The sequence below is a fragment of the Corvus kubaryi genome, unplaced genomic scaffold, assembly GCF_017639235.1.
Source record: "Corvus kubaryi isolate FWS band 111438036 unplaced genomic scaffold, C.kubaryi_AGA036_p1.0 37300, whole genome shotgun sequence".
NCBI classification, from domain to species: Eukaryota; Metazoa; Chordata; class Aves; order Passeriformes; family Corvidae; genus Corvus; species Corvus kubaryi.
The window spans coordinates 2,049,561-2,192,008 of record NW_024581093.1 but is presented as its reverse complement, the minus strand read 5'-3'; the positions used below and the strand labels follow the sequence as shown (position 1 = coordinate 2,192,008).

The window sequence follows — 142,448 nt, the reverse complement described above, 5'->3', positions numbered from 1 at the left end:
TCCCTATTACTTAGTCATCAGTGGTGTTGCAGCAGAGCTTAAGAATCCAAGGAATAGACTGGAACACCCTCTTGTTTGGTACACACACAGGACAAACAGATGGTTGTTGTCTTGGGAAGTTCACCCTGGAAGTAGATGCAGCAGACTAAGTCAGGCTCTGTGGGTTTGTGTCATATGAAAACATTTCCCATTTTCAAGGCACAACTTGGTCTCTGGCTTCACTGAGAGGCTCTGGAGTGCATTCCCGTAATTGTCATTATTTGGCCAATTACCTGATACATCAAATGGAAGGGACAAACCCTGTTTTTCTCCATCCCAGGGTTATTCAGTTCATTTTTTTTCCCTGGATGATGTCCTGTAAGTGTGAGCAGAGCATGTTGACATGAACGAGGCAAGCAGACTGTCAGCTCTGGCTGGAGGAAAGGAAGGCCCCTGTGTTTCCAGGGCAAGGCCAAGGAGGGATGTTCCAGGCTCCAGGGAAGCAACGCTGAGCTGCAGCTCACCTGCTGAAAAGTCCGAAAGAAGTGTCAGTATCAGTCACATCTTCAGCTCTGAATTCACTGCAGGCACTAAAAGTCTTTGGCTGATATTAACACATCTTAAGCTAATGAGTCCTTTGAATTGTAATTCCTTCCAGGAGCTGTTTGCAATGGACTTAGCTGGCTAATGGTTCTATGTTTGAACTTCATCCCTTCGTAATAAATTCCACTGCTAATTCTCTGTCTTCCTGAAGCTTTGTTCTGCCAGATTCACACCATGTATCTCTCCTGGGATGCCTTTAGAGCAAGAGCAGGCTGCTGATTTGTAGTCAGAAGCCACACACCTCTATAAAAGATTCAAACTACCTTGTTTTAAAAAGATTTTCATTTCATTACATTTACAGCTCTAATAAAAAGCTGGGTGCAACACTTATTCTTTCTTCAATAAGTGTTCTGATTTTCTGTGCCAGTTGATAGAACCTGGAGTGAATTTGTTATGAGGGGCAAGCTCTTCTGGTTGGAGATGCAATCTAGAGACACAAGCACTCCCATATCCCTTTATTTCCATTAACTCCAAGTTTTTTTAATATCAATTTTTAATGGCTGATGCCAGGCAGGCAGAACGCTGATTTCCTACTGGCCCTTTTGTGGTGTTGGCACAGCAAAGCGTTTGTGACCACCTCAGCCAGCCCCACCCACGTTCCTGAACTCGAGTTTGTCCTTTATCACTCCAGCGTTAGGATGAGGGGGATGTGTCACAATTTCAGCAAAGTTTTCCTTCTTTTCTCCAGATATGTTTGGCCATTGTTTAGTTTGCTTATGCTGACTTGAAGACAAAAATACATCCTATGCATCCTTTTGATTTTACTAAGGGTTATCTTTTAGTATGAGTGTGGACTCTTCAAAAACATATTCTCATGACAGGCTCACTAAAAATGCTGTAATGATAAGAAAACCCTAAAAAAATCTAGTTAGTTTATTATTAGCATTTTTTAATTATTGTTTGATCATTTCTGTGCAGAAGCCCTAACCACCTTGGTTATCTGCCTCACAGTTCAATGCATAAGTGACAGCAAAGTGATTTTATCAGCATTCCTCGTAACATCTCTTTCAGATAAAGACAAGAGAAAAAAAATCCAAATTAATTTGTGGATAAATTCGCTTTGAAAATACATGAGACTATTCCCATAGAGCCATTTTCTTAAAGCAGTTCCATGCTGTGCTGTTTATTTTTCCTGTGTTTCTGATATCCTGGCATTTAGAGTTTAGTTTTTTAAGGGACATCATGTTTAAGTTCCTGTACCAGTAAGGAATAAACCCAGCTGAGTGTTTGAAGCTGCAGAGTTTGGAATGTCTGGCCCATGCTGGAGGTAAAATGAAGACACATATTAAAGGACACTCAGCCTTCTATGAAGTTTTGTTTGGGTATTTCTTGTTTTTAGATGTTAATTTCTTGGTCATAACTATCTGGGAGTATTTCAGATGGTGCTGGTTAATGCTCATTAACAACTGACCTTTAATTTTTGTCTATTCATTTGTCTTTTCACCTAGACAAAAATATGATTTCTGGTGGTTTCTGACTTTGACATGCTGCACAATAGAGTAAGTTGTGACTTTTTGGAGTAATTTCCATTTGTAACTTCATTTCTGCATCTGATTTTATCCCCTGAAGAACACAGCAATTATATTCCATGGGATTACACCAGCAAAAAGAAATTTAAGTGAGTAGAAAATCAGGCCAGGGATTTGAAAATGTTCTTATTGCATTGACACATTTTGATGTAATGTCCTTTTTTTAAACTGTTCACTTGTGCAAAATATCATTATTGCTAAACAAATGGAATCATCACATTTATGAATGGAAGAGGACCCTGCTGTCAATCTTAGTATTTGTCATTGCTTCATCCTTTTTCAGTCTTGTCCACTGTTGCTGATCTTCCAACCTTGTTATTTTTACTGAAAAGTTGTTTCTAATTTATCTGTTATTAAAGTTGATTCTGGGCAATTTTGTCCCATGATGGATACCCCACTCTTTCAGAGGAGGAAAGTTGGTTTCCTAAAATGACCTGATCCTGTGAGTTTTCCTGCAGGAACCAAGGGGGAATGTTCCCAAGAGGATAGGGAAGCAATCAGCACTGAGGCACAGCAGTTCTCCCTGCTTGGGTTACCCACGGCTGCATCCTCGTCTGGCAGGAGAGGCCCCTCCTCTCTTTGGAAAACCACAGAAAAAGGGCTCAGAAATGTGAAGTCACCTCAACCCCCTGCTAAAACCTCCTATTTCACATATTTCCCGTTTTTCTTCGGAATCAGCAGAATTATCATGACAAGAATAGTTTTATTCATTGGCAAGTCTTGGTTTTGCTCAGTTTTTGGAACTTCTCTCCTCTGACACTTAATGAAGGAAAACACCTCTCATCCCAAAGACGGTTTAGCCTCCCTCTAATATCCAGTCCTGCTGCTGTAAAAATATACCATTAATGCTTTAATCAAGCAGCAGTGCTTTGATTAATGTCTTCTCCTGGGTCACAAGCAGCAAGAGAGCATCGTTAAAACCAGAGGCTGAGTCATGGAAAGAGGCATCGCAGGAGAGGAGCTTCAGGCTCTGTCATCAAGGGGCTCATGTCCTCGGTGGTGTCGAGTTTGGAGTCACCTGGCTGGTGTTGTTTGCCTCCAGATGATCCCTCCCTGCCTCCCCCTCTCTTTGTGCCCCCCGACAAAGCTGAAACCCGAGCCTGGGGCTCCCTTCCCTCAGGTGTCGGATCACAGCCCCTGGAACTGCAGGAGAGCAGCACTGGGGCTTGAGAGCCAAAAAATACACCGCAAGGAAGCACTCAAACAAGCATTTTGTTAGAAATTAAAGAGTTTTTCCTGCACTGGCAGAGATCATTTTTTTTACTGAGTGAGGAATTTGACAAATGCTCGTATTTATGACATTTCAAAAGCTTTTTATTTTCATGCAGTGTGTATGCAGAGGATGATATATAAAGAACATTTCCTCGCTGCCATTTATGTATGGATCACTTTCATGCATGTTTGAGAAGTTTTCTTTGCCTCTTCTATTTAACACTGCATAACTTTGTTTTCTTAATTCTTATTACTTGTGTTGGACATCTCTGTGTGTGTAAATAAATACACTTGTGCATACCTACTGTAGGATATAGATGTGTCACAAATGGTGAACGAGGAATGATTTTGAGAAATATGAGGGGGGAAAATCACTGTTCTGGTTCCTTCAAGGAATTCTTGGGCTCTCCCTAGGCAGGAATGAGGAGTTTTCTCTTTAACACTGATTTGCAAACTGCAGAAGTCATTTTCAGCATCACATTTTAGAGTTAGAATTTCCTTTAAAGGGATGCCACATGCTGCACATTATTTTCTGTTTCAATACAATTATTTTGAGAGAATTCACGCCCTTTTATTAACTAGAGAAATCAGGGGGCAGCTATTTCACTGGCTGATGGATTATTCACAGCTTGTCCGGTGCAGAGAACCCAAAGGGTGTTCTGGATGTGGGCTCAGACCTCACAAACAGCAAATTTCAGGCTCAGTCCTAATTTTTGTCCTTTCTTCGATGCAAGAGTTCAAAGTTTCGTGCAAACTGATGTGTGAACGTTACTGGTTTAGAGGTGTTAACGAAAGCCCAGTGATTATGGGCAATATTAGTGTCTCCTTCAGTAATTATCTTATGAAACAGGCAGATTAAGCACTCATATGGGCAGGCAGATGCAGAGCTCTGTCATGTGGGTGACACCAGCAGATTGGGCTCATATGAAGCATTTTCCCCAAGGAAATGTGAGGAAGGAGAGCTGTGTAGCACAGCTTCTCACCCCTTTTGCTTTCCATAGATCACGTTCGTATCAAATCCTAAAAAGGAAATTATTTCAGGAATTTCAGAACTTGGGGCAGATTTCTCCCAGTGAGTTTGGATTCCAAGAGCTGTATTTTTAAGCTATTCTGGAAAAAAGAATTTACTCTGGATTCCTCCCTCTGAGCTCTGAATTCTTGTTGCTGGTCACAGCACAATGAATAACCACACAAATTTTTGGTACTGCAGTAAAGTGACCTGGTGCCATGGTTGCAGCTGTATCAAGGGGAATAAACTCTTGAAAAGCTAAAGGGTTAAAGTCCCTCATATACCCAGAATTATAGAAAAGAGAATGGGAGAGAGAAATAAGGAACAAAACCTTGTCTTTAAAGGCCTAATACTGGAGCAAAGTCCCTCAGATGTGACCCATAGATTAATTCAGTATCACTCATGTGGCTGGAAATGAAAGAAATGCTCCATTTGTTCTGAATGCTTTGAGTTTGTATTTAAAAGTAAAATTGCCAAGGCTCTACAGGCGTGTTATTTGTTGGGTTTTTTCCTGCCTTTATGTTTGCAGAGTTGGATAAACTTTATCACTTTAGCTTAATAGCATATCTGGAAGATGTTTGCTCATGTGTTTTCTATATCCAGTATACCAACATCAACACTTTTTCATGGATTTGTGGATCATTCTGGCTCACATGTGTCTGGAAAACATAAATGCCAAGTAGTAAAGCCCAAGTGTGAGAGGAGATCTGGATGTCTCAGTAAATAAATATCTAAGGAGAAGAGGTGATTTTGGACTCAGTCTACTGGTTCTTAAAACACATTTCCCAAAGCATTTCCCATTAAAAGGTCAGCCCAGAAAGATTTGAGAACAAGTTGGGGGTTTTTTGGGAGAGGGGCAGTTCCCTTCTTAAGCAAGTGCTCCCTCACCTGAGACCCTGTGAGTTACTGGTGATTCCTTATTGTCATTCCTTTGCAATAAATTCATCTGTTTCATTGGTAAAGCTTTGACTGAAGCTGTAATTTCCCAAACACTCACCTGTGTTTGCTGAACACGCATTCTTTTCTGTTTCCCTGGGTTTCTGTTTTCTGTTTGTTAGAACTCTCTTTTCTATCTTCCTTTTTATTTTTGGTGAATGTAGAAGTACCCAGGCCAGCAGGGTGAAAGAATTTAAATATTTAGTATCATGAATATTTTAATATCTTCAGGATTATATTTGTGCCTGAAAAGAGAGAAAAGGAACATGTACTTCTGCCCATCTCTCAGACTCCCCCCAGCCTGGGCTCAGCAGCCACAGACTTGCTTAGGGAAATGTCACATTTTTGAGATTATACTGTTGGGTGTTGTTTGCTTAAGTGGGAAGAGTTTTTGTCATGCAAGCCTCAGTGTCTAAGATAACATGACTGAGTTTGTGTCACATTTGTGAAGGTGTATTTATATTTTTTAAAGTTTACACCCAGCAAAATCAATGGGAAACATTTATTGACTTCAGGCCCACTGAGAAATTGGAGGTGACTTTGTGGTGCTCCTTGGGTGGATTTTCTTGGCCAGGGCACAGCCTCACTCTGTGCTTGTGTTTTTGCTCAAAATGTTTGGAAAGCCATCCACTCCCAGCACAGCTGGCAGTGGCCACTTCACCAGGTTGAAGAAAGGTTTTTGGTGAGATCCTCCTGCTCCATCCTTGTCAGGGACCTCCTGGAGAACTCTGAGCACGTTGTGGTCACCAGAGGTGTGAGGCAGCACCCCCAGGACCCTGCATGATCCAGCACTGAACGAAACAAGACTTTTTTTTGGTGGAGTTTTAGAACATTCTCAGTGCTTTTTTTATTATGTAGCTTTTGTAGCTGTCTCATTTTAAGACTCAGGACAAATTGTTCACAGGTTTTAAATTTATAACAAATCCAGCCACTTCTTTATTTAATAATAACTTTTTTAAAAGGTCACCTGTACATTATCATTTAAAAGCAAGAATAAAGTTAATTGCTGTGTAGTCCACTAAAAAACCTCTGCTCATCTAAAGGTTCTGCCCAACCCAAGCAGGACTGCAATAAATGAGACACTTCAGGGACAGGTTGTTATTCTAAACATGGATATTAGTCAAGCTGCCACCCTCTAAAGTGGGGTTTCCCAAGTGTCCAGAGAAGAAAACTTTCCTGGTGCTCTTATTCTGATTTGTAGAATAAATCCTTATAGAAATCAGAGATTTCTAATGCTGCTGGCAGTCCCAGGAGCAGCAGAATTGTAGAATCATGGGATTGGTGAGGTTGGGAAAGACCTCCAAGCTCATCAAGTCCAGCTGTCAACCCAGCACCAGCATCAGCACCATGTTCACCATTGTGGCACTGTCCTCAGGTGCCACATCCACGCAGTTTTTGAACACCTCCAGAAACAGTGACTCCACCACTGCCCTGGGCAGCCTGTTCCAGTGCTTGATAACCCTTTCTATGAGGAACTTTTTTCAAATATTTCAAATATTTTCAAATCTAAAACTCCTCTGGCTCAACCTCCTTCAGCACTGTCAGTTGTTCCTTGGGAGAACAGTGAGCAAGGCTGAAGTAAATTAATCAAAATAATCTCTTTGACAAGTTCAGCAAGCTGGTACCACTGTCATCTCCCTTTCACAAAAAGTGCCATAATGAAACCCAGTTTCTGGTCTGAATTGAGAGCTCTGAGCAGCAATTACTTTTATATGGTAGCTGTTATACCCAGCCTGTGCAATACCTTTAAAACATGTTTTATTTCTTAGTGCTGGCTTTTGTTTGAAATCAGAGGAAGGGCTTCTATTTGGAGCCGTTATTGTGCACTCACGAAACATCTGTAAAGGGAAAGGGAAAAGCAGATTTACAAGCAAACTTGAGCAATGTAAGCAGGGAACAAGAAATGCTCTGTTAAGGACTAACCCTGCCCAGTTGCAGGCAGTTTGCAGGGCAGGGAGGTGTCTCAGGTTACTGCTGGCTTCTGCTGCCCCGAATTGTGCGTGGGGCTGATCTCCAGACAGGCTTCCTGCACACCTGAGGCTGCCAACAGAGTGCTCATTAAGCGAAAGGAAACTGATCCTTGCCTTTCCCTTGTCTGACACGTCCACCTGGCAGTTCCCTGCCATAATTAAATGGCAGAGCTTTTGTTCCTGTGACAGGGGATAATGAAGGTGCCTGGGCACTCCTTTGCAGTTCAGTTTATCCCCAGGCAATGCTTGCTGCGGGTTTTGAAAGGAGTTGTGTGACTCCAGCTGCTCCAAGAAGTATAATTGCCTCTGATACCTGGTGATGCCACTTTCTTACCTCTCAACAGGCTTCTCAGAGAGGATTGAGCAACAATTTCCTCTCAAACACATGGTGTTCCCTCAGCGAGCTGGAGTTTAGGCACTTACAGTACAGGCTATAGGGGTGTCTCCCAGCTTTAAGGCTATTTTATGCACCCATTCTGCTCTGTCCTTAATAACTCTCCATTCTGAAACACCAGCTGAGAAACTTCAGCTTGTTCTATCACCAGAACCACGAAACACCTCCTCTAGTCCTCGGTGTGTATATAAATATATATAAATACCAGAATGTTTTATAACCCAAGGGACCTGCAGCACCTCTTCTAATCTGTGTGACACGGTCACAAACCTGATTCCACCAATTTTGTGGCTTGTGGCCACCCAAAGCATTCACTCCTCTCGCTGTGACTTTGCTCAGTGATGAGTTTTCTCACTGTTCGAAATCTCCCAGTGGATTTTGTTGTGTCTATTCAAATATTGTATCAATATTAAGCAATGAAATTGTAAAATAGGAAAAAAAAAAGGCAGGTAGATCAGGTCAGGAGTACATTGCTCCTGTGATGTGCTCCACATTAAAAAAACAATAGTTTCTTTGTTCCCCCTCCTTCTTTAGACGTCCTTGTAAAGTAAATGACAAATGGAGCAAAATGAAAATAGCTAGATATAGTGGTTTGGTCTGCTAACCTATGACACTAGATTTTAATTTCAGCCTAACATGAGCACCTCAGATGGACAGAATGAGGAGAGTGGGATGAATTTTGAAATGCCAGCAGCCTGGAAAGTAGCCACATCATAAGCTACACACTGGCATGTGCTGGGAAACGTGCATGTGTTGTGGTTGTTTTCATGAGGATGGAGAGCAGTGTGACTGTGAGGGTTTATCAACAGCAGTGAGACTGAAAATTATTTGTGGGTTGGAGTAAGCAGGAGCAAAGTCTAATTGTAAAGCATTTTGGTTTTAGACTGCCCCACAGACCTCTGAGCACCTGACAGTTCATCACCAATATTTTTGTTATGAAACTGAGGGAGGAGGTACTTAAAGCTTGACTTTTCATTAATTACTTGCTTAAGGAACATGGGAATAGTTGACACAACCCATTTATTCCCTGTGGCTGGGAGAGACTCTCCTTGGGAGAAACTCTGCTGCCTTTGAGCAGTCACAGAACCTCTGTGCCTGGAGGGGCTGCAGAAATCTTCCAGCTGCACTCAACACAGAGCATTAAAAAATAGAGATGGGAATAATTTCCAGAGGCCACACATACCTGCTCCTAAAGCAGGATTAAAGCACTTTTGTCTCATTCCTAACAGGTACTTGTCTAAGTTACTCCCTTTGCTGGCCATTCCCTCTCCTTTGCCACAATGGATAACTGAGAGCATCCCATGTCCACAAAAGGATCCATTCCTGTGCTGCCAGTGCTGAACTCTCTTTAGCAAGAGAGGAACAAGAAGTTGTTGGGGTTTTTTTGAGTTTTCTGACTCCTTTCTGCCATTTTCTTACCCTGGTCCAGTGGCTATGGATAACTGCCAGGAGCAGAGCAGTCAGGAAAAGCACCTCCTGTAGTTACAGCTTAATAAATTTTAGTGTCTAGAATGCCTTATAAGTGATGTTTTCCAGCTCTCCCACCACCTTTATTGCTCTCTGCTTGTTTCAAGAGACTCTCTGTAACATTCTTTACACCCTTGGGCTAAAGGTGGCCAAAATAATTCAGATGGCAAAGATGAGAACCCATGCGGTTGTGCAGCCCCGCGCAGATTGGGGCCAAAAACCAGAGCCTTGTCCTGCTCTGTCAGGGCTAATGGAAATTTTGATGTCAGCTGAGGGAAGGATCAGACCCTAAAAGAATTTGCAACAGTTGAGGCACCCCAGAATTATACTGAGCCTGCAGAGCAGGGGCTGCCTGGCACAATGTGCTCCTGTGGTTGGCAGTAGAGGTAAATTACTCCCGAACACAGAATCGCTGGCAGGAACACGCCTGCATTGGAAATGATCTTTATCAAATGAACTGACCCCAGGCCTATTGAGAATGTGCATTGTGGCTGGATCTGGAAGCACTCTCAGGGCTGTTCTTACCTCTCACTCCCCCAGCCTCAAAGACACAGCCCTGCATATTCCTGCCGAGTGTTGTGTGTGGGAGAAAACATCAAGCAACATTCACTCCTTCACATGTCAACATCACCTTAATGTGAGCCCTGGGGTAAGATTTAGGGTCCTCCTTACTGGAATTTCAGCAGAGGAACTTAACTGCTGAAGCTTTCCATTAAAGTGCCCAGTTTTTAGAGTGAATGAGTTAAAAACAGCAGAAGGCTTCAGAAATTAAGAACCAGAGTTTGTGCGAATAACTCGTGTAGACATCACTCAGCACCAAGGTGAATTAGCACACGTTTTAGTCCTGATAGATTATTAAAGGAAATTAGGCTAACATGCCAGGTAGGAATGTTTAGAATATGTAAATTATCCAAATGTGTGTGCTTTGAGTAATATATCAGAGAATGGAGAACTCTGCTGCAAATGGAGATATTTTTACTTAATCACGGAATAAACCAATGCAGCCATGATTTCAGGTTTTCCTTCTGCAGACATGTTGAAAGGTTTTAGAAAAAGCCTGTCATGGGTCAAAGGTGCTAAACCCCAAAGGTAATGCAGGTCACAATTTATTTTCCTGTTGTTTTTATTTCAATGAAATAACAAATAATTTCAATATGAAAGTTGGGAGGCTTGTATTTAATGAGAGGAACCAAGGCACTAAAACCTTGACAGCTGATTGCCTGTCTAGATATTATTTCTTTATATGGTTATCTATCTACACATTTAGATGCAAGAAGTCCATAATATCTCTTTATATATTTATTATCATTTGTTTCTACTCGTATAATCTCACTTCTTTGTAGAGAATTGCTGTAATAATTGGTTATTATGTCACAGAGCAGAATGTGTCCACTGATTGCAGGTGCTGATAGAAATGTCCTTCGATACTAAATTAAAAATATGTGATTCTATCATGATCTGTCTCATCTGTCTGGACCAGGGACTTTCATCCTGCTGTTGTCTGCGGCATCATGACAGTTTCCACATCTTTCCACAACTTCACCTCCAATTTAGGTATAAGCAGCAGCACACATGGCAACTAGAAATAGCCTGGCTTCCAGCAAAATGTCAGTCACCCCATAAAATTAATAGAAAAGTCCAATACCTTGTTTTTCCTGCCCTGCAGTTTCCATCTCACACGTCAGGAGAATGTACATCCAAGGCTGTGGGAATGGCCATCTGTTCTGCCTGCACAGTGCTGATACTTGGGAGAACTGAATTACTCACATGCTCAAATTTTTAGAGACATCTGGAACTGGTGGCCATCTATTAAAAAAAAAAATCAAATGCAGCAGCACAGGAAAAATTAAATTGGGCTGAGTGCCTTCCCCATGGGATCATGAGAAATTGCAGGACCAGCATTCACAGAATCATGGAATGGTCTGGGTTGGAAAGGACCTTAAGCCCATCCCATTCCACCCCCTGCTATGGGCAGGGACACCTTCCACTATCCCAGGGTGCTCCAAGCCCCGGCCTTGGACACTTCCAGGGATCCAGGGGCAGCCCCAGCTGCTCTGGGCACCCTGTGCCAGGGCCTGCCCACCCTCCCAGGGAGGATTGTTTTCCTAATATCTCATCTAAATCTACTCAGGAAAATGTAATAAAGCCAGAGAGGATGACATCAGTTAGGAGCTCTTACTAGTTTGTTTTCTTAATGACACCACAAAGCATGTGGGGAAGGAGCAGAAGACAGACAAGAGTGCAGAAAATTAGGAAATTCAAACTGGATGAACTCAGTTATGCACAGACAAACGGGGCACATTGTCTAAGCCTTTAGAATGACAGTACTGTAATTATATCTTAGCACTAGAGTGTTAATTGGTACAGGGGGATCCCAAAGATATTCCCATGCATAAGACAGCCCTGCAATCTGTGTGGGTTTATTGGTGAGCACTTTGGCCCAGGCCAGGAATCAAAGGAACATTCATGGTTTCTGTGATGTGCAAATTCAGCTGCTAGCCCTGGGATCAGCTGTCCCTTGGCTGGAACAGACATGGACGTTGGAAGACATGGAAATGCCTGCTCAGAGTGAAGAGGAGAAGTTGTTCCCTGGTGAGGAGAGCGGGAGCAGGCAGCTGCTGAGAACTCCCCGTGAAGCACCTCAAGAGCCATCGAGCTGAGGCTTCACCTGGAGGCCCAGCAGGGAGACGGCTCTTGGACAAGGTGCTCTTAATGCAGGTGCAGAGTCAGAAGGCAGGAGTGGTGAGAGCAGGGCATGATTAATAACCCTGCGTTAATTGCAGCCTCAATAAACACAGTGTGGGGCAACACAGGCAGTGAGGAATCAGCTCAGTCCCTGTCCCATCGCGGCTTCCTAGGGATTGCAGCATCTGCAGGGCTGTGCAGCCTCATATTTGTGCTCTCCCAAGGCATCTTCCCTAAAAACACCTTTGTTTTAAAAGTAGAAGGAACTCTCTAACAATACAAAGAACATTTTTTTCAGTATTGAAACTATCGGAAGATTTTTGCAATTTCGAAACAACCAAAATCTCCTACAATTGCTTTTCTTTCGGATACAGAATTTGTGTCAGTATCTTTCTGACACAGTGTTTGTGTCAGAGCAGGGAATTTTGATGGAGAAGTTTGGAGACCAATTAATTTAAAATTCAGCCTTGCTGTGAAGTCTCCTTCCAGCAGCTCTTGTTTAGGAACACGGTTTTTCATGTACTAAAATTTAAGTCAAACAAGCCAACAGGATTTCACAGGGATGGAACAGGTGCTTAACAACAGTATTCCCAACACCTGCAGCTAAATCACAAATTAATCTTTGCAAATATTGTTTATAAAAAAATGGTGGTGTTCTCTCACTTGTACCTCCTGCTTGGTTCTGAAAGGTATGTTTAGATTAAATTTTTAATCTTTTCATGGTAGTGATGAAGTCTTAATATTGAATTTATTTTTTATTATTATTTTTATTTCCTATGGGCGAAAACTCTTGGAACCACCAACCTTGCTTGACCTGAAACGAAGAGGGGAAACCACCAATGAGTGGGAAATGAAATTGAAAAGATTGGCTACTTGGCTTAAATTGTGTGTTGGTGCTGTGAAACCTAAAAGCAAATACTCTGTACGAGGAAAATGCTGCTCACAGCCTGGGCAGGTGCTCTGCACCTGTGGACCTGGCAAGTTCTGGCTTTTTCCTTTATTTCGCAGTAATGTTTTGAGGTGAAATATTTTCACACAAATCTACCTCTTGCTCAAAGATCTTGAACACCTGGACAGTGAGCTGTGAGACCTCAAAAAGTGGGATTTTATGTGTCAGAACTGATATTTCTTCACCCACTTTGCTGTGCAGAGCAAACCTTTACACGGGAGCTTGTGAACCTCGGAGACACAAATTCACCCTTTAGGGGAAACATTGCTTGTGGGGGCTGCTAAAATCATCACGTTACAAATGGATGTGCAATCTCTTCTCTGAATTTCCATCATTTGATTGCTTCAGGTTTAAATATTAAGTGTTGTGAAGTAATACTGGCTGTCTGTATCTACTGCAGGACCTTATTCCTAACAGAGCAAATTGGAAGTGACTCATCACTTGCTTCACTTAAGGGTGAGTTTGTTCACCTATATATTAAATGTTCACATATATTTTAAAACCTCAAGTGGATTTTCTGCCTCTATTGTAGCAAAGTAGTTAAATACAGGCTTAGTGCCCATTTTATGGGGGTTTTTTTTGGGCTTTGCTGCTGCTCCACGGTTTGGAACCAGCCCCTCACTCAGCCCCACGCTTTGCTGCATCCAGGTTCCTCTGGAGACTGAGCCCTCAGTGAGCAACACACAGATGGCAATTTGTGCCAGCATTCCTGGGTTTATTACTCCCCATCTCAGATGGCTATTTAATTTGTTATCACTTTTGGCTGGAAAACTGGCTGTTAATGTAATCAAACGCCTGCTTTCTGTCAGGCCCCAGGCATTTATTTTCATTACTGGGGTTGCCTCAAAAAAAAAAAAAAACCAACCTGGAGGGTGGGTGTTGGAGTGAAGCTCTTTGGAGAGCTGTGTGTCCATCTGGTGTGTGAGTTTGGAATAAACAGAGAGGGCCTGGTGTATCTTCGGGAGGTGTGAGAGCAGGATGCTTAATAACAGTCAGAGGGAATGGTGCCTGTCTGAGGATCGCATGATTTAACCCAATTTGAAAGATCTTAAAGGAGGGAAGAGTGCAGGAGGCGTGGAAATAAAATGGAAGTTTTCACCCTCAGCCCCCTCAGTTGTTCTGGTTGTAATTTTTAGCAGTGTTTCAAATTCCATTCACAGTGTGTTTCTCGAGGATCCTGTCCCCCACAGATTGTCCACCTCTAACTCCTGGCTTCCCTCGTGCTTCCCAGCACACAACTGCAGGGTTCTCATCCCTCCTGCTTTTTTCCCTGGCTGCAGCCGCATGGATTTGAAAAGCAAAAGCAGCTGGGGGTATTGCAGGGCACCTGCAGCTCAAGACAAGGGAGATAAAGAAGACAGAAAATCAAAGAAAACAGAATAAAATGAGAAGAGGAGGAGGAAAAACAAATCACATGGGGTAAAGAAAAATTAAGGGGAAAGAAAAAAGAAGATTGGAAGTGTCTAAGGGATGCAGAAACTCTCTACAACATTTTTTTCCGTAAAGCACAGAGCAAATAAGTGTTGATCAGGGAACAAAAAATAAGACAAAGGAGACAAAATCTGTTAAAATATTTGTTATTTCTTAGCTGAAAAGGCAGTTCTGTGTCATTATGCTAAATAAACCAATTAAAATTATTAAAAAGTTCTTAAATAACAGGGATAGAAACAAAGGACAGATCTACTGATGTCTGCCTGGGGCTGCAAAACCCTACAGCCATGCAGGTACAACGTGGCAACATCCCAAAACAGGAGTCAAAACGCAGGCAGGGCATGGGGAGGAAGGCGGATGTTAACACCAAGCCAGTGGAGGTCAGAAGAAAATGAATTTTCAATTTATTTCTTTAGGGAAGAGTGTCTGTGAGGTGCCAAGGATCTGCTGCACAGGCACAGACCTCCCTCATTCCCCGAGGAATTTCTCTCCAGGTTTAAGGATCACACCAGTATCTGCATCTGTATCTTTGCACTGAAGATTTGTTGTCTTTTTATTTCGTTCTTTCCCTCCAAACACGCTGGAGGCTCCGGACAGATGCCTTGTCGCTTGGAGAAGTGATTGAAAGCAGGGCTGGCCAAGGTGACAAATGCCCATTTGTTTGGGAAAGGGAACAGCGGGGGGATCTGCTCATCTGTTCCTGCACTCGCTTGCCTGGAAGAGAAGGAAATTCCCTGGCAAAGTCCAGTTTGCTGGCTCTAAGGGCTGAATGTTCTGTCTGGGGGAAAACTGCCTCTTGTTTCCATGTATGAGGGACAAATGGAACAGCCCTAGGCCTGGAAAACAGTGAGCTGGGATGAGTTTCACTTCATTCAGCTCTTGAGAGCTCTTTCAGCAGAGATGAAACTTCAGTCTTGGGGTGAAATGCTCATCTCAGATCAGCTGAGATCAGCCTCAGTTCCCTTCTGTGCGTGACTGGGAGGAGAGGCAGCTTCTCTGGGGGTGGCCCCTCGCTCCTGAGCAGGAGGCTGCGTTGCACATGGCTGTGTTTAATCATCTCCACGAGCCAGATGCCTTCCCCAGGCTGTGGGGATTCTGTGCTAGCTGACACAGGAAGGATTTCTGCACGGTGACATTTGAAACATGCAAACACTGCGGTGTGGGTTTCACTGTAATTAAAAGTTTGTGGCAGGGAGCAGAGTGCCATCCCCACGACTTCCTCGGTGGGAAGGAAGAGTTGGGTGTCAACTTCCCCAGCTGCTGGCCTGGATGTGCCACAGCTCAGGGAGCTGTAACCAGGCTTATTTAAAAAGAATCAGCCTCTGAAAAACGAGAAGGGAAAAAGCCTTCCTTCCACGACTGATCCCACTTAACAAGCCCAGGAACACACAGTGAGAGATGAAACAGAAACACATCTCTGCTACCTCCAAACCTCTCTGCAAGACTTGTGCTGGCTTTGCATTTCCTCACTCTCTGACCACAGAGCTGAAAGATTAGAGCTGAGCTGGGCAAGCCAAGGCCTGTGTTGGCACAGGGATCAGGCCATTCTGGGCCACAGTTCGCTGCATTATTGCTGTTTGTTGACATGTTCTCTGTAATTTAAGAAACCGCCTGCTTTTCCTGGCAGTGAAGTCAGATGGGTGTCTGGGATTTTCTGCCCTGCACTTGATTATTTCTTCTGTCTCCACAGTAAGAGCCCAATCTGTCACTGGATTATGCACATTGAGTTAGCAGAGAGATTTTAAGGCTGAAACGAGTGTGTGAGAACTGGCTGCTGAAATCCTCAGGCCCGTGGGTCTGTGAGAGTGAAATATTGGTGGGGGGGGGGGACTGAATAATAATCATATTCTGCACAACACAGCCAATAAATGGAAGCCAAACAGCAAAGGCAAGCAAACAATTCCTTTCTATTTCCATCCTGCACATGTTTTATTTTTAATTCAGTATATAGGTAACAGGGGGTTTTTAACAGACAATTCGCCAAGGATTTCCTTTGGGTTGTTTTTCTATTCTTACAACAGAATGCCCCTGATTACACTCTGAGGTCTATTACTGACAAAATTTGATGGAAAAAGAAAACACCAGGATCCAGAATGAATGTCTGAGGCTGAACCAAAACACTGGGGAAAATCTTTGGCCAGTCAGGGTAAAGGTCCTCCTTCCACAGCCCCAAAGTGGTCTGTGTTGCTCTTTGCTGCTCTCACCCATGAGTTTCACTGGGTTGGAACCTGACTGGGAAGGTCAGGAAATATTATTCATTCTCCAAATCCATTATATTTATAACAGAATAGCCAGAAGCAGACAGAAAAAGCTGGATCTCTTATAGTTTATCTCTCACAGTATAAAAATAAGCAAGGTGATATAAACACACCAGTATCTCCAACAACTGGGGCTGTGCTTCTTCCTATTTCCTAGTACAGATTGCCAGTGAGAGTTCTCTCATCCCCCATTAGCTCAGGTGAGTCCATCAGCCCCCTCTGAACCTGCCCCACATCACCACGATCCTCTGGAGGGGGAGATGTGGCCAATGGCACAGATGTTTGTGGGCTGGCTCCACAGGCAGAGCCTCCCCAAGCACACTCATTTACCATGTGGGAGCCGGTGGGTGGCTGTGAGGGACTCCGGGGTGTCACCACGGGACAGCTTCCCCTGAGCTCTGCTTGGTCCTGCTCTACCTCCCAGTCATTCCACGGATTTTCTTGGGTGTTGGAGGTGGTTGGCAGGAGCACAGAAGATGGAAAGGGCAAGAGCTCCGCAGCAGATGGTGGCTCCTTCATTGCAGCACACGCAGGAGTTCAGCAAAGCCAAGCTGGGTGGTGATGGAGCAGATGTTTATGGCTATTCCTCATTTTAAATCAGATTATAGTGGTGTAGCGAGTCATCCATCAGGGATTGTGGTAAAGCAGCAAAGGATGTTGTGTGGGATAGCTGGTTCAGACAGCTCCTCACAGGCTGTGTGTGATTCCAGCCATCCCAAGCAGGCACTGCCTGCACACCATCACTTTTGCTGCATCTCTTACCTGTTTGTTCCAGCCTTAGGTCAAATAACATGGAATGAAAATCACAGGAAAATGCTTTGCTTGATCTTTCAAAATCACCCAAATGGTTAAAAAAAAGGAGTTAAAAACTCCATCTCTGTCACGAGGAGATGATCAAGGACAAAGCTCAGAGAGCAGTTTAACTGGATTTAGCTTTGTGGTACATGGTACATCCAGGCCGTGGGTTTGAAATCCCCTGCAGTCATTAAAACATGTTAATGACAAAACCTGACCCTATGAACTGAATGACAGAACTTATATCCAAAAAACCATATTTAAATTTAGTATCTAAAGAGAGGTTGAAGTGTTGGTCTGGAAGGTCAAGGCATCAAAGGTCCAGCTCCAGTCCTGCCAGCAACCTTTGCTGTATTTTTGCCCAAGTCCTATGAACTATCTGTGATGTAGTTTTAAAAATGTGGATAAAAGGGGTTTTTTTCTACTCAAAGAGTCAAATTAAAAAAAAAAATAATGTTATTGAGACAAATTAAAACTAAGGAAAGTTGTTAAATCACTCAATTAAATATTTCCATCAAGCAGTATGACTTTTTTTTGAGTTTCTGGTTTCCTTGGAAACCCATTTTTGCAGTCCCTGCCTTTTCATGTGCTCCAGCTGCTGTGGGCTCAGCTCTGAAGCTTTTACAACAGCTCTGGAGGGGCAGGGCAGGGGCAGGATGCTGCAGGCTCCTCTCAGGTGCTGGCAGCAACAACGTGAGGGTCACTGCAGGGACACTGGGCAGGAGAGAATGGGCAGGAGAGAATGGGCAGGAATGTGTCATGGGCAGGAATGTGTGATGGGAAGATGCAGTACAGGTGTAGTCAAGAAAACACAGAAATGCTTTTGTTTGCAATTACAGGAGTCAAACTCACTCATATTTCATTAATGCTCTGGTCTGAAATCCCTGAGTTTACACCTGTGGCCATCCAGTGAGTGGGTGTTTTTAAAACATGTTTTCTTCTAGAATGGTTGTAAAGCAAAGAGCCCATTTTATTTGGACTGGGATTTTAGAGAGTAAAAGGAAGAACTAAAAAGATTGCAGTCAAAATGAAGACAACTTTTGTCTCTGTAAACTTCCAAATTCCATAAAACAAAATCATGTGGCAGCATTTCCCTTAATTAAACCATGAGAAATATTTAATATATTTAAGACTTCTGAGCAGAAACATGTGTGTGTTTTAGTAACCAGATATCACAGCCAGCTGCCCTCCACTGCTCCCTGTCCTCCCCCAGGTCCTGCCCTGGTAACACCACACCAAGGTCCAGGAGTTCTCTCTGGCTCATGCTCAATGGACCATTTTAATTTGGACACTCTAATCCAGGTAGCTGAGTCCACAAACTGATTGATTCCTAAAAAAATAGTCACCCTGAGAAATTCTGACCCGAAATTAATCAAATTTTGCCCTTGGTAAATGACAAATTTTTAAGGGAATTTTAAAATTTTATTTTTAATAATTATCAAAATAAGAAAATTGGTGGGTTCTTAGAAAGTGATCATTTTTTCATTTCAATATTTCAGATCTCTCCATCTCAAAAATGAGATGCTTCACATAGGAACAAAATGTTTTCAATTTGCAGGAATGAAACTTTTTGGCCGCACAGAACCGATGACAAAAAAACTGAATTTCTCTTCCTTGAGGAGTTTCAAAGTGTTGATGGATTGTCCTGATGCATAACATGAAACACTTCCAAAATCTTACAGCTCTTCAGGGAACAGGAAAAATCTTCCCACTCAGTTCTTGTGGCAGTGGAGGTATTTCATATTGAACTTTAAAAACATTGACAGATTTCTTCCTGCAGCCAAAGGAAGGCGGTGAGAGTTTATGTGTTTCAAAGAAAATTGAGGTGCTGGCAGACAACATCAATGTCTGTGTGTGTGTCTTTCAAAATGCAGTTGTCACCCGATGCAGTTGTAGTATGAATCATATCCTGAAGAGTTATATAAGGTTTGGGCTATGGGTAAAAGCTGGATTTTATTTTCCCCCAGGGAAAATTTGAACCTAGTGAAAAAAAAAAAAAAATTATTCTTTGAGATTTAATTGCAACAATAACTGAAATGCTGGAAATCCTAGAATTAGGAGCCTATTTATCTGAGATCTGTATATTGTATTTATAAATGGATAAATATCAGTGTACAGAGGGTCAGTTTAGAGAACAGCTTTTGTGGCCTGAATTTAGAAACCACTCCATTCTGGCCATAAATAAGAAAGGTCCCCTTGGTTATGTAAAAAGAAGAGGGAAGTATCTCACTGAATAATCCCGAGGGATTACAGAGTCCCAGTGAAAGTCCAGTATTAGCCAGCAGCCAATGGCTTCACATCTGGAATCGGGAGCCCAAAGTCAGCTGGGGGGTGGCACTCATTAAAAATAGATCTCCTGGAGAGCTAAGATGATTATTGGTGCTGATTTGCAGGATTAGACACGGGGAGCAGTCTGTCAGGCTATTTCTTCACTTGAGCATACAGGAACCTTCTCCGGGGCTGGGGCAACCAGGGATTCATGGCCAGGGAGGGGAGAGGGAGAATTTGGGAGCAGGAGAGGGAAGACACCTTCCCTCTGCTCCTCTGGCATTGTGCTGGTGGTGCTTGGAGCGAGAGCTGAGCTTGTAATCAGACCTGCAGAGATTTGTGTGGCTTAAACACTGGAGATGTAAATGATTAACGTGATCTCCCTGCCTGCTGCTGTGAAGTCTTTGCAGCTGGATTTACATCCAGTTTATGGAAATTGCAGGGTAGCAGGGAGTTTGCAGGTGCATTTCTTTGAAGGAAATCTGGATACCTGGGCTGGGCTGAGAGGGGTGGATGCAATTCATAGTTGGGAATTAAACAAGTCAGCAGTACTCCCCACTGGAGTCCCCACAGAAATAACAGTGTGCAAAAACCTGACTGGGAATCCCTTGTTTTCCTTGTTCCTGACTCCTCTCTGATCTTATGTGCAGAATTTTTCTGTTTTGCAAGAGAAGACTTAGCAAATATTTCAGTGGAAGAATAGATTTCTGTTCAGGGACAGGAAAAATATGCACTTTTTGAGGCTGAACATGCAGTTTGGATAACCACAGATATGTGCTCCTGACAACCCATTTCCCTTCATTTGCTGAGACAGTGATAGAACAAACAATTTAAAATAATAAGCACATTCAGAAGAATTACAGCATGTGCTGTCTGCCAAGGGGGGAAAGTCTCATCCATCAAAGGAATGATTACAGGTAGCTGGCCCAGATCCTGCTAATTCCAATAGGTACCACAAATTCCTCCTTACTCCTGGTTTATATGTTTACTGATGGTGAATGAATATTCTGTTGAATCATTTGAGCACTGAGCTTTCAGCTGGCCATTAAGCTAACTGCTGAGAAATTAGAGCTGGACCTCAAAAATTCAGATTCATGGGGGTTATTTGGTAATTCTTTAATCAACTGCTCCTGCTGAATTGCCACATGAATTTTCTTTTACCTGGGGCTGTGTCATCCATAGTTACAGTTCAGATTAACCTGTCAGCTCAAGTAAATGTACTTTTCTAATTAGGTTCTTAATGTTTCCATCTGTGGCTCAGACAAAATGTTTCAAGATCCTTTTCCACCTTGCTTCAGAAACTCTCTCCTGAGAGGGGAGTGCTGCTGAAAAAAGCCAAGCCATCTCCAGCAGCCGATTCCCCCATGCAGACGTGGGTGGATTCAATGGGGATTCCCATCTTGGAGCACAGATAATAAAAGAGAAGCCCATAAACCCAGTTATTGAAGCCCTGACAGGCAGCAGCACTTCCTAAGCCTAATGGCTGCGCACAGCATGTGCTTTGGAGACCATCTCACTCAGTGCTTCCCCTGTAAATAATAATAAGATACAATGGATCTGTGGGAATTAAGTTCTTAGGAGGCGGTGATGTCATGTCCACAGATTCAGGGCACTATTCACTTGCTTTTGGGAAACATTTGATAGTTACATAATATTCCTCAATCCATGTTCTGGATCAGCTTTGTTCCATCAGGCTTTTCCCATTACTTTAATAACTTCTGTTCCCAGGTTCACAAGTTTTGGTTCGGTTTTTTTTTGTTTGTTTTTTGTTTTTTGTTTTTTTTTTGAAGTGTGCCACCATATTTAAAAAGAAAAAGAAAACAGAAGAAAAAAAGAAAGTAAAAAAGCCAGGGAATCCAGCAACTTCTAATTCGTGGTTGTTGCTTACATGGATATAAATAATAGGGGTTGTTTAACTGAGGGCAGCTTATTTCTTATCTGAGGAAATATTAATGCCCTCCCTGTCATCTAATTCAGCATAATGTAAGGGGATTTAGTGGAGATTAAGAGAGAAAGTGGGAGAAGGATTTATATTCTTTAGGGCCATGCTGGTGCTCCCAGGAGTTTTGGCATCACCTCCATTAGAAGAGGTGATTGCTCTCTGAGGAGTTAAAATAATTGGAAGGAGAGGCAAGCTCTTACACTGGAATGAAAAGTCCTGAGGAAAAAAAGAAGCAATTGTTCAAGTTTCAGACTCCCTGCCCTGCTGCTGGAGGGAAACATCTTTGTTCTCAGACCTGGAGCCTGAGGAAAGGCCAGCACCCCAGCAGCACTTAATTTTTAACAGGCTCTGCAGAGATTCACTCCCTGGGGGTGATCCAGCCTGGCCAGACAGTGACAGAGCACAGTTCTATAACATACTGTTATCAAATCACTCCAGTTATGTGTGCAGCTCCTCGGGGTGAGCCGGGCTCTGGCAAAGGCTGTAACACATCCAGGTGATACAGCAGCATTCCCCCAGTGAATGCATTGAGGTTTGTGAATATGTATTGGTTTTATACAGGCATAAACTTTGTGTGGAGGAAGGGAAGCTATCTCAGAAGTCTGCTTCTGTTTGCCCTGAATGATTTGTTGTGGTTGAATCCCCAAATTTGCCATTTCAGTTGGGAATTCAAGGAATGCTCTGTACCAGAGTGCCTCTTTCTAGTGACAACATGAAATACTCAGATAACATTTGCTCCTCAGCCTTGGAGCCCAAAGAATCACCTTGTTTCCTGAAGGTCATATTTCCATGAGCATTCTGGAGATGTGAGACGAATCTTTTCATTGCAAACTTACTCTTGGTAAGTACTCCCTAAGCAGAGAGAGGCTTCTGCAAAGTCAACCACTATTCTGAGGTTTTATGAGATTCCAGCCGATGCCAAGAACAGATTCAAGTAAATTTAGTGGGAGCCTGCTTGTGTTAGATAGCCAGCAGTGACAGAAGTTTTCTTTAGCATCTCAGCTCGTGTGTGAAATGCAAGGTTGACTTTGTCCCCATGGATGTGACATTGGTAGATGTGCACAATTATACCTTGATGAGGATGAAAATGGGATCCCTCCAGAGCAGCATGAAGGCACCAGGCTATTTTTGACATTTGATCTTACATTTCTGCTGAATGTAATTGCTCATTTTGGTGCTATCTGAGCAAAGGCAGGCCAGAAACTCAATACTTCCAGGCCTTGTAGTGAAACAAATCCCACCTTCTCATACAAAGGAGGCTTGAAGGGCAGGAACAATATTAAAATGTGAATTTTAACTAAGGAAAACTACCTATACAGTCATCTTTCTTCATCCTGTGAGTGTGGAAATCTGTGTCTGTCCTTCCTGGGACTGCAGCAAACTTCTGGCTGTGGTCTGACCAGGATCATGGACATGTGCATGTTGGAGGTAATTCCATCCAGATCATTGGGTTTTACAGCCTGCTCATTTTTATTGCTTGTTATTCCAAGCAAAAGGAGTAATCCTCTGGGAAGGGAAAGAGCAAAGAATCCTGGATATAATAATATAGCTGTAACCATGCTGCCCAGTCATTTGCATCCACAAATGGAAACCCTTGTGCTTTGTGAAAGTGAAGGTTGGAGCCATTCTCTGGCCAGCTTAATCCAGACAGTGATCCCCTAATCCATGTTACATTTACTGGCTTCCCCTCCTAATCGGTTTGGAGTCGGCATGATTTCTTCCAAATGTTAATGAAAACCAGGGAGCACTTACTCAGGGAAGCAAATGGAAATAAAATCCATATTTCCAGCCATTATTACAGCTCGGGTCTGGCCTTGGGTTTATGTCACAGCATTACATTGAGCTCAGCTTCCAGCCTTTGGTCTTTTCTGACTGGGAATATTGGAGGAGTTTGATGTGACCAAGAAAATTTTTGCTTAGGAAATCAAACAAACAGCTTCCAATGGAATTTTCCAAGATGAACAAACTTGTTCTGTTTGTTTTGTCCGAGAAGTATGAAAATGAAAATGACATTTCATTTCTGAAATGTAGTTTCTGAACTTCTGCTTATCACCCCATGTGTGCAACCTTCTTGTTGAGCTTCTTCCATGAGCAGCTTTCGTACCAACGATGCCACCCCACTCTGCTGTTATTTATCCATCCCCCAGCCCTTGGACATTCCTGCATGGATTCTCACCAGAATCCTGTTTCTGGAACAACCACTGCTATATCTCCCATGGAACAGCTCCCCTGGGTGTGTGTTTGTACATTTTCACTGCAGCTCAGCGACAGAAAACAAGGGTGGTGCTGTTCTCTCTTCAGGACCTGGAGGTCCTCAGAGGGGAGGTCTGGCAGGCCCAGCAAACCCAGTGGGAACTCAGAGCTGTGATAAACGAATATAGAGGCCAAATGTACACATCAGGGCTCAGCCAGTCCATGCCTTGGTCCAAGCAGGCAGTGCTGGGACATGGCACTGAGGAACGAACACTCCTGTGTTCATTAACCTGGTGGAAGAGGTGGTTCACTTTTTACCCAAATTCCTCTCAGCTTGTTTTTCATCTGATGTCATGTTCTGGGGTGATTTGTGGTTAATTTGCAACCTTCTCTGAAATACCATCTGTGAATTAATCAGAATTCCCTCCAATCTGAAATGGGACCCCTAAATCAGGCCCCCATGTCAGGAGTCTGCAGCAGCTTTCCTCACCACCACCTCACTTCAGTCATTCCTCACTCAATTATGTGTGGAGACGCTGAGTTTAATTGTGTTATTCCTGGCGAAGAAGGAGAAAAAAAGCAGAGGAGAACTAGTTCTACCAATCCTATTTGTGAATTATAACTGTACACTCTAATCTAATCATGTTTCTCTTTCCCCAGATGTGGAGAATTTTAAGAGTGCCTCATTACCAACCACTAAATTAAATCTACTGTGAAAGAAATGTTGGGTGAAATTGTGCCAGCTTGGAGTTGCTGGCAAAGCTCCCACTGACTTCAGTGGCACTCAAGTGTTGCTTTTTGGGTTTTGGTCTAATCAGAAGATGATCATTGTAATTATATATTATCTGGTAACATCTGGGATCTCCAATTAAATCTCAGGCCTCATGCACTGGGCAAGTAAAGAGGTTTATTTGGGTTTTAGGTCATTCATCATGGGTAAAATCCTGAGAAGTGCCCGCCTATAACGAAAGGATTTTTTTCCTGGGGGCCCACAGCCCCCTTTGAAGCCAGAGTCTTTCAAGAGTGTGTGTTTGGGTCTAGAAGGATTATCAGTCCCAAACAAGGACTCAGGGATTCGTGTAGGAGCCAGGCATCCTGGGGAGGGCTGGCTGGAGTTCCATGCGGAGGTGTTATCCGCACACACAGAGGTGGCAGTGGTGGGAGCTCGTGCAGGAGGGGTCTGTAAGAACACCCATAATGCAGGAGAAAGGAGGGAAGGGTGTGGGGTCTGGCTTGAGGGGGCTGATCTGCTCGAGTGTCTGTGAGAGCTGCTGCAAGCAGGAGATGTGAAAATCCAGTGTATCCTCAGATCAGTGATATTTACAGCTGGGGCCTGGCTTGATGGTGACTTTCCTAATTCCTTCCTAAAACTCATTTAAATTCCTCACTGGTTTGTTTTTCTCTTCCCCGTGGCACTCCTTGATCTATGTAGTTCAATTAAAAGGCAGCATGAGGGCAGTGTCTACAAGAATTTGTTTATTTCCACACTGCCTCCAACAGAAGTTCTCTAAATGCTTCACTTCTACAGCAACATATTTTCCACTTCTTTTTATTTCCCTCTCCCCCAGGCTGCTAAACCTTTGCTTTAAAAGTCCAGTGTGGGTTAAAAAGTGTGTGCCCAAATCCCTGCCTGTTGGTGTAAACTGAATTTCCCATTTGTGACCACTCACCTGATGTGCCAGGCTACCAGGGCAGACAGAAAGAGGCTCAAATGTGGTTTCCTGATTTCCCTTTTTGCTCACACTAGAACTGCAATGGAAGGAGACTTTTCTGGCTGTGTTTTACCTTTGTCTTTCAGCAGCACTTTTGTGCTAGATACCTTCCCGTTTAATCCATAGGGTTAATTGTGGATGAAAAAGGACATAATTAGGTCTCTGTCACAGCACCATGGTGTGTTTGCTTCCTTGGGGTGCTGGATGTCAGACACCTCCCACCAGCAGGTTTCTCTGAGTAAATAGTAAATTAGTAAATAAATATTTTGTTTTGTACAAGCCCTTCCTGAAGAGTTTTTCCCATGTTTAGTGCACACCATGACTTTTTTCTGAAAATGGTTTAAATATTGTGGAGTACTTGTTTACATCAGCAGCTGTAGGGGCGTGTGGGCCCTTAACCTGTAGTGCTTTGTTCGGCTAATTACAAACCCATTCAATAATTCCTTTTACATTTGTGCTGACTTTTTAGCTCTGAATAAAGATTGCTTAAGGTGAAGGTGCTTGAAACACTCAGCTGGGGAACTTCAGTGCACAGTCAAAGCCCCACAGTCCTCTCATTTCTGCTGTGACTGCTTTGTGGGAAAGGGCTCTTGTGGAAATTTATCCTAAGTAGTTTTTAACGATGCTGTGTTAATACAGCGGCTGCACTTCTTCAGACTACCACTGAAAGATGTTTCTTTTAACACAGGGGAGATTTCTGGGTGAAAGTCCTTTGTCCTGAGCAGTTCATACATCCAGCTGAAGTTAACAGGACTCTGTACAGTGTCTTCTGTTCCCAGATGGACACTCAGTGGTAAAAATGGCAGTACCTCAATATCAGGGTATACATTTAGAAGAACCAGTATACCATTAAAAAATAAAATAGCCCTTTGCCTTTCATCTGTCCCATTTTCTGCAGTGGAACATGCAGTTTCTGTCTGTGGGGACAGACCTGAATCAGGGGTTGTCAGTGGAATGGGAAAGGCAGTGCAAAGCCCTGAGCTGGCATTAACCAATGCTGTAAAGGGCAGAAAAAGAGAGGCTGCCCCAGGGGACTTGGGGCGGCTGCACCCACAAGAATTGCAGGAGAACAACCTGGAGAGCTGAGTTGTGGCTGTGCACCCAGGTGCTGCTGAGGGCCCAGTCTCCACTCTGTGGCACTTTGTTGTCAATTAACCTTTCAAAGCAGAGGTTCTCCTTGATCTCAGTTTGTGTATCCAGATATTTCACAAGTCATGCCATGGACATATATTCAGTCAGCAAAGACTCTCCATCTTCTTCCTCCTATTAAAAAAATCATTATATGCACGAACATTGCAGTATCTTAACTTAAAAAGCTCTTTAGTTCAACTGGGACAGCTGAATTCTTAAAAAATTACAAAATCACTCTTAAATGTCTCAGCAGAGGCATCTCCCTGTGTAATTCTAGAGTTGATCTGACCCCCCACCCCAGTTCCAGTTTGCAGTGCCATGCTGTGCTTTCAGATCCTTCAACTCTGGATGTTTCTATTGTGACATTTTCTGCACCATAAAAACACTCCCACTTTCAAGTTAAATCAACAGTTGTGGCAGAATGGGTACTAGAATTGCAGTCAGATCCTCAACTGCCTTTAAAAGAAGGCAAAATGCTGTGTGACATTTGAGGATGACACTAACAGCATCACTAAAATGAATTAAATGAATGTTATCTCTTTTTCTGAGTGGCTTTTAGAGTCTTTATAATGCTTTTTGGATTGTTACTGCTGACTAGCATTAAAAAAGCACCAAACATCTATTTCCATGTAATTCATCTTTTGCAGTATTTGATAGTCCTGGAGTAATGGAAGAGTCATTCGTAGCTGGAGATGGAAGAAATGAAGCGTCAGAAGAGAAAGGATGCTATCAAATAAGAAAGCAAACAAGTCTCTGAAATTAGAAAATGTGAGTTTTCAGCTTTCAGTAGCTTCTCAAACAGAACTGATAATGCCATGTGGGGTTACAGGAGATTTACCCATGGCTGTTAAGATGCAAAGAGCTTGTGTAAATAGATTTAATTTCCAAACAAAATCAGACCTCACTCGAAATGAACACTTCTCTCCATATTTGTCCTTGAATGGCAAATTGCTTAAGAAAGTTTGAGCCCTGACTTCTAAGACTCCACAACTTTGAGATTTACATTTGCATGAAGCAAGCCTGGATTTGAGTTTAAAGCAAGAATTTCAGAGCAGCTGGGATTCAGGGAGTCCAAGGGTTTATTCTGAACTTTGTGTGACTACCTTGGGTACTCTGAAAAAAAGAGAAAGCCCTGTGTTTTGACTTATGAGGAGGATTAAAAGCTAGATATGACATAAATCACAGATAAGTGTTTGAGGAGGAGTTTGGCTCTCCAGATGTGCTGTTCTCAATCTGCAGGGGCAGAGTTAAAGAATTTCAGTGAGTACCTTTGACAAAAAGGTTCACAAGCCCTTGCTCTTGGCCATTTGTCAGACCATGACATCATGAAGGTATTCCTGGGATGGTTTAGGCCATGTTTGTGCCTGTCTGGATGTGCCTTTCATGTGTTCAACAGCAACACAACCAGGAGCTCAAGGCCAGGGTGCCAAGATCCTGTCTCAGCTCACTAATCCAAACTGCAGTGGCTGCTCTCACCCCATTTTCTACATTATATTATAAACCAACATTTTTCAGCTTTTGATGAGGTCTCAGAAGGCCCCGAATGAAGCCCCAGTGAAGGACCAATTCCACCCAAAAGCAAAGGAGTCCCCCAGAGGAGCCTGTTTGTGGAATCATTGCATTACAATTAGCTCAGGACACTCCTTCCATGAGGACCTTACTCGCAGCATCTGTCAAAATAATTGCACCTCTCAGTGATTTTTATCCCTCTATTCCTTGTTTTAAATATATTCATTAATTAAGCGGCTCAGCTCATTTCAACGTGGCCTGAACTGAAATGAGCACTTCATCTTCCTCATTATCCTCAGAGCAGATTGCTGGGAACTGGAGCAAGCTGAAACCCTTTGTGTCAGCTCACACTCTTCGAGCCTTCTCTATTCCTTTGCTTGTTCTGGTTATGGAGACAATACTGCAAAGGGAAAGGATGGGTGTTATTTTTGAGCTGTAGGTGACAGGTGACACCAGAGGGCTGAAATTGCATACAGAAATAGGTGTGGCTTTCCTCCTGGAGACAGAAGGATGGTACAGGGTGAGTCAGGGAGCGTAGGTGTCCTGGTTTGGGCTGGGACAGAGTTCATTTCCTTCATGAGGCATCTGGCTGTGGTTTGGATTTGTGCTGGAAGCTGTTGGTAATTCAGGGATGTTTTGGTTAAGCTGAGCAGAGCTTGCTTAGAGCCAAGACCTCTTCTACTCCTTAGCCAGCCCAGCAGTGAGGAGGCTGGTGGGGCACAGGGAGCTGGGCAGGGACACAGCCAGGACAGCTGATCCAGCTGACCAAAGGGTTATTGCCTTGTTGTAAGGGGAGGGTGAGGATGGGAGGGTGCAGAGCTCTTGCTCCAGATGTGGGCACATGTGGTAGGGCAGGGGACCTGCCAGCATCACTTCTCTGTGGTGAAGTTCATCCTGTGCTGTTCCTCAAGCCTCTCTGCTGAAGCCACTCCTGGGGAAATGCAGATGAGCCAAATTGGAATCATCTGCAAAGAAGCAGTAGCTGAGGGGTATTTTAATGCAGTAGCTCTAATGGCTTCCCATTTCCTGCTAGGGAAATGTGTAACTAATTAAGTCTATGACATTCATTTAACTCAAACAATAAACCGTGCTCGTGTCATCAGAGGTATTTTCTAAACACACTTTTTCCTGGAGAGAGAAGGGGAGAGTTTGTAAACAAAACATGAAAATAACTGTTTATCACCTTTCTGAACTCCAGATGAAACTGTTGTCTACACAATCAGGCCTTGGGGCATTGATTAATATTGTTGCAGCACTTGATCAAGACTAGGAAATAATACTTGTTTTAAGGTTAAAACTCATGTTTAAAGCTAGTCAGATGAATAGGTCCTGTACTTCCAACAGCAGATGTTGTATAAGTGTTGGCTTTCTTGTTCTGTGTCCCACTTGTGCCACAAGGAGAGCTCTCAGTGTGCTGTGGGGAGGCGAGAGAGCTGGGATTACAGCAAAAACCCCACAAACCTGTAGCACAAATTTCTGAAAGTCTCAGAATAAATAGCCTTGTCATCTCCTCACATTGGCAAGTGTGCCAAGGATTTGACTCCTCCACTTCACTGCTGGCTCACATCACAAATCTCTGTCCCAGCAAAGCCCTGTCTGTCCCTGCACTGTGCCAGGGGACCCCTGAGCATTGTTTTGCTCAGTCTGCCCATACAGCCCCAGTGCTGGGCACTGCCTGATTTCTGTCTGCCTTCCCAGCAGAATCTGTTGTGTCTAATTGGAGATTATCCCAAGTGTCACAACAGAGCCCAAATCTGACAGTTCAGCTGAGCACTGGAGTAATGAGTTAAATAATGCACCTTGGAAAAGTTAATCCTTAAAAATCCGTTAGACATATCTCGTTTTCCAGGTCAAAGCAGAGCTATATTTAACCTTTTAGAGGAATTCAGGAATTTGGGGATGGGGGACAAAGAGAGGACAGAGCAGTTATTCTGTTGGCTGCACAATCTCATCTCATGGTGCAAAACAAACTTGCTCATTCTGTGGAAGTGCAACAAAAATTGGATTTTGTTTCACTCCTCCCAGATCTTGTCCCAGCAGATGACACAGCCAGGCACAGAAATAAAATAAAGCACCATATCAAAGAGATATTAAATCCTGCTGCCAACAATTGGCTTCATTTTTCTAGTTATTGATTGCTGTCAAGGTCCTGTCTGGGGAAGGCTGCAGAGCCCTGGTTTATGGCAGCTCACAGAAACAACGAATCTTCACATCTTTGCTCTGAGAACATTTCTATTTTGCCACTTAAATTCTCCCACAAAATCTGTTATTTTATTCCTCAGATCAAGTGGCCCACAGAGGCACAAAGTTTTCCCTGTCTCCTCTGGGACAAGGAGGGAGGCTGATGGAAGCATTCTGCAGCTCAGGCTGTGTCAGCCAGGGGTACACGGAGAGCTCTGGCTGTGACCCCTCTGTGCCAGGAGCACTGCAGCGCAGCAGAGACACTCCTAACACATCAGAAGCCTCAAAACCAGCTTTATTTTTCCTTTTTAATTTCAACAGCAACCTCAGAGAGCCACACAACTTGTCCCCTAATCCCCAAAGCCCTTTGAATTGTTCTATACCATATAGGCCATGGTGCTGTAAATATAAAACTCATCCCATCCTCTCCAGTCTGGAATCATTTCTGCCGAACCGTTTCTCCCAGAAGGCTCAAAGAATGAATTTTCTCCAAGGAGCAGAAAGAAGCTGGCACCAAACTACTCAGGCCAGTAGTTGGAGCAGTTTTGGAGGTTTGTCTGAAGCAGTCACAGGACAGCAACAAAATTCCTGCATTCCCATCTCCTTGCTCCCAGCCAACAGGCAGGGTAATAATCCCTACATAACCAAATGTAGGGGATCTGTCATACATGGAAGCCCCATTCACAGTTTCCTTACATTTGCTCATTTTTCTCCATCTATTTCACACATGGGGGCTCAGGCCAGCCCAGTGTGCAGCGCTGTCTTTGATCTGTGCACCAGAAAATCTGTATCAAGTCAGCTGCACATTTCTAAGCAGATTAAATTTGCCCTTGTGGCTCATCTGAAGCCTGACAGATCTCCTTTTGTGTGCTTTGTGGTCCAAGATCCCAAACCAGCAAAACCCTACAGCCCATCTGGAAGTTTAAGCACATGAGGCCTCCTTCAATGGGACTTAACTCATTGAAGGTGCTTAAAGCCTCATGCAGCCAAAATCCTCTGCTTCTACACACTTGCCAGTGACCTTCACCTGAAGATTACTGACGTGTTCTGGGCTTGGAATTTGGGGTTTTTTGGAAGACGGCTTTAGACAAGTGAAAAAAGCCGACAGTCTTCAGGTGGAGAGGTGGAGGCCTTGGAGTTTGGGGTGTGATGGAGATGCAAGGGCCTAAGGTAGGACTTAAGTTTGAAAGACAAGCCAAGAGTTTTTGAGGAAGTTGTGAGAAATTGTGGGTCTGAGTGTCTCCTCTTTGTCTCCACAAGGTTACAGGATCATTTGCTCTTTCTCAGCCCACGTTCAAGGGAAAGCATGCACCCAAGAACCTGAGGTGTAGCAAAGCGCAAGGGCCTGAGGGAAAAGGTTACCAAAGGCTGAAATTATGTGGGACTTGTGCTTGCAAAGAAAACAGTCAGCTTTTCCCAGCAGTAACTGGAGAAGGCCCATTTTGGGGATCTGACATCTACCCTGGGTTCCAGGCAGCAGCTTTACCACAAAAAACAACTTTGAGAGAGGTGAAGACTCTGAACCAACTCCAGGTTCAGCTCCCTTCTCTAAGTGAAAACAGCAGCGCAGTGTTCTCACTTCTTCTCAACCACCAAACAAAGCTGAAAGGTTGTCATGCCTGGGGAAATTGATGTATCGGTACTTTTTAATACAAATGCCTTTTTTGGGTGGCTATATTTAGCCCAATACATCCTGGGAGCTATATTTGAGTGTCATGCACAGTGGAAAATAGCCCTCTGAGGTCAGTAGCCAAACACAGAAGGAACAAGCCTCACAAGTATTCTTCTGGATGAGCATCCTGCCACAGCAATGGAAATATTCCCATTTTGGTGCAAATCATTTATCTGGTAAATTACAAATGTCAAGGTAAAATATAATGAAAGGAGTGGGAACAAGAGGAAGCTGTACCCAGTTTTCCTCTCCTTTTGCACCACTCTGTAGGCTTTTTGAAAGGCGAAAGTATTTTCCAAAATATGCTTCCTTGGAATAAACTGCATGTTATTTATGGTTTCTGACAAGATTCTAAGCTACTGATACTCTTGATTTGTGTGTTTAATTTGGGGCTTTTGCAAGAAAAACAGAGAGCAGTTGCTTGTGTGAACCTGAAATCTATTGCAAACATCCCAATTCTTGACCAGGGAAGTTCAGGGAAATACTTTATCTGAAAAATGAATTACTCCTTTTAATCTTCTCAATCTGCCAGGAAAAGAAAATAGAAGAACAAAAAGCGAAATTAGATGAAAAACAACAAACCACATTTTGATTCAAATAGGACTGAGAGAAATCCAACCTGGTGGGGGGAGAATCCTGGCTGGTGTTATTTGTGGGATCTGCAGCTTGGAAAAGCTGAGGAAGTGAATGTCAAGGGGGCATCTCTGATTTAAGTCCTAGAGCTGAGGGGATAAAGGGATCTCCCTGCTCACATAAACTTAGGAATGAGCAAGGATTTTATATCATTTTGCTGATCCTGATAAAGCCATTTTGACTGTTTATGGGAGTGACTTTAATTGCTGGGGTGGGACAGCCCAGTAGGTAACGCTGACACAGAGCCTTCGACATCGATCCCAGCCTGATGCTTCCAACCCCAGGTGCAACCTCCTCCTCTTCCTCCTCCTCTCCTGCATCTGCACTGCCACATTTATCCCCTGCACAGGACTCAGTGCCACTTCAAACTCTGAGGAATCAGGAGATTTGTGTTTGCTGCCACTGAGGCCACACTGGATATTTAATCTTCAGCCCATAAAAGTTGCAGCCTGTGCTTCTAAAATACTCTCACAACGGATGGAGCCATGGCTGCTGCACACAGCCAGGAAGGAAGAGAGGCAAATTGCCATGTTTTTTCCATGCTTGCTCATAAATAGCCTTTGCTTTGATGTTTCAAATGACCTTAGCATCGATCAACAGTTGCAGCCCTCAACAGCTCATTCAGTGAGCTGATGTTTGTAAATAAAGTGGAGATTTTAATCCACGGTAGCAAAAGGTCAGTTGGAAAGGAGAAATGATTTATTCTTGGGTCTGTCTCCTCTGTAACAGAACTGGGCTGTAAAAGTCACAAACTGTTTTTGAACAAATCAGAAAAAGAATTGATTTAATTAGACAGTGAAATATCAAGGTAGCAATGGCAGGGAGTCGTTTCTGGCACTTTGAGTTCTCTTTTCATTAAAGCATCTTTTGTAAACCACAACGGCCTTTATTCACAAACTTTTAGCACTCTGGGAGTGCTGCTCATTCCCAAACATCTCTGCCATCTCTGCTCTCACTGACCTCCATGTGGGAGCTCCCTCCTGCTCTGACATACCATTCTTCCTCACTGATTCCCTGCCAGAGGTGGAGGTCACGGCAGGGGCCCTGCAGGGAGAGGTGCTCCCAGCAGCTGCCTTTCCTTCCCCTGAACCACAAGCTCTTTGCTGACAGTTTTCTAGCTTTTGTGATCTCTGGAATTCATCATTTTCAGCACAAAAAAAACCCCAACATCTGCGCAAGGAAACGTCCTTGGTAGCTCAGCATCCAAGGGCTGTGTGCACATAACCACAGCAAGCCACACAGAGCTTTCCTCCAGCTCTGGCTCTGGTGACAGGAAGGGGAAATCTCCCATAAATTATAGTTGTGCTTTTAAAAGTTTGTAAGCAAACAGCCATGAATCTCCTTTGTTCTTCACAAGGGCCTGTTTGTGCCAGATCCAAGTTGAGGGCAGTTCTTGGGCAATGCAGAGTGCCCCTATTCAAGGTCTTCCATGAATGCCATAGCTGTGGGGCAAGCTGGCATCTCCCTGAAAATAAATATTGTGATGAAAACAGAAAGGGCAAGCTTTCCTAAACCAGATTGCTTAAGAAAGAAGCCTGGAGTTTGCTGGGTTGTGAGGGGAACAGTGAGCTTGGTGTTTTGCTGGCAGGTCCAGACAGGTTTGGATTGTTTGTGAAGCAATTGAAGGAGCACCGAGCCCCCTGTGAGCTGCCACCTCTGACCTCACTACCAAAGGTGTTGTACCAGTGATGTCTCCTCTGCCTCTGAATGGACAGTGGAACTGCTGATGCAACAGGAACCCAGCACTGCCCTTCTGTTTCTTCCTTCTTATCTCTTAGAAACCATTTCACTGCTGGCTGGGAATGGTGGGAACAGCATAGAGCTCTCTCCCTCCCACAGATTCCTGCCAACATAGTTTAGGCAGCTCTGAAGCATGGAACTGAAGGGACAGATCCACAGCACCTGCCTGCATGGATGTTGCAACACATCCCTGTAGTTCCCTTCTCTATCAGAGCACACTGGCTGCAAAGCCTCTTACAAAAATACCATTATTTTAAGCAGTGGTTATTTCATTACTGTGGTAAAAGAGATTGTGGCCATTTAAAGGACCAGGATAGAGTCTGTAATATAATTAGATGGTCCTGAGAACGCAATACTGGAATTCAATCACTGAGCAATCCACATGCACTTCCTGAAGGTAATCAATCCCGGTGTCGAAGGAAGCCCATTGTTCTCGTCCCCCAGGCTCTCCTGCTCCCACAATGTACAAAGGGCTTCCTTGTCAAGACCAACAAATCTACTTCCCCAGCTTAGTCAGAGATAAGAAAACAATGTCTGGACTATCTAGACAATTTGTCTATCTTTAGGCACTTTGCTTTTCTCTTTCTAAGTTTCCCTGTTTCCCTGTTTGGGCCGTTGCTGACGTACAGCTGATCATACTTTCCCTGGGATAAGGCTCTGCTTGTCTTTGCACAACGTAAAACTGAAAATCACTGGAGGTCATTCTGCATTCACAACAGGGGACTGAAAGCAGTGTTCCCATCCCTAACTCCCTGGCTTACACACAATAGGCAAAAAGTTATTCAAAATATAAACCAGCTTCCAAGCTCCTCCTTGGTGACCCTAATCTAGAATTAGACTTTTTATTTTTATTTTATTTTTATTGTCCCTTGCCACCTGTGTACTGTGAGATTTGATTTGTAAACACTGGCCCAGAAACTCGGCACTCATTCATTAATTCTACCAAGAATGTTCTGTTTTGTAACCAGAAAATTGAATTACTTACTACTTAATTTTAGTACTTTCCACCTTTTGTCTAGGAAATTGAATTATTCTGGTTAGTTTTCTTTTCCCAGTGTATAACAACTCGCACATATACACCACTCTTCTGTCTTAAAATATATTCAGTGTCCTTCCAGCAGGTAAAATTCTATCTAAAGCATCCCTGTCCCAGCTTGTTGAGCTTAACAGGAGTTACAGTGGTGAAACTGAAGCCAGAATTGAGTCAGTATCTATCTTTTGTGGGAGCCCTTGGGGGTTCCAACAACCTGGGCGACGTAAAAACGAAGTGTCTGCCTCCATGAAGCTGCCATTAGCTAATGGTTCTCGATTGCAGCTGGTGCAGTTTTATAAAGGGAAAAACTTTCCCTCAGAGTCACATCCCCAGCAGCAGTGGGAGCCCAGCGGGGACCCCGCAGTCAGGGGAGATTAAGGGCATTTCCCCAAGGCTTCCCAGTGGAATCAATGCTTGCTAATCTTTAGAAAATCACACTAACAAGCTCCAGGCACGAACTGCAGGAGCCCTGCACACCAGTCCCTGAAATCACGCACAGGCCATTAATGCATCAGGGCTTTAATGAACCGGAAAATCTCTCCTCAGTAGAGGCCAGAGGATGCTTTAAGGCTGCTAGGCTGATCTTAGGGCAGTCAGTCAACTCTGACAGCAAAAATGCTGCTTTTGGGGCTGATCTGGGCTGGGGAGCAGCCCCAGGTCCTCACAGGGACGTGGGCTTTGAGGCTCATGCAAGTGATGATCAGCAGCTCCTGAAAAATCCTGAACTCAGAAACCCCCAAATGGCAGTTCAAGGAAAGCTGCTGGTGTTGTGCTATAGATGTGCTCCGTGTATTTTCAGGAAATACCCTTTTTCCTCCTCTTTCAAACCATCAGGCAGATCTAGGAAGTGCAGCTGGCCAAAATACAACTGCTAGAGAGGCTGATAACTTCAAAATGAATGAAATATTGCTACAACCTGCATTTAAAAAAAAAAAAGGCACTTTTTTTTCTATCAGTCATAAAATCTACTTATTTCCTGAGCAATGTTGTAATTTGCCTGATGCTTATGAGATATATTTGCCTGCTTTCTATTCTGTTTCCTATTGGGCAGTCTGCAAGGTTTTCTAATCTCTGAAAGAAATAAGCATCTGTTTCCTTCATGGTCCTGATTTAAGGTAATTATATTCCTATTATACTCCTACACAAAAAAAATCCTAGCAAAAATAAGAACAACTGATTTTTCTTTCCTCAAAAGATATTTTAACTTGCAATCCAGGAGGAATGAACATTGGATCATTCCTTAAAAGAAGCAGCCTCCAAACTTGTGTCCTCTGCCTGGGTAAGTTTGGTGCATTTCCAAGTGCTCCATATCACCGATGTGTCTTTGTAGAATCAGCACCCAAGGAAGGAACTGCTGCCTTCAGAATTCTCCCAGCTGGCACATCCTGGTCCACCCTGATACATCAGCAATTCGAGCATCCCAGGAGCCATGAAAATAAAAATAAGAAAGCTGTTTTTTCTCCAACAGAGAGGAGAAAGGATGACCAAAAAGCAGAAGGAAAAAGCAAATTGTTAGAAAAAGGAGGGAGTGCAGGATGAAAAGCCTTGGAGTTGATCACATCACCCTGTGGAGGCAGGGAAGGTATTTTCTCTCACTCCTCCATATTTTGAGGCAGCTCCCTGGAAGTGTTGGCACTGAGGTGGAGGCATCAGAGGTTTGTGCACAACATCAATAGAGTGACTCCTGTGTCACCTCACCAAGAAAGCCACGTGCATCTGCATCTTTATATCTGTTTTTTATATTTTCAGTAATTAAAAAAAAAAAAAAAAAAAAAAAACAACAATAAAAACCCAAAACATTTTTGTGTTTGTTCTTCGGAGTCAAGTATTTGACTTTTGAATCCCTAGGGGTCAGCTCCTCCAAAACAAAAGGCACTTGGTGTCTCCACTGCCCTGAGATGGAATCCCAGTTCCGTTTTCATCCTCAGGGGTGGGGCTTTGCTTCACCTCTATCAGCAGACACTTAAAAGGCTCAAACAAAGCAACTTTCCCCTTCAGAAAAAAACAACCAGACATGCTCCTTAGGGATTTCTGTTTTCCAGAGCTCCTTAACCCCCTCACCTCACTTCTCAGGTTTTAATAAATAATTTTTTGACAACTACTTTTCATATTTCTGATTCTGACATGGGGAAAAGGTAATTATTACCTTAAATCTGGCTCCGAATTAAAAACCTTGCAGAATCAGCATTTTTTAATGCAGCCTTTGAACAACTGGAATGTCTCCTTCCATAAAATCCTCAATGAAAACTGTGTCTGAAGCCAATATTCGCCCCCCTGCAGAGTGTGAAACCCACAGATTTCAGCACAAATGCTGCAATCCCTGGGCTATGAGAATTAAGAGCAATTTCACTTGAAATGGGAACAGGATTTCATCCCAAAATACAATGGTCCCAGAGCAGCTTATCCCAGTGGAGGGGATAAGCTGCCATTAAGTGGCGAAATTCAAAGAAGGAGGGACATACCTTGAAGAAATGAATTAGAAACAGTTTCAGGTTCTTCTCTGCCTATTGTCAGCTGTCTGACTTTATAACCCCCACACTCCTACTCTACAGGGTCGGGGTTTTGCTTTGTTTGCTCTGTTTTCTGCAACATACACCCAAACAGCAGGGGCAGCCACTCATAAGTGGGAATCAATCCCAAAATATTCCCCACGTACAGAGAGGGAGGCCAAGCACAGACAGATTGATGTAGAGCCCTCTGAGGAAGGCTGGTTTTTATCAAAACCAGAAGTCCACTCGTCCTTTGTAAACCCTGATTCCCTGTCCGGGGTGGGATGGGGTGGGATTGTGTTACATTTCGGAGCACCCTGACCCAGAGGAGCCCTCAGAGGCTGTAAACACAAGCCCTGCTCATCCCTGCCGCTTGGAAACACTCATCTGCTGTCAGCACTGCTCTGCTCTCAACCATCAGCACTTTCCCAGCCTTTCACTGTGCCCTTTCTACCAGTCCATGACCCCACCAAGGGTCAGGGCTTGCAGCCTTAAGCAGGCAGGATAATTGCAATTCCAACTGTTAGCTGTGCTTCGGGCTGGGGACCTTCGTTGTGCTCAGGTTTTACAGTAGCTGGAGCAGCAAAGCCTGGCTCTGCAGTGAGCCCTCCCCAGTGTTACACCGATCCTTGTGATGACAGCAGATGAAACCTCTTCCCAGGGATGCATTCTGGGGTGCACCTTGGCAGTGCCACCCATTAAATCTCAAGGCTGACTGAAACATCAAACTCATCTGCTGGGATTTGAATCGCTCACGTTATTTTCCCTTGCCTCATTCCAGACCTCGTCGTAAAACCTTCTCTGAGCTTTGCTTCTTTCCTTAAATAGGAGTTCCATCCCCTCTGAGGAATGGCTGTGGATTCCAGGGTTTGCCCTCGAGTCCCAACCTTGGGCTCCCAGTGCCTGTGGCACGGCGGGAGGGAGCGGGACAAGGACAAACAGCGGCGGCAGCGGGGCTGATCCAGCCCCTCTTTATTCCGTGGACAGGCTCCAGCTGGCTCCAGTGGCAGCTGGATCAATCCCATGGTGGAAAGAGTAACGATCCAGCCAGTTAGGCTGGCATCTGTTAGACCAGAGCAGCAGCAGTGGTGGAGACATGACTCACGTCCCGAGATATGCGGGGCTAAGGCCAAGATTCCTTGTGGATCTACAGCTCCGTGAGGTTCCTGGGGCCCTTTTCAGGTCTCCGTGGCTTTGCCAGTAACCCCTCGGCTTCTGGGCTTGCACCAGGGCACTCTCCCACCTCAGGTCAGCAAGTCCCTCTTTTCATGGTGGCCCCAAAGCTCTGATCTGGAAGGAACTCACTTAGAAGCCCTCTATCAGAAATATGCTGCCCATGTGCCAGAGAAACCAGGAATTATTCTCTACATCCGTTCTGCACTGAGTGTGGAAATATAAACCCTGTCAGCATGAGAGGAGAAAGGGATAGAATGAAGAAGAAGGTACAGAATGAGAGGAAGGTGAAACAGGCCAAAACGCCCCTGGGTGACACTGGTGGGCACAACCTCAGCCTTTCCGTTCGGAATTCCCCTTCCAGGCAAGCCCGCGGAATTTTTATTTTCTTTCTCTGAAAATTTGGAAACTGATGAAAGTATCTATTTTCAGGTGCTCACTGTATAAGTAGTGCTGATTTACAATAACTGCTCCCCTTTGGGGGGGGACAGCCATGAGTTATTCCTGTGCTGAACATGTTTTTCCATGTTTCCAGGAGCTGCTTTGTTGAATGAATCGCTGCTCCAGTAGATGCATTGTGTCTAATGCGTTTGCTTATGCATTCCTGAGACTTTGCATTGGTCCCAGCAGCAGCCTGGAAGTTTCTGGCTGTGACTCTCACTAACGGGCTGGTGGTGCAATTATTCACGTGAAGGGAGTTGCTTTATTCTCAGTTATTATCTCTTCTGATCTCTCAGCAGATAATTACTTACAAAGAAATCAGAATCAGACCATGTTACACACAATTATAAACCTAAATTGATGTGGAGGGGGAGAGCAGCACGTTTTCTTCCTCAGAGAGAGAGAGGAAAACTGTAGGAGCTGGGCTGCTGTGCCAGGTCATGTGTGACCTGTGTGTAAGTTACAGAATTTCTGACCTAAATTCCAGTGTTTTCTCCTGGATATAATGCTGCCTTCCTATAGCATAGACTGCTAGTTTATTAGTCCTCATCTTCCCTTAATTTAAGATCCCTTCTATTCACTCAAATAATGTTTAAATCTGTTTTCCTTGATACTTTGAGTGAGGTGTTACTTTGTAGTAATTCACAATTACTGTACATAAGCTGATGGTTGAGATGTTTAAATATGCCAGTTTAGGTGTGAAAAACTTCCTCCGTGGGAATTCCAGACTAAAGCTTCAAAGAAAATATCTCTTTGAGGCAGCTCAGCTAAGAATCCTAAGAAATTAGTTGGGAAGAACTTACTACAGCCCAGCTTTGCAGCTTGATTTTTCAACAGTGACACAGAGCTGACTATGGAGAATGAAGGGTCCTCTGCTCAAGGAATTGTTGTGAAGATGTTTGAAAGAGGGGGAGAGCTCGAAGTTTCTAGAAGCAAACTACCCAGTGATCCAGCTGGTAATTGTCCAATCAATAGCTCTGCAGAGAGTGCTAATTGTTACTCACCCTCAAGTCCAAAGTAAATGTTGCTTTGATTTGGAAAGGCTGCCTCGGATTTGTGGCTGGCAGCAAGCTCCCAAAGGAAAGATCTGGAGGAATGGGAATGTAGATGGGACTAGACAGGATTTCTCCAAAGGGGAAGTGGGATTTCATCCCCTGAGACAAAGACAGGCCTCCCATCTGACGGACACAGATCCAGGGATGAAGAGACGCAACTCACATTTCCGCAATTCCGTTTCAGTGGAGAGTCTGGAAAAGCTCAGCTGTAAATGCCATAACTTTTCAGTCACTGTCTGAAACAGCTGCTTGAGTCTGCACAGAAAAGTAAATCTGCCCTGCTGCAAACAGCATGTCCTGGGGTTCTCCGGCAGAAGTGTTGAGTTAATTGAGACAGAAAGTTTGTAATAACTGCCAGCTCTGCAGACACGAAGCCCCAGATGAAAGAGGTCGTACACCATCTGTCTCCATTACCTTGTCATGAGAAGGATTTTCCCTCCACACAGGCAAAATATGGATGTGGGGCTCGGTGCCCCAAAAACCTCCAGCAGACGCATTGCTCCGACCCTGGGTTTTGACATTTTGGAATCCTTCTAACAAGGACCCTTCCTGTGCCTGCATCTGCTCCAGGGAGCTGTGGGAGGGGTCACTCAGCCATCAGCTAAATCAGCCTTGTCATTTTGTCCCTGAAGAACTTGATGGAATAAGAAAGGCTTTGAATCTTCTACTCCAGCTACTGAATTCCCAACACATGGACCTTAGTCTGCATCACTCCTCTGAACAAAGTCCAAAGGGAAAAAACGTCCAGAGGAAGAGCCTTTCACCCTGCGTGGAGGAGATGAAGTTCAGAGCATCCAAAGGTATGGGTGGACAATAAAGGAGCTGCTATTTAACCACACAAGAAGCTATGATTAAATTAATCCACCATTCTCCTTTTTGCAGCTCTTTGGGGGAATTAGATCAAGAAAGTAACAAAGGAATGCCACAGTCTGCCAATAATGTAATTAAGGAACCAAGCCTCATCTGAGCTTTCTCTTGCCAAAGAGCTTGCTGGCTGTAAGTTGGGAAAAAACCCCAAATTCAAGACTTTAAAGAGAAGACAGATATTGTGAAAAAGTGTTTGAATGCCCAGCTATTCACTTCCTCCCACTGACACTCTCAGAATGCAGAAAACATGGATGATGAAATAATGCACCTACTTCAGGAAGACTAGGCAAAAAAAAGGTGATTTCTTAGGGCTGGTTACACTCAAGAACAGGCTGATGACTTTGAAAGACAGGTAGAGTTGAAAGGGGCCTGGAACTCAGGCCAAATCAACTGCAAATGTTTATCCCATCCTATGGAGATGTGCTAAGAAAACAGCCCATGGGACCAGTGCACTCCGATACTTTTAGGCTGTTCTCCTACTCCTAATAATTAAATACAAGTCTCAGAGACCTGAGGTTGCCAGGATTCAGGCTGGACAAAATATACAACTGCTGGTTCTGTAGAAATAACTGACAATAGAACATGTCCAGCATTGCTGGGCACCACAAAACTTAGATAAATGAACCCTGGAGAAGCAAAAAAAGAGTTGCCAAGTGATGCAAAATATGAGCGTAAATCTGAGCTCAAATTCTGGCAAGCCCTGGAGCTGCTCTGCAGGTATTAAGTAGCCGGTATTAGGAAGAGCTGTAACATACCAAGCAGAGAGATTTGATGATTAGATTGGATATTAGGAATAAGTTTTTCCCTGTAAGGGAGCTGAGGCCCTGGCACAGCTTCCCAGAGAAGCTACGGCTGCCCCTGGATCCCTGGCAGTGTTCCAGGCCAGGCTGGACGGGGCTTGGAGCAGCCTGGGACAGTGGAAGGTGTCCCTGCCCATGGCAGGAGGGTGGGACTGGATGGGTTTTAAGGTCTCTTTCAACCCAAAGCAGTCTGGGATTCTATGATATTCCTCCCTTACTTTTTGAGGCACAGGCTAGAGAGGTGCAAACAAACAAGAAACGTGCTCGAGATTTAAGTTTATGGATATGTAAACAAATACAGCTATGTAGATATATAAAAATACTTATCTTCATATAACATAAGCATAACACTATACAGCATAGCTATATAGTACGTGATGTTTAACGAGAACATTGAACCAAAAGTGAAGTAAACATTTTCCAGCATATAAAATTCACAAGGGGAACGGCAAAAGCAGCTGTGCCCTGCCAAGCTGGGGCCGTGCTCCCCTGAAAGTCAGAGGTTTGATTGTCCTCTGCAGTCACACTCAGCTCGAAGCAAGGACAGAATCCAGGTCTGAAATACAGCGTGGTTTGAGTGCTGCTCTTAATCTCTGCCTGGTGCTAACAGGGTGTTTAGGGGTTTTTTACTTTGTTCTCAGCTAACAACGTCCAGATTGTTTTGCTGCTCAAGTCGGCGCTCCAAATGCTGAAGTCCCCGTGCAGTAATCAAAGCACGGACTTTGTAACTGAGGTGTCCCCATTTCCCCAGCCCTCGTTCTCCCACATGTGCTTATCCTTCTCTGTTCTGCCCTCTCTGTCCTGCCCAGGTGGTTTAGAGAGCAGAACAAGGCAGGGAATGCCAAGCACTCGGAGAAGCTGCAGGTTCCCCTTTATGTCAGGACTGGGGAAAGCTGTAATAGGCAACATCTGTAGCAAAATGCAAGTTACTGCCATCTGAAAACTGAGTGGCCCACCGGAGGACAACAACCCTCCCATTAAAGACATGCTATTCAGATGGAAAGTTCTGTGCTGAGATAAAAGGTGGAAGCTCTCCATGTGTCTGTCCCAGCCCGCTGAACAATTCAGAAGGAATTCAGCTGGAATACTGAACCGTGCTGCTCAGGACCTCACACAGAGACACAAGGGGAGGAAACCCCTTCTATTATACTTCTTCCAGCACCTTCAAAAAAATCAAGCTATGTCTGACTGCTGAAAGAAGTCCCTTGCTGAGCTGAGGAAAGAAATTGGCCAATATATAAGATTCATCCTCTTAATTAGGGCTACATACATCCAAAAAAAATAAAATTACCTGAGCTCTCTTGTGTTTTCCTGCCACTCTGATGCTTGCAAAATCTGTCTGTCTTCCCAAAGGCAGGTGTGGATGTCAGCAAGCAGTTTTGGGAATTTTCGTACAGGATGTTTTTGCTTTACAATGCCAGCTTGGCATCTCTTGACTTCTGACTTTGAAATGGGATCTCATTATAACTAACGCCCAAGCCAAGAGAGGATACAAAACAATGCAAGGATGGAAGCCAGAGCCTGAGCTCTGTCTGGGCACCAGGAGCCAGTGGTGAATGAGATCCAGCCCACTTAGCAAAGATTTGGGATAGGAGAGCACCTGGATGTCCCCATCAGGCCAGGTGGGTGATGGAAACACATGCACTGACTTCCAGATAGGCTGCTGAAGGACATGAAAGGGAACTCTCCCAGATAAAGCCCAGTCTGCAACAGCTCAAAATACTGCTGTCTATCTCCAGCCAGCTGTAGATAAGGCCTTTATCAAGAGGTCAAAGGCAAGTGGGATTTTCAATGGCCTGTTCAACCCTGCACTTTGGATAAGAGAAGACAAGAAAGACTCTCTGCCTTCTCATAGCAAACTCCTTCAGAACAATGGCATGATCCAGCAAAAGCTACTCGGGCTCCAAGATCCTTGGAACCCTTTTAAGGAATTCTGCAGCAACATTACTGGCTGCAAGTCTTAAACTCCCTGATGAGCTGCAGGGATGCTCCCTGCCTGGCCAGATCCCTGCTCAGCCCTGACTCCTGCAGGGTCCTGGGGCTGTGCTGAGGTGGAAGCACAACTCGAGGTGACACCAGCAGCTCTTCTGGACAGATCTGACATCCTCAGGACTGACGTAAGCAGCTGTAGCTGTTTCAGAGCTCCAGAGACATTTGCCTTGTGGCTGGGCCTGGGATATCATTTAATGTCCTTGCCAAAGTGCTCCTTGCCTCAGAGGAGCAGCGGCAGCGTGAGGGAGTTCACTGGTAATAGGATGTGGGACATGGAGGTTAAAGGTTCCATAAAGGAAATCCTACACAAGCAAGATGTTGATCCACATCCACAAGGCCGTTCCTCTGCCTTGTGCAGGGTTTGCACATGTCTCTGACAGGCCCTTGAGCTATGAATTTGCTATTTCTGGATGTAGGCAGGACATTTGTTATGGGAAACCATCTGTCTCAGGGGCTACAGGCAGGCAGAGCTTCGACCCGGAGAGGTGCCACCCCAAAACCAAACTGCTTGGCCCTGGCCAAGTCCTTGTGGGTCAGTGCAGGGCATCAGCCACCAGACAACCCCCGTATCAGAGTCATGTGTGAAATTAGGAATTTGCAGTGGCATGGGCCTTTTGGGTGGTTTTATTGGGGTCCGTGTTGACATGCCTGCGTGTGGTCCCTGGCTCTGACTTTGCCATGATCCAAGAAAGATACCCCGTGCCCCACACTATTTGGGAACCCCCAGAACACAGCTCAGCTCTTGTTGGGCTGGGGGCCCTGACTGCACTCCTGCTACCCCCAGGGAACTCAGCATGGCTGAACACAGAGCCCGGTAAAGGCTGAGGATTTGCTGTGAAATCCATGTGGATCCACAGACAAACTTTCCGTGTCTTTAATTTTAGGCTGAATCTGTCCGCCAGGGAGATTTCTCTGAGGTTTCCAGTCTGTTCCTCTCAGCAGTCCCAGTCTGAGAGCTTCACGGCACATCCTCCCCTCCCAAAACATGCAGCAACTCCCACTGGCCTGAGAGGGAAAGGATCCCGCTGCCCCCCAGCCCCTCGGACCCCTCTCCTGCAGGGACACCAACAGCTCGAAGAAGCCTCTTTGGAGACAAAGGACTTTGGGACGAGCACGCCCCGGAGGGAGCTGGCACAGGGAGCGAGCGGGCAAGAACCGCAGCTGGGGCAGTCCCGCCCAGAGGAATTGTTTGGGATTCCCAGCGGTGTCCCCAGGGCACAGGGCAGCACGGCTGCACCCCAAAGAGGAGCCTCTCCCTCACACCGAGAACCATTCTGCCTCGTAATTAATAGGATGTTTGGATCGTGTATTTGGAGGCTTCCTGGTAATTTTGTCAGTGGGATGCAGCACTCACACGAGTGCTTCCCTAATAACATTCATCTGCTTCATTTATACCTCATATCCAGCAAAGCTGGTTAAAAGCAGAGGCTTTATATTCTTCTTTACAGGCCTTTCCAAATGCTCAGGGGCCACTTAACACTGACCTCTGCCAGGCTTTGCGAGGGCTTGGGGCCAGATGCTTAAAGGGAATCACCTGTCTGTGTTTTGAATTGCTTTTGATCTTTTATTTCACTCTATAAATTCCCAGTGGAGCAAACATCTGGCACAGTTTTTCCTGCTCAGGGAAGGAATGAATCCATATTGAAACCCCAGATTTGGTGTCTTCCTGTAGAGCTGGCCATAAAATAAGCCCGTGGGTGAGGGGGTGAATCATCTGCATGCAGGGTCACCCCTCCAGAGGTGCTGCAGGTTCTTTTATTTGCTGATTTCATATTCACCCACCTGGACTGGCACACATAAGGGATTCCTTTTCCTGTTAATCCATTCAGGGAGCAATCCCAATTGCTGGATTAGGCAGGGAAGAAAGTAACTATTGTAATATTGCTGTTTTAGGATGTCTTACACAAAGCAGAGGTTGGAGGGGTGACCACACAGGGACACCATCATTGCTGGGGAGCCCAGCACTCCCTGGGGCTTTCCCTGCTTTTCATGTGGCAGGTTCAGCTGAGGGAAGCTGAACCAGGACGATGGTTTCTCTGTGTTCACATTCACAACAAAACCACTCCGGGTTTACTTGTTTTTGTCTGATTTCCTAAGAGTGAGTAGAAGTGGGACAGACGAGCCCCAGGGCTGAGCCTTCGTGAGGCAGCCAGGGTAGCAGGGAGGAGCATTAAATTAGTTTTTAGAGGGACACAAAGCATCTGTAACCTTCCCACTGGACCAGGTCACATCAGCAATCTCTAATAACACCCAGGAAATCGTTGCCCTTTGCTGCTGGCAACAGAACCTGTGCAGAGCTGGCAAGGAAACAGCCCCCAGATAAGGAATTGCAGCAGCCCCTGGCATGGGGGTGCTGTGATTATAGCCAGCTAAAATGAGTCACCTCGTGCTGCTGCAGTGCTGTGCTCTGAGGAAACTCTTTCTTTGATATAATCTTTCTTTAAGAGTCAGATGTTTCCTCTGGGAAAAGGCAAGTCTTGACTTAGGCTGACCTACCTTGTTTTTGGCTAGAGAATGAAATTTTTCCTTGGCTGCTCCATGACTTTCACTCACAACCTCCCTGAGAACGCTTTTGAAAACCACTATTTGAGGCATCCCAACCAGGCAGCATGAATCCTGGTGCCAAAAATTGTTTTATTGCCCTAAGCTGATAAAATGCCTGTCCTTTCATTCAGATACATCTGCCTGGCTGTAACAAATGATGCTGAGGGTTTCACAGGCCCCGAGGAGGTGCTCAAGTCTCGCCCATGTTCTTGCACTATCATCTGACAGCAATTTATGGTACTGCAGAATTTGCCTTATTGGAACCATTTGTGGGATGGAAATTCACAGACATTCATGCACAGAGGGCGACTCTTTGCTCAGTGGTGATGTATGGAGCAATCTCATTCAGAATCCTTGAAGGCAGCGGGAATTTGGTGTGAGGAACTGCACCACAAATCTTGAGGCAGAGAAATCTTGACTTAGTGATGTTCTGCGGATTCCCTGGACAAGCACATGCTAGAAAATTATTTTAACTGCTGGCCTGCTGAATGCCCATGTTTTCACAGAAACAGGAGCCAAATCCTGCCAAGATATTGCAATAATTCAATTATGCCTTCTACCAGCATCACTTATTGCCCTGGGCATAGGATAGCCATGCACCCCTATGGATGCAGCCATCACCAGAGGGAATTGCTCCACTTGCAGTGAACGACTTTAGCCCTACTGTTGTGTGTGGATAAGATGCAGTTTAAGAGAAAATGGCAGTTATTTCTTTTGTTCTTGTGATAACTGCTTTTAAATCATCACACGTCATCAAATACCTGGCAATTGAATTACACTACTCAGAAACCTGCTTTTTTTAAACTTCTAATTATCACCAGTGGCTGTGATCATAAGGACTTGTGCCTGATGCCTGAAATTTCTTCACAAGAATGCTTTGCACTAATAGTTGGAGCCATAAACCTGCAGATGCTAAACAAGAAGGTCAAGGCTGTTCCTCTTCTTTTATGTCTGACTGGGCCATTCAAAAGTGAACTTGGTAAGACAGGAACTGCTCTGTAGTGTTCTCCATAAGTGAGCGACTGAGGTCGCTTGTGTTTTAGGTTTCACTGAGCTCCAAATGGGAGGATAATGTGGATATGAGTGGCATAAATGATGTCCGGGAGTTGTCCTGTGACAACACAGCCCAGCAGGGACTGCCAAGAAGATGAATATCCAGAAAAGGTGAGAAAAATATTCTTCCTACTATTGCCAGAGAAGTTTTTGCTAATCCTATAAAAAATATACAATCCCTTGCTTAGATTCCAACACAGACTGGAGGTAGAAGCATGTGAGGAATGGAGATGGGTGGCAGGAAGAATTCATGAAATAGTTGTGTGCAGGATGAGTTACAGTTCCATCAGTGTTATAACATCAATTTGCATTTTTATGTGAAGACCATGACCATCTGTTGAAGTTGAGTCTCGCAGAATTCTCACTTCTTCAGTGCACAATCCATGGACTGTAAGGCACAGACCCTGGTTTTTCCCAGATAAATGTCGAAGCTGTGTATCTGCAAAAATAAAGGCCAGTAAATGGCGTCTGAAGTAGCCATTCATCTTTAGAATTAATTAGTTGCTCCAAGTCCAGATTGCAATTATATGAAACAACAAAAAATGGAATTAAATTGGGGAGATTTACCGTGAGCAGTTGTTTCAGGTTTGGGTTTCAGCAAGAGCACAGACAAGGGAAATATCAGCACAAATTAAGGAGGAATACCCCAAGGAAAAATCTTGTTTGTTCTGTGCAACCAGCCATGTGATTTGTCACCTCGGAGCACAGGAGACGGGGCATGGGTGGGAGCTCCTGGATGTGCCTGTATCAAGGTGCAGGTATTAAAATTGCAACAAACTGGGGAGGTGTGTTTGTGAAAGGAACTGGAGAATCCTGTGGTGTCAGACAAAGCCCTCTGAGCAGTAAAAAATCAAGTCACAGGTGGATCAGGTCGCAGTGTTATGGCAGTGATTCATTCCTCTCTGGATGTAATGAAGGTGTCTGAGTGTGCCTTTCACTAATTGCGGCACAGCTGCCGATTTCAGATGGTGCTTGGAGGAGATCTGGGTGGAGGTGACAGTGACCTGCAGGTGCTGAGCTCTGCCAGCATCCAAAGGTGACACTTCAGTCCTTAGGGAGTCACTTTTCCACGGGCTGAGCTGTGGATGTGAGCTGTCCACAGTTATCATTAAATGAAGAGAGAAGCCTGAGGAAAATGACCTGTTTGAAGGAAAACTGGGATAAATTCTGCTTGAAATGCATGAGTGCAGTTCTGGGGGAGAGGAGAGCTGGCAAAATGATGCAGAGCAGGTGACAGGGACCTGGAGCTGTGCTCCCTGCTGGGACAGCCTTCCCAGCAGCCGGGTGGAGGCTGAAGCCTCTGTGGCACAAAATGCTCTCCAGCCCAAATGCTCCCTCCCTGTCCCCTTCTGTGCCTGAAACAACTGTACCATGGGGCCACCTCAAACCCTGTCAGCCCCCAAAACCCCGCTTGCACCTTAAGGGATGACTCTATGGATCAAGCAGGGATGGGATTGCACAAACACAGCCATGCAGGGTCAGTGCATCTCCACAGGGATTCCCTCTCAAACTCCTGCTGGCAGAGCTGCTTTGGGATCCCCAGACCATGCAGAGGCCAGGCACTTGTGCTATCCCACTGGGACCCTGTACCTCTGTGGCTGTGAGGGAGGTGACCCTCTCCAGTTTAACTCTTCATTCCTTTTCCCCACCCCTCTCTTTCCCCCCATAAGAGTAATCCCTGGCTTTACTTCCCAACTAAATTCCCTGGCATGAATTGAACAGGTTTTGTTACTAAGAAGTTTTTCATAGCAGTAGAGATATAGAGGGAACTGCCCAAAGCACAGTTACTGCTAGAAAACCTTTAGGAACCTTAACTCTAAACAAATCAAATTCTTTCCCTTACATACAGAGCTTTTTAAGGCACACCTTGCTCTTTTTTCAGGTTCCCATCATCATATCCTGGCAAGCTTCAAGATTAAATCCTTTGGCTCCCACTTGTGTGCAGCTATTGACACTTGGGCATGGATCAAAGTGAATTTCCACAGCTTTCAGGTATAAGGAATAATTGGAAGATCTTTTTCTGTGATTGTCCACAGGGTATAACACTCCTCTGCAGACCCATTTTAGAGTAGATATAGAATTAATCCGATGCATCCAGCAAGGCTCCTCTCTGCTCAGCAGGGCTGCAGCTGGGGTAAAGCAAAGGCAAACAGGGCTTAGTGTCTGTATCTCGATAAGTTTTGTAGTTCTGTTTCTTCCTTCATTCAAGGGGAGGCTGGACAAGCTTCTGGAGGAGAAATTCAGGGGGAATTATAAAATAGACAGCCCCCACATTTGGCTCAGCAAGCGCTGAGCAGCACTCCTGATGTCTCTAAAGTCCCATACCTGCAGTCACACATATTTACACACGGGTATGTAACAGCTGCCTCGCTCTCATGGTTCTGCTTCAGCACCTGCCTCTGTCTCCATCCCAGGCAGGATGCTGGGCTGCTTTCAGCCTGACTTCACGAGTCCATTCCCATCCTTCAGGCACTGGATGTCCATGGGGATGTCCAAAACCCCACGTCCACTCCTTCTGTCCCTCCCAGTGTCATGCACAGCCTGACTCATGTCCCCTTCCTTGCTTTCTCTGTGCTCGTGTAATTTCTGAACCACCTTCCTTCCCTATTCCACACCCGAATTTATTTTTTCCTAATGGTCACATCTTCCCTCTCCTTCAAAATCATTTTCGGAACACCAACGTCACCTTGGTTTAATTAAAGCCCTGAATGTTTATCATGTCATTAAATCATTTCCTTCGAGTGAGCTTCAGATGAAGTTATCACTTTGTCAAAACGTGATGCAAACCCACAGCCGGGGGCACGGTGGGAAGCACACAAAGGGAGAGCCCAGTCTCTTGCGAAGTTTGGGTGAACTGTTTGCAAAAATCTGCCGAGCCCACCCCTCCAAGACCTTCATTTTCCCCTGCGGCAGCTGTCATCTGATCCCACGCTTTGGCTTTGAATGGGGCTCTCGCAGGATGCCAGATGTTGGGAACAAAGGTCTAAAAATAATCTTTCCAAGTAATCTTCCCGTCCATCACTCAAGCAGAGCGCGAGCTTTGTGTGAACATGTGAGCCGAGAACCTGATCTAACTTAAAGAAGTTCAACAGCAGCTCCCGGCTTCTGCCTTTGGGCTCCTTTTACTTTTTCTTTCTTTTTTTCTTTTTTCTTTTTTTTTTTTTTTTTTTTTCCGCCCCGCTTTTCCCTTCCCAGAAGCTGCGCAGGGAAAAGCGGCTCTCCGAGCGCTCAGCCCTCACTCTCCCTCCCTCCACATCTCCCTCTCTCCTTGCCAAGCCTCGGAACCGCCTGGATCCCGAGAGCCGCGCTCCTTATTTCATCTCTCCCTGGAAATATGGATCCCAGGCTGCTGCCAGAGATGCATTTCTGTAAAAAGATCTTCGCTGCAGCCTTGTGTGTCTCGGTCCTGCTGCCGGACCCGGGCTGTGCCAGGACTCTCTGGAAGCGTGCTCTGCTGAAAATGACGGAGAAATACGATGTGAGTGAGGGTGGGGGGATTTTGGGGGAGGATTTTGGGGGGAGCTGGGGATGCTCGCCGCGAAAGGGGAGTTTTCCTTACGCATTTTGGGATCAGGAGTGTTTGGATCGGTGGCTGTCTCTTTCTAACAGGATTCCTTAAGTTTTCCCAGGCTGCACGGAACTTTTGCCACCTAGCTGCTGCAGGGGGAAGCTTGGGAAGCGCGCTCGGAGCAGGGAGAGGGCTTTGGAACGGCTTTTCCTGGAAACTCCCCAGGGCAGCAAGGCAAAAGTGACCGGGGAGAAGGGGGATGCAAAGCCTGCAGGTCCGGGGATAGGTTTGGTGGGAAGAAGATAATGGGATTTATGGCTTGGAGCAGGGAGGGTTCCCTGGCCAGCTCCTGTGCTGCCTTTTGGGGTAACTTTGGGTGAAATGTGTCCAGCTCCCCGAGATAAGGTGTGGTGGCATTGCCCAGGGTTCTGTAAATCCCTGGAGCACAGAGACCTCAGACCCCCAGTGCCCATCACCTCGAAGGGTGGCGATCCCAGAAATCCGTTCCCGTGGCTGTGCCGTGCCTGGCACATTCCCTGCGAGCAGAGCTGCTGCCCACGCCCTGGCAGACACTCGGTGGCACCATCTGTGCCTGCCTGCTTTTGGCAGCCTGCAGGCTTCACAGGGCACAGAGCACAGCCACCGCTTCCAAATCCACTCGGAGCACGAGTGCTGGAGCTGGAACCGGGGCAGCAACAACTTACTGGGAGTGGAGGGGATGGCGCTGGGTCTTGTCCTGGTGTGTCTGGGCCGAACAACTGCTAGAGATGGCCGTGGAGGAAATGGAAATGAAAAAAGGAAAATTATTTGATAGCTTGACTTTTAGGACTTGTTGTTTAAAAAGAAGAAAAGTTATAAATTTGAAATTTTTACTTGATCCATCAAAGTCCCCTTAGAACTGACCCAAGGGTTCTGCCCCTTGAATTGCCTGGGTGCAAGTCCCCACCAACCTAATTTCTTATGTTCAGGTCTGATTGCATCTTCCAGCTGCTGCTAGCGCATAAACAGCACCTTGGTGTCACACGCAGATTCCTCCATCTGTTTCCTGCAGCTTTTAATTCAGAAAGGATGTTTTTATGCCCATGACTTTTAGAGTGATGTTTGTGCATGGCTAACACTTGGTTTGTGCAATTGCTGACTCAGAATTGTGACACACATCCCTTGCCTCTGATGAGTGAGCTCCAATTCTGTCTTGTCTCCTTGAAATTTTGCAGAAAACATTGTGCTGATATTTGAAAGGCACCTCAGGATTTTGTAAGACGTTTTCTTCATTCTAGCCTCTTTTGGGACAGGGAATACTCTGATTTGCACTTTAATTGGAAAATGGTGATAAAAGAGCTGCATTTCTTGCAAAATCACTGACTGGAAAGTGCATTTATATGGATGTTCTTCTGCCATGTTTCAAAGTGAAGCTCAAATTTAATAGGAACTATTAGGTGAATGACCCAGAGAGATAGGATGGGAGCAGAACAGGAATTTACATGTTGATCTTCAGATAACGAGCCCTGCCCAGGCGGAGAGCCGGCTCCCCTGAGGACATATCCTCTTCTTTCAACCTGCACTTCTTCAAAGCACTGTTTTTCCTGGCATCCAGGTGCTACTGATCTGGCAAGCTCAGCTAGAATCGCTCATATTGACAGAAACATTGATCCAGGAAAAACAGAAAATACTTTTCTTTCTCCTCTTCAAAGCCTTGTCAGGGGGAAAGCGTCTGCTCTCCATCCTCTTCTCCACCAGGAGTGCGTTCTGGCAGCCCCTCTGGTTTCTCAGAGGGGTGTTTTCTCTCCTACCAAATGCTGAGTGTTCCCTGCAGTTGGAATATCAGAGTCTGGGGGTAGAGCAGCTGATCTGTGAGTCACTTGGAGGGAGGGATGGCACATGGAGGTGCTTATGGGACATGGGCCACAGACATCCCTGTGGGAGCCCCGAAGGACACGGGGGAGGGAGCTGAGCAAGGGCTGTGTGGTCTGAGTCCAGAAATTCTGAGGCTACAGCAGGAGGAGCGTATCCAGAAAAATGCTGGGTGCAGAATGACAGGAAGGTGTGAGGATGAGGAGCTGGCTTGTGGTCTGGCCAGGGGATTTTCATTCACCCTGAGGAAGGGTGTTGGTTGGCAAGGAGGGGTCAAGTGGGAATGGAGAAGGGAGAAAGGGGGATTGCAGCGTGGAGAAAAACCTGGCAGTCACAGTGGGATGCTTGGCTTCTGGCTTTAACAAATCCAGGTATTTTACAGCCAGAGGGACACTTGTCAAGTTCAGTGATTTGCAGCTGGTGGTGTGCAGCCCCCACACGCCAGGGACTGTTCCCAAAGGGCAGAGTGAGGGAGCCACCTGGGAGCGGGCTTCAGTTCATTACAAAAACACCCATCATGTCTGCTGGGAAGAACTGGGCCAGCCTGGATTTCATTCCACTGTCAGCTGCAGCAAGTGTTTCAGAAAAATCCCAGCCTTCTTTTAAAGTTTTCCAGAGATGAAGAATTCCTCACAGCTGCTGTAATGCTCTTCCAACAGTTTATTTACCCTCCAGCCAGCTGCCATAAATCAGCACTGGGGTACCCTCTTTGTGCCCCAGGTCAGCACAATGAGATTTCTGGCCCCCATATCCTGTGAGCAGAGCAGCCTCAGCCTCCCCTTTGGAACCTGCACGCACAGAGCCCTTTTTCAGTGCTCCCTGCTTTCCACCCTTTTAATCACTATTGTGCATCTTCTTGGAGCCCACCCCAATCCTGCAGCATTCTTCCTCCTGCAAACAGCAGAACCAAAATGACAATCCCAGAGCCAACAACAGGAGAAGATTATTCCCATTGCTTTGGTCTTGTCCTTCAGATTGCTTAACCTGCCTTCAGTCTGGTGTTTGCCACTTTGATCACCAATGACGTGTGATTCTCCAGGTCTTTGATGGAACTATTGGGGGATTCTAAATTCTCCCTGCCTGTGTATTTTTTTTTCAGAGGAAAGGTGCTTTATGGCCAGTGTTTGGGAACAGCTGCCAGGGCCAGAGCTGGTGGTGGGAGGGTGAAATAAACCTCATGTGTCACCTCAAGGGGCTCCATGCAGAAAATGAATTAGCAGAGAACTCTGCTTTGACACAAGCTCAGAGACCAGTTCCAGGCACAAATAACAGGACAGATCTGGGATTTTGGGGAGGAAGACTCATCCCTCAGTTGCTGTTGAAATTGTGGCTGAGACTGAGTGATTCCATTCAGGTTGTTCCTCATCCTTGTAGACTTCCAGGGTTCTTCAGCTGAACTCTGAACTTTTCCCCTTAGTTTGTTTCTGGCTATCTCTAAGGCAGATATTGTCATTAAATGATTTAATAAGTCTCTCTGATGTAATAATTCAAGTCTTGCATTGGAAAATGTTCTTAAGGAAATTTTGACGGTCGTCACAATTTGTAAAAATAATAAATCAGAGCCAAACTGTGAATCCTGGGAGAGCTTCTAAAAAACCTTGTAACCCAAACCTGGGGACATCCTTAAGCAGGTTATTTTGGGGATTGAGGGAATCCTGTTTAATGCACACAGAAACAAGGAGCAACGGTTTTATTAGACCAAATAAGCAAAATATTCTTATTTTGAAAGAAATTAGTTCTGAGCAATAGGTGAGCAGAGAAATGGGCAGGGAAGTCAGGAGGTACAAAGTTATTTGGCTGCAACAGTTACATTGTTCCCCAACGGAAATTTCATTTATGGAGCCAGCTGTTCATTGCAATTTTGGCTTCTTGGTTTCTGAATCATCTCTGCAGTAATTGTTTGGCCATTTTTTCACGTATCCATTATTTGCCAGTATTATTTTGGTCACATTTCTGTCTGCAGATGACCTTTCAAATAGAACAGTAGACTGTGGCCTTCCAGGATGAACACTCCCTCCAACAAGGAGACCTATTCAATGTTTGGAACTGCACAGATTTATTGTTCAGTGCTGCCTTATATCCCAAAATTATGCCTGGTCTGAAAATTTTCTCTATTTAAAGAGAAATATATTTTATCCAACAACACCCAAAAATATAAAAGGGTTTTTTTCACTATCTTCAAGTTTAAAGGATGTTTCAAATTTTTTAGAGTGTTTGCAGCTTTTGAGGAGTGGGCTAATATGAGAGCTTGCAGCTTCAGCATGGAAAACATCATCAAAATTGGGTTTTTCCAAACCTTTTTAGTGGTTTAAACAGCCTATCAATTCAGGGGAAAACAATGTCACAGAAGGGTTTTTAAGGAAAAAGAGGAAATTTTTTGCTGGTATTGGGAACAGGGCAGGAGACTGTCATTAGTGATAATATCAGAAATTCTCTGTCTCTCTGACACTCCATCTCTGTGCAATGGCCTCTCCTTGGTTTTTGGGAGGATCCGTGTGGGAACAGGCTGCTGTCAAAGGCACAGATGCTCCAAAGGAGCTATTGGGGGTTTCAGCAATAAGGATGGAGCAGGATGTAGGTACAGAGGGATATTAATCTCACCTCAAATTTCTCCATAGCCTGGTGGTGAAATTTCCTAGAAACCCCTGGGGGACAGTTGCACCATGTTTTTCCTCAGAATAACACCCCCAGTTTCTCATCACTGATTTTGGAACACACCAGTGATTGGGCCACATGTGTATTTATACACATTTATTTGTATTTATGACTCTTAGCAGCCTGCTCGTGAGGCCATGGCAGCGCTCACCTCACAGCCCTGGCTTGATGCTGAGCTCTTGTAAAAGTGCAAATCCAGATTCCATCTTTTGATTTTATTAGAGCTTGTAAATGGTTGTTAATAAATCTGAGACCTGAGTGCCCTGAGCACTTTCTGCTGCCCTGGGGAGCTGAGCTGGAGCCCAGAGGTGAGCGAGTGGTTGAGCCACAGGTGAGAAAGGAGTGGGCTGGGGTGATTCACCTCTCTGCTGCAGGGATTTGGCTTCTTGCTAAAACATTCCCAGTGTGAAAAATATCTGAGTGGTGCCTCATAGATATTCCTGCTAAAACCCTGTGCCTGTTAATCCACTTTACACCTCCCTTGTCCCATCAGTGTGCAATGAGCAGCTCTCCTTTCTGTGTCACTCAAACACGGCCTCATTTCCTTCGGGATGAAGCTGGCATCACTCTCACAGGTCTCACCCACCCAGAATGTCCCATGTTTTAGAAATGGTCTCCAATTTAACAACCCAGAGCTCCACAGGGTGGTAAAAGGCTCCCCTATAAATTCTGGTCCAGACAAGGTGATGGAGGTGGAAGGAGCCCACTGAGGAGAGAGGTGCTACCAGGGGCATTTGTTCCATGTCCCAAAACAACACAGTGCCCTCATTTCCTGCTTCCCTATCAAAGTGTTTTGGTGTCCTCATCATGAGGATGCCTGGAGTCTTTCTCTCTGTTTCCCAGACAAATATACAAGACTTTAAAGGATTATTTTCAATCTCCTAATTTTCATTGCAATAATCTCAGTTATAAAACGAGTTCCACACACTCATTTAGTGATTGGTTGCTGTTCCCAAAGCACTTCACTGGGGGGATCATACAGCTCTGGGAGAGCTGGACAGTTAACCCACCTCTCTGACGAATCCTCAAAAAACCGCTTCGAAACCCCTTTTCCTGCTTCAGCTGGCGGGATGTTTGGTCCTCACCTTACGCCAAACCTGATTTCCTTTTCTTCTCTTTGCAAGGATTATGAGTACCCTCTTCATTCTCACAGTTCCCACTACCAGAAGAACGACCGGTGCCCGCCGCCGCCGCAGAGCCTCCCCGAGCGCGCCTGCGAGGTGCCCAGCTGCCGCTCCGACTCCGAGTGCGAGCGCCACAAGCGCTGCTGCTACAACGGCTGCATCTACGCCTGCCTCGAGTCCGTGCAGCCCCCGCCAGGTACAGCGGGAGCAGTGGGCAAACTGGGAGAGAGAGGAGCTTGCAGAGATGGGGGAGGTGGTGGTGGTGGTGGTGGTCATCCCCATGTGCGTCGGGTGTGGGGTGGGAGGCTTGAGTGCGAGTTGGGGATGGAGCTCAGTTCCACCCTTCTGGTTTCTGGGGGGATGATGAGTTAAAAAGGTGTCCAAGGCCAGCTGGTGTTGCAAAATTTCCACGGGGTCGAACTGTAGAAGTCAGTCTAGGCCAGTTCTTTTCCTGGGAGGGCATTTTCTGTGCCCCGTCCCTGGCAGTGTCCAAGGACAGGTTGGACGGGGCTTGGAGCAACCTGGGACAGTGGAAGGTGTCCCTGCCTGTGGCAGGGGTAGAATGAGATGAGATTTAAGGTCCTTTCCAACCCAAACCATTCTGTGATCCTGTGTTTCTATATCAGGAAAAGAAGTAATCCCAGCCTGAATTAGTGCTGACCGAAGTGAGGCAGCCACCTCATCGTTCCCTGCCATGGGAATGAGAATGTGGAGCAGCAGCTGCTTGGGCCTTTAGGACACCAAGTACTTGTGGCCCTGGGTAACATCCACGTCTCCCTTGCCACTGGGACAACAAAAGCACAAATATAAGTCAAAATCAGATCCAAACATCAGGCAGCCTCCCCACAGGCCCCTAGAAGAAATCCATTACTTTTCCATAGTTCTGTGCCCTGTGGCTGCTGCATTTTGACACTGTGATCTCTTGTTTCTGTCTTCTGCAGTCCTGGACTGGCTGGTTCAGCCCAAACCCCGCTGGCTGGGAGGCAATGGGTGGCTTTTGGATGGCCCAGAGGAAGTCTTACAAGGTACAGGACATTTCTCTGTCTTCTTTGCAACATCCATAATCACACAAAAGCCTTGGAGAATAAATCCCTCATATACAGAGCTAGCCCAGGATGTTGGGCTGCTGGGGCTGCTGGTGTTTGTCTGGAGTTTCCATGGGAATAAGTCCGTGTGGTGCTGGGGGCTGGTTTCTGGTGCAGTAAATAAATTACTTTTTACGGATGGGTTATCCAGCAGAACACTAGGAATGCTGCAGGGAACTGGGCTTGTACCCATTCTTCAAAGAATTAAAGATATATCTTTGTTTTAGATAAAGGCTTTGTCATTGTACACGTTTTCTGCCAGCTTCCTGATAGACCGTAGGTGGACTTGGAATGGGAGATCCTTTAATCCAGAGCGGCCTCATCACCCAGATGCCTTGGGCTGGGGCTGTGGCTCTTGGATCTGAAGGGTGCCTTGGACAGGAGCCCTGGCAAACTTCTGCAGAGTTGTGTCAAGCTCACGTGAACCTGGAGCATCTAATTTTGTAGATTGATAATGAGGTTGTGCTTCTCAGGTTCATTCCATAGGGAAAGGGGTTTTAATTAATTTTTTCCAATACCTAGAATTGAAATAAGGAGGGAGTGGGGGGGTGGGAAGAGAAGTTTTCTTCTATGAGACATTCCCAGATGTATGGACACCTGAAGTTTTTGGGTTTTTCATGGAAATGTTAACCCAGCTTTTGATCAGCTTTAGTCAGATATGGGAGGTACAAATAAATTCCCCTCTTTGGTCTTACACAGATGGTATCAGACTTGCTGAGCCTTGACTTTCATGTATTATGGAAACTCCAAGTTCTTGAAGAGAAAATTCTGCCTCCAGCTCATTGGAGCTGCACAGCTAGAAATAAGATAAAATAGGTTCCTCCTCATCCACCCTTGTCATGCTTATATTATTTGTTCCTTATCTGAACACCTTCATCTCAGCTTGAGGGAGTAATTAGGGAGGTGAGAACCATCAGTCACGGCATGAGAATTACAGCAGAGGTCCTCGAAATTAAAATCCTGCAAATGAGAGGGTGGAGCAGCCCTGTGGAGTCTGTACATTTAATGGCCACAAACACTGCCTGAGTCCTGCTTTACCTTCCCACTCTGTGCTGCCCTTGCTGCCTGTCCCGGGTCAAAGTGGTGAAACCTCTGTTTGGGACAGGGGTGGCACTGCCTGACCCCGCAGTGAGTCACAGCTGAGGTTTGGATTCAGCAGCAGGTCCATGGGTGTGGAGCAGAGAGCAGAGCAGGACACTGCCAGCTTCCTGCTCACGTTCCCAACTCCTCAGCCAGCCAGAGCCCTGGCTGGGACGCACTGACCCCTGCTTGGAGGGGATAGCTGCATGGAGGGGTCACCAGCAGCAGGGTGGGCAGCAGTGGGTGGTCTCCAACCCCAGGCTCACGCAGACCCTGCACATCAGGCTGTGGGGAGGGTGTTGTGCAGGGATTGGGGCTGAGCTGTACCAGGACACTGGTCAGGCTCTGTGTGAGGTGTGACTGGGATCACCCACCTGCACAGGGCGGTCTGGAGGGGCCAGCCCCGTGCTGCCCTCGATGGGAAGGAGTCTGGGGTCCTGCCCAGGAGCAGGGGCTGTGTGGTCATGTTCAGGGTGGTTGGTGACCCTCAGGCTTCTCTTGCAGCCGAGGCCTGCAGCACCACTGAGGATGGGGACGAGCCCCTGCACTGCCCCACGGGCTACGAGTGCCACATCATCAACCCGGGCAACGTGGCCGAGGGCATCCCCAACAGGGGCCAGTGCATCAAGCTCCGGGGAAACCCAGGTCAGTGGGCTCCCACCTCCCTCCCTCTCTTCGTGCATGCTGATGTGTGCAGGGCAGAGCCAGAAAGGAAGGGAGCAGGACACCAGGACACTCTGTGCCAGTGGGGCTGTGTCAGCTGAGCAGGGGGTGACCTGCATGTGCTGTTACTACGCAGCACAAAAATTAGAAATATTTCTGTGTTACTGCACACTTCAATAAGAAATCTGAGTTGTAAAGTCCGGTTTTGTCTTCTGACTTTGCTTTCTGCATCCAAAACTTTGTTGCCTTTATTCTGCTGACACATTTGCCCAGTAAAGGAACTTATAGAAGCCAAGGTATTTTTCAGAAGAGCTCATAGAATGTTTAGGTATTCATTGAGTAGTAAGATATGTACATTGGCACTGAGCTACAAATCACCTCAGTGTAGAGACATCAGTTTTGCCATTTGGTCACTGTAAAAACCAGGGGAAGCATCAAACCAGATCTCTGAGCTGCTTCCAAAACAGATTAAGAGTTTTTCCATGGTTTTTGGATCATCTCTTTTATAACTTTTTCTTTAATAACATTCATAGTAACCAATGTAATGTAGTACTGTGGGGGTCTTAGACATGAAGTATTTCTAAGGGCTGAAATAATTATATGAATGGCAATCAGAACAACCTAGCTGGAACTTGAATTATGTAAAATACTAATAGATGGTCTGAAATGTTACCCAAATTTAATTTCATTTGGGAAAGCCTCTGATTCCTTGACTTGTAGCTACTGAAAAGATTATAAAATGCTAGTGGCAATCCCCACTCTTATGGCAAGTGAGTTGTGTCCATAGAGCTCAGTAGTCTCAGCAGTTTATAAGAGGTTTATAGCAGCCCAAATTACTTCAGCTACAGAGGACTTTTATTTTCCTCATTGTGAGGTTATTGTGTCCGTATCTCTAATTTCTCTGTGCTGTACATCAAAGGTCAGAGCTTAACACAGAAAATGAAGGCTGACTCACCATGTACCTTCTTTTCCAGATGGACACAATCTGAGGCATAAGTATTACAAGGAATATTTTGGTAAGCTGAAGTGTTCGATTTTATTATTAAGCTTTATCATTCCTGCAATGCTCACAAGGAATTTGCTCCTTATGAAATGAAGGTTTGTACACAGAAAAAAGAGATTCTTTAGCCCCAGCTCTCTATGCCTTGGTCAGATGATGTAATTTTAAGATATGCAATGTCCTGACTGTGGACTCCTGAGAATCAGAATTTTCAGCTGTGACAGAATGAGTTAAATGGTGCAGCCTTCTTCCAGGGGAACCACCCAGTCCAATAATCTTTTGTTATTTTTAAGCATATTTTTGGAGCTTTGCTCTTGGCCCAGGACTCCTTGCAGCTGAACACAGAGCTCTGTCAAAAGCAGGGTCTTGTACTGTGGTAAGAGATAAGGGATGGCTGGAGCCCAGTGAACCAGTCCCTCGATGTTCCCTGAGAGGTGTCAGGTCCCTCTCACAAATCCAGGTCTCAGAGAAAGCAGGAGCATCTCCCAGACCTTTCCTCACAGCTTCAAAGCTCCTGGTTTCTCCCTCTTGGATCTGGATCAGACTGGAAGTGACATTCAGGTACAACTAGAGAACTAGATATCTTTGATATCAAATTTACAAACAGCCAAATCTGGCCAGTTTGGCTGATAAAACCATTAAAGGATTCCCTTTCCTCTATTCCAGTGTGGGCTATCCCAGCTCTCCAAGAGAACTGCTGAATAATGGGACCAATAAAACTGCACTGCTGAGAGAACCTTGAGAAACCATTTGCCCCAGCCTAGCCTAAAACCTGACTTTGCTGATCTTTGTTTTACAGGGAGCAATTCCAACAATGTGGTCGGCTACGTGAAAGACCAGCAGAAGCATTTAGGCTAATTGAAGGTCTGCCTGGGTAAGTGCCCTGTGAATAAAGGGAAAGCTGGGTGGAAATAGCTGGTGCTTAGAATTCGATTATTCAGAGAAAAGATTGTCTGAGGGTGATATTTCCTCTAAGCAAAATGCTGGAGTAAGGACAGCACTTAAAACCCTCCACAGGTGCATGAAGCACTCTCATTCCACCAGACACACCTGATTTCTTCCAAGAACCTTTGCTTTGTGGGTATTTAGAGGATGGAGTGACTTTCAGGATGAAAAATAAATGCTGCAAAACTTGATGTGCCTTAAGACTTTTTGGGGGCTTTTCCTAACGCAGGTGTAACTGGTCCTGCCAGGCAAATTAAAAAGCTGTTTATTCAAATTATTGACGGCAAAAAGGGGTCAGTCTTGCAAATACTTCAGCACACGGGGGGTTTTATGGGACAATTTTGTGTGTGTGAACAGTTGTGCTGAGCACTGGGACCCTCTTATGTGAGCAAAGGCACATTTATCTGGCCAGAGGCAAGCCAACAGCAAAAGCTCCATCCATTTTATCAGCCTTGCATTAGGCAAGAATGAAAATATTTATGATACCAGAAGTTCTGTCCCAAGATGGTTTTCTCAACACTTTCGGCTTCACTTTAAAATTAACTTGGGCTTAGCTGGGAGCTATGAAAACAAAGCAGTTCAGTGTCTTTCTGTACCTACGTCAGGCTGGCTGTTGAGATTACTCAGCTACTTAAGGACAAGTTCTGTGCAAACATCCCAGGAAGGATAAATATTTTAATTCCTCTTTTTTTTTTTCCTTTTTCTGTTTGGTTTTCACCCAGCTGGACCACTCTGTCAAGGAATGCTTTACCCAGCAGCTTTCCGGTCCCACATCTCCACAAGCACATCCCCAGCATCCCCCTGATCCCTGCCCATCACTGACAAAAAAATTTCGTTATCCAAGGAACAGGATGAGTCCAGATTTTAACCCCATCAGGAGGGGGAGAAGTGTGATCCCCTGAAGGAAACCACCCTGGTTATCAGCTGCCCTTCTCCGAGTGAAATGCAAACACCTCCAAGGGACCCCAGTGAGCCACAGTGCCATGATCAGGCTGCTGACACAGAGCCTGCCCTTTACATGCTTGTTGTGTGACCAATTCAGATTTCAGGCCCATGAACACAACCCAGTGTTACCACAGTGATGTCCGAATTCTGCCTAAATGTCATATCTAAGGTGCTTTAAAATAGGTGAGACTAAAGAGGTTCTCTGGATCAAAGCCAGTGCCTGCCTGTCTTGAACAACTCCTTTAAAGAAGCCTTTTCATCAGCTTAAAATTCAAAAAAACCTGCAAGTTTCTTCTTTGCCTGTTTACATCCAGGTTTTACCAGGCTTGACATCCACTCTAAATGGCTAAACCTGAAGTCTTAAGAATTTGAGGAAGTCTAAGCTAGGAGCAGAACCAGCCTCATAAATGTTTTTAGGTTACTTTCCTTTTCTCAGTCTGGTGAGCTGCAGATTCAGAGTTAATAATGGAACAGATTCCTTCCTGCAACATCCAAGCAGACTCACAAATGCATGCCAGGCTTTGTAATGTGCTGGTTTTAGCCAGCACAGCTAATACTCAAAAAAAATCTGTGTTTTTGTACCTGCAAAACCTCAGCAAGAGGCCTGAAGTCTGGATAATTTGTTAAATGTATTAGAAAAGCAAATCCAGGATAAATGTGTGTGATGACAAGGATTGTCTGGCAGATGGGCCACTGCTCCTCAGGACTCCTGTACCTTTGTGTTGGCTTCCATAAATCCTTAAGGCCTGGTTATTTGTATTTGGGCCTCACAGCTTCTTTTAGCTGTTTAGCATTATACAATGGAAAACACATTTTCTATTAAGGTTTTCCTTTCCTGTGGCAGTCCTGAAGGGACAGTTGCATTTATTGTGACAAATCAGCCAGAATTGTTTGGCAGAAAAGCCACATTTGCTCCATGGTTTAGTCCACATCCCCATCTGCATGCATGAAATTAGCATTTTAATTTGCACAGTAGTAGCACTGCATATAAATATGAATACCCACTTCACAAGTGCAAGTGCCTGCTTCCACTCACAAAATACAGGATTCTCTTTTTTCCACTCACTAAATGGTTTAAGCCAAATCCAGGACACCTATGAACCTCTTGATACTTTGCATGTGACGTTTGCAGCTGGAGAGATGGAAGGTGCCAAACTGCTCTTCTGTTTCCTATTCTAAGCACAGTCCTGGGTGCTTTACAGAGCAAAGGAACAGCTGAAGGGCTCCACATTTTCCTAAATATCTTCATTTGCTGAACCCACTTTTTCATGCCTTTTGTTTTTTCAAAGTGCAAGGAGTTAAATTGCAACACCACGTTTGGACAGAGCTGTTTGTAGAATTTTATCCTGCACAGCTTCCTGCAACGAGATCTGAATTCCTGCTCAGACACAGGAGCCACAGGATCAGAGAATTGTGGACTGGTTTGGGTTGGAAGGAGGTTTAAAGCTCATCATCCTTCACTGGACCAGCTTATCCAGCCCCGAATCTGTATTTTATAGTTCCAGTCTCTGTTTAGAGCAGAAACTTGCCACTATCCTCCCTCCTCAGTGCTGCTCAGTGAAGTGAATTGATTTCAGTGAAATGGATTGATTTTGTTCAGCCTTTCTTTCTGCAGAAAAAAATCAAATTCTGATTAAATGAGCAAAGCCCTCCAATGATCACTGTTGAGCCCCGAAGAGTAAATGCCAAACTGTTCTGTTTTAAACTAAAGAATCCAGTACCTAAAACCTTGTGAGGAGCTAGTTGAAGAACTGGTGTTGAGCATTCACAAATTTGAAAGATTAAAAAACTTAAAATCTCAACGTAATCTCTCAAAGCAGCCCAAAATGTGCTTGAGTGGACACATTCACTTCAGTGTCCGCGTTTTTTGTGGCTGCAGAAACACGTACCTGTCCACCTGGCTGGGACAGTACAGGAATTTTTTGCTTGCAAAAAGAATTTTTAAAAAAAGAAAATTGACAAATTAATAATTTGATGATGAATTTCTGTTTACTGGCTGTTATCAAAGCCATCACTCTTCTTTCATGGTGCTAAAATGTTCAGGAGGTTTTTTTTTTTCCGAGCTAATTCAAGTTATTAATTGTCAAACTCAGAAACAAAAGCCACAGAAGGGACTTGTCAAAGTGCTGTGTTTTCAGCAGTGGCATCCCTCAGACACTGAAATGAAAACACAGAGCAGGTGAGTTGTCCTCAGCTGGTCTTCTCTCCAAAGACAGGTGCTTTACCTGGTGCAGCACAGTCGGAAATGACTGGTGTAGGTTGTTTTATTTAATACTTCCATTAACACTTTGCAGCATGTTTGGTGCTATGATCACCTTCCCTTGTGTCACTGAGTGCTGACAATGCCATGGCCTCCCCCATCCCCGAGGATCTGGGAAGCCCCAGGTGCACAGACACGTTCAGGTTCTGCTTTGGTGCTCAATAAAAAGCGACCAGTCTATTTTTCACTTGTTTCACTTGTGTCTTGTTGATGTACCTTCAGCTCTGGATTATGGAAAAAAGGACAAATCTTTTAAATTTTTAGTTGTTGGGAGAACTCACCTAACACAGGCACAGGGAGACAAAAGTCATTTTGTCCACTGGAAAGGAGGTGACAGACCCCAAAACACATCCACCACCCCTGCCCCCTTCCAGAGGGGGTCAGACCCTCAGTTCTTGGCCCTGCATTTCCACTGCCCACAGAGGAGCTGGTGGACAGCACTGTGGGGAGGCTGGGGGTGGTGCCTCTGGAGAAGGTGACCCTTTGTTTGACCAGGCACTGTTGCTGCCAGTTCAGGTGCTTTGGGCTGCACCAGCAGCTGCTCAGGCAGCTCTGCAGGAGGCTCAGAGGGTGAAGAAACCACCCAAGGCAAAGGCCAGAGCTGGGCTGTGCCCACTGCAGGACAGAGCTGGCAGAGCAGAGAGGTTGGGCCGTTTCCAGGCTCCACCATCCCACCTGCCCCACCCACAGCAGTCCTGCTCTACCTGCTCGTCAGGAGCGGGCAGGAGTCCTCCTTCCCTGCCTCCCTCCTGCCCTGAAACCAGAACAGGGAGAGAAACTCCTGGAGCTGAGCCATGGAGGGACAGCAGCGGGGGCTGTCACTTTGGACGGGTTTGGAGGGGGTTGAGATGACCCCAGCCAGCACCATGTGCCAGGGCAGCTCCTCACTGAGTCAGGGAAGTTGTCCTTGGGATCACTTGGACCTCTCATGGCAATGGCCTGTTTGGATGGGGAGAGCACAGGGGGTGTGCACATAACTCCTGTCTCCTGCTGGGAAGGGTGATGGGAACCAGGAACCTTGGCTGGCAAGAGAATGATTTGTCTGGTGAGCACCAGCGAGTTATGGTTTCATTTCAGCTCGTTTCCATGCCAGTGCAAGCAAATCTGGTTTCTGCTACTGTAGCTTGGTAGTGATCTCTGTGGAAAAAGCACAGCGTGACCTGAGGCAGCGTCTGGAGGTGACACTGAAGTGTTGTCAGTGCTTCCCAGAAACCAACAGCTGGATCAACAGAAGGACTCACAAAATAAATCTTCAGGAATTCTATACCTACCTACCAGAATAATATAAAATAATTGCTGTACTTCTGACATGCCTGGTTCAGAGATCGGTGGTGCAGGAGTGTCTTGGTCACCTTCAGGAAGGTTTCCATAGTTTGATGAGCAGTGAAGAAGCCCACGAGGTTTGTGCAACCCATAAAAGGGTTTTTGCAGGCTGAAGGTTTCTCTTTGCTCGTGACACAGCAGGGATTGGTTCATTCAGGGGGTTATTTTCTTCTCCCACCTCACACTGGCTGCATGGGCTGGATTTCCCTCTGGAGGTGAGGTCAGATGAGCTTTGATTGTCTCTGTGTGGCAAAAGGATTCACAGCATCATTCAGGATCCTTTGAAGATAAATTTTTATAAAAACCTTTTTCTGGTGAGTCTGCAGAGGTAAGTCCTATTTCTTACCGTTATTTTCTCCTTGTTGCTTTTCCATGCGGACAAAATAGCAAGAACCACAAGAGAAGCTGTGCAAAACAAAAAAAAAAAAAAAAAAAAATGTGCAAAACAAAACATGCAAAACAAAAAAGACCTTTAGAGAGTTTCCCAGACAGAGATGTGGATGCTGGGACTCGTTCCACCCAGCCTGAGCCCCCCACCAGGTGATCACCCAATTGAAGCACTGGAAACTGTGCAAAAAGAAACCAAAAGCTTTAATTAAATTCCCCCTTCCTTCCTCATTACACACCTGGGGTCAGAGCTAAGGATTTTACTCAACCTTTATGGGACAAGGTGGAAAAGAAGCGTGGCTCTAAACTCTGTTCTTTGCTTGCACAACCAGGAGCAGCAGAAGTTCTGCCCAGGAAATTCCCAACCCAAAAGTGAAGTGTTTGGAGTTTTGGGTAGCAGCAAACTCCATTCCACCCATGCAGCAGAGTTTTTTTCCCTCAAGGTGGCACAAGAGGAACAAAAGCGCAACAAGCCCCGGTTCTGGCAGGGGAGCAGGTGAAGGAGCTGTGAGTTTTGAGCTGAAAGCAGCACCCTTCCCTCACAGCAGCATCATATTTTTGGGCTCAGGGGGTCTCAGAGAATGGCTCCTTTGCTGTGTGTGTCTTCACAACAGATATCTTCTATTTAAAAGACAAAAAAAACAGGGTTTCCAAATAATCTACTTAGAACTGGAGCTTTATTATCCAATTAAATAGGAAATACTGTAAGGGCAATGTAATTGGGCTGCGTGTTATGTTTTTGTAGTGTGAAAATGATAGAGTGAAGAAATACAACTTGTATTAGTGTTGTTTTCTTAACATTATAGTGTTGATTCAGTTTATTCCCAGCGTTTTCTGAGCCATGGGATAGCAAAATACATTAATTTTTCATTACATTTCCTAACATGCAGAAATCAACAGCAGCAAGAAAATGAAACTTGAGGCCGTTCAGCAATTTCTCAGAGTGAGTGGCAAACAGCAACTTTTTTTTTTTCCCTGCATTTATTCCAATTCATCAAATACAATTTCCCATAACAGAACAGAGGGAACATAAAGATGAGAGAGAGGGATGTGGTCCTGAGCCCAAACCACGCTGTTCCTCCCCAGCTGCCAGTTTGCTGGATAATGAACCACCATGCACCGATTGTTACAGTGCATTGTTGTGCTCATCAACTCGTTTTTCTCCTTTTCCATGTCCTGTTTGTCTTGGAATTTCTGTCAGTCCCACTCAGTGCATTGTTCCCCCTCCCTAACCCAGGGTGTGGCCTCTTGGCCGTCGTGTGGATTCTGGATTTTGGGCTTGGAGCTCCATGTGTCTCTACAAGCAGCAGGTTTGTGCCAAGGGGGTGATGTCAAATAAGGAAAGCATCAGCCTGTTGCTCAATTAGCCACAGTGGCTAATGAGAGCCACGCTGGGGCTGCTCAGGCCATGGACACACTGTGCACAGCACAGCCCCGGGATGCTCCTTGTGGGCAGCAGCTTCATGGATGATGAGTGAGGATTTGGGGATGAGAAAAGCAAGAGCAAAACCAAAGGGAAATTTTCTCCCCACCTGCCTAGAGGGGGAAGATGTTTTCCACCACTTTTCTGGCAGAAACACGAGGATTTGGAGTGATTCTAAAACTGTGGTGACTACAAGCACGCTCAGGTGGGCAGGAGAAGGGATTCCCTGCCAGGCAGTGCTGCTGTGCCTTGTCAGGAGCTGGCAGAGCCAGCTGGACATGCTCCAGGTCCTTGGAACAGCTGCACAAGGCGGGGACCAGTTCAAGAGCATAAATGAGCTCAGAGAGGTTTCACCTCCTGATTCCCGTACGATAAAGCCCAAATCCCTCTGTATCTGCTCCAAACCCTGGCTAAGCACCTTACCTAAACCCTGGACAGGGCCTGGATGTGAGATTCCTGAAAATCAGAGCCCAGCATTATCCCTGGATCCTTTCCCACGGGAAGGAGCGCTGTTTCGGCGATGCAGGAACTTCCTCCATCTACCTGACGCATCCATGTGGGATCCTTGCGAAAGCGTTGCTCAACCGAGGGAGCCGGGAAGCCCCAGCTGTGTTTTACAAGATCCCGGCTCCTTGCGGCGTGTTTCCCAACTGCTTTGTTTTCCCCTCGGTCTGGGAAAAGCCCCTCCCTCCACAGCACCTCAGTGGGACCCGGGTGTGGCTGTGTGGGGTGTCCCAAGGGCTCCTCAGCTTTTCCTGGAGCTGGCGGGACCTGGGGGATGCAAACAGGCTAGACTGAAGTGCTCCGTGGAAGAGCAGCAGTTTGGGGAGGGCTGGCCAGGTTTTGGGTACCACGGGCTGTCACAGAGGTCTGGGGGCTTGGCCTCATCATGGTCCAGGTGTCACCACCCCCACTGCTCCAGAGCTGTCACCTGGATGTCCCTGGAGAAAACTCTTCTCCTGCAGAAAACTGCAAATCTATTTTCCTCTGGCTGGGAATGACTTTTATTCCCTCGATGCAGTTTTTACTGTCAAAGGAGGATCTTAATCTCACAGTTTACACCTCAGGGACAATGTAAGCATAAGTGGATCCCGCAGTCATGGTGCCTGGGGGAGGATGTAGGTCTCGTGGGGCAAACCAGAGCGTGATGCTCCCTGACAGGCAGCCATAAATCTCCGGGAGTGATGTAACCAGTGAACTTTATCAATCTTGGAATCGCAGAACCGGAGAATGTTCCGAGCTGGAAGGGACCCACAGGCATTATTGAAGTCCAGCTCTGGGCACCGAAGTCCAGCCTTAGCTGTGTGTTGGGATCCACCACGAAAGCGCGAAGGAAGCGCTGTGGTTTTGACGAACGATCATTACAAATCCCCACATCGCACATCCATGCCCTCTCCCTGATGTAAACACCTATAAATCCCGGCGTTGTGCTGACTGGAGCATTTCCTAAGAAGGACTATCCCAGCCTGGAAGTTTACAAACAGGCTCGGCGGTGCGTGTAACCTGTCCTGCCCCTGCGCTCACAGCCCTGGCGAAACACCTTCCCTATCTGCCCGTCCGACGCTCCTCCCGCAGCAATCCTTCGGAGGGCGGAGGAAAAGCCCAACCTGCTCTTCAGGTGCCGGTCACGCACAGCGAGCCGGTTCCCTCGTGTCCCTGTCACACACAGCCAGCCTTCCCGGCCGGGTTTCACGGGAGCAGCTCCCGCGGGGAGGCTCGGAGGGCGCGCACCTCCCTCCCTCCGGCTCCGGCGGCCGAAGGAAGGCGTGACTTGGCGGCAGGGACAGGTGCCTCTCCCTGCAGGTAGCCCCGAGCTCCCGGGGAAGCGGAGCCAGCCCTGCCAGCGGCCGGTGGTCCCATCCCGCTGGCCCCCGGGGCGCTCCCCAGAGCGGCGCAGCGAAGATGGGCGAAGGAAGTTTCACCAAACTCTTCCAGAAAAGGTCGCTCCTCCGCTTCGTGCAGAAATATCAGCCCCTGGGAAGCAGCGAGCCGGAAGAGGAGGTGAGGATTGCCTGTGCCTCTTGCCTGGACCTGCTGAAATAGTTTGTGTGACTGGGGTTACTTTTGTCTACTCCGCCTGCTTTGTCCCCCCGGTAACTCGAGAGCGCTGTGGCTGCGCTGTCCCCGTCCCCTCTCCGGGCGAGCCGAGCGGCTCCCGGCAGCAGGGGGATGAGGTGGATGGTGTTTGCCAGGAGCCGGGAGTGATGGGGAGCCTTGTTTCTATGCAATGATCCAAGGGCACGGAGCTGAGGCCTCAGTCCTGCCCAGAAACTTTGTTCCCTGCTCTGAGGAGCTTCCCAACTAAGGAAGCGCATGGGAGAGCCCTGGAGTGCGGCCGTGGGAGCTCTCTGGAGAGTGGGCACAACAGGGGAAATGGAAAGCAGGGTTCCCCCTGTCCCCAGGGGACCCCTGCCACCAGTGCTGGTCACTGGCAGAGGGGCTGTGCCCCTCGGGCTGTGCTCTGAGCTGTTGCTGCAGTCAGGGCTGGTAACCAGCGGCCAAGGAGGGTTTGGGCTCAGACCTGCAGAGTCCACCTGGAAATACTGCTTTCCTCTCCTGAAAAGTGCTGCACTGACGTCCCCTCCCTGCTTGCACTGCCTGTCCTCGGTGCAGATGGACCAAAGGGTGGCCAGTGGTGCTTTGGATGACACATTTGTTGTTCTCCTTGGGTTTTCGCCACAAAATCTTCTGGTCTGGGATTATCTGGTTATTTGCTCAGCACAAGGTTTCCATGGCTCAAGCCCCATTTTTTCTGCCACATGGCAGATTGGTTGGGTGCTCTGCCACGTGAACCTCATTTGTCTAATTCCTCTAGCACATGGGGTTAGCCCTTACTCCCATCCCAACGAGCTCCATCCACACACTTGGAGAGATTCATGTGCTTTTCCTGACTGACTGAGGCCTTTCCCAGATATTATTTCAGATAATCCCCTTTCTGAGTCTTGTCTGTCTGGTGTGGGGCAGGTCAGTGTCACAGGGAGAAGAAAATAAGACACTGAACTCTTCCCCTGTGCACTGCATCGGGTGATGCTGCTCTGCACTGCTCACACAGAGCTCAAAATCCCAGGAAAAGAAGATCTTGATGAGGTTGCAGAAGGTCTCTGTAACCTGGCTTGGTGGGAAGCTGAGATTTCTGATTGCACGTAGGCAGGAGGCCACGGGCAATTATTCTGGCTTGTTCTTAGGCTGCACCATTTATGCTGCGCCAAAATAAATAGTGACAGGTATTTACTTCCAAATCTAAACGCCTCTTGAATTTTAGCTCAGGTCTATGCAGAGAGTGGTCTGTGTGTAACAGGAGAGTGAGGTGAGGAGAGCTTTGGCACAGGGTAGGAAGCAGATAGCAGTGTACAATGAAAATGGGAACTTGGCAAATCAAGAACTTATTCTCAGGGTATGGTTTAGGCTGGTAAATGACTCATCTTCCCCCTACTTGATGGCATTTTGCTTCTTTGCTTGAAAACAGTTGCAGAGCACTTTCAACCTTGTAGATCTTAAATATTTTGGTCAAAGCGTTGTGCTCAGTCTTAAAGGTGTGAGGGTGTGAGTCCAGGCGATCTGATGGGACTGCAGGCAGGATAAATGCCCAAACTGGGCTGTGAAGGAAAGCCCCAGTGCTGGTACCCCAGTGGGGTGATGGCCAGTTCACCTGTGGCCGTGGTGTTACCTGGAGATGGCAGGACAGTCACCTGGCACATCAAAGCCCATGCCCAGCCTGTGTCCAGACTCTGCTGGGCATGGTTTAACTCCTTTGCTGCAGTGCCCTATCCAGAACCAGGGCAATTTTTGTGGGGCTGATTTATAGTTTACGGGAATTGTGTGTTTCCTGCAGAAATCTGAAGAACAACTAGAGATTTTTCTTCTGAGCATCCCAGAGTGTGTGCACATGCACAGTCACACATCCTTGTGTGTGTGACGGGGGGAGAAAAGCCTGGGCACTGCTTCTTTGCATCCCCCTTTCCCTCTGACCATGGTCACCCCCAGCAGGCACAGTCCAGGGCAGGATTCTTGAGGTGGGTGCTTCAAATCAGCCTTACTGGAAAACCTCTGGCCTTTTGAACAATCAAGGGGGCTATTTTGGAGTTTCTATCTGCAAGCAGGGGGACCAGAGCTTTGTTTCATGTAAAAAATATTGGAATTCTGTGATAGATGTGCAACAGGGGAGTGAGAAGCTGTGTGGGAGGTGCTGAAACCAGTGTGGTGGGTGGGAAAGGAGCTTGGATAGGGAAGCCCAGCAAGGCAGCCCCTCACCTGGAGGGCTGAGGGTTGCTCGAGGCTGGATTCTGGATTCTGCCTGCACCCCTGGAACATGGGTCTTTTTCCTTCCATGTCCACCCGAAAAAAGAAATGTAAAAGTCTCTTTGGAGAGAATGGTTTGATTTATTTATCGTATTTTTGGCAGGGATAAAGTTTAATGTTTGGAAGGGCTTCATGTAGACTAAATAACCCAGCCCACTCTGGATTGCAGTCCATTATCTGGTCCAAAGTAACCTAAGACAGGGAAAAGGATATGCAAAGCCTCAGCAGAGGCAGAGGTGGGGGAAAATCCCGAGAACTGGTATTTTGGGCTGTTTGCCAGAGTACACAAAAGGGGCTGTGTGCTCTGCAGAAAGCTCCATGCTCCCTTTCTTCCACATGGGCTGCTCAGCAGGACAACTGAGGGATTGTTTTAGGATGAGGGATGCTCAGGTACCTCCAAGGTGGCTCCCAGCCACACCAGCTGCTCTTTACAGCCTCCAGTATCTCCTGATCTTGCAAAGCAATAGATAAACTGATAATTACCCTTTTGCGACTCCTTCCTGCCCTGCTGCATGGAGTCTGTGCTCTTGTGCCGAAAGGATAAAGGTTATAAATGTAAATGGATATTGTGGATAACCCACATCTGCTTTGCAAGGTAAAAACAAAAGCCAGTAATGCTCAAGGAGAGGTTTGTTTATGAGGAGATTGGCACAGGACACTGCCTGGTGCCCAACGTCCCTGGGGTGGGGTGGGATTGGGGTCACAGGGGCTCTGCACTGGCAGCACATCCAGGGCAGGAGGGAGATGGGGCCCCACTGATGCATTTCCAACCTGTGCATTGCAGGGGTTGTTCTGCAAAACAGAACTGGTGGGAAAGCTGTGCCACGGTTCATGAGGGGAAGTCCCTGATAGGCGTAGGCTCAGCAGCGCAGCTCATCCCAATAAAGCTGTTCCTGCCACAGGCCCTGGCTGGCAGGAGCAGGGAGCTGCCAGCATTTCCAGAGAAACCACAGATGGCTCAGGCACATCCCAGGCCTTTGTCATTTATTTCCTCCACACCTTTGTGAAGGTAAATATTGCTGATAGAGCTGAGCCCTGCTTCCCCTGCTGTCCTTGGGGACTTCAGGCATGTTATCCTCGTGTCCAGGTCCCTTCCTTCCCTCCAGCTGCTTTCATTAAAATTTAAACTGCTCCAGGGCAGAGCTGTACCTTGATACCTGTGTGTGCCAGCTGCAGCACAGAGGAGCCTGGAGAGGCCACATTAATCAGGATGGGAATGAATGCAGGGATGTGTCTATCCCTGTGTTTTCTTCCCACCAAACCCTTCCGTCTCCATAAGTGGCTCTTGGGATTTCAGTGTCTGATGTCAACAAAGTAACAGGGAACTGATGCATTTGTACAACCAGGGCACACAAACAGGGACATAAATCATGAGTTTTAAATGTGGAAGGGGTATTTTTGTCCCTTCTAGAAAGGTCTGTTAAGGAGATGTGGAAATAAGGGTGATGTTTGGTGCTAGGATGGCTCAAAAAGGGGAGCAGCACTGCAGCTTCTTCAAGCAAAATGTGGTCACCGGCTTGGGGGAAACGTGGGAGCAGGAAAATCCATGGAGATCTTGGGCAAATTGCTGGGGGATTGGAAAGGCAGGTTGTTCCTGGGACAAAATGGCTCTAAATGAGCCCTGCCCAGAGCAAGGGCTCCCAGACTCCTGTGCTTTCCCACTGGGAGCAGGGGGGTGTTGGCAGCTGAGCTGTGGGTCAGGAAATGGCCATAAAAGAGGGCTGCCACAGATGGATATGGCTAAAGCCTGTTCCAGGAGCAGGGCTTAGAGATGCTCCGAGCTCTCCAGAAGCCCCAAGACTGAAACCAGCTCCATGAGAGAACAGCCAAGGACGTTTTCTGCGTTTATGATTTCCTGCATTTATCTCAGGCTTTAAATTGCAAAGCACTGGATGTTCCTAGAAAGCTCCTGAATATTCATGGCAGGGCCAATTCCCCAATTACCAGTGCAGGAGGGTGAGCCAGACCTGAGTGCATCCCACAGCAAACATTCCAGGGTGCTGGGAGTGGGGAGCTGGAGCCAAATTCCTGCCGCGCTCTCTGGGGGTTCCTTAATGAACACAAACTCCTCTGCTTTATGAATGAAGGGAAAAGGGAATGGAACTCCTGTCCCTTGGGAGGGGTGAGATTTCTCCCTCTCTGTACTCAGCCTGCACTAGTGGTCACAGCCTGGGCCTGGCAGAGATTTTGGGAATGCTGCTGCTCTGGGAAGTGCATTTTAGAGAAGAAAATGAAGGAAATTGAAAGGCAGAGGTTGGGATGCTGAGGGCTGGGGCTGCCTGCACAGGGCAGGAAGGCTTTATCCTGCTTGGAGGCAGCTGCAGAGTCAGTGGTGGAGCAAAGCAGCCCTGGAGGTGGGAGAGGAGATTTTGCTTCTCCCTCCGGCTCACATTTCTAGCTCACGTTTTCAGCTCGTTTATTATGTTTTTAATAAGGGGAAAGTGTTTTCCTTGCTCTGAGCATCGAGTCTGGGCTGTGAGACACTGGCATGGGACACCTCAAACAGCACAGCCTGAACCTCTCCTGATCAGCACCGTGAGCTTCTCTTTTTTGGCTCCCCAGCTCCTCACGACCTCTCTCCCCCTACGAGAACAGCCGGGCTTTGAGGCTGGGATCAGGATTGCTTAGAGCTGGTATTAAAGCGCTGAGATTTGGGAAGTGGTGTAGTGACTGGCACGCAGCTGGCAAGGGGAGGGAAGGGAATGGGATTAAGGGAAGAAGCCGGGAGGTGCTGAAAAGCTTTAATTAACTGTGCTCTCGTCTAACGATTGCCTCGCCTTGTTTATCCAGCCCCGTGAGGAGTGCGAGCTGAAGGTAATCGAGCAGGAGAAGGAGGTGGCGGTCCTGCCCCCGAAGGACGCCTGTAAATGCCACAAGGAGGACTTGGCAAGAGCTCTAAACGTAAGGGTTTGTGCAGGTCTTTGGGAATGTGGGATCTGCCTGTGGGAAGGGCCCGAGCAGCAAAATCAGTCTGTAATTGACTTGCAAACTCCTGGAGTGCCCAATCCCGCTGCCTTTTTGTGGGATGAATCCGCTCCTTTCTGGGCTTGAGGGTCCCCACCATCAGGGAAAGCTTTAGTGCTTGGCTGTATTTTAATTTCCGACCTCGCTATTTTTTAAATCCAGGCAGAATAGATTTTATCCCTTCTCCTTTTGTTCTCCCTTGAATTTTGTCAGGGTGTGTTTATTTTTATTTTCTCTTTAAATACACAGTGCAACCAGAAATTAGTTCTTTCTTTTACTATTTTAGATTTCTAATTTGTCATCCATGATATGATTTCTCCCTTTTGGAAATATACATTTTTTTAAATTAACTTGTGCTCGCTCTATGGCTTTCTGTGGTGGTTGATGGTAAAATTTTATAGTTTAACAAAAATACATATTTTAACAGAAAAACAACGGGCAGATTTATTTTTTCATGGGAGACTGAGCCATGAAGATCTTGCCCAGTCTGCTTATAGGGGTTTAATATAAATTTGCCTTAATAAGTTTTCTGTAACTGTAATATGTAATGTTTGGGTTGGGTTTGGGGTTTTTTTCCCTCTAGGTTGACTTACAAACTGGACTCTCTGAGTTTTCCGTGCTCCAGCGCCGGTCAAAACACGGCTGGAATGAATTTTCAGTAGAGAACACAGAGCCAATATGGAAGAAATATCTGGACCAGGTAAGGATTTTCTGCACAGATCCTCATTTCTTGGCAGAAACAAAACCTGGCTGGGTTGCTCTGAGCGTGTGTCTGCATTGAAATATTCAGGATTTGTAATTCCAGAGACTGAGCCTTGGAACAGGCTGTGTCCTGGACACAGGAACTGCTCCTTCTCCTGGGAAAACCATTGTGAGGTTCCTCTGCAGCTCACTGAGGGTGCAGATAACATCTTCAAACAGAAATGAACCTGTTTGTCTCCACACAGCCCACAAATCAAATGCTGTAGATCAGGGGCCTGGTTGCTGGGTATTTCTTCCCTTTAAGGCAAGTGGTAAAATCGTGAAAGGTTTGAGGAGAGCCGGTGGTAGCAGGAAGATGCTCTGATTTTGGCTATCCCTCCAGAAAAGGGGCAGCTGTGGAGCTCAGGGGAGTTTTGGGGTCTCTATCAGTTATACAGCAGTGACAGATACGTTCGTACATGGTGCCATGTGCTGTTGACATCCACAATTTCACACCAGCTGCCCCCAGAAAGCCAGGCAGAAAGTGATATTTGCTGTCTTCCCTTTCCCCAGATGAGTTACCCTTGGGTTTTGCTTTTATTAACTATTTCTCATCAGTATTTAATGCATCTTTCAGCTCTCTTTGAGAGCTTTTAACCGGACAAGAAGGGCCTTTTGTTTGTTTTTATTTTTCATTTCCAACCTGTGATTTGACTGGTTTTCCTCCTGCTTAGTCGAATCACGAGGATCTGAGTTGCTTTGAAAGACTTCATTTTTATTTCATGGTTTATCCCTTTTTCAACATAATTGATATTCTTTAGCTTTTGGTAATCATCACTAAGTCTCTCCAAGGATTCTTTTATTCCTGATAAAAAGTGAGATGGTGTTTTTTCTGCTCAGCCTTCAGAACCAGTTTCTCCTACAGGGACACCAGAGGGATTCTTCGGTGCATCTCTGATCCTCCTGCAACCTTTTGGTGCCTCTGGTCTTGCACCATTCACACCCTGCACTTGAGCATCATCCCTCAGCAGCCCCTTGCTGTGGCTTTTCCAGCTGCTGCTTTTGCAAACATCCCCCTTTGCCTCGGTTTTCTAAAGAGGAATGGAGGGACTTTCACCTTTGGCTCCAGCAAGGAATAAATTTAAATCCTGGCTTTCCTGCTGAACATCACCACACATCTGTTGCACAAAGCAGGCAGATTTATCTTTATCTATTTAATTCCTTTCCATCAATTCCCACATCAGCTAAACAAAGCTGTAATTTTCTCAGGTAGGAAAAGGGGCCTTAAAGTCTCTGTTTAAAAGCGAAACAAGTGAGCACCTGACTCCCACAGCCCTCGGTCCAGTGAAGACTTGAGCAGATTAATTAAAGAAAAAATGAAAAAGAGGAAGAAAGAGGATTTCTGGTTTCAGATTCTATGACAATAAAGTTTTTGTTTGTACTTACTGTGCATCAAGAAGCTTTTGGAATCAGCTCTGTGCTGTGTGTCTGCAAAGGCAGGCAAAAAGGGGGAAAGGGAGGGAATCCATGTGTTTTGGGGTGAGCCTGGTCCTGCTGGTCCCACACCCATCACCTGTGGAGCAGGAACTGCAGAAGCCTGACCACGATGCAAGGAGGGTCCCTGCAGCCAAACCTGACAGGGACCCTTCCTGATGGGGTCTGCAGCCAGCTCGGCTTCAGCACCTCTCATTCCATATTTTTCTTGTGTTCTCAGTTCAAAAACCCCCTCATCCTCCTGTTGCTGGCCTCAGCTTTGGTGAGTGTCATCACCAAGGAGTACGAGGATGCCGCGAGCATCACCATGGTAGGTGTCACCTGTCCCATACCCCCACGGTGGGTGCCCCTTGTCCCCCATATCCCCATGGTGGTGTCCCCTGTCCTGCATCCCACCCCGTCTCTCTGTGCCCACACCTGTAACCCCTCTCTGCCCACAGGCTGTGCTCATCGTGGTCACTGTGGCCTTCATCCAGGTGGGTTTTCCAGAGCTCAGCCCCGTGGCCATGGCTGTCAGCAAAGAGACCTCTCCTGTAACTTGGCTTTCTTTTCCCTCCTTGTTTAAAAGGAATATCGCTCGGAAAAATCCCTGGAAGAACTCAACAAGCTGGTGCCCCCCGAGTGCAACTGGTGAGACCTTCCTGCAGCAGGGGCTTAGCAGGGAGTGGGGCTAAGAGGGCAGGACCAACGGGAAAAGAAAATTATTTCAGGCTGTTGTGCACGTAATGAGAACCTGGTCTCTGGAGGGGTGGCACCGTGAGTGGGTGCAGCTACAGGTCACAGGGAAGGGGGATGAAATAATCAGTAATGATCCGAAATTATTAGAAGGTTTTTTTGTAATTATTAGGAAAAAAATTAGAAAAACTAGAAATAAGAAGTAGGCACCCAGTGGAATTAAGTAAATGCTGAGAGACAGGAGGCTCCCAGAAAAGCTCCACATCCCTGCAGCATATCCTGCATGCCACTGTCTCCCCAGGCAGGAAAAACCTCACCCATGTATATTTTTTTTTGCTTTAGGGTAGTTTTTCCCCCCGAGAAATGGGCACAAAGCAGCACCTGAGTGCAGGTGGGCTGGGGCTCCTGTCCTACCTGCTGCTGTACCCACGTGTCGGGCACAGGCACAGCCAGGTCACAGCCCACAGAGCAGCTTTAGGGTGCACCAAACACTGCTTCCCATGGCTTTGATGTTTGTTATCAGTGCTCAAAATTACAGGAAACATTTTGCCTATTTATGTCTTTGCAAATCAGTTTTGTCACAGCCAACAGAAATAAGTTGTGAGGCTCAGGGAAGCCTTGCCCTGCCAAAGAGGTGTGGGGTTTTCCACTGGTCCAAAGTTCACCCTGGAGCTTACAAACCCCACTGTTGGCACTTTATTTATTTATGATATGACACCAGAAGCATCCAGCTGCCTGGAAGGCTCCACTCTGAATGCAATAGTGGAATGCCAGGGGTAATTCTAGCTTTAAAAAGCCTCTTTTTAGGTTCAAGAATCTGCAACTCATTATTTAAGGCATGAAAGCATGACTCCTTGTTGCTCCTCTCTACTGTATAAATAATCTTTAAGTCACTTATGAAATATAAATCATCCATAACCTGCCCATCTGTTTGCAAATTAAATTCTGTTTACAAATTAAAACCGAGCCCAAACTGAACATAATCCTCTGCTCATTGCTATGAAGATTTTTCTGTTCTTATGTACATTGGAAGTTCTTTGGGGCAAGGCTCCTTGCTTTCTTGCCAGCCACGTTCCCGAGCCTGCAGAATGAATAAAAACCTCACAGCCTGGTTCCCTTTCTTCTTTTTTCCATTTGCCTCGTGCAGCCTAAGGGAAGGAAAACTGCAGCACCTTCTGGCACGAGAGCTGGTGCCTGGAGATATCATCTACCTGTCTGTGGGTGACAGGGTTCCTGCAGACCTCAGGCTCATAGAGGTAAATACAGCTGTAAACGAGCCTGGCTGGGAAATTCCTTGTCTTAACAGTGCCAGAAATGCGTCTTTTTAATTAGGTTACAGATCTGCTGGTGGATGAATCCAGTTTTACTGGAGAAGCTGAGCCTTGCAACAAGACTGACAGTGTGCTGCTGGAAGCTGGGGACATAACCACGCTGAGCAATGTGGTTTTCATGGGGACCCTGGTGCGGTACGGGAAGGGAAAAGTGAGTCCTGACATCAGTGGTCTTTTCCTGGGCACTGGTTGCAGATTCTTTCAGTGTGAGCATGGAATGACAGGAAAAGGGGGAATGACAGAGGGCAGGTTTGATGGGATACTAGGAAGGAATCCTTCCCTGTGAGGGTACTGAGGCCCTGGCACAGGGTGCCCAGAGAAGCTGTGGCTGCCCCTGGATCCCTGAAAGTGTCCAAGGCCAGGCTGGATGGGACTTGGAGCAGCCTGGGACAGTGGAAGGTGTCCCTGCCCATGGCAGGGGTGGGACTGGATGGGCTTTAAGATCCCTTCCAACCCAAACCAGTCTGGGATTCTCTATATTTTCTCACCTTCATCTCTCTTTTTCCTTTTTCCAGGGTGTGGTTATTGGCACAGGTGAAAATTCCCAGTTTGGTGAGGTGTTCAAGATGATGCAGGCTGAGGAGGTAACACAGCCCATGTCTGGGGAAATGCTGGATGTCCTGGATAAAAGTTTGTGAGCAGGAGCAGTCCCAAGAGTTCAATGCTCTGGGTTCAGTTCTGCTTCTGCCACAAGATGCCCGTGTAACTGAGGGACACCAAAGTGTCTGACAGAGAAGGACAGGACAGGCTGTGCCCAACAGACCCTGTTGAGGGGCTGAGGGTGGGAAAAGCACAAGGCAACTGCAGGGACCATGTATGGATAACCAGGGCTGTGTGGGTCGCTTGTTCTGGGCTGGCCATCATCTTCTCATCACACACAACAACCAAAGAAAACCCAGTAACCTCTAATTTTTCCAGACTCCCAAGACACCTCTGCAGAAGAGCATGGACAGGCTGGGGAAGCAGCTCACACTGTTCTCCTTTGGGATAATTGGTGAGTGGGATGCAATGCTCACGCTGGCGTGGTTGGCTGTGGAATCCCTCCGTGCTCCAGGGCTGCTTTTCCAAAAGCACTTGTGGGTGTGGGTCACCTGGACCTTGGGGGTTCGAGCAGAGACACCACTGAACGAGAGACCTGGGTGCCTCATTGCATTTTTAGTTCTGCAACAACAGCTAAAACAGGTCAGAGGTTTTTGAAGTACTTTTTTTAACCAGCTCATTTCCCCCCTCCAGGTTTGATAATGCTCATTGGCTGGTTGCAAGGGAAGCGTCTCCTCAGCATGTTCACCATTGGAGTCAGGTGAGGACTGGACTTTTTCTCTTTGATTTCTAATGAAATGTCCCAAGGAACTTCCCGTTCAAAACAAAGGACATTTCACAAAGGAGAGCTTGAGTAAATACATAAAAATTTCATAAATATGTATTTCTCTTGCGCTGCTGAAATTAATGTGAGGTTTAAACAGAGTGGAGGAGAACAACACCAAGCTTGAGGGTTTATTTAATTTTGTAAACTGGTATCTGGAAAATCTTCCTTAGCATCTCCACTTCATCCTGCTGTGAATGCCCTTTCCTATCTGTGCTATGAATTTAGTGGGAGTGCACCAACAACAAATATTACTCTTTGCTGTTCCTACTGGATTTACATCTAAAGAAAGGAATGCACATCTCACACAGCATAAAAAAGCATGCACAGCTTCTTAATCAAACATAATAAAAAATGTGTTTTCAGTAGTGCCCATAAAACCTGTTACCTTGGTGTTGTCATGGCTCTAAAATCAATTCTTTAAAAAAAAAAAAAGTGTTCTATGGAAACAAAAAAAAAATCCCAGGTGGGGAGACAACAGAGAAGCCAAACTGGTTTAGTGCCACCTTCCTGTCTCCCAGGGGGATGTGGTGGCAAAGAAAAGTGGTTAATCCTGAGTTTGGGGGGGCAGTTTATGGTTTTGCAAGCTGTCCGTGATTACATTTTGCACATATCTGGAAGCATTCAGAGTTCCCCAAGGAATATCTAATATCAAATATACAGACTGTGGCTGGATTTTTCCAGCATATCAGGTGTTGCAGGTTTTGGTGTTGCTCTGATTGATGGTGGAGACATCTGGGGAGCTGGTTCTGTCCCCCCACAGTGGGGTAAGAGAGGAGGTGAGGGGCTGCATGTGGCCAGGAGCCAGTGGCTAACGTGTGAGCCCTGGTGCCAGGGAATATTCAACTCCCATCCTCAGAAAGTTAAATAAATGAAATTAAATCCAGCCTCTAAATCCCTGCTTAGCCAGAAATTAATGCTCTTTGGCAATGTAAAGAAGAAAAATAACTGCTCTGTCACAACCATCCAGAAAAAGGTCCAAGGGCTGGGTAAATGTCCTGCTTTTGTATTTGCAGTGTGCCAGCAGCCCCAGTGATTATCCCATTGAGCCCCTTAGGAAAACTCAGCCCTGGGAATGTCCCTTTGGCACCTTTGGGTCCGTGCTTGTGGTTTGGGCCCTGTGTTGAGGCTGTTGTGTCTCTGCTGTCCCCAGCCTGGCCGTGGCTGCCATCCCCGAGGGCCTTCCCATCGTGGTCACCGTCACTCTGGTGCTGGGAGTGCTGCGCATGGCCAAGAAAAAGGTGATTGTGAAGAAGCTGCCCATTGTAGAGACCTTAGGTAAGGCTGCAAAGGGGCCACACGGCTTGGTCACCTGCCAGGCTCCAAAATCTGAGCTTCAAAGTCTGGGCTGGCCTTGAGAGCTTTGGTCTGATCCAGAGAAATAAATTTGGAACAGTCTTACCGGGACAGAGCAACCCACTCAGAATTAAATATATTTTTTACCCTGTATTTCTCACCCTTTTCCCTTATTTTGTGGTATGAACACAGGCACATGCTTGGAATGGTCCAGCCCAGGGGGAGCAGAGCCCCTCTGCAGACACGTATTGGGTTAAAATCTTTGTTTCTCTTTCCTCTCCATGCTCTGGGATCCTCCTGCAGATCTGTCCTGTCCACTTCTTCAGCGTCTGGCTAAAAAACCTCCCAGCCCCTCAAGTCAAGCTTGGCAACATAAATAAAGCCATTTATCCTTCTGCAGGCTGGGTGGTGGCCAACTCCCTGACACCCAAAAAGTCACGGAGAGAGGGACAGAGAGGATGGAGAAGGCATCCAACACATCCTCACAGCTGCAGGGCAGAACGAACTGGGATGGAATTGTTCTTCCACCTCCCCTTATCTTCAGTTTGTCCCTTACTCCCAGGTGGCTGCACTGCAGGCTTTGCTGCTCTGACCTGGGTCAGGGTAGCAGGGATATGAAGGAGGAGACACAGTGCCTACTTAGCACCACTCATTAAATGCACAATAAATACCAAACCAGGTCCATGCAGTTCCCAAAATCTGCTGCATGGCCAGATCCTGCAGCTAAAACCTGTCCTTTTGGGAAACACTGCTATTGTTTGAGCTGCCTATGTTTGTTCTGCAGTTAAGGAATCTTATCACCCTGATTTTATTGTGTCTGCCCTGACCCAGGACATCTGAAACAGCTTTTCCCTCGTGAGGGAATTCGTTCTGGGAGGGCTGCGCCCACAGAGGCAGAACTGCAGGTGCAGAGACGGCACAGCCAAAACTGTCTGTTAAACTTCTGAAGAGGAGAAAAACAATCCTTCTTCTTTAATTATCAGTAACTAAAAACGGGGTGTTGGAGATCACAGCTTTGCTCTCTGCTAATCCTTCCAAACTGTGCTTCATTTAATTACAGCCCAATCCGCTTTATTTTCTCTCCAGGTCTTTACCTAGAAGTCATCATGCTTGTGGGGGTCTGTGCCTGAGCACTGTGATCACCTCCAGAGCCAGGAAGATATTCAGACTCAGAAGGAAGCTGGAGCCTTATTCTTGTTTCATATTAAAGTAATTTCCCCCCTTCTTGGGAGTGGAAACTATCTGGAATGTGGTGGCTCAGCTAATTCACCCTTTTGCAGCACTTTGTAAATGGACTCTGGAAAAATGTGCCTTACTGGATCAGGGTTGGCACAAAGCAGAGCAAAGGGGCAGTTTCTGCTCTTAGGTGTTGATCTTGGAGTATTTTTTGTAGCAGTCTTTAACCCACCTCCTCTCCCAGTCCCTTGGTGAGGCAGGGAAGGGCTGCTGTTCTGATTTAGAGAAGCAAGGCTTCACTGGCAGAGTGGGAATTGGGGCTGTCTTTTTGGAATAGAGCAGCTGTTCTGTGATATTGCAGCCCAGAAACACTGACCAAGACACTGTGACCCTCTTTGGATGGCTCCTACCACATCTCACACCCGAATTATGCTCCCGATGCCCCAGTGTGCACTCAAATCCTTTCCTTCCTTCTTAGGCAGCTCATCCATTTCTTGATCTTTTCTCCCTTTCACCGGTGCAGTTTAAACCACATCAGTGAAACTTTTCTCCCTCTTCTCACTCTCACTGCTGGGCTGCATTATTGATCAGTTCTGATTAAAACCATTCCTGCCTCAGTGTCGCTGTTGGGGCAGTCACGACACACACAGACAGTGCCTCTTTCAAGGGCCAAAAAGCCATTTATTAAACAAAGCAGCCTCTTTTATACACTTCTTGTATGTTACCATTCATGTTACAGATTCACTGGCTGCTAAACTACTACAACAGACTCTTTGGCTATTACTGACTACAACATACCATTGGCTACCTATAGCATAAGCATTCAGAAAAATAACAGGTGCCGATATGTGGCTGTTTTCTCCTTCTGCTGTTTAACTTGCCTGAGCCATGATTTTATAAAGGCAACAAGGCCTTCATTTTATAAGGTTTTACTTCAATGCCACACCCCAGGTTGCTGCAATGTCATCTGCTCAGATAAGACGGGCACTCTGACTGCCAACGAGATGACAGTGACCCGGCTCGTGACCTCGGACGGCTGCCAGGCAGAGGTATGGATGAGGCAGGAATCCAGGCTTTCCTGAGGGAATTCAGCAGCACTGAATTTGCCTTTGGTTCAGTCGGACCCAAATGAGGAAGGCTGGCCAGCCCCAAACCAAGCAGTTTCCTGCACATTCCCTTCAAGTGAAGAGATTTTTGCAGCCCTGGGGCAGGCAGAGGTGAGGCTGAGGGTACAAAAACCACTCAGGTACCACAGAAATGTCCATTGGCATCACCTGTAATTATTGTAAGTGCTGAAACCTGCCACTGACCCTTGCTGGTCCACCTGGCTGTAGGAATATTTATTATAGGAGCAGCTTCATTCTCTGCTTGGTTCATTCGTCTCTGTGCAAAGTGAGGGGAAAATGCAAAATGTGTGGCAGAGGAGAGACAGGGCAGTCATGAGGAGGGCAGGGCTTGAACAAACCCCTTGCACTGCTGCCAAAGGGCTGCAGCTCTCCCCTGAGCTGCAGGGGACTTGTGGAATCACGGCAAACAAATTCCCTATAAGACAAATTGACTCCTCTTGTCCCTATAAAGCCATTTTAGTGTGATATTGTCACTGTCTGCAGCCTTTTCTTTAAGCATTGCTTTCAGACAGAAAGAAGAATCCCTGCACTCCTTAAAAGTGAAAATTTTCTTGAGTGCAGCCCCCTGCACACATCTGCAGTCCACTCCTGACTGGTACAGAGGAAATTTCCCATCTTTCTCTCCCTCTCTCAGGTCAGCGGGGTGGGCTACAATGGAGAAGGAAATGTTTATCTTCTGCCATCCAAGGAGATTCTTAAAGAATTTTCCAACATCTCCGTTGGGAAACTCGTGGAGGTAAGTGTAAATTATGAACCAGCATATCCTAGTTACAGTCAATTTTCAGATGCACAAATGACTTTGGATAATTAGTGTGAAGAAAACCCACTTTTGTAATTCTAAAACGGACTGTCTTGCTAAAACATTTTCAAGGAAAGACTGAGTGTGATGTAATTCCTGAAGCTTATGGGTGAAAGGCAGTGATCATAAGACATGCAGAGAGAGACCAGAGCCATCAGCTTCAGGAGGCAATGATATTCTGGATAAAAATACAGTTCTGGCAGAGGAGAGACCAATACATTTTACCACAGTCAGGTTTTTAACGTGCACAGATTGTAGACATTAGCCAGCTACACAGTCCATTTATAAATGTATTGTGATGTCCTCTGGGTTTGTGTCAGCTTTACATAAAATTTTTAACATTCAGCTGGAGGCTGGAGTGAGTGTTTGGGTGGTGAAATGATTTGTGCTGGAATCTCAAATGGAGATTAGGTCCCATTTTATTCCTACTGCACATTAGAAACAACAGTAGGAGAGACTGAGCTTTCATTTTCATGATATATCAAGCTCATTAGATGTATCTCATGTTTTCTTGATGTTAATTTATCCAAAGCATAATATTTTACCAGAATATTGGTGCATCTTATAGATTAAGTGGCTTTAGAAAACACAAGAACTGATCTCAAGAGATGCTGCCGTGGGGAAATCTTTTCTCAAAACTTTTGGGATGTGGTTCCTTTCATTCCCCAATCTTTCATCATTTCATTTAAAGAGATGAAAAAGCTGTGACTTCAGTAATGAAAAAAAATATACCATGTAAAGCTGTCCCTTTCTCTAGGCTGGCTGTGTAGTCAATAACGCCGTTATCAGGAAAAACTGTGTGATAGGACAACCCACAGAAGGAGCTCTCATTGCCCTGGCAATGAAGGTAAGGTCCTTAGAGTGTAAAATTTTCCTGAAATTATAATAAACAAATAAATAACAGCTGGATTTGTTAGGTCTGGCAGCAGAGTAAGACTGCTTTAAGTTCCCCAGACTGGTTTAATCTTTCCTTGTCTCCTCTGCCCAAGGTCATAGATGTTGCCTCTCCCAGTCAGCCTTCAGTCATGGACTCTTTCCTTGAGCTTCTGTGCTGACAGCAATCCTCTTTTGGCTTGGTAAATCCTGCAGTTAGGCTGGGCTATGCATTTCTTTTGGGCTCAGACTGGACAGCTCATTTTATATTTCCTGCACATGCCAGTTAAGAGCCCAGGAGGAAAGCAAGAGTTAAAAATGAGCAGGAACAGGCCAGGCCAGATTGCATGGCAGAGGGTCACCCTCATTTTGGGTCATCTGCTAGATTTCACTTTTTTCCTAGCAATGATTATGTAAAACAAGATGGTTTTATGAATATTGCATTCACACTGCCAGGCAGAGCTGTAAAGCACCTCAAGGTATCACCTCAGCAGTGTCACCCAGCCTGAGGCCTCACCCTCAGGTGGGCTGTAGAACACAGGAGGTCCCTGATGAAATGATGCACCTCCAAACATCTGGTCTTACCTCCTGCTTTTAAAGCTTGTAACTAACTCTAGCACTGCAATCGTGATTTTTTAAATTTCTTTTTTCAAGCAATGGCATTCCATTTCCCTAAATGCTGAATTAAAACCTTCCTCCTGCTCTGGCATTCAGTAGCTGAGCAATAGCAGAATATGAGGGAGGTTGTCTTTCTTATATTTATTTTTAAATTTTTGTTTTGGTGGGAGCTGGGGAAGAAGGTGATCAGAAGTAGCTTCCAGTCTCTCCCACTTCACCTGCAACAATCACACATGCTGCTGGAGCAAGAGTGTATTGATTTGGACTGAAAGGTTTTGTTGTGAATTGCTTTTTGAGTGTAATTCATCAGGAAATAATTCAAAACCACATCCACAACTGACCATTCAGCTGTTTGCTATTTCCTTTCTTCTTTCAAGTAGAGTTGCTGGGCAATAACCCAGAAAAGAAACACAGAAATCTGCTCATCCCATTGCTTTGCCATAGGTTTGGGGAATGGATGTGTTCCTCTCACCAAAAGGCATGTCAGGTCCCTAATTCCTGCAAAATTTAACAGGGGTCAAGCTTCAAACTCCAGTTTAATTTATCCCATAGCAGGCACCTAAAGCAAAAGATTTTGGGTTTGAGATATGAATTTTTCCCTGCTTGTGTTTTCTCTTGAGCACTGTGGGATCTGACAGCCTGTAAGGACACGGCCAACAGTCAATCCTTGTGATATGGAAAATATATCCAAGCTTTGGCAACGTCCAGCCTTACAGTGCTCTTTTTGTTTTACCTTGCTTCAGATGGAATTAGCTGACATAAAGGACATTTATGTAAGAAAGAAGGAAATTCCATTCAGCTCCGAGCAGAAGTGGATGGCTGTGAAATGCACACTGAAAAATCAGGTAAAGCAAACAGAGGCAGGGGCTGGTTTCATGTTTCTAATTGTGCACCTCAACAATGGGCATGAAATGGTATCTCTTCAGCAAATAATGTTTGCAGGAGTTAACTATGTCGGGAGAAAACGGAACAAACCTCAACATTCCCGGCTTGGGTGGAATTTTAGCTTGTAAAACTGTTTGAATGGGAGGAGGGAATACTTTCTATACCGTGGTTTGAGCAGGAAAACAAAAGCTTTTCAGAGAGAACTGACAGGGAGAGAGGGATTCAGTGTTTGGACATTCATCCCTTACTGGGTTAGGGAGCTCATTTTGGCTGATACTGTGCTCTGGTTTAAAAACTCACCAACCTTTTCATTACCATGCTGTCTGTGAGGGCTGAACATGAAAAATGAGCAGAGCAAAAATATCCCATCCTATCCATAATACATGGATGCTCCTGGGCATCTCTCGAAACAGGTAAAAGAGGAAACAGAATCTTCTCTACCTACAATTACAGACTTATTCATTTAAACTGTGCTCCTTTTTTTGGATAAAGTGTATTCTCTCCTTGCTTTAAAGGATCAGGAAGATATTTACTTCATGAAAGGAGCCTTTGAAGAAGTTATCCAGTACTGCTCTCTGTATAACAGCGGTGGCATCTCGTTGGCACTCACGCCCCAGCAGAAAGCCCTCTACCAGCAGGAGGAAAAGCGACTGGGCTCCTCAGGACTTCGAGGTCAGTCCTTACTGTCTGTGTCCCTTAAGCTTACAGGTTATCTGGCCTAAAACTTTCCTGCTCTGTCATGGTTAGGATGGTCAGAGGCTCAGTGATCATAGAATCCCAGAATTGCTTGGGTTGAAGGGACATTAAAGCTCATCTCATCCCACCCCTGCCATGGGCAGGGACACCTTCCACTAGCCCAGGTTGCTCCAAGCCCCATCCAGCCTGGCCTTGGGCACTGCCAGGGATCCAGGGGCAGCCCCAGCTGCTCTGGGCACCCTGTGCCAGGGTCTCAGCACCCTCACAGGGAACAATTTCTTCCTAATCTCCAATCTAAATCTCCCCTCTTTCAGTTTAAAGCCATCAGTTCTTAGCATCACTTTTGTGATCTCTTCCCAACACTTGTCACAGTGCCAAGAGCCGTATCTTAGGTCTGCTGGCTGATCTTTTTTTTTTCTTTGCTGGGTTTAAATTAGTGAGTTTGAAAGGAATTGAAAATAAGCACTGGAAATGTGAATGTTTCTCTTCCATGGAGTGCTGTGATTGTCTGGGATACGGTCTGGGTGATGCACTGGAGAGCTTTGTGCTGGGCCCGATCTAAGCACTGCTCTGCCAAGTTTTGCTTTTGGAGAAGAGAACAACAAAAGCCTGTTTGAGAGGAGTTCCAAATGTGGATTTGGGTGTTGAGATTCCTGTTTGAAGCTTGGTTCAATCCTTTGTTAGGCCCAAATCTGTCGATCTGATCCCAACTGCCTGTCATGCACAGCCCACAGGAGTTTTACACACTTGTCACCTCCTTCATCACCAGAAACATCCCCTCAGAAACGTCTCAGGTGTTCCCACAGTAACACGGGCACCATTCCCAGGTGGTAAGGAGGTGACAACAAGCCTTGGCAGCCGGATCTGGGGGATGGGGCAGTTAATGTACATATTCTCCCACCCCGTGCTTTGTGGTTAGGAACTCCTGTGCAGCGCTTGATTTACAATATCCAAATGATCTGCCCTCGTGGCAATGGCAAATCACTGCTCTGAAGGGAAGTGATTAACTCAGGCAGCTGCTGCAGTTTATGATTCCACCATCAAAGCAACACTGACATGAACCCCTGGCAAAATATCCCGGAGTGATTTAAGAATGATTGAAGGATAACGAGCAGTGCTCCAAGAACAGAGACAAAATGTGCAGAGCTGGATGTTTACATGATAGGAGCTTCGCTGGTTGAACTGAATTTACATTTCACATTTTTAGGTTTTAAAAAAAGTGTAAGTTTTTGCAGGAATGCTGTTGTTTAACTTAGTAGTTTAGTAGTGTCTGGTTTAACATAGCACTGCCCAGATTTAATCCATCTGCATTTAGGGAAGACATGCTAGACAGCTTAAAATTAGAAAGAAAGAAATCCTAAGAGAAACACGTCAAACAGAAATGCTCTCATTCAGAGAAACTATTATTTAAGTGGACTGGATTTTTGTGTCTGTACCAGATCTGATTTTAATGAATAAAGATCTGTTTTTAATGACTTTTTCTGCTGGAAAACAGGCAATTTAATATCTTCTCTAAATATTCCTTTTAAAGCATGGAAATACATCATTAACAATTTACTCTTGTCTTCTTTTTTTCTCCTCTATTACTAGTACTTGCTTTGGCTTCAGGTCCAGAACTTGGCAAGCTAACATTTCTAGGTCTGGTTGGAATAATTGATCCCCCAAGGGCTGGAGTAAGAGAAGCTGTTCAGGTCCTGTTTGAGTCTGGTGTGTCAGTAAAGATGGTCACTGGAGACGCCCTGGAAACGGCTGTGGCTATAGGTACCAAACTGTGCTGCTTTCCTGGGGGTCTGTGGTGTGTCTGTCACATCAGTCAAATGTTATATCCCTTAATAATCAACTTTCTCATCGTTTTTGTGTGTGCAGTAGAGGCTTTAAAGGTCACTGAGTTTTTGCTTTTCCATTGAAATATTAAATGCAGTATAGAGCAGCTATGAACTCTGGGCCAAATTCCAGTAAATTAATTCCGCTATTTTAGCACCAGAAATGGCAAAACCTTAGTGTAAGACTCTTAAAAGACACAGGTGGCATTGCTGGGATTATAGAACCCACTCATATTTAGAGTGTGAGTATCTCTTTTCTTTGCAGGACAGAATATTGGTCTCTGCAATGGGAAGCTGAAAGCCATGTCTGGGGAAGAGCTGGACCAGCTGGCAGAGGCAGAGCTCTCCTCCACTGTCCAAAATGTAATGGCTTTGGTTACATAAAGAAGGCCTATTTCCAATAGCTCCCATCTAATATGAGATTATATTTTGTCCTTTTTTTGTTTTCAGGTTTCCATTTTCTTCAGAACAAGTCCAAAGCACAAACTAAAAATAATAAAGGTACTAAGAGCCTCTAAAATTCCTTGTGTGCCTCACAAAAACAAGGGGGAGGGAGCCTCAGCCCTGTACATGACCTGGTCTTCCCCAGCAGGATCAGCTCAAACTAAAGGACTGTAAAACCTCAGCTAGAGCACTGGCACTATTTCTCTGAAGGTATTAGCTGTGGAATTGGACTTGGTGATCCTTGTGGGTCCTTTCCAACTCAGGATATTCCATGATTCTTTGATTTTATGATTTCTCTTGCAAGCCTGGCCTGGGCATTTGAAAAACACTAGTGAGGTATTAGCAAGTATAACATCAGGAGAATGATTTCTGAGGGTTTTACTCCCCTCTTCTAACTTCTGCTGGAGTTGTGAGATTCCCTACACTCCTGAAAAAACAATCTCCTAATTCTTGCTCTGAGTTTTGTCCTTGGTGTGGTGCCGAGTTTGTTTTACCCTCAGAGCCAAACAGCACTTCTGATCTTTCAATATGAAAAGAGCAAAGCAAATAGTACAGACTCTGAAATTGCCAACAGGACTTGTTTGTCTTCTGGCTTGAGAGCCTCTGACCTCTCCCCTCCCACAGGCCTTGCAGAGGGCTGGTGCTGTGGTGTCAATGACAGGAGACGGTGTCAACGACGCCGTGGCCCTGAAATCCGCGGATATCGGGATCGCGATGGGACAAGCGGGGACAGACGTCAGCAAAGAGGCTGCCAACATGATCCTCGTGGATGATGACTTCTCAAAAGTGATGTAGGTTTAGTGACTTTCTTGCTCTTCAGCTACTTTCTGGCTGTCCCCTGCAGCAAGCCTGTTGCGTGAGGAGCCCTGGGAATGAGGCAGGATGCAGGACATGGAAGTGGAGAGCCCCAGTGTGGCTCTGACTCGTTTTTAGTTGCATACATGGCAGTGACTTTCCTTCCAAGTGGTGCTGACCAAGCCACCTCTAACCTGAAAGCCCTGGCTCCTCATTGCTGCAGCTAACTGGGTATCTGAGAGTACCTGGAAGTCTGGGTAGATCAGAGATTTTTTTAGTCAAAAGCTGGACTTGATGATCCTTCATGATTCTACCTCGTACTCTGCCACATCCAGGAAGCTCAGAGGAAAAACATAATTTGCAATGCTCTGTTGGCTCACAATAACAGAGAGAGTGGGCAGGGTACGTACAGTGAGTCTATAAATAGGTCCAGGCCTGCTCTATGAACCAAAACCTGGCCCAGGTTTTCAGATCTACTCGTTGATAAAGGAATTGTAAGTGAGAAGCTGCACTGATGGCCTCCTCCTGAGCTGGGCTCTGAATTTCTACTGAAATAAGGGCTACAAAAGACAAATTGTGTTTTGAGTGTCAGAGGGAGCTCAACGTAAAACAGTGTGAGTGCTCTTTACTTAATTAACTCCCCTCTCCCTTCCAGGAATGCAATAGAAGAGGGAAAGGGAATATTTTACAACATAAAAAATTTTGTCCGGTTCCAGTTGAGCACGTAAGTTCCTGTTTGCTTCAGCTCCTGTGAAAGCACCTTTGGGGTGAGGCCCTGCAGAATAATGTTCTTCTGTGCTTTGCAGGAGTATTTCAGCTTTGAGCCTAATTACCCTGTCAACAGTGCTCAACCTACCAAATCCACTCAATGCCATGCAGATCTTATGGATCAACATCATCATGGATGGGCCGCCAGCACAGAGGTATGGAAGAGTTAAATGAGCAAAATAATCTTGGCTTTTGCATGTGTGAATTTGGCTCATAAAGTGTTGTGATTCCTCATCAATCATCATCTGTGGTTGGATAAGTTGCACTTTTGTTCCCTTCTGGTCTTTCAGAAAGCACTTCGCATTTACTTGGGGTTTTCTGTATTTTCCTGCTTTATGGTGGAATCACTTAACTATTCCATTTTTTAACCAGGAATAGCCTGTTATCCTGAGAGCATCACCTGCTGGTAGAATGGGCAGGGAATAGTGGGTATATGCCCCAAAATCACAAGACTTAGGAACCTCATGCAAGTGCTAATTACAATAACAGCTAAATATAATTACTGCTTCCACATTATGCACGTCTCACAGTTAGCTCTCACTCTCAGGTGGGATACTGGTATGATGATCTAATGTTATTTTAGCAGCTCAATATGCAGAAAAGGCCTTTGGCATCAGTGTCATGGACAGATTTGGGCCTTGTGTCACCTTGCTTGAATATTCATGCCGTGTTCCAAGGAATTGCATCCTCCAGCTCCATCCTGGTTTCTCAGGATGTCCATTTGGGGACACCCTGCATTCATTAACACATCCCTCTGCTTCTCTTGGAGGCAGCTTGGGGGTTGAACCTGTTGATAGGGACACCATCAAGCAGCCCCCCCGGTGCATCACGGACACCATACTCAGCAAATCGCTGATCCTGAAAATCTTCATGTCAGCAATCATCATCATCAGTGGAACCCTCTTTGTCTTCTGGAAGGAGGTGAGGGAGATCTGCACTCAGATCTTGTTTCCATCAGGGTGGATGGAGCACAACAGTTTCTGGAGGACATGAGAAGGATTTCTGGAATCCATCCCGTTGGGAAGGATCAGTGTGGGCAGAGGGCTGAGAAAGCAGGGTCAGCTCCTAGCTCTGCTCCTGCCTCCCTCTGCTACCTCTAATTTGGAGCTTACAGTCTAGAATGGGAAACCTATTACTTGATGTGTCATCAATACTTTAAGGGACTTTCCCCTCTAGCTTTCCATTTTCCCAGCAGAAAATGCCAAGTACAATGGATTGCTGTTGGTAAATTATTACTTTAAGTTTCAGTAATTTAGTTTAGAACGTTCTTTACTCAAAGTCCACATCAGTTTAAGAATTTAAAATAGGGTTGATAAGATCATCAACTCTAAAATGAGCAGAGAGAAATGAATGCTACCTATAACAGCTAGAACTAGATTTACTCCTTTGTTTTACTACCCTTTGATTTGACTGGGCTCATTAAAGGGAACATTTAATTCTTCTATTGAATTGGCGTATTTTTGTAAGGTTAAACTAACCTCTGAATTTTTGTGTGCTTCCAGATTCCAAAAGGGGGCATAACTCCTCGAACCACAACGATGACTTTCACCTGTTTTGTGTTTTTTGACCTCTTCAACGCCCTGACATGTCGCTCTCAGGTGAGATTGCTCTGTCAGCAGTAATTTCTTGTCTCAAATCACAAACATAAACATTAGAATACCAGCATTTTGCCTAGTAAGGAGTTTTATAATTTAAAGCAGTATGATTTTTATCAACTTTTTATATAGATAAAATTATCCTTTACAGTTCAAGTGCAACTACACTTTCAATTATACAGCTCTAAGTTAGTGTTTATGTAACTTAAAAAGTAATGGAGTTGAAATGTAAAGTATCAGGGTGACATTTAGCTCCAACAGAGATTGGGAAAAGTTAAAATTTTTTTTTTCCCTGCTCTAGACAAAGTTGATATTTGAAATCGGCTTTTTCCGAAACCGCATGTTCTTGTATTCCGTGCTTGGGTCCTTTTTGGGACAGCTGGCTGTTATCTACATCCCTCCACTACAGAAGATCTTCCAGACAGAGAATTTAGGAGTTTTAGGTAAGTTGCAAAATCAATAATGGTTTGTTTGTTTGTTTTTTCCTTAAAGTGACTTTAGAAAGCAGATGCCATTGCTCTGTTAGCTCCCAACACATCACTGGTAGGGGAAACCAATCTACAGCTCCTATACCTGGGTATTTAGAGAGCTGTACCCAAATAGCAGCAGTATTTAATATTATCCCAGCTTAGATTCTGAATTCTAATTTACTGCACATAAATGCAAGTAAATGCAGACATGCCAAGACTTTCCAGGAGCTCTGTATGATGATATTTCCCAGATCATTATGCTGACACCCCCTTTGGAAAGAGCAGGGTTTCCCAGCTGAAATGCACCACAGATTCAAATTAGAATCAGCAAATTCCACCCCAGCACACCGTGTTATGTCTACATTAGGCTGTTGTCACAAGCAGGGGGCAGGGATTCCAAAGGATTCCTGTTTCCACCCTCCAAGGGGACTATCCCAGCTGTGGGTGTTACTTGTCTGTTGTAGTGGTGTCCCTAATTCTCAACTGGGAAGGGCAGCCAGGGGTTCATCAGCACAATTCCCAGCTGCAGAAAAGCCCTGGGCTGGGATTTTTGCCCAGCTGAGCTCACCTGCACTCTCTCCTCTCCCAGACCTGCTGTTCCTCACTGGCCTGGCTTCCTCAGTGTTCATCGTGTCCGAGCTCGTCAAACTCTGTGAACAGCGCTGCTGCCACCCAAAGCACACAAAGGGATGTCACAACTGACTCAGATTCTCTAAAATACACTTGGAGCAGAGCTGTGATGCTGGATAATCCAAATCCATGGCTTTGTGATGCCACACATCCTTCCTGAAGGTACTCAAGTGCATCTGTACCAACAGTCCCACACCAGAGACTCTTCTGCCCACTCCAGGTGAGTTGTTTGCAGAAACCTCCAGAGTGGCTCCTGTTTTACACCAAGAACAGGTATATTTTTATAGCACCAATCTGTATGTCCAGAAGGCTGTGCTAGTCCCAGACAAAAGAAGTTTCACACCTGTACAGAAACATCTATTGTGCCTGAAATTTTATTTATTTAAATCAAAATCGTTTTTATTAATAAAATCTACATTTTAAAATGTTACTGACAAGCATCTGAGTGAGACTCATGATTTAGACATGTCCTTTTATGTTGAATTAGAGGAGTGGAAAAGACCTGCCTTCAGGCATTTCTTTTCCTTCAACTTACAGCATTTGTGGATTCCCAGGTATCCAGCCTTGATTCAGCAAGACTTTCAAGGAAACTGTGGGGAGCTGTCAAACAGAGCAGGCAGCTGAAGTGCCAACCCTCAGCTGTCAGTTTTTGTACCTGTGTGACTGACAGGAGAAAAAGGGAAGGCTGATCAGACCCAGTGCACAGCAGAGGATGGATTTAATGGGAAAGGGACTCGCTTTCACAAGAGCCTGAGCATAAAGATGAGTCAGGAACAGAGCAGGGATGTTGAGCTTTGCAGCTGGGTCAAGAATTGCACAAAAGAGACTGAGCTGTTCAGATCATAGCAAAGCCCACTGCTGACAAAAGCCTTCTGGACATTTTTAGGTGTATGAGCATGAAGCCCAGATTTCTTAATCTTCAGGTTAAAAGAAAAATTGAGTCTATCCCAAGCCCATCTTTTACATTTAAAGAGCAATTTTGAGTAATCCCATCTGGTGCTTACATCAGTGAGTGTCCTAGTAAATAATGCTTTGCTGAGACATTTGCTGAAGTACCATAGTGTCAGTTTTCTTCTTGCCCCAGCTTAACACCTTCAAACTGAAGAGTCTCAGACACAAACTTGTCAAAAATCTACAATTTCAGAGGTCAGAATGCTATGCTGATAGTCACAAGATGATGTTTAAACAGGATTACATTTTGAAATCATAGACTAGAAAGAAACAGTTATACTGATACTCATTAAAAATCAAAACCTGGCCACTGAAATATTTTTGGTGGAGAGTAGCTTTGTACAATTCACTTTTTTTTTTTAACCCTTGCAGATACTTTCAGTTCTCAAAAGCAAGCTTCTACCTTGTCATGGAAGGAAAGTAAAGTCTAGCTATTTATTTTATGGTTGACTGCAGAAATTCAACTGTCTCATCCTGTATGCCATCCACTTGGGAGTATTTAAATAGGCTTAGTCACTGTTAAGTGAAAAAGACCTCTGAGACTCAGAGTGGGAGTTTGAGAATGTTCAAACAAAAGCTGCTATCACCACACCTACAGACAGCATCATGTACTTACTTGCTACTCCTTACATTGCACAATTTAACACTATTAATATATATAGAGAAGAAAACTATACAAAAGTATCAGTGCAATCGTTCTGATGGTATATTTTTTTTACAAATTTGGGAGACTATCTGGTTTCTCTAAGCAAATACAGGATAAAAAGGACACTATGCCAGGCCCCCCACAGCACTCTCTGTGCTGGAACAAACAGTATAGAAATGCCCCAAGCATTAGTTCAGGTACTCCACAAAACACACAGCTGAGTCCTAGGATGCCTGGCTGGAGTGATTTCTTCATGCTCTCCTTTCAAGGCTAAATTCATGTTGTTTAATATAATTTTTAGAAACGAGATCTACATTAAGGCACAAGTGCAGATTGTTCAGAATATTCAAATCCGGCTCCCTCACAACAGGTGGGGGGAAAAAATCACATACAAGAAAACACCAAGGGAAAGAACATGAAGGAAGGCCACATTATCAGGAATTGTAGAATTCTATTGTTACAACAGTTTTGCTGTAAGCTGCAAAGAAGACAAACTCATGCCAGGACAAAGGGGGTTTGACACAGTCCTTTTCCTCAGGAGGAGAAACACTGACAACCAGAGACACCAATAACCAAACTTTTTGCTGAGTTAGAAATTACAGCCCCTGGTAGAAATCAGGGTTATTTTTGACAAGTTAATTACACATAAAATTAGCAAGGTCAAACTAATAATTACTGAGAGATGGGAACTAATTCAAGTAGAAAAAGTCCTGAGTGTAAGAGACCTGACAAAACTGGTGCTGACTGGTGAACAGCCACAAAACAGAGCACAAACCCCAACAACTGCATTTCACATTCTGGGGATATTTTTCTATAATAGAGTAATGATTAATTATGTGGAAATAAAGTGTACAGCAATCTTCTTTAAACATTTTACACACATAACCCTGATTTTTATTTCTTTCACAAGGTATCCACAGATCCTATTCTCAATTAAATGTGGCTGCTTCTTACTCAACCTTTTTAAAAGCCTGATCTTTCATTCCAGTCTCATGAGGCTACTAAAGAATGTACCTTCTCTAGAGAATTCCTGCTGGAGGTATGGCCCATTTTTAGGATAAATATGGCTCCAGTGATTCTGTTCCAAGTTTAAAAACCTACAGACAAGTTTCTGCAGAAGCAGGTGAAGTGAGTTGGACCAAGGGTAGTGTAGTAGTATAAAATTTGTTGCTGTATAACTGTTCTGGACATCTTACAGAATATGGAGTCACCTGCTGAAAATCTGACTTAGAAAGCTTGAAATTTAATGCTTTAACTGAAGCAATGCAAATTAATAGCACCCTTCATATGGCATCATGTGGACTATGCTATGTTCACCAATGCAGGACATCATTACAGTCTGTAAGCTTTGCTGACTCATTCCATTGCATGCAAATAAATATGTGCAGTTGAGGTATAAGAGCTTTAATCAGTGCCTTGAACAGGCTTTATAAATATGTAACTATGTACATATCAACTCTCCAAGACAGAAAGCCATACTGTCAGTAACTTCTGCTGCTTTTCATTTAGTGTGCAGACATGATCTATGGGGAATGCAAGCAGATTCATATCCAGCTAGACCTTAGCCATGCCTAATGATTATGTCCCTCGTTACTTTTTCTGTCCTCCCCAAACAAAACCCTTCAGGCAGAAGAGTGCATTAGACCTAAATATTACACAAGTACAAGGGTCAAGCTTTGTCCCAGACAATTAGGTAAATTTAAGGGGGGAAAAAAAGGGAAAAAAATCTTGTCCAAGGAACATTAACACTTGGAAGCAAATAAAAGTAAAGGTTTTTCATGTTACTGTGGCTCCTTTAGTTCTCATCATCATCATCATCTTCATCCTCTTCAATGGGCTCCCGCAGACCTTCGCTCTGACGACTTTTTCCAGCCATTTCTAACAAGGCCTGAGCCTGAGGATCCACATCCAGGATACTCTTCTTGCCTTTTCTCTTCAAAACAAAATAAAATACAGTCAATTTAAAATGTCCATACCAGGCTACAGGGAAGGGACACACTCTAAAGTCCCTAAGTGATGTGGTCTGCAAGCTTGGCACAATGGAGAAGATGTATTTCCAATTCCAAAACTCACTGGGATACATCAAATGATTTTTACTGCTGCAGCTACACAAAATGGCCATAAACTTTTCCTAGGATGACAGTGAACTATTTCAAGCTTATTCAGGTTACAAGCCAGCCAGGACATCCTGGATAACCTCACCTCAGTCTGAAGTGCTAAAGTTTTTAAAGAAGAGATCCAGTTACAATTCAACATTTTCTGTAAACAGTTTGCTCTGTTTCTATTTAGAACTATGTGTCCAGCGAAGTCAGGGCACATGAATTTAGTATGAAAAGAAGTGAAAAATAAATAAATTTTAAAACCCCACCAAACTGTACAGACCAGACAGTTTAGTAAGAGAATAAATTGCAGGGATAGAGGAGACTGGAGAGAGGGCTCCTACTCATTTCCAAAAATAAACCAAGTGCAGAAAGACTGGCATAAACCTATTCACATAAATTTATTGTAAAACAATAGTAAATTTAAAGTTACTGATAAAGAAATCTTTTGGGTCTCTTCATGAATTACAGATTAAACTTTCCTTGAGAGTTTCCAGTGCCATCTGTTTTAGAAACACTGGGTTTTACTGAGCCCCTCCAAGGAGGTTCCTCCCAGAGACCATTCCTCAATATCAAAAAGGCCTTTTGAAATTCAGAAAAAAGTACTGCTACTCTGACTTGATCACCTCATGGCTCCTGATACTCCTTCTTGTTGGCACCCTCAATAATTCCACTACTGTTTTGCTATCTGCCTGCTACAAAACTCATGGCACCACAGGGCCAGTTAAAGAAAATGTTATTCACTACAATGGAGAGACAGTGTTTAAACAGAAAACAACAACTGTGAGCTTTGCATTCACATCTTCTGTTCCAACCAGGACACAATTTCATAGGTTCAATTCACAATTTCACCTACCCCTGCACTCTCAGGGGCATCTCCCACTGCCCAAACTTCCATGGCATCCAGTGTAAAATCCTCTTTAGCTGACAGCTGGGGGCTGTTGTAGGTGGTGCACCGAGGTTTGGCTTTGCTGTGGCCCTTCCCATAGTCACTGTCTATCCAGAGCCCGAAGTAGCCATGCTGTCCACCCATACCCTGGGAAGAAAACCAGCACATCAAACACATCCTGCACAGGGAAAACAGACTGGGAAAGTTAGGAAACCTAAGAACAAGCTGCTGTGCTCAGTATTTATGCCACACTTCTGTGAGTAGGTGAAAGAAGGGGATTCTGAGTGAAGCTGGGCCTCTGCACCCACATCTGTTATTCCTGAATACAAGTAAGAATTTACCTGAGTGATACTGGCCTACCTCTAAGCTTTACAGAATACAAATATCTGTGAGCTGTGCCAGAAATTTAGCTCCTGGTTTCTGTTTATTGACTAACAGTTCCATTCCAAACAGAGGGGCAGTGCTTGGGTTTGCTGCCTCTTTCCCATTTAGGAAAGTATCTACAGAAACCAGTAATGTCATTTGATGTTGTTCACTTTCTCTAGAGCAAATTAATTCCAGCCTGCTGCAATTCCCAAAGTTATGGGCACATAATGCTCCAAAACTGTAAAGCATTTTCAAGACAGGTGGTGTGTTGTAGCTCTATAGAAACTCCTCTGCATCTGGAGAGCTCATCTGTGAACTTGAGTAAGAGGAGCTCCTGCCCCTGTCATCACACAGCAGCAGCAGCAGCTACTTGCAATGTCTGCACTCTAATTCTGCTGGGCCTTCTCCTCCATAATTCCAAAAGCAGCTGGCATGGCAGGGAGAGCAGCCAGTGGAAGAATCCTCAGTTACACAGATCACTGTTTTGTGCTGCTTCTGGGATGCAAATTTCCTCAGAGAATAACAAGTGAAACAAATCTGCTCTCCAAAAAAAACCCCAAAAAACCACAAAACCCTTCCAAACACCAGCCACAAATCCAATTTCCAAATCATCATTTCTGAATACTTACAAGTCCATTTGGCATAGTCTGTTGGCCATGGTTTAAATACATGTAGTGGTCATTGTACCCTGTGTATGTGTATACAGCCAGAGTGGGGAAAACTGAAAACAGAAAGCATCTGTTGTCACCTGCAAACAGAGAAGCACCTCAGGTCAGACAAGTGGGCAAGCAATAACTTGCCTACAAATAGAATAGAAAACATAATTGAAGCTGAATAATTCAAAGAAAGCAGCTACCACCTCAGAAAGCCAGTAGATCTCCCATCAAGATTTAGATCTATTTTTTATTCTCAATGAACTCTGTGTAGCCACAGGAATCAATGCAATTACAGGCTGTGATCAAGGGCAGAGTCAGAGGCACCACTAGGACATTATGTCACTGTGTCACCTAGCCCAGATTGCACTATATCACCTAAAACTGGCCAACTGATAGATCTGTACAAATTGGTGTGAGTGCAGACACCCCCAGTTCTGACTACACTGATACATAAATCAGTTTAGAGTCGATGATTTAGAGCAATTTTCACCATGCCCAGTTTGGTATTCAGAGGCACCTGAGCTGTGCTTGCCCTGTATGCTTTATATGTTTCTCTATCAGGGAAGAATACAAGGAAAGGGATGTGTAGTCAGTGTAAAATAACATTATACTGTCTGAAGTGGTCATTTTCAACTACTCATTCAGGACATGAGTTGAGTTTCTAATGTAGCCAAAGTGAGGATTCCCAGCAACATCAAATACCCAAAGCCCACTTTTTTTTCTTCACAAATCCATCACAAACATTCTTTACAAAGAGTCCTTAAAAAACCCTCTCTCTCCCCACCTAAGTTTTAAGGGAACAAGAAGTTTAGCTTGTCCAAAGAATCCTCTGGCTGCTGGATTTTAGAAGGGGAACAAAGACACTGCACAAATGGCAAGAGGAGGCTCAGGTGTTCCTGATGGAGGACTGCCATCCTGTGGGCAAATTTATTTAGACACTAATTCATCATCTGTGCTCTATTTCCTTCATTTTAGTTTAATTTTCCATCTAAGCAGCTACAGGGCTTGATAGATTTCCCTGAAAACTTGTTCTGTGATCAATAAGTCCTGCAATTTTAAAAGCCTTACCAAATAACAAACAATAAATATTAATCAGCAACTCGCCTGACTGCCATGCTAAGAGTAACCTTGCGTGTGTTCTATATTCTTTGAAAATTAGTGTTATTTTTGCCACAGAAAAACTCACTTGAAGTGTAAAAAACACTGTGGCTCATTAAAAAGCCAGTATCCACGAAGGGGACAGGATTCTTGTGCCTGTACAAAAACCAGGGAATGTTTACCAGAGATACTAAAAAAAGAAAAGTGAGTATTACCTTGAAACTGTGGCTTCACCTCCCAGGAGTGAGATGCAAACCCACCAAAGAGGAAACCATCCACGTCCCTTAGGATCACTATGCAAGGGCCTTTGTTCACTATATGGGCACACAACTGTGAGAAGCTTTCCCCATGCAGCCTGGAGGAAAATAAAAGCTGCCACTTGTGCTGCAGCTCTGCAGGCAGGTGGGAGTTGATGTAGATGATGGCTGGGATGTCAAAGAGACTGGCAACTCCTCTTCCTTTGATGCCTTTGCAGTGGGGAACCAGGTTGAGGATGTCGTTGGTTTGGTCTGGGAGGGAATGCAGGACGTGGAGGCCTTGCCTGATGACAACACTGAGGAAAACTGAGATCTGGGGAACTCGGTACACCCAGTCCTCAATGACACTTTGATCAAAATTTGTCTCCAGCAGCTGAGAACCCACGGGTTTTGTCCCATCTAAAGAACAAGACACACAGGGACAGGAGTAAGTCTCACCGTCTCGAAAATAATCAGGCGATTTTTAAGTGTAAACACAATATTCCATTGTTGTAATGAACAGAAAACCACACATGAAAGGAGCCAGCAACAGTAAAGTGTCAACTACATTAAGCAAATGCAACAATAAAACTGACAACCATTTACCTGTGGCATTCTTTGGCTGGGCTGTCATGATTTAGAAGCACGGACTCCAAGCTACAACTCATGAAATGTTCTTTGCAAGACACCAAAATCTGTTATTACAGCAGTGCAAAGATAGACTTACGCTTTATAAAAGGACATAGCCATAAATATATGATAAATTTTATTTAAATAAAAGATATTCAGATGCCCATGCCTGTCACTTGCAAGTCAGGTATTTGTAAAATAGACATGTTCCACAACAAACTGGGACTTCAAACCAAATCTCACCTGAATTTAGGGGAGAAAGATGGTAAGCTAAATAAATAAAATTCCCATGTCATTTTCTAAGCACTAGGTTCGAAATTTTGGTCTCACCCTTTGAATTCAAAGATGTGACCTAAAGAGAGAAACTCTCATGAGATCACTGATTACACAAGCTCTGGGATATGCTGAATCAGGGCTGGCTTACCTGGAAGCTTCAATTCCGAGAGCAGCTCAGAAGCCAAAGCTTTAACTCCACTTGAAGAATCCCTCGTATTCTCCAAACTCCAACCTTTCAGCTCCTTCCTGTAGCTCAGTACGTGGACTACAGATGTGATCAGATCCTCTGTGAACTTTAAAACATCACCATTTTGGTATTTCTTAAATGAAATTTCCAAGAGCTTCAAACGACTGTCTGAAGATAAAGTCAAACAGTACTGACACTGTAATCCCAAAGGCAGAAACATCTCTTGCCATGACAAGTCAGGAACTACAGAAATGCTATTTCAGTGTCATAGGTCTTGAAAAGGATCCTTTTTCAAGACGTTTGATACATGTTACTTCACAAAGCACCTCCATAAAATAGGGAATGAAAGAGGGAGGGGAGGGTCACGTTTTGCAGTGTAGGAGCTGCTGGTGAATTACTGTTCTGTGATATCTCACTCTGTCACCTTGCAAGCTACATAGCTGATCCTGTAACTAAAGCTCTAGAAAGCATTTTGCTCAGTTCTCAGAAGCACCAGTCACACCACAGCCCTTGCTGGCTCTTAACTATTGCCCTGCTCTCTTACTGTCCACCCAACACACATTTAACTGCTCGTTTACCTCTTGGATTTGTTTGCCCTTCAGAGGCCCTCCTGTCCCTGCGATCATTCTCATTATTATGCTAATCTTCTCATCTGCATTCCCTTTTAAGAGGTTGGACATAAAAATTACAAACTGCTCCTTCGAAATCTGTTCACTCAGCCCAGATGATTTGCCAGGCAGGTCAATGCTTTTCATTCCATTGTACAAACGAAGAGTCATTGGCTCTGGCAGGGGCTCCCGGGTGTGTGCCTGCAGTGAGAGAAACAGCAAAGAGCACATTTTACAAATGAAGAATAACTGATGTATTTCAGGTAATCTGTGCTGACATACAGAATATAGTATGAGCAATAAACTTTTGTCAAAGAGCTGCTTTGCCAAGAGAAAAACTAAAAATCTCTATTTTTATAGTGATTTTTTTAGTGATTTAGGTTGATACTGTTTTTCTAGAAACGCCATGGACTTCAGAAAAGCAATACTGTAAAGTCTTAATAGCGTATAAGCAAAGGGTTTCTAGGTGATAACTCTGGTGCAAAGGTTGCCAACTCTGCCAGTACAACATTCCAAATTGTGTTTTAACTCTGCTTTTGATAGTGGAGGTCACTTAAAAGGAAAGTAGTGTTTTCCATATCTCAGTTTTGGCCTCAAGGCAGTGTTTAACCCTACATGCACATGTAGAAACAATCCTGGGAAATTTCTCTCTGCATAGCAACTAATTGAAGCACAGATCACCTGATTTTTAAAAAGCATCCCTGATGTTAGGAGAGAGTCAAAATCAGCACTTATTCATCAGAATTGCATGCTTGGCCCTTTGAATTGAAATCTAGCTGGAATACATCATCATTCATCACAGCTCTGTGGGAAAGATCTGACTTTGGATTCAACTTTCAGAGTGTTCAAGATAATTACACTGTTTAAAAATAAATCATCTCAAATACATGCATGCAGGAGGACATGATTACCCAGTGTCCTCACTGTGCACAGCACTGTGCACAACGTGCTGAAGACCTGACCTGACTCTTGCACACGGGGTGTAGCTCAGTGGGGACTGTGCTGAAATCAGTGGAGCCCCACATGCCTAAAAGCCCTACTCCACTCAGGGGAGCTGCTATTACTGATTCCCTGGCTCAATGCCACTCCTGTGGAAGCCACCTGGGCTGCTCCTATTTGCTGTTAATGGCTGTTGCTGGGCACAAGAGATCCAATATCCCGAGCTCTGTGCTGCTTTCACTGACGTCAGTGGTACAACTCCCATTGATTCCAGCAGGAGCAGAAACAGCAGCCACAGCCTTTCACATCAGAGTGCTCCACAGGGAGGGAGGGATGGTCACAGGGGGTACAGCTGTCTTTGAGAGGCTTTCTAAAAATCCTACATGAGCCTAAAGTGGGAGAGGCAGCAGGGAACACTACTAAAAGATTATACTCAAGGGTTTTTTACTTCACACTGCTGAATTACCTACCTAATCCCACCACTTCACTGCGCTGTTCCATTGTGCTTCTAGCTATTCCAAAGAGTGGACCCGGGGTGCAAAAAAAGGAGGTGTGTACAAAAGGAATCTTTAATAACCCTCTAACTCACATCTCTGATAGTTCAGAACCCTTGTTTTAAATGGCTTCAAGAAATAATCTGGAGGTTCTTGCTCCAGCTGCTTCCCAAGCTATGCAGTGCAGCCTGCCCTGGCCCAGAAGATGTGTAACCTAAGCAGAGCACAGGAAGTGATGCTTGGGGCCTCACCAGTGTTACCAAACTGCTGCTGGATCAAATCTGTCACATCTCAGTCCAGCCCAGGCATGAGCACTGTCACCTACAAGGCAGAAATGGCATTGCCACTCTCCCTGCACCTACAGGAAGTCTTCAAAAAGATTTTAATTTAAGCTGGTAAACAAAAAGCCAGGAATGGAAAAGGCAAATGTTCATCAGAGATCACACTGATCTAGGGCAAAGCAAGAAAGAGAACTTCTTCCAGGTCCCAAACAAATAACAGGCACCAAGGACATTGGATGAATTAATGCTGAAAAACCAGGCAGTGGGAACATCATTTCCAAAATTGGTGCTCCAAAAACCGGTGACAGCTCATGAACAGCCAGGCTGCAGGAAGGCTGAAGCTGGTCTGTATGCACAGGCATTGCTGAACACCTTAAAATAACCTGCTGCTTTCAATGAGTTTTAATTTGACTCCATTATTTGTGTAATACATATCAAACTGCACTTTACCACTACATTCATTGGGCCACTTAGTTCCTGACTAGCTGAAGGTATTAAGGATTCCAATGAATCATTTTTCTCTTGATTAGAAAATGAATGCAAAGTTAATCAGAAGCATAATGCATGTTAATTAGCTAAAACAGGGAGCCACAGCTTAATCAAGTCAAATTGAATTCTCTGCTTTTAGTACAAATGAAGAGATTAGAGACAGTGATGTGTTGAGGGAGACAGGCATAACCAAATAAAAACTGACTTTGTGACAGCTTCTCAAGACAATCTGTAAATGATCCCCCACTACAGACTCCAGGGGGAAAAATATTCTTCCCATTTTTCAGGTCTCTGTAAAAATATTTCCATACACCCCAACTTACTTCAGAATCAGGAAAGCTGCAAATGGACCCAAAAATGCAATTTAAGAAATTAATGCAAACCTGAAAGTCACTACTCATGTTAAACTGCAAGCAAAAGTTAAATATCCATCCTGCCCCAAATTATGAAAAATTAAATTGAGATGAGCAATCCTTGAAAAATAACTATTGCCACATCTTTATAGCTTCTTTCTGGAATTCTGTTCAACGCACTACATCCCAGATATATCATGAATAACAGATTGTCTTGCCTGTAGTGCTGCCAGAGTCACAGTTTTCTTTGTAGCTTTGGCATTTTTTGCTCCAGCTGAGCCACTCAGTCCTGATAAGGTATTGAATAGTCCATCAATGTCAGACTGCTCCTCAGGAAGAAATCTGGAAAGGTGATTCTGATAAGCATTGCTTTCTGCATTCCCCATCTTTTCAACCTGAAGCAAAGAAAAAAGAATCAAAAGAAACATTAAACACAGAAAGATATCACAAGGACCATGAAAGACACATCAAACAGACTAACATACCAGTGCAAGCTTTACAAGAAGAGCAAATTAATAGCCTTACAGGAAATTATTAAAACTACTGTTTTGTCTCTGTATTCACCCAGATTTCACAAACTTGGAGAACATCTGAACCGTAACTGTGCTTTAAAAGCTAACAGTCTGACAGCTCTTTGCTAAAACCACCCTGGCCACCAATGCAAACCTGTCACGTCTCTATCAAATGGAAAAACCAATATGACCTAATGGTTAAATTAGTTTATACAAAGTGACCATGAGTTTGACAGCTGGAATACATCCCTAACATGAAGGGAAAAGCCTGATAATGGATTAGTTATGACAGACTATGCTGCATCTTTCTGGTGCATTAATGGACTACAGCTAAGTTTGCCAATATGATGTGGCACTAAAACACATCACTGCAAAGTCTCTGAAAATTACATGAGAGTGTTTTTTTCTAAGGACATAATACTAAAATCATTTGAAACAAAGTCACAAAAACATTAAGGAACACAATTCAAGACCCATTAAAAACACACAGATTCATATGAAACCAATAAATCAATCATTGGGAGTTGGTACCCACAGAATTAAGGTTGGCGATAGGGGGGTTGGTTTGGGGTTTCTCTGTTTTACACATTTAGTGGTACAACTATTTCTCTCAATGTCCCAGGAGTCACCTGCATTACACAGATTTGATTTTTAGTGTTGTCTGGGCTCTGGTTTTCTCCCTGGAGCAGCACAGCGCAGACCTAACAAGGCCTGAAATCCCAAATTCCACCATGACCACAGTGACAGCCACCACTACCATCAGCATTCCCATATGTCTGGGGGAAACGCAAGTCTGGGGTGACAATATGAAAAAGATGAGATGAGCAATAAAAAGATCGTTTTGTAGGGTTTTTTTCTGCAAATCCCATGTCCTTCCTGACACCTCTCTTTTGCAGACGAGCCCATCACGCAGCCCTTCAGCCGCCTCCTCCGAAGGACGCACTGCTGAGCCTAATGCAGTGCTTCTGTGGGTAACTTTGTTTACCGTAAATAAGAGGCCGAGTTGTGGCTGCTTCACCTTCAGGCCTAAAGCCTTGTCTGCCTGAGGAAGATGTCGGTCGTCGACAAAACACCGAGGGGTGAATGGAAACCACTTTAACCTAGAAGACAGACCGTGGAGATATTGTTAATTTAAGCAGCGAAACGCTGGAAAAAGGGGGTCCTTGGACGGTTTATTCCCGGTGTGCCCAGCTCAGCTCAGCTCAGCCCAGCTCAGCCCAGCCCATCGCTCCGCAGCCGGTGACGAGGCTGAGGCTGAGGCTGAGGCTGAGGCGAGCCCCCCGCCCGCCCCTCGCTTACCGGCAGGGCGGGCCCGGCCGCTCTCCGCCCCCGATGGGCCCCGCGCTGTGACACCAGCCCGGGCCCGGCCGGTGCCATCCGGCACCTCCGCCCGCCCGGCCGGGGCGGAGCGCGGGGCCGGCCCTCGGCCGCGGGGAGGGACGGGCGGAGGGAGGGAGGCAAGGGATGGGATGGAGGGACGCCGGGAAGGCGGGGACCGGTAGTGTTGCCGCCGCGATCCGAAGGGGAGAGGCGGGCGGTGCCGCAGTCCGCAGTGGAAGGCGGTGGGGAGGCAGCCTGAGAGCTCCGGAGACCAGCGAGAGCGCGGCCATCCCCCTCCCGGAGAGGTTCCTCAGTTTTGAGTAGACCCGTCTCCCTAAAGGAGCCCTTCTCCCTGAGGAAACCCTCCTTTCGAGGGAACCCTCCTCCCTGAGGAAAGCCCCATTTTTGAGCGAGCCCTTCTCTCCTTTTTGAGGGAACCCTGCGCCCTGAGGAAAGTCTCCTTTTTGAGGGGACCGTCCTCCCTGAGGAGACCCTTCTTCCTAGAGAGACTCTCCTTTAGGGAGCCCTCCTCCCTGAGGAGACCCTTCTTCCTTAGGCATCCCTTTTCCCTCAGCCTCCCTGGCCCTAAAACGTGTTTCAAAAAGAGTAAAAATTCAGAGCTATAGCTGGGACACAGCGACGACCCCCAGCAGCCCCTGTCAGGGCTGAGCTGCCGGGTGCCCCGTGCTGAAGCGTTTTAAAAAGCATCCCCAAAAGTGTCCTGAGAAGGTCTGTGAGAGGAGGTGTTGCTGGCCCTGATCTGTGCTGGAAGCAGGTTGTGGCCTTTGGGAAGGAAAAAGCAGTGTGTGCGTGTGTGTGATAAATTCACACACACAGAGGTCACTCTCAGGGTAAACACTCAGGCTCTGGTGAATTTCAATGGCAGTGGGGAGTGGAGGGAAAGCGCAACAATTTCTCAATGAATAGGTTCAGTTTCTATCTCGTGACTGGCAAAATCAGGCTGGTTTGAGGCTGAGAGGTAAAAAGGCTGTACATGGGCTGAGGGACAAGTGCAAAGTCACAGGGACTGGCCATGCCTTCAGTCAGACATGTGAATACTTGGGAGAAAAATTTTAATCTCAGTGGTTGCAAAACTCTGTTCCCAGAACTCACATTTTTTCAGGTTGACAACTTTCCATCTCATTTACATTACTCCCCTTGTTCTTTCAGGCCCAGGGTTTGGTTCTTGTAACCCACTAAGGCCTTTGCCTTCATAGCAGTGACACCTTGTTTGTCCGTGCTTTGTCTCACTCTGGTTGATTTTTTTGCACTCCAAGCTCGGTGTGAAGCCTCCTTCTCCTTCCAGATGGGGGGAGATGGGCAAATTCCCACAAACCTGATGTTGTGAGTTTTCCTGCACCCAGGTACCATGGAACAGGTTAGCAGCTTTGGCATTTTACTTTTATTAATAGTCTGATCAGTGTGTTTTCAACAAAAAGCAGAAATGTACGAAAGAAGGAGAATTTAGGAAAAAAATAAATAAGTTGCTCAGAGAAGTTATTAATGCCCTCATCCCTGGAAGTTTTCAAGGCCAGCATGGATGGGGCTTGGAGCAGCCTGGGATGGTGAAAGGTGTCCCTGCCCATGGCAGGGGCTGGAATGAGATGATCTTTATGGTCCCTTCTAACCCAACCCGTTCTGTGATTCTGTAATTCTGTCTGTACTAACCATGGCACAGCTCCCATTGTTTTGCTCTTTTGCAGGAATTAGTGAAACTCTTGATGAAGTTAAAATACGCGTTTTAATTGTGGGGTGGGTTTTTTGTTTGTTTTTTTTTTTACCTTCATGGGTGCAAAATTTCATAAAAACCTGTAGAATATTCTTCTTGTTGCCAGCTCAGATTGAAAAAAACACACTGACCCGAATTCCAGGGTGGATACTGTTTTAGATTCTCTCTGGTCACCGCTAGAGGCACAGGAGTTACCCAGCTCGTATCAGCGGGTCAGGACATAGCAAGTAAAAATGAAGGAATTAATGTGGTGTTCGTGTGACGTGAACACAGCCTGGGCTAGTGGAAGGTGTCCCTGCCCGTAGCAGGGCCGAGATGACCATTTTCACTCAAAACAACTCAAAACATTGTAGGATTCAATGAAATTCATCGAAGTTCCTCTGGAAACTGCTGGAGGCGTCTTTGCCCACACGATGGCATCGCACGTTTAGGAAGTTCTCTGCGGAGCCCACACTGCGGGCTTCAACACCGCTCACAGCGCGTTTGGATTCCCCCGTTTGCACACTGTGTGTTAGAGGTAAAAGCTTGTGTACAAATTAGTTCATCCCTTTCCCATTAACTCTGCGCAATGGCCGTGAGGACAAAACTCGGTTCTCGGTGGAGGTCCCTCCCTGGGCTACATGAGCAGGTCCTGGAAAAAGTCTACTGTGTGTTTGTTTGATTTCCATCAGCGTTAATAAATTTCCTGTTGTTGCCTAAGGAAAAAAGATAAACATACAGAATGAGAAAAACAAAGTGCTTTCATTCAAGCTAACTTTTTCTTCTTTAATTTATTTGTAAAGGTTAGTGTTTCTGGGGATGTATTGCTTCACATGCAATTGGATTTTTAAATTTGTTTGTTTTATGGATTGTGTTTCATATTTTATCTCTTTCTGTAGGATCTCTGTTCAGTCTGGAAATACAAGACTAGAGATTCTAGTCTAACTGACCTTGCACTAAGACTGGCAGCTAAGTCTGATTGACCAGTATCATCTTCACAAACAAATGATGATTTCATGACCTCTTTTCTCCAACTGCTGAGCTCAGAATCAGCCAAAAGCTACTGAAAGGTACCTGGCCTGGCTTAGCTCGAATTTATTCTCTTTTGTTCATTTCTTGCCCGTTTGTGACAGAGGTGACTGTGGACTGTGGGTTTATTTGCCCTGCCCATCAATCTAACCCGAGCTTCCTGCTCCTGGATGGCGTTTTGTCACTTGCCTGTGACATTAGGCTGTGAACTGCAGGGTAACCAGCTCTTAAAGCCACAAGGTACTCACACTAAATCACACAGATTACGCTCCTGCTGTAGAGGAATTTCCAGGTCAGAGGCTAAACACCCTTTCAACGCCTTTTTTTTGCACCCAGAGTGTAAAAAGTCAAGCTAGAAACCTGGTGCAAAAGGGCAGCAATTCGCAGCTCTCCTTAAACGAGTCGTCACTTCCTCATGTGTATTTTCAGATACTCAGCAGAGCTGGTTAAGTGTCTCCACTGCTTTGTTTCTGCCAGTAAGAATGAGAGAATACACTAAGATGCCTTTTAAGGACATTCAAGAATATACTGGTGTATAAAAGAGAGGAAGAAAACACAAGAAGGTTCTATAAACAATTGTGGCTAATTTTGTGAACTGGCGATAGACGTGTGTTTGACTGCAGAGTGAAAAAAACGAAACCACAAACCCCCAAACTATTTTATTTAAAAGACTATATACTTTAGGCTTGAATAAAATGGAGCACGTTTGGTTTTATTAGTTTACCAAGACCACAGAAAATCTAGATGATCTTAATTCCAGGTAATCCTCATTTCAGTTCAGGTCTCTCCATTCAGGTAAGTCTCCTTCAGTTAAAATAAATTATTTCAAGATAACAAAATAGAATGTCAATGATGAGATAAACAGCTGTGTGTTCATATCAAATACATCTGTTTTAACTCGGTTATCTTTTAGTTTCTTTAAAATTATTTTTTCTCCTCTCTTGGGCTGGAACAGAGAAATTTTGCAGCTCATTAGTCTTGTATACATGTGTTAAGGTTGTTACCCTCTGGTGTCAGTGACACAGAAGCTCTCTGATTCACCTTTGATATGATTCATGCCTCGAACTGAGTTCTCACTGAAGGCCAGCTGAGAAAGGGACCCTGCTGTGCCAGACTGTGCAGACAGAGACAGGATTTCTGTTCCAAAGAGTTTATAATTAGCTGCATTCACACATGCAATGAGCAGAACACCAGCCCTCTCAGCCACAGGCATCTGAGAACTCCAAAAATGATGACGTCACACCGGATGCACTTTTCAGCAGGATATTTTGGGGGTATATTCACCTTCTGGGAAGGGGAGATTGGGACTATAGTTCAAAATAGGCCATTAGGTTTCACCCCTCTTGCAGCCTGGAGTGTAGATAAGCGCTGCTCTAAGTCACATGGAGGAAACACGTCTGATGCTTTTCACTTCCCAGTTATTGCTCAGCATTTCAGTTGCATTATATTGCACAGCTCTTGCCCTTGCAAAAGAGGTCACATTTGAGTTAAAAGAGTTAAATTATAAAAGACCCTCATCCATGTTCTAGGGTCTAGTGAACACAAAAGTAATTTCACCTCTTTTTAATGCCATTAGGCTCTGTGTTTCCTGTTTTGATGGAGACATGAAGTTTCACAAGCCATCTGCAATCACAGTGAAATCCTGCAATAATGTTATTTGATGAACCTAGTTGTAGGCTCAGCCCACTGGTCATCTGTAGGGTGACCTCAGCACGAAATTCCTTTGACTTTAAAAGGTAGAGTCCAAAGCTACCCCCTGATGCCCTTTTATATCCGTGTTGTTCAGCTCTGCCTGTAACTGGCTGTTGTAGGAGCTGTACTTTCACAGCTTCTCACCTGATTTGCCTTCGGGTTTCTGTGGGATTGCCTTATAAGGGTAAAAGAAAGAGTGATTCTCACCCGAACTGAGTCCTTAGGTAGTCACAAAGGAAGTTCTGGGTTTTGCAAGTCTTTGTACTTCCCTTTACAGACCCCTCTGCCTGCTGGTAACCAACTCTTCTATAAAAGGAGAAAGAAAGGATGCAGTGAACAGATGACTCTGATTATTGGGGGTTGGAACTAGATGATGTTTAAGGTCACCTCCAGACCATTCTGTGATTATGGGTAGAGATTAGAATATGCGGTTATCTTAGAAAATGTACTTACAGGTGGGATAAAAGCCTCCTGTCATAGCCTGTTAACTGAGAGGAAATATGTTGTTGCCAAGATGCAGCCACCATATCTACAGCAAAACTGCAGTGCCTGACTTTACTAAATTAAATTGTAGCATGTCTTGTATATATAGATCATAAACATTAATGTGTGCTCTGGACTAGATCTAGGTGACTGCAAAAAATGTATGACCCACAGTGAAGGGAGAATATAAATACGAAACTCTCCTAGACTGCCCTGGCCTCACCTTCCTTGAAATACTGTAGCATTTTGAGTGGGGGTTGGATCCAGGGATCTGTTTGATCCTTTGATTCTGATTCAGTGTTTTTTCATGGGAAGAACTATGAGGAATTATTAAATCAATAGGCAAAATGTGGGGTAATTTATGTACAAAAATACTCTAGAGCTCATGTTTGGAGCACTAATGAAGATATGAGGTGTTAACCATGCTGACTTCTGGATGCCACGAAACTAAAAGAAATTAAAAACAAGCTGTCTGGAGTGAGAAGAGATAATTTTCTTGCTTCCACTTTGGGAGAATTAGAGGAAGACATTAATCTTTTGTTGTTGAGATTGTCTTTATGAAAAGACTGCAAATTACCAGCTAGACTAACTCCATATACAATTTCACAAGCAAAAATGAAGAACTAGGACTTACTTTGTTCTTAGGAGGAATTTACATAAAGAAAAAGCTTATTCCAGTGTCTTTTCCAAGTCAGCTGTCTTTCAGCTAAAGAACGTAGGAGGTACTGGGCAGCTGAAATATGAAAAGATATCAATTGGGTCAGATGTTCACAAGACACAGCGTGAGCAGCACAGCTCTCCTGCTGGACTTACAGCTGTGATTGTTCCTGCCACTGCCAAATAGGATTGTGCATCAAACTGGAATATCCATCTACTTCTGACTGAAGGGGATTCACTTGGCAGAGGGAGTTTAGCCAGGGTGTGGGGCTGAGGTCCCCTCCACTTCTGCAGGTTGTGTTGTGGGGGTGCCCCAGATGTCAGGTTTGTGCTGCTCTGTACTTGCTGAAACTGAGAGAGTTCCTGGTTCAGTCAGGGATCGACTGGATGACAAACTGTCCTGAGCTCTGGCATTTCCCAGTTGGGGGATGCTCATGTTGGACATTTTTAACATTCTTTGGTGTAGTTTGATATACACTTCTTTCATAACAAGGCTTATGGCCCAGGTTGGAGTTAAGAGATCTTTTACTTTAAGAAGCCATCTGCTATAATATTCATACAAACCAGAGCCAATTTAACAAGGCAAACAATCCTTAACAAAAGAACCTTTTCCACCAAATATGCAACCTCTGATGCTGAGAAACCCTACACAGCCCCTTTTGTTTATTTTCTGCTTAGCCCAGGCTTACTTTGAATTAAATTCCAGATTACTTACTGCATTACCCAAATCTTCTGTTTTGTTTGCAAAGGTTTGTAATCTGTGTTTAGTGAAAACTGTAGAGGCAAGCCTGTAACTCAGTAAAGGAGTCAAATGGTAGAATTCTGTCTCTCACTGAATATCAACAGTCTTTGGTTTTGCTAATTTTTTTATTTGGTTGGTTGGTTTAATTTTGTGTTGTTTCATTTAAAGGCTTCTTTCTATGAAGGAATTTTAGAATTTGTTCTAATAAGGAAGTTTTGCATAGAGTCTGAAAATACATAACTGTAGCTGTTTCCAAATATAGTACTGCAGGATGGAAAGCAGAGGATCCTTTTGCTCCAGATGGAAACAGAAGGTCTCATTTCCTCAGAACACAGCCTAATTCCATCTGTCTCAATTGTTATGTGGGCAACCCTACACACAGTAGCACTGTGGCCCAGACTTTTGGAACTGTTTGTGAGCCTGGATCACCTCGCAGGGTGTTATCACAATTGTATCCTTGGGGTCAGAATGTTTGGTCTAACGACCCCAAACCCTGGAAGTGCTATCGCCATCAGAAACAATAAGGTGGAAACACAGTGAAAAATATCAAACAATTTTAGAGCACTCTGTCTGGCAAACAAAAAAGTGTTTGAGTAAGGGATGGGAAAATCCTGGTAACATTCCTGAACTCATTTTCACCCTTGTTCACCTCTTTTATGCATGCAGACTCTTTCTCCTCCAAACAGTGGGAGAAAACCCCTTGAAACATCTTAGATTTGTAGTTAGTGGTGAAGGAATTCTTTTTCAGCAGGGCAGCTGTGTTTCTTGGCAGTGTGCAGTATTGACGCCCACCATGTAACAAGAAACCAGTGTTTTGTCCTCTGTTGTATGGAAAACTCTTAAGTTTTGAAAATAAGTGATGGGAACATGATCATAGCTTGTAATGTCAAGAGCCATTGAGTAAACAAATAAATTTCTTGGAGTTTCAGGGGTTTGTGCAAGTGGCATTGCACTGCTTTGTAACGTGCTGCTCCTTTTCCCACACAGCTTCTTCCCTTCCACCTGGGCTGGATTTGATCTATTCATCCTTTTTTTGTGCAGTACAATTTATTTTCCATCGTAGCTCATCCTTTTGACTGCTTCCCGTATTTCTGTCCAGGTGTGGAGTGTGCCTCTCAGAGTCCAAAGTCTTTGGCTTACCTTTGACTGAGTAACCAAGTGCCCACAAAGGGATGGTTATCGCCCAAAGCAAAACCAGTGCGGGTTGTGGGAGCACTCCGTTGTTACTGACTTCTCAGTGCTGGGATCTCTGCTCCCACATCCAGGAAAAGGTGAAACACCAGATTAAAGAGTGAGAGAGGAAGCTGTTCCTGCCTCATGCCTTTCCCAGGGGTGTATGTGTGTATATACTGTATATAGTATGCAGTCATGTCCTTGTACATCTCAGCATTGCCAAATTACTCCAATCTGTTACAGGTTGGGGTTTTTTTAAAAAATTTGGGCTATAAAAGCCTGGTTCTGGAGCAGCTTCCTGTGTGATCCAGCTGTGCTACCTGCTGGAGCCATGAGCTGTTGGGAGGAAGTTAGGGCAATAAACTGCTTCCATCTCAGTGTTTATTCCATGTGCAGGTAGTCCAGTACCTTCATAAAACATGTGTGGCAGATGTGTCTCCCACAGATGCTCTCCAGAGCAGAACACAGCAGCTTTCTCTGCGTTTTCTGTTTTCAAGTTGTACTTTATCACAGGAGAGTGAAACCATCATTAACAACAAGCAGTCTTAAACTGCAAATCCAGCTCTTCTCCCCGGTACAAAGAGCTGTTAAAGGTCACTCTGGCTCTTTACAGCTTGGGCCCAATTAGGCACTGCAAACAAAGAGGACAACCTGTGCTTTTATACTAAGGTACCAGTGAGATCAAGATAATTACAGTGAGCTGGGACAGCTTTGAAGGGCTGCCTGTAAATCATCTGCTACTGGAGGTGACTCAGAGCATGTGTCCCCAGACAAGGCTCAAGTTGCAGTTTAAAGCAGCGATTTCCAGCACTAAACAGAAAATATGTCACAGGAGATCAGTCCAAGCCAAGCTTTGCCTTTAGGTAGGGCTCTGTGCTGGCAGCTGATGTGGGGAAGGGGAGATTCAAGGTGCTGGGGAAAAGAAGGTGAAGTAGTGAAATGCTCAGTGTGAATGGTTGGGATTGAAAAATGAAAAAAAAACCACCTTTTTTTTTTTTTTTTCCCCCAAGGTCTGTCCTTGTCTTGTTCTATGGCCTCAGGCAGGTTTGTTGTTCACTTGTATGTCTCTCCACACAAATATTGAAAGAGTACAGGGTCCAATGGCCCTGATTTTACTCCAGTGCTGTAGCAGCATGCTTTCTAGCAACACAGGGAAGAAAAGTAACAGCATTGTTTTTACAAGCACCCCTGGAGCCACCTTTTATTCCCATCCTGCAGAAAGAATCTCCCTCCTTTAGGTACCTCCTCTCAGAGCTGATGCCAAGCAGTGGAGCTGCACAGAATAAAACTGGTTCCAGTGGCTTGAGGTGCATCAAAAACCCCCTCACACTCAAAAGCAACCACAATTCTGGCAGAGTGTGAGGCCACCACCAAAAGTGGATGTCACACGATACCTTCTGCCACTCAGGAAGAGCAGGCTGTTTCTATGGCTACTACTGCCTTTCTCTCAAATGCATGAACCACTGGTGCTGATGAGATCATGTTGTATTATAGACAAAATAATTACTCACATACTGCTTTACACTGCAGCATTTGTTGAGCTAGTAAATATCTAACTTCCTATGATAGAGACATTTTCCACTTAACATATTTTTATAAAAGGGTAGGATTTCCCTCGACTCTGATTTACAAATGCATCCATTTTGGCCTCGAAAAAAAATCCTTGTTCTGGTTTCCATGACAACAGGTCTGATTTTTGAGGCTATTTCTTCCCCTTACTTTATCTTGGGTGGGGAAGAGTTGCTGTCCCCTTCCAGTAACAGTGCAATGGGCAAACAAAATGGTTGTCCTGGAGGAAAATCTGCAGACCTGAAACCAGAAACTTCGGCCAGTTTTTTGAAACACGAGTGAGAAATGCACGAGAAGAATGCACTGCTAACCTAGCACGGGCTTGAGTCAGATTTTTGTACGTGAAAAGTCAAGTGCATATGTAATTCCAGGAAATTTTAGTCACATACCACCCTGTCATGTACTTAACAAACTGCTCTAGTATCCCTGAATAGCTCTGTGTTGGCACACAGCAAAATAACCAGACAAAGAGGATCCAGCCAGTCTGTTCATATTGACACTTTGCAGATTAATTAGTACTGAATGCACTTTATTATTTGAAATACACTCTCACTAGCTCTATTTTTTTCCCCTCAAGACATCCCATTTGCAGTACTGAACTGCTAAGACTGTCTGTTTCACAGATCATTCATGGGTAAAGCATATTCCTTCAATGTGGAACGGTGCATTTGAGACCATGGGTAGTAAAGGCACTGTAAATAATCCACAGCTGCTCTGCAAGGAGCTCCCTAGTGGATTTTGCACTTTTAACATTTTCAGGAAAAATGAAGATAGACAGCTGCTGATACTCCATTGCTGAAGTGGTTTAGTAATTGCTCTTCTAAAATGATAAAAAGTCGTTTTTTGCGAACTCCTCAGAAAATCCCTGGTTCCTTTTCCCTGCAGAGAAGAAGCACAATGTACCTACATCCTTTTGTGTAATAAGTACCTTCAAATGCGCTGTCCAGGTTTCAGATGAAACGTCTCTCTTTTTACTTACTGCAGAGTTTTCTTAATTTATGTGGGTAAAAGGCCACAGAGTTTAAGGTATTGTATTATGGCATTATAATCTCATTTGCATTTGAGCTGGCAGCAGCTTGATAAATCATCTACCCATTCCTTCAACTGGCGTGGGATTGCTCCCAGTGTTTAATCCAAATGCTGGAGATTCCAGCCCATATTTGAAGCAGAAATGCAAGTGTGTTCTCCATTAAGACAGAAGGCAGGAGTATCTCATTTAGGATGTTTTATCCTCTCTATTGTAACCTGCCTGTAATTTATGTTAGAGGCTACTCTGTGACTCCGCTGTCCCCACCTGTGCAGTCCCTGACACATCTCAGGGTAAAGAGAGATTATTGCTGAAAGCCAAGAGCAGTTAAGAGTGAATCAATACCAGGCACAACACAAAAGTGATTCAGTGATTGCCTTAAATAACCACGCACAGGTTTTGCCTTCTGTCATGACTAAAACATGCTGCCCATGCTGCTGAAACAGCGAGTCCCTTGGGGACAATGAAGTCACAGCAGCACCATTTCAGCTGTGCAGCCAGCTAGAGGCAATATAAGCACCCTCGTTTTCTGTGCCCTACCGTGACATGCAGGGGATTAAAATGTGAGTCATCTGCTGAAAAAATACTGATCCTGAGGCAGCAGGATGGCTCTTAAGAAAGCTCTTGAATTCTGTAAATATTAATTATAACAGTGGTGTAGAAAGCAGACACAACTGAAAGCAGTGAAACCTATGCAATTCCATCAGCACTTTAAACCTTTCAGATATCAACATTTCCATCTCTAGATTGCTCTCAAGCTTAAAACGCTTCAGTGGTTTTATAACCCAGGGCAGTGGAAAATTAATTTTTACCTTTCTGGGTTTGTCTTCATTTCTTGTGGTACTACTTCATGTGGTACTGCACCCCACAAAAGTGTTGTATTGAAATCCCAAGTTTTGTTTGTAGTGCTGTCTGAATGGTCATGCAAATAAATAATTGATTCCTGCTTTTCATGTAGCCCAGAGCAAGTTTAGAGGAAATAAATGTAACATGAGTTAGTCATCCGTAAATAATCTCAAAGCAGGGAGCCCTACATCAGCAGCAGGCTGATAATAAGCTGTGCAGTGCTATCTCCAGTGAAGCTTTGCTCATGACTTCAAATAAATTGATGAGCTGTCATTTATTTGCTTGTTTGCTTTTTCTCAGCGGGTGAATTTACTGTCTTCTTGCTGAAGTATCAATTATTCTTGTAGAATTGAATAGTACTGTTTTAGTATTACGCATGTAGAGGCTAACATGGTTTGAGACATGATAAAAATTAATAAGATACCTGTGATTGGTACTTTTTTTTACTAGAGATAAATATTGTGTTACAGGAGCAGCAAAGAATGGGATTAAAAAGAATCAGCAGACCTGATCTAATTTTTTATTTTTGCAGGCTTCTGCTGTCAACCATCTGCAGCTGCTGTTGGTCAGGCATTGATCTGACCTCTGAGGGACAGAAATCCATCCTGTCCCCTGCCTGATCGTTCAGGGCTTTTTATCCTAGCATTTAAATTGGATTTTATTCAATTTTATTTAAATCTACTGTATCAACACTTCATGAACAGAAGCCCTCCCACTCTGCTCTGCAGCATCCCATTGTATACCAGCTTTTTATTCTTGTGTGTGTGCTATACATATTCATTCCCCTTAATCTTTCACGCTAATGTACATTTCCCTTTCCTATTCTTTTTCTCTTCTTGATTATCATTAAATACCTGGATGATACCTAAATGTCAGAAAAGCCCTGAGAAATGCCACATACTGGAGAAAAAGTCGTTTATGTTTAAAAAGCCCTGAGTATGGGAATATCTGCTTTCCAGGCTAGGGGGCTGTTCTGGCCACCTCTGAAAAAGAAGATCTCTTGAGAGAAATAGATTTATGTTGCTGGTGGTGTTTTGATTTTGAACTTTGATATTGAAATTGGAGGTTCAGACATGAATCCTGTCTTCTCTCTAGTTCATCTCTGCCCTGACATGATAATGGGTCACTTGAAACAATCAGTTGGCTTCATTAATTATTAATCCTAACACATGGCAAAAGCAATCTGGAGATTCACTGGATGTGTGGGGGTCTGTTGGTGGAAATGTAAAGGGGGCAATTATCAGTCTGAAAATAAATGAGAGTGGCAAGTACCAAAGAGGAGGGGGAATCAGGAGGCTTAGGTATAACTGGAAGAACTAAAATGTATTTTATTTTACAGTCAGATTTATATCTTAAATCACATTAAAGTGGAAATTCCTACAGCAGGGCATGTAGTTCACATGAGGATTGGGTTACTTGGCTGAGCTGTGGTCTATGCAAATATGCATTTATAAACCTTCACAAGAATTTTGATACTTGCTGAGTGCATAGGAAAAGCAGTGAGCTGTTCACTTTTAGGAACTGATACCCAGACAAACAAGAATATAACTCTCATCCATGCATTATAGTAGCTTTCTTGGGCACTTATGCTGAGGGGAGAAAACAGAAGTGGTGAGACAGGGAATAAGAGCTGCTGTATAACATGAGTGCTATCTGAAGGTGACTTTTTTATCAACACAGGCCTAGGTAGCCTAATGAACAACAATACTTATTGGCACTGCAGAAAGGGAAATGTGTGAATTTGCCCCAAAGTGGGATACAATGAGAGGGTTTTTTCCTATGGCCTCTACCTCTGTTTGCTGCAGCAGAACAGGAGCTCATGTTCTGCTGGTTTCAAAGCAGCTGAAAGAATCAAGGGCAGAAGCTCTCCATACATTTCCTTTTTGTCAATAACACACTGACGAGGTTTGTGCACAATAGCATCGCATTTGGATATCTTAAAGAACACTTCCTGGGAGAGTGGTGTGTTCCAAACCCCTGCCTGGTCTGTGCTGCATTGCTGAGGTCTGCTGCTCTCCTCTGGATGTTGTCTGGATTCAGCTTCCACGTGAGCTCTCCTTCCCAACAGCTGCAGCCCCAGTGACAGTGGAGCCATCTGTGACAGCTCCAGATACCTCATCCCAGGTTTCTCCTGCATTATCCATCCCCAGTGGCAGTGGAAGGCAATGCTGGAAAGGTTAACAACTACCCCTCACCCCCAAATTGCTGAGGAGGGCAGGCAAACCACAAAGGGCTTTCTCCTGCTTAGGCTGCCACAGCTCATGCAATGCCACAGATTAATGGAGCTCCAGACTGTCTGGTGGAGTTTTTCCCACAGAGCAAAATATTAACTAAGTCAATTGATTGCATTTTCATTTCTTGAGGGAGGTGCAGCCCACACATCCCATTGTGTCTGAGCACAGACAGTCTGCTGAAGCAATACTGGGTTATCTCACGGGTGCTTTGTGCTACGTCTTGAGCTCTTGCCTCTGCTGTAAAAGGAAATGGAAATTCTTGATCACAAGACCTGTCTGACAAAGAAATAAATTCTTGTAAAGTCAGTGGCCCAAACTTAGGAAATTACAGTAACTGCTGCAGCAAAATGCTGTGATAAACCCCCATCCATCTGGAATGGTTCCATAATCCACTACAGATTGCCAATTAATTGCATACTTAGTTCTATGTAATAAGGACAGATAATAGGCTGTATTAGTCTAAGTCCCTCAGGGGCACTGGAAATACATCACAATATTCCTAAATAGTGTGTTTTTATTAAAGCAATGCCTGCAAGCTTCTGTCTGGTACTAGAAACCTATTGTGTAGGGAACTGTACGTGTAATGAAAGGCCAGATTTACAGCACACACTCCTATTAAGTGAAGCACTTAATTGCTTACTTCAAGTACCAGCTCAAATGAACTGATCTCATCTATTTTCTAATTAAATGTGGGAAATTATAGTGTGGCTGGTTGGGACACAAGGTTTTTAAATCCTCTTCTAGAGCAGGAGGAACTGTAAATAGTCTCTTAGGCTGTTAAGATTAAAATGAGACTGGTATCACAGAAAGATCCTTTAAACAATGGTGTGTGAAATATTTAGGATTTTGCATACATAAATAAATCACAGGGGTTTTTTTGTTTTTGTTTTTTTTGTGGTTTTTTTTTTTTTGTTTGTTTGGTTTTTTTTTGCTCCCTTATGAAGAATCTTTTGTGGGCAGCTTGGATTTAGACTAAAATTCCTATTAATTAAACCAATTACATAATGGGAAGACATAACTTTTATAAAAACACATAGAATTCATTTTGTTTGGATGAATTGAGGTTTTCTGTGCTCCACTGAACATAATGTTCATGATGACCTTTTCCTGCTCACAGTAGTTTTAATATTTTACTGCAGTGTTTCTGGGAAGCAACTTGGTAAACAGCAATTGTTGTCCAGAGGATAAAAAATGGGAAAATTGGTTTGGAAATCAAATCAGATTATTAGGGTCTAAGGAAATGATGCAACTTTATTTTACCTCATTTATTGCTACACTTAGTTAATCTTGGATATCTGTGACAACCACAAGAGAGTTGTGAACTTTTTCAGTTTAAAATTTTCTGAACATTTTGTGTGTGTTGTATAACTGGAACATTTTAGTACCCAAAATCCTACTGCGGGGCATAGCTCTGTCCCTCCATGTGACAATCACTAATATAGAACCAGAGATGGATGCAGAGTGTTCATTTTAACTGGAATTACCTCAGAAAAGTCTTGGATTGCTCTAGGATGCCTGAGAGGGCTCCCACTGAAATGCCTCTGCCTGTGACTGTTACCTGTCCCAAAATGTTTCATGGTTTTCATGTTGATTTTTAACACTGTTGCTCCTGTGTGAGAGTTTTTCAGAAAGCAGAAAGCACTTTTAGAACAGTTTGCTGCTATCAAGAACCATTTTGTCTTTGCTGTTTCCTTCCTTCCCCTGAGGTTGTCACACGACTGATGAAGCCAAAACGCGCTCATGAACCACTGCTTGTAAGAAGAGGCAGATTGAGGCTGGGCCTCCCTGCCTCCTCATGTATTATACATGTGAAAGTCATGGTAATTTTGTAGGATTTCACACTCTAAAAACAGCGCCCCTATGACCCAGTACTTCTGGGTCTTCCTTGTAGCAGGCACCACATAAATTAATCACTCAGCTCCACCTTCACTTTTGTGCCACAGAGTCAGTTTAGCCTAATTCCCAGGAGTGCCAGGCATGCATTGGCCAGCTCCAACAAGGGATATGTTATTTATTACCCCTGGAAGCATGAAGCACTCATGTCCACAGGGAGGGTCACCTTCCATCTAGCCTCCCACAGGCCCGTGTGCAACAGACATCACTACTTTAGAACAATTTAGCTTTTTTATGCATCTTGGGAGAAATTACTTCAGTAGAATACAAATAGATGGCTGTTTTCCTTTCTCTTAAATGCAAGGTTTGGGGTTTTTTTGCTGTTCTCAAGTGGGTTTTATATTATCAAACCAGGGAATCTTATTCCTGTAATCTAATCAAAGATGTTAGTATGAAGAACAGTGGTTATTAATCAAATAGAAATCTGCCACTGTCTCTTCTCAGTCCTGATAAGATCCTTTCCTTTTAGCTGAAATCCATCTGGGAAGCATCTGTATCACTAGCAGGCCCTTGCCTGCCTTGATAAAAGGTTGAGGAAATACTGATTAGAGCCATTTGATCTGGATTGGAATTAAAGTGCTAGAAACTCCCTCCCACAGTGAAAGATAGAACTATTGGTAATATGTAACAGATCCCAGGAAGCTTCTTACACCTTCAAGTACAAGGGGAAGGCTTCCCGAATCTAAAATCCGAATTTTACAACAGAATTCCGCCACAATTTCTCTGTGATCGAGATAACTTGTTTCTAGTTAGTATTTTATTTTTTTTAATTAACGAAAACTTTTCTGTTTTGATGCCCTGACTGAGCTGTAATAAGAGCTGACAAACCTTTTGTGTGTGTTTGTGTGTAGATCTGCTATGTATTTAACAAACAGCACTCTTCTCCCCCCACCTCTGCAAACACACTCTTGTAAATCTGAATCAAAACCCATTCAGGACATTTCATCTTAAGTGGTTTCATCTTACTGTAATTACCAAGTCATGTGAGGAGTAGCAAAACAATTGTCTGCACAACAATGGAGATGAAATAAAGATAGCCTCTAATTAATTCCATCCAGGTTATAATTAATTTTGACTGAGTTGCTCAGGACAATATCCTTAAGTCTCACAGGCTGCTCTAAAGAGGGCTGATCACCAGCTGCTGCTCTTTGATTTTCAAAGCAGATGGGGCTATTTCCAGCTATTGCTTAAAAGGAAATAATGAGGAGGGGGAGTGATTGATTGGCTTTGAAGGGGCCTTGGGGTGAGACTGCTGAAGGAAATGTTCTGCCAGAAAACTCCTCCCTGATAAGGGCTTTTAAAGATTTTAGACACGTTTTGGTTTAATTTATCCTTAATTTTGTAAGAGCCACTTTTTGCTTTATTCGAAAAAAGTATGATCAGCGATGGGATGCTATGTCAGTAAATATTTCATTATATGTTACATACTGAGTCTGCTTTGGGTCACAGTTGATAAACATGATGAAGGATACAAATATGAATGTTTCTTGTCCTTGCTACTTTGTAGAAACAAAAGATGAAAATATCTGTTTAGATTGTTACTCTAGTTCTGTCTGTCAATGGAGAATTGTTCCCTACCTCACTGTATAAGAAGCTTTGGTAAATAATGCATTAAAATTAATTTGAGAAATTCTGCCACTTCCTTTGTTTGCTGGCAAACTGCAAAATTCTCAGATGGATTTGTTGTTAGAAATTATTCATAATTTCTGGAATAAATAAATCCTGATTTGCTGGTAAACTGCACTAATTAGGAGCAATAAATGTATAAATTACCAGTGTGGCAGCTTCTGAAACACCACAGTATTTAGGGTTTCTGACTGGAGACCATCTAGAACTACCTAACACCTGGCATGGGCTCAGTTCTAAATGCAAAGGTGAAAATAAAGGTTGGAAGCCAACTTCGTCTGCCTATCTCTAGTAAAACACTTGTGTAAAAAGGGAACAGGTCCGTGACAACTTCAGAGCTAAAATTTTCAAAGCCAAGAACCACCACCTGTAATTTTTAGTGGGGAGGCAAAAGTCAAAATGTTTTTCACATTATGCGGTTCAATAGGAATAAGTAGGAAGGTTGGTGATTTCAATGCTAAGTAATGGTGTACTGAATGTGTTTTCTAGGAATTTTGTGTTCAGTCTGTATTTTCCTGTACTAAATTTTCTGCTTCCTATCCTTTTGTTTTGCTGCATTTTCATCGCTGTAGTGTACACATCATCCTAATTCCCTGTAAAGCACAGTGCCATGTGCTTTACAAGGTGAAAACCCCACAGAAAGCAGTGTTTAAAGTCTTACATGAAAGTCCTGTTAATATGTGAGAAAAGAAATTAGATGAGCAATTTCTGTCAAATACTGGGGTTTGAAACTGGTACAAAATACGTTCACCAATAATCATTTTACAGTGAATATGTGGCTCAGTCTAAACCAGTTCTTGTTTCCTGTTTAGTCTGAGGGAGATAAGTCACAGCTCTGTTTTTGGGAAAGCACTGGTGGGCTGCAAACACTGCCTGTGTTATCTGTTTGTGTTACCTTGAATGTGACAGCAGCTGAATCTATTTTATGCTCTTTTTTTTGTCCTTTCATCCTCCTATTTGCCCTACAGTTAATTTTCTGAAGCCAGTGGTACATTATAATGCTTTAATCTGCCTTTTCCACAATAGAAGCCACACAGTTGCACATAATAGCTCTTGCATTGAGCCCAATAATCATGCTCCAATTGTAAATTCTCTTTATTTTCCCCTTTAACACAGATGTCCTTAAACTCCTTGGTTTTCCCAAGTGTATTTTAGTAATTGTAGGCATGTAAAGGTACAGCTTGTCCCTGGCTATGTGGCTTCACTTACTCAGTGTCATTGCTGATTTTTGTAGGGAAGAAGTATGGCCCATCTCTTCTAGAAAGCTGTTGTAATCCAGATGAATATATGTCTATGTTTTGAAATAAATGAAGACTGCAAGTAAGTTTTTTCCCCACTTCAGTTCTGCCCTCAGTTTTATCAAAGGAATTTCTTATACAGCAAAGTGGATCAGGGAACTGATCAGCTTAAAAATCACCTGATATTTAAAGCCAGATCAGGCTCCTGACAGGTTCACATCGTGGCCTCCTGGGTACCTATGAGGAAGAAAAGGTACACATACCACCCTGAGCTGGTGATGTGATATGAAGTCTTTAACCATGTAAATTCATTCTGAGGGTCATGCTTGTGACATTGGCTGGGATCTCTGTCCTGCCCAGGGAAAAAATCTTGCAGCTCTTCTGAAATCTGTGCTAACTGCTGAGCAAGAGGCCAGTCACCCAAAGAGGGAGCGCAGCCCTGAGGTCAGTCTAGAAAAGGCTGTTTGGTAGGAAGGTGCAGTGCTGTTTAAAGAAACAATTTTTGTTTGGGAAGAGAGTACATGTAAAATGTTCACCCTCCTTATTCCCATTGAGCTTCTTGTTCTTCTGGGCTGTGACCTGATTTGCAATGCCAATGCTGGGAGTGGGGTGTGGGAGCATCTCTGCTCAGGAGTGGATGGTGTGAATTTATTGTGGGATGGCTTTTGCTCTAAGTTTGGTAAGGAACTCTCAGTCTGGGGTGTGGCACTGGGATGCTCATTGAGTGCTGGACTCAATGGGTTAGGGATCCAGCTTGGCATTTCTTTGGTACTGCTCACACAGAATTGCTCCCTCAAAGGAAGGATCTTGAAAGGTGATAAACTGCTGGTATGAGGGCAATGATCCCCTTTTGCAGTGCTTTGACAACAGTTTCTGCACCAAGTAAATTCTTTTTTGATCCAATAAGACAAAATTCTTATTCTCATGTCTCTGTACAATATCTGCTCCTTTTTAAGATCTAATGTGAACTACTTTTGCTTGTTCTGTATATTAGAACCACAAAAATGTAGATATAATTCTGGCCAAAATTTCCAACTTTTCTTCTCCTTTCTAGACCTTGAACTATTCACAGCTGGTGGTGGAGCGTGGCATCCAGAGCTTTAGAATTAAGTTATTGTGGTGAGAGATCCAACAAACTTCACTTTTAAGTTGGTCTCCATCACAAAAGGCACGGATTCAGATGTGGGAATGGCTTGCTGTGGGATATTGATGAACTCCCTCTGTCACCCAGCTGCTTGTCCTGCTTCTGCCTCGGGAGGTCTCACAGAAACTCTGGTTTTGACCACAAGGCTTCTTAGGGGAATAGTAGTAATTAATAAGAAATAATAATAATAAGCTTTACTTTCTAGTCCTATCAAGATCAATTTTAAGGACTCAGGCTAGAATCCTCCAAGGTGATCTTAGTGTGGCTAATTATGAGAGATGATTAACCTTCTGACTTCTTATTTTGGGGGAGTGTGGGGTGTTTAAGGGGAAGCTGAGGCACAGCAAAGTGACCAAGTTTGCTTGAAATGTTGTAGCCAGGAGGAACAGACCAACAGAACTGGGCAATAGAATCAAGTCTCTGAATATCTTGCTTAGCTCTTCTTTTTTCACCTTTTTTTGTTTATGGACACTTGATTAGTAAATTTAGCAAGACAATGGGCTTGCTTTCCTTAGTTCCCTACTCATTCCCTTTGGAGTAATCTACAGAGCTCTAGTGCTTTATGCTCTGCAGTTTAAAAATGCACCAGGAAGTCTCATATCCTGTTCTCTGACTTTCTTCAACTTTCCTTTGAACTGTAACTCAGAAATAATTACAACAGAAATAAACCATGTGTGTCTCTAGATATATTTTAGTACCAATGGGAGTTTCAAAATTACTGGCTATGGAAGTGGCCTGATTGCAGTTGATTCTTCTCTAGTGAAGATCTTGACCAGCTTGTAAGTTTACCATCTTTTCCTGATGTATTGATGAGAGATACAGAATCAAATGCAGGCAAAGATGGATCTTTGTCTTTTCCCTGTGAATAATTTTTCACACAGTTTCCAATTAGGCTCAAAAAGGAACTTAGGCTGATCTCGAGAGAGAAATGCAGAAAGGGGAAGCAGACAGCCCACACCCTGTTTCCACACATCTCCTGTTCGTGCTTACTCTGCCCTTTGCAATCAGCGTGTCAGTGTTGGTCAGTTCCCTCTTGGACACAGAAAATGATACCAGGATGGTGTTCCAAGTTGCAGACACTGAAACCAAAGGCCTTTTTATGGTGTCTCAGTTCTGTCTCCTTTGTCCACTTGAAACAGGTTTTTCCAATATAAGAAGCTTACTTAACCCAGGGTTTAAGGCTATTTTTATCCAGCATGAAATGTGCATGTGGAGAAAGCCTGTGGAGATAGAGGACAACACTGTTTGTTTTTCTTCAAGGTCTCCTTTATGCTTGGGAAAGGTATCTTTTCTGGAAACCTTAGATAATATTCAGATATCCTGCACACTGATATTGTTTGGGTCAACTCTTTGAGGGGCAAAGCAGCAGAATAATTTGCAAAATCCCACTGGTTCAGTAATTCAAATGAACTGTAATGTCATTGCTTTAGGTGGCCCTGATTTCTACAGAGATTCTGGATCCTTGTCTCTGAGATCTTACTGAATCCTGTCAAATACATGTGGAAATTTCTCCTTCCCTGACCACTGCTCCTGCACTGTTTGCAATAATAAATAAGGGCCCTCCTGTGTTCACCTCACATTAGCCACTAAAATTGCCACTATTTCATCATCTATTCAAGTGGAGGATCTTTCTAAAACACAGCTCCTTAGCACAGCTTGGGGGTCAGCACAACCCTTCGTGCTGCTGCTCCCCAGCATCTCTTGAAGGTGTTTCTGTAGGTGCCAACTGGTGGGGCTAAGGTTCCAGAATTTAAAATACTGCTGCAGAGATGACAGGTAGGATTCGCCAGGCTTTCCCAGAGCAGCCATGTCACTGTTACAGGACAGTTTCACTCCACCTTAAATACAGAAGCAAGTCAGTAACCATTGTGAGCTTTTAATCGCTCCAATTACCCTGCTTTCCCCATCCTGACAGTTGGCATGCACAGGAGTCCCTTGTTAAGGCTTGCATGAGAGGTGGATTCTTTTTTTTTCAGTCAAGTACATGACCACAGCACCGAGCACAGCCCCAATAACACCCGGCAATTTGCTCAGCTGGAGTTTTCTGTTTTTTCACAGCAGATGCTTAATGCAGAAACCACTAAAATGTGTAAGATCACTGCCCTTCTAGAGGATGCAGCAACACAGAGCAAACTGAATCCTGGGGGTTATTCAAAAAAAAAAAAAAATTTTAAAAAATAATGATACCAGAGTCATCATTAAACAAGATCTTGGCTTAAAAATCTATGCTTCTAAGTGGAGGTTTAGCAACTATTTGGCTTTTGAGTCAAAAGTGAGTAAACTCTAAGGTACCAGAATAGAAATGGAAGTATATAGAAGAAAACATACCCTGCCATCCACAAAAGCCATAGAAGCCCTATTGTCATGGAATATTCTGAGCTGGAAGGGACCCACAAGGATCATGGCTCCAGCCCTTAAGGACTCAGCTTTGCTCTCTTGCAGCCTCTCCTGAATGGCCACTCTGTGCTGACTTGTCAAGCAAGATTATGATGGAGTTTTTTGGCTAATGGAGGTGAGCTCTGTCCTCTTTCTCTCATCATGAAAAGTCCTGCCATGTTCACTGAGAGAAAACCTTCCCAAATACTTGATGAGCAAAGAGACAAAATCTATTCCTGGCTGCACTGAGTTCTCCCAGCAATCATAACTTGCCTCTTTAACACCTAAACCCCACAAGAAGTAAGTTGCTCTTACACAAACTGAGCACCAAAGCCTGAAGGAGGGCTGTGGATTTCACCCTCTGGGAGGCCTGTCATGGCTTGGGATGGGTCAAAGATGCAGTAACTTGCCAAAGAGCAGAGCTGGGCATGTGTTTTTGTCTTAGCAGCAATGCCAGCTCATGCACCTCTCTAATCGACCATCCAGCTCCTGAACTGTGGAACTGGTTAGGCTGACAATTTGCTTTGTAAAAAAATGTGGTGTGTTTTTTAGATTCCTTGGTGGTTTTTCCCCATATATCCTGTTCCTTTATTTCACTTGGCTTGTCCAAACAGTCAGACAGATACTTCTGGCACAGTAAAAGAGATGGTTCTGGATCATGCTTAGTAGTTGGTTCTTGGAGCTATGGTTACACAAGATCTTACAAATACTGCAATGTCACCAAATTCCCAGGTGTTCTTCAGGAATGTGTTCTCTGGACACCTCTCCAAAAAGCATTGAGTTGAGAACCCCCACTTCAAACACACTGTCTGAACTGGATGCAAAAAACCCTATTTAAAAGGAAACAGTTGAATTCGTTTGCCAACCTGGCCCATTAACAGAAACTAATTTATGCTCCAAAAGCCACTGCACTGCAAAGTTCTCCGATGGTTTAACAGACAGCTGCTTCTCCTCTGTGCTGAGCTGGAACTGTGGCTGCTGGTGCCTTCTCCAGTGATCAGAAAGGCTGGCAAAAGTGCTGGCTCCCGCTGCCATACAAATAACAGTGAAACCAGGAGCCAAGAAATGTGAGCACAACACAAATGTCCTGGAGGGAGCTGTAGCATGGCTGGGGTTTTACACCCACCTCCCATGCCCTCCTTCTCCCTGCCGTAACAGTTTGCTTGAAAGCTGCAGGATAAAAGTTGCTATGGGGTCTTTTGACGGGCTTTCTTTTGACTCCACAGCAACTGCCTGCAGGGTTATGTGCTCACCCTACATCTATCCCTGGAGGAGCTCGAGGTCCTCTTTGGGATTCCAGCTGTGCTTCAGTGAGCAAGTGGGTGCAGGTTCTCAGCTGCTTGCAGAATAACCTTGGTGTGTTGTGGGGAAGGAGGGAAAATTCAGTATTTTCCCTCTTCAGCCACGATTCAGTCCTGTTGTCCAAAGTAACTTCAAACTCTACTTGGTTTAGCCGTGTTAGGGTCTAGATCCCAGATTTGCTGTACCTTCAATCTCCCCAGCCAGACCACTCCATGCCTTTGCCCAGCAGCCCCTGTCCCTCTCCAAAGTCAGAAGGTACCTTAGTCTTGGGAACAGGCTTTGAAACGAGAATTTGTTTTCAAAAGACACTTTTTAGTTATACTAAATTAAAATTTGCCTTTTAATTGTACTAATCCTTCCCCAAAGCTGGTGGTGAGGCACTTGCTCAGTGATGTTTCAGCAGACGGAGGTGCCCAGGCAGCCCAGCAGAGCTGATTGCAGTGTGTGCAGAGAGGGCACAAACACTGCCCACTTGCAGGTGCCTTCAGCTCTACCTTTGTTCAGACAGGCTCAGGATTGCCATGGCAACCTCAGTCACAAACTGCAAAGGATTCATGCTGAAACCCCAAAAGGCTCACGCTTTAAGGGCTTTTCTCCCTTTCTCTCCCTCTTTCTTATTTTCTCCATCACAGAAATCAGTTCTGAGCAGATGGGCCTGCATGAGCTTTATCATTGACCCTTTGTGTACTGGGAGCCCTTTGTTCCCTGATTTCTGAGCCTAAGCAAACGCAGCTGCTCTTGGAGTCAGTGGGAATATCAGGTGTTTGTTTTCCAGTGACTCAGAGCAGCAGGATCCTTGCAATGAAACCACGAGGTCTGGTGGCCCTTGTCAGCTCCAGAACACCCCAGTGGGGTGAGGTCTGTAACTGCTGGTCTTGCATTGCTCTGCCTGGAAAAACTCTCCCTTACTGCAGCCAGAGAAGCTTTGGTGCGTTTTCTGTGTGCCAAAATTTCAGGGCCCTGGGAGAAGAGCTCTGTTAAATCCTATAGGAGGAGTGTAGGGGAGTCTCATCTATTCCCTGTACTGCTCTGAAAGGTCACTAATTTGGTTGCAGAAGCAAGTACTAATTAGCTGCGTGCATACCTCCAGCCTCAGCTGAGAAGAGCTCTGTGAGCTTCTGTGGATGGGGATTTATTTGGCTGCTTCTCGGGCTGGTTTTGTCTCTTTGGCTGCTTGCTTGGGTCTTTCTTGGGTATCTATTTATAGTAGCATAAAGGGACCTTTATTTTTTTCTGTCCTTGTCCTACTTATGCTCATAACGTGTACACAAAGCTCTGTCCATCAGATGAACTTTGTGATGAACAGGAGGGGATCTGTGGAATTCCTTGGTGTGCCCACAATGAAGCAGAGTAGCTCCGGGGATCTCTCATTATATTTCATTCTCTAGATGCTGAATGCATTTCAGGCCCGTCTGACTCTCCCAAACTGAAATGTGCAAAGCAATTCTGCTCCACCCACTGACCTTCATGTCCTTGCCCCAGGTGGAGCAGGAGCTCCTACAGAGCTGATATTTTCTCTGCTTCTGAGGAAAAATTTCTTCATTTGCTCTGAGTCACACTGGATGTTATCTGTGGCTCTGTGGTTATGCAATTCATGATCCTGCTCCCTGCCTACAATTTGCCACAGGATTATCAGAAAGCAGAAGCTGGAGGACCTTTATAGGTGTGAACACAAATTCCTCTGATTTATCTCGACTTATTCTGACCATTTGCTGAAACAAGTCCCTCTAAATCCAGCTAAGATTTTTCACAAACCAATGTGGTGTGCACAACTTAGGGCAACACATTTGTACTTGCATGTTTTGGCTGAAAGGGGAATGAGCTCTGTGGCTGGGGGGAGTTCCTGGATCACAGCACCTGAAATGGGAAATAGAGAAAATTGAACCAAAAAGACCCTTTCAGTTCTCTAAAGAACATCTCAGTGAGCTCTCACACAAATCTGGCTTTAATTGCCTCTTACTTGATGTAATGAAGAGACATATTGTTTTTTTAAATTTTATTTTTAAGAAGCAGTAGATGAACATGGCCAAAAGTGAATAGGAACAATGTGAGGAATTGCTAACTGCTAAAAGAAAGTAAAAGCACTGTGAGGGGTTATATTATTGCCTGAGCTTTAAGGACGGAAGGTGCAGTATTTGATCAGAGTCTTATATGATTGAGCTTTATGAGCGCATTTGTTGAAGAGTGAGGTTGATTCAGCAGTGCCCTTGGTGCCCACTGTGGGAAGAGCTCCTGTTTGCTTTGATCCCAGGTCTGATAGCAGCAGCTGCAGCCTCTCCAGAGACGGTTGTGACACAGAATAAACTGCAGTGGGTCTGAAATGGCTGGTGCAGCATGAAGGCTCTCCCACAGAAATAGTTCACGAGTGATTACCCCCTCTCTGTATCCAGCAGACAACACAGCAAATGTTCTCAGAGCACAGCAATCCAGCAATCATTACAGTATCAATCCTATCGCTTCTGAATGGAAATGCACGAGAGAACTGTATGTACAAACCCCAAAAATATTTCCTGGGCACAAAGCCAAGGCAGAATAATTTAACTACATTGAAGTGCTTCATGTTTGGGGGAGTTTTTTTTCATGCCAGCACATGAAAATCAACATTTTCTCAAGGAAAGCAGAGGTTTTGTAGAAGCAGTGGTGGCAGAATACTTTTTCATTGAATTTTGACCCATTTTCCTATGGCATGCTGTTCAAAACTCAGGGACGCATGCAAATTAGGGGCAAAAGTCTAATTGGCACATGCATTTGCCATGACTGGAAGAACAGAATGAAAGTGATTTGGTGTTAGGGGATTAATAATACGCTGGCTCTGAACAGAAGGGGAGTGTGAGGGGGTGGGAGGTGGTGCCAGTTCCATGATTCCTGCCAATGTCAACCCTGGCATATATAATTAGCCTATTTGATTAACATCACAGAATAAAAATATGAGTAGGGGAGCTATTCTACTCTGGCAGCCCCAGGCTGAGGAGCTGGAAGGTGCATACAGAGATGCTGAGGGTGGGCAGCAAAACCTTGTGGATAGAACAGCTGGTAATGAACTTGTGCTCACTGGAGGCTTAGCACAGCTTCCCTTTTCCTTGCTTATGGCAAAGCTCCAGTCACAGCCTCCTTCCTGAAGTCGTGGTCTCTCTCAGAACCTTGTACAGTCCTGTCCATGACTGCTCTGCTTTTCAGTGTGCTGTGGAGCCATGGGTATGTTCTCCCTCAGCCCTTGTGTGGAGCACCAGAGCCCTCCAGAATAAAGAACTGCAGCAGCTCCTGCTGAATATCACAATTCACACAGACAAAGGAGGGAGCATTAGCTGCTCTTTTTTTTTCTGCTCACAAGCAAAATAACCAAAGGAATCCATCCTTCCCCAGAACGTGGAAGCAGGAATAAGTAGCTGTAGAATCCCCCAGGGCAGAGTTCTGATAACAAATCCATGCAGTTTAGTTCTCCCTCATGGAAAATAAAGGAATATAAGAACTCATTATTACCCGTGCCCCAAGCAGAAGCTTAGCAGCTCACAGTAGTGACAGCTCAGATTATTGGTGTATTTATAATAAAGTCTTTTAAGTCTGCCACAGGGAAGGATTTGTGAGTCAGCAAAGACAGCAAATAGGTCTGCAAGGGACAGGCCAGCACAGAACAGAAAACTGTCAGGAATTACTCAACCTTGAACATGCCCCAGTCTGCCTCTGTTTCCTTTGGCAATAACTATTGTTCTGGGTACGAGAGATTTATTTTTAATTTCTCTGGAAGTGAAGTGCAGGGAAGGCAGTGAGAGGTGTTGGCTCATGACAGATTGTGATGGAGCAGGTCAGGCTGCCCGAGCTGGCACCAGCACAGAGGTGAGCTCTGCCCGGGAAATCCACTGTGCTGCACAGGTGCATTTTGCAGTAGGTTTGGGGGAACTGATTGCCTTTCTAATAGGTTTACAGCTGGAGATACCAATTTAGGGCTCATAGGAAGGAGAGTCCTTAATCCTGTTCAGTCTGGAGGTTCCTTGCAGGGCTGAGACCGCAAAGAACCCAAAAATAAAACACAAGAGATGACCAACTGCCAGTGTTTCAACATTTAGTACTTTTTTTTTATAATTTATATAATGCAGAAGACCTTGATGATGTGTAATTGTTTTGCATTGAAACTTTAGAAAAAAATAGGTCACACTTACTGTTGTGACTGGCCAGGAAGCAGCAGCTGAATGCCATGGCATAAAGGGGAGATTTTAATGAAATGGATGCACAACTCGTACCAAAAGTTGGTTGGAATGGAACACTAATTCACATTAGGCGCTTCCAAAGCCTTGCTAAACACAGCTCCTAATCACTCACTGATGGTGCCATTCTGCTTTTTATAGCAGTAGTAATCCAGGTAACCTGGACAAACTCCAACTTGGATAATCATGTTCTCCTGACCTACATTCTCCTTGGTGTTTCAAATGGATGCTGTTCTTGGGCTGATATCCTTAGCAAGCAATTGCTGCTTTGCGCACTCTGAAGGCCTTCTGTGTTTCACCTGAGTGAGCTGTGTCTCACTGGACACACAGCCTGTCCGAGGCACGTTGTGAGAGGTTTGTACACTTTGAAAGCCCTTGGTAGCAGTAAAGAGGGAGAGGATTTAGTATATTTCATTTACAATTTACAGCATCTATTTAAAAATATTTGTGTTGATATATATCAGATGTAGTAATTAAACCAGCTATTTTGGCATTCATACACACTCTGGGATGTGGGCATTGGAGGCACTTTAATAGGCAGTCCTAGAAATTCAGCTTTCCTTGGCATTTATCACTGGCTTCAAGGAATGAATGCTCATAATTCTGCCAAACACTCAGTAATGAGGATTTCAGCTGAGCATTTCCAGCTTGTTCCTCCCAGTTCCAGCTGGTCAGCCAGTACCTGAAGCATATCAGTGGTTCCTGGAACCACACCAGGAAGGCTCAACACACACCAATATACAGAGCACAGACTGAAGAACCCCTTCAGATAAACCCTCTGGAGTTTTTTTGAGGGGGAAAGCAGCGGGTGGGTTTTTTGTTGTTGGTTGAAGGTTTTTTTTAATGAAGACTCAAATATGAGGCAACAGCCTAAGGAAACTGTAAGGCAGATCTAGTGGATCTCCCTGGGGACATCAGCTGAGTCAACATTAACTAAGTTTACATGGCTTTCTTCCACATCTTGATTTCAGTCTGCTCTGAGTGTGAGATGGTTCCCTTCCCTGTTGTGTCACCTGTCTGGTTTGTGTTCTTATCAAAATCATTTTACTCATCCTTCAGCTGGTGCTTGGGCTTTATCTGGCTCTTTCACCAGCTGTCATTTATCATATTTTTCATATGATCTGAGCTCCTGGGACATTCCTGGACAGGCTCCCTTCACCAGTTAGGAAAGAGCTGGAAATCAGCAAAGCTGGACCAACATTTCGGGAAACAAAGAAATGAGTGTAGGAAGGGTTCAGAAGGGAAACAGCGGCCAAAACCCCAGATTTGAAGAAGGATGGGACAGGAAGTGGGAGGGTGGCTGGAAGGAAGAGCAAAGCTGCTGCTGTTAGAGGATGTGTCAGCAGAGCATGAAAAAGCGGGAAGTGGAAAGGTGGAGTGTCAGTGGGTAAAAGAAATGAGTAGAGGATGAAGCCACGAGTAGAAAGGACACGGCCTGGGACTGGGAACAGGAAACAGCACAAAGCTGCTGCCCAGAGGAAACAGGCAAAATTCCAGTGTCATCAGCACCCCAGCCATGCTTACCTTCCCACTCTGCCTCCTCTCAGTGTCCCAGCTACAGTGAGCTGCAGCCATTCACAGTGGAACCCCCCTGGTTTACACCAGGGCACAGCCACGGAGCCGTGGCATTTTCACTGTGCAGTAAAAGCCACTAATTGTATATGTTTGACTATGTAAGTCCTGTTCTTTACTTTCACACAGGCACAGCTGCTGTTTTAAGCAGTCAAACAAATTGAGATGCACAGAACGGGCCAGATCATTCCCCAATGCATTAAACATGGATGAACTGGACCTAAAATCTTTTAAAATTGCATTAACTTCCCTCTGTTGCTAGCAAAAACGTGAATTACAAATGCTGGAGCCAGCTGAGGCCACCAATTCCTTGAAACAAGGACATTATACACTTAAAACTCTTTGGGATAAGCACAAGAATGATTGCAGTCTTTAGCTCAGTAGCTTGAATAAAGCACTCCTGGGATTTTGGGGAGGACTTGGTGTTACTGTGCTGTGTTGCTGCAGCCACTCTGTGAGTGCCTGAACCCAGAGCAGAGCCCACTGTGATATTTTCCAGAGGTGTTAGGAGAATTAAGGAGAGATTATAACATCACTTTTGACTGGCTTCCCGAATAGTTTCATTAATTGTTTCAGGGTGTGAGTAAATTAAGCAGATTAACTAGGGATTTTTTAATTTCCTTGTATTTCAGTGGAAAGAAAAGTAGGAAACCCCCTTGCAAATTAATCTGCCATGAACTCAGTGTTTCTTACCATAATCATTTTTTGCTTCTTTTCACTTTTTTCTTTGGGTTACTTTCATGCTTCTGTCTTGGGAAATTTTTAGAGGTAGAAGACTCCTGATCTGCCAGGATTCATGTTCTGCTGAGCCCCTTTTTCTGTGTTAGCACAGACTGGAAATGACCTAGGCAGCCTGGGATAGGCAACAGTTTCTGAGAGGAACTGAGAAAGAGGAGAGGGACATGGATACTGAAGCAAATAACCACAACACGGTCAAAAGGCCAGTGTGGCAGCCGCCCTTGAGTGTGGGATAGGAGAACTTTTGTCCATCTGTATCATTGCTTTAATCTGTGATTTTAGCATCACCCTCTCCTTCCACCTCTGCACTCTGAAATGAATGTGAAATACCAGCCTTGCATCAGGAAAAAGAGCTGAAGTGCTGAGGAGCTGAGATATCTCCAGATCAAAACCTTCTCCTTGGGGCCAGATCTAGAGACTACAGAAGTCCAGACGAGTCTCATGAATTCCAAAAAGATCCAGTAAAAACTCAAATATGAATATGACAAGCTGGGGGAAAAGGCACTCTGCCTTTGAATAGTGCCAGGAAGGAATCATCATTCAGAGAAAGAAAATCTACACCTTCTCCTTAGATCCATGCCTGAGACACAGTGGGCATGTGAAAGAGAAAGGACACACAGCTCTAGTACACACTACAAAAACAATTCTTCCCCTGCCCACAAAAGGCATTTTCGCTGGAGGGAATATTTCTCTCCCATTCATTGTTTTCCCACCAATAAAAACCTGGTTAGTTTTTAGGATTTTTGGCAGTCTAGCTCGAAAACTGAAATCTGAAATGAGACAATTCCAATTTTTTTTTTTTTCCACATCTTCTGGTCTTTCGTGTCAGAAGTCCATAAAATCCCCAGATGTTGGAGTTCATACAGAAGATACAGGTATTTGCTGTGCAGTGCAAGAAGCAGTGAGCAAGTACAGTGAGTTACCATAGAGACAGCACATTAACAGAACTCTTTTCCTTATTCCTACCAATGATGGAGAATTAAAGCCAACACCTTTCCCGTTCTTTCCCCTTTTGTTGCACACAGATAAGGTGCTGAATTGCTGGTTCTGTCCTGGTGTTTGGGATCAATGAACAGCCCGTTCCGTGCGTTTTCCTCCGAGCTGCTGAAATGCAGACTCACTCCCACCCCCCCTGGGCTTTAGCAGAGTTCCCACCTCAGCTCTCCCCGCTTTGTTCCTCAAACCATGCTCACACAATTTCCTGTTTAGAAGCAAAAAGGGGGTTAAAGAGCTCTTGGTGCTTCCTCTTGTAGCTCAGTGCAGTTGTATCTTCCCCAGAAGCAGCTGACAGTCAGGATATTTCTCTGATAGGTACTTGAGCTATTTTTTCACATTCTCATCAGTTCAGATGGCTCTTTGTGAGAGCAGTTTCAAACCCTAATTTCAAGTGGCTGAAAAATAATCAGATAAAATAGGTTCTTTGAGTTGTAAAAGCATTAGCTGAGCAGGCTTGGTTCAGTGTCAGTAAAGCACAAAGCACAAGGGACAGAGCTAATACCCGAGAAAATCTCTGTGAGCTCTGTAAAGGAGGGACAAGAAATCTGAATCACAGTTCTGCAGACGCTGCTGTTCCCTTGCTGTATTCTCTGAACTTCTCTGAGGTCTAAAAAAGGGTTCTGATACTTATTAACTCCTTCAATTTAAACGTTTGTTGTTTTACTGAGTTCAGAGGTGGAAGCTGTGCAGATAAAACCCTTTGGTTTTTCATTCCTGCTTTCTGTTTGGAGAAATTGAAGTGTCACAGTGACCAGGGTTAACAGATGCACCAAAAGGTCAGCAAGACACGTCACATGTGAGCAATGAAAACCAAATCTTTCTCTGATGGGTTTGACTGAAGTCTTTCCAAGATGGCAAGACAGAAGAGAAGCTCTGGAGAAGCAAAGAGGGAGACTGAGAAGAAAACAAGTTTTTAAAATGCACAGGGAGGTCAGTGGGTGCAGGTGACAGAGGTTTCACACTACAGGAGCCCTCAAAGGCCTGGCTGCAAAAACTGCTGAGTGAAGGCAAAACCCCTGTTCCAGAGTTTATTCCTTCCTCCCAAGATTGATTATGTCCAGGAGATACAGGGACATAAACCAAGGGACATCGTGGTGCCCCTTTTCACCACCTTCAATATCCCCTCCCCAATGTCAACATCTACTCTGAACCCATTTTCTGCTCTATATTATTTTGTCACTAATTGCACAATAATTCTTCAATTACTGTGGACTGGAGAACAGGGAAATCCATCTGTCGAGTGCTCTGTGTCCTTATGACTCTTCCTGACCTGAATTTGGAAGGGCTTCACTTTGCACCTCCTTTCCACTCCCTCGGGGCATTGACTGCCAGGCACTAAGAGATTAAATTGAAGCTCCGAGCCCTGCCCTGTCTAAATCCCAGCAATTCATGGGCTGGCAGAAGGCACAGATGAGCCACATATGAAGCAGCATCTGAATCAGGCTGTAATTTGCAGCCCAGGATGTTCAAGTTGTGAAACCAGAGCTGTCTGCCTACATATGCAAGGCCAGAAACTGGTGATGTAAAATTCCCTTTCTGCTCAGACAAAAGCAAGCTTTGGATCCCAGAGGATATCTTTAGGATGAGGCTGGGATTCTGAATTAAATCATGCCCCGTTTGTCCTCACCTGGGCAGTCAGTGGGATTTGTACAGTGGGATAAAGAGCAGCACATGACCCATGGTCAGAAGGACCCAGCACCCAGGTGTGTTGATGAGTCAGGAGTGGTGTCTGGGATTTATTCTTTTTTAATGTATATATTTCCCCTGTAACTTTATGATTCCTTTGGCTTTTCAAACACAGTAATAAGCACTTCTACATCTTCAAAGTGCTTGCAGATACTATCTCACTTAATCTCCCAGGGAAGGAACATAAGAAAACAATCAGTAACAGATAAGTAAATGATTTAACTTTGTAAAAGAACTTAAAGCTTATGAGGAATTAAAGACCTGATGTCAAGCTAAATCAAAGCAATGGAAATGAGCTGGAACTTGTATCCTCCCAAGGTTTCTGGTATCCACTCTGTGAGTATGGTCTGTGTGTGGAGTCCCTTGTCTGGTGAAAGGGCAGAAGAAAGACGGAGTTACACAAAGATCTGAGCTGACACCCCTGGGGAAAAGGGCTCCATTGCCAGCAGGATGGTGGGGCTGCAGTAGCAGAGAACTTCTCTCCCTCCAGCCCCTTGCCGTGACCATTTGAGCCCTTCCACCAGGGCAGCAGCTCGTGGCTCTCTTGGCAGGTGCCTACAGTGCCCTGGCCAGAGCTGGGCCTGCTGCAGCCAATGCCACTGTGCTGGGAATAAATGTCACATGCAGGAATAAATTAGAGCTGGGAGTGCCCAAATCCCAGAGGAGCGCCCAGTTTGTGAATTAACACGGTTCCTCTCGCAAAGATTCTGGCTTGTTTTGTTACACGGGAGGCCAACTGGATGAAAATATTTCTTTTTGGACAGTAGTTGTAGAAGAATGGGAGGACTGGGGTCAAAGAAAGCCAAAATCTTTGCAAGTGCCAAGTGCTGGCTTGAATGCACTTCTTTCAAGACCTTCAGCTATGCCCTGCATGCTGAGAAGCACTTTCTGAAGGGCCATTTTGAAGTGGTACAGCACAAAAAAACCATCCCTCCTTCAGAGAGCATGGAATACTAATTTAGGGTTGGCAAGTCGTGGGGGAAAAAAAAGGCTTCTCATGGTCCCCTTTCATGAGGATGTTTTTCTCCCGTCCTTTTTGAATTTAATATTGTGTCAAATTCGGGTTAAAGTGCTCTGTTTCCTCAGCTCTGCTCTGACTTTGATGCTGCTCAAGACCTTCCCCAATTCAGTGAAGGGAGCATGTAAGTAGGGCAGGCGCGGTATCCACCCCAGCATCCTATACACTGCTGTGGACACTGGCACCAGTCAGGCATCACTGGGTTTGGGTCTGCCTGGCCAGCACATCCCAGTTAGACCCCAGACTGGCTTGGAAAACCCTGTTTTGTCACCTGCTCTGGGATGGATTTTTAGTGAGCCAACTCTCTGATATCAAACATCTGAGCACTGTTTGGGTGAGGGACCTCACTGCTTTAGGTCAGAGCCCTTATATGCTGGCTGGATTGCTCGTGTTCAGAATTCATTTAGAGCAAGGTGGATTTGGAAAAAAAAAAATGTAATAAATTTCCCGCACGGCTCCTCAAGCTTTACACACCTAAAGTCTCCCTCTGTCCTTGTGGGACAGGTCAGGTCCTTTTGGAAGTACCTGATGTGCCTCAGTACCACTGCACCTGAGGCCAATAAAAGCCCCCTCGGACTGAGAGCCCCCTTGGTGCAGGGCACAACCTGCCCTTCCCCACAGAAATCTCCCCAGATTGCCCCAAACCCATTCCAACACTGCCTTGCTGACACAGACACCAGGAAAATCTAGACTCAGGTGCAAACTGGCGATAATTTCTGATCAAGGCTGGGTTTTATCTCATAATGATGGTTCATTACACTAAATTATGCCCTTAACGACATCTTTGAATCAGTTTCTTCTTTCTAAAGAATTAATTATGAAGACATTCCTGATTTGTGGAGCTTAAGTAGGAAAGTGCACCTACAGATATCATCCATCACTTGGGTTGTAGGATTATATATCAATCTTTTAGAGCCATGAAAACGTGTGGAAATTAGTGTGCAGTTGTTCTCTTGGAGCTCATCTCTACCAAACACAGGACAATCCAAATGCATGGAATGCCTGTACCTTGGAAAGGCTTTAAAAGTGCTGTGTCTGTAGTGGCTGGACCATAAAGTGTGTACTGAATCACTGTATAAAAAAAGATTCACTGCGCTCCTAGGCCTCCATAAATCTCCAGATATTTACAGGAACAGTTTCCTTTTTTAACCTTTAGAGTAGGGCTGGCTGATACCTGACATGTCCAAACCTTTCACACAGACAGTAAAACTGATGTAAGAAGCAGGGACTTAATCCCTTTTTATGAGAAATACTGAAGTGACTCTAAAGAGCTGTCATTGCCACAGTTGGTGTGACCTAGAGCTGAAGGTATATTCAAAAATCAATCAAACTACACAGAGCTTTTGGAGGGAGATCAAATGTGAACTGGTGTTTGGTTCATGTGCTGTGCATTTTCCAGATATGGGATAAATAAAAGGTTGAATGAGGAATGATCAATAAGATAGTAAAGTGCAGGTACCCAACTAACTCACTAAATCCAAGGCTTTTGATAACATAATTATAACTTTGATGTTATAATCTTCTATCCTGCACAAGCAATGTCAGGAAACACAGATGACAACCTGGCATTCATTATATTGATCTGAATTCATACACAAAGTGTTTCAGGGCCTGTAGGTTTTTTGAGATGGATTGTACACTGAGATTAAAGAGAATGACCCTGAAAATGGTCGGGCAATGCAAGCATGCACTGCACACTTGGCTGTGGAAAAGTGATCCTGCATTTTTTATCTTTTCTTCTCTGGGAGAATTCCATTTTCACACCTGTGAG

General features: G+C 44.7%; 3 protein-coding genes across 6 annotated transcripts; 2 read left to right on the top strand and 1 right to left on the bottom strand.

The window, feature by feature from the left end:
• Positions 1-50,462: 50,462 nt before the first annotated feature.
• WFDC1 (WAP four-disulfide core domain 1) lies at positions 50,463-64,948 on the top strand. Its single transcript, XM_042027113.1, has 7 exons — positions 50,463-51,123; positions 56,784-56,979; positions 57,725-57,808; positions 59,453-59,593; positions 60,586-60,627; positions 61,411-61,485; positions 62,279-64,948. Exons 1-6 carry the CDS (start codon positions 50,980-50,982, stop codon positions 61,467-61,469), a joined length of 666 nt encoding a protein of 221 aa, XP_041883047.1. The 5' UTR covers positions 50,463-50,979; the 3' UTR covers positions 61,470-61,485; positions 62,279-64,948.
• Positions 64,949-69,421: 4,473 nt separating this feature from the next.
• Positions 69,422-95,126, top strand: ATP2C2 (ATPase secretory pathway Ca2+ transporting 2). The gene is made up of 27 exons (XM_042027107.1): positions 69,422-69,895; positions 74,984-75,094; positions 75,741-75,857; positions 77,553-77,642; positions 77,773-77,808; positions 77,901-77,962; positions 79,155-79,263; positions 79,340-79,489; positions 79,854-79,922; positions 80,257-80,332; positions 80,572-80,638; positions 81,855-81,979; positions 84,125-84,222; positions 84,935-85,036; positions 85,857-85,946; positions 87,334-87,435; positions 87,991-88,147; positions 89,762-89,932; positions 90,260-90,357; positions 90,445-90,495; positions 91,063-91,229; positions 91,889-91,957; positions 92,040-92,156; positions 92,775-92,922; positions 93,504-93,599; positions 93,898-94,039; positions 94,656-95,126. Exons 1-27 carry the CDS (start codon positions 69,797-69,799, stop codon positions 94,766-94,768), a joined length of 2,832 nt encoding a protein of 943 aa, XP_041883041.1. The 5' UTR covers positions 69,422-69,796; the 3' UTR covers positions 94,769-95,126.
• Positions 95,055-107,807, bottom strand: MEAK7 (MTOR associated protein, eak-7 homolog). 4 transcript variants are annotated; one of them, XM_042027109.1, is made up of 9 exons: positions 107,706-107,791; positions 107,392-107,506; positions 106,113-106,289; positions 103,309-103,539; positions 102,692-102,836; positions 101,617-102,057; positions 100,277-100,395; positions 99,249-99,428; positions 95,055-98,226 (listed from the first exon to the last, which is right to left on the bottom strand). In XM_042027109.1, exons 3-9 carry the CDS (start codon positions 106,278-106,280, stop codon positions 98,089-98,091), a joined length of 1,422 nt encoding a protein of 473 aa, XP_041883043.1. In that variant the 5' UTR covers positions 106,281-106,289; positions 107,392-107,506; positions 107,706-107,791; the 3' UTR covers positions 95,055-98,088. The 4 variants fall into 4 exon arrangements, with proteins under 4 accessions (XP_041883043.1, XP_041883046.1, XP_041883042.1 ...); XM_042027112.1 differs by having other exon boundaries at positions 107,425-107,506; XM_042027108.1 differs by lacking the exon at positions 107,392-107,506 and having other exon boundaries at positions 107,706-107,807.
• Between the last annotated feature and the right edge of the window lie 34,641 nt (positions 107,808-142,448).

Excerpts from the sequence above, each read along its gene's own strand:
- WFDC1 (XM_042027113.1), top strand. The coding sequence starts at position 50,980 with ATGGATCCCAGGCTGCTGCCAGAGATGCATTTCTGTAAAAAGATCTTC. Across the intron at positions 51,124-56,783 it reads AAATGACGGAGAAATACGAT|GATTATGAGTACCCTCTTCA; the intron begins GTGAGTGAGGGT and ends TCTCTTTGCAAG. Across the intron at positions 60,628-61,410 it reads GTATTACAAGGAATATTTTG|GGAGCAATTCCAACAATGTG; the intron begins GTAAGCTGAAGT and ends TTTGTTTTACAG.
- MEAK7 (XM_042027108.1), bottom strand. The coding sequence starts at position 107,783 with ATGGCACCGGCCGGGCCCGGGCTGGTGTCACAGCGCGGGGCCCATCGG. Across the intron at positions 106,290-107,705 it reads CGGCCGGGCCCGCCCTGCCG|GTTGAAAAGATGGGGAATGC; the intron begins GTAAGCGAGGGG and ends TCTTTGCTTCAG. Across the intron at positions 98,227-99,248 it reads ATGCCCCTGAGAGTGCAGGG|AGAAAAGGCAAGAAGAGTAT; the intron begins GTAGGTGAAATT and ends TTTGTTTTGAAG.
- ATP2C2 (XM_042027107.1), top strand. The coding sequence starts at position 69,797 with ATGGGCGAAGGAAGTTTCACCAAACTCTTCCAGAAAAGGTCGCTCCTC. Across the intron at positions 69,896-74,983 it reads GCAGCGAGCCGGAAGAGGAG|CCCCGTGAGGAGTGCGAGCT; the intron begins GTGAGGATTGCC and ends TTGTTTATCCAG. Across the intron at positions 84,223-84,934 it reads CGGACGGCTGCCAGGCAGAG|GTCAGCGGGGTGGGCTACAA; the intron begins GTATGGATGAGG and ends TCCCTCTCTCAG.